Source organism: Daucus carota, chromosome 5 (assembly GCF_001625215.2).
Source record: "Daucus carota subsp. sativus chromosome 5, DH1 v3.0, whole genome shotgun sequence".
NCBI classification, from domain to species: Eukaryota; Viridiplantae; Streptophyta; class Magnoliopsida; order Apiales; family Apiaceae; genus Daucus; species Daucus carota.
Window position 1 is genome coordinate 5,640,949 of NC_030385.2, and position 144,179 is coordinate 5,785,127.

Below are 144,179 nucleotides of genomic sequence, written 5' to 3' on the forward strand. Positions count from 1 at the left end.
CTACTCCTACTTTGTTTTCTTTCAACGACACCCAAGATGGGAGAATTAATTTTTGTCCATTATTTTCAAGTCAAATTATAATATTTTTACATATTCAATTCCAAGATTTTAATAAATTGATAATATTTTATCGATCACGCCCGAGTTCGAGGTGGAGATATGACGGTAATGTAGTAATTTTTTAAAATAATATTCTCCGAATTGAGAAAATATACTATTCTAAGAAGATTATCACATAAAAAAAATTTAGGGGTGTACTGGATTGGGATTTAAAAGCATTTTTTTTATTTATGAAATCCGAGTATATTCGATTGGAATTGTTTGAAATCTATTAAAATCTTGAGATACTCAATTGGAATTTTAAGTTATGCTATAAAATCCGGTGGTATTCAATTAGGATTTTAAATATTGCTTTAAAATCCGATTGTATTTAATTGAGATTGTTTAAAATCCATTAAAATCTGATAGTATTCAATGCTAATGGACTTTGTCGGATTTCATAAAATGATGAATTTTGTAGCATTATTCAGTGTATTTTAAGTTTTTTGAAATACAATCAAAATCCATGAGATTTTGAATTATTGTGCTTAAATCCTATCAATTCTACGATATTTTTCAAAAATCCGCAAAAAATCAAATTACGTACAATCCATTAAAATTTATAAAACTAAAAACAATCCATTAAAATCTTAATCAAATACACTCAGTTAATATTCATATCAATTATTAAATAGGACGAGAGTTTTAGACAATATTAATATAAAAAAATCTTGTGAAATAAAACAAATTGTGATAATCAACAAACTAAATTCCGTCCGCACACGATTTCAATAGTGTGTGTACGTAACTCTCAATCTCATCCGAGGTCCTAAATAATCCACACAAATATTTGTACTTTCACATTGTTATATATTTTTAAATTTTCTCCCCTTGCAAGTTGTATATTGAAATTACGGATGAGAGCAATAGGCAACACAACAGTTCTCCATCTAAATCTTTAAACTAATAAATATTGTGCAGAGTATGGGTCTGCTTCGCTATCTTTTTCATATTCCAGCTCTACACTCTAGGCTGATAATAACAATAACAATCACATTATGCATGCTTCTTCCAAAAGTGATCTTGATTGCAATGTATTAGTTTGAAATTTTAAAATATTTTTTTTATTCATAAAATTTGAAGATATTTAATTGAGGTTGTTTAAAATTCATTTACATCTATTAGTATTTAATTGAGATTTTAAATTATGAATCACATTATGCCTGCTTCCTCCAAAAGTGATCTTGATTGCAATGTATTAGTTTGAAATTTTAAAATATTTTTCTTATTCATAAAATTTGAAGATATTTAATTGAGATTGTTTAAAATTCGTTTACATCTAGAGGTATTCAATTGAGATTTTAAATTCTGTTATAAAATTTGGTAGTATTCAATTAGCATTTTAAATTATACTTTAAATCCGATAGTATTCATTTGAGAGGGGTGTATTGGATTAGGATTTTAAAGCATTTTTTTGCATTCATGAAATCCGAGGGTATTCGATTGGGATTGTTTGAAATCTATTAAAATCTTGAGGTATTCAATTGGGATTTTAAATTATGCAACAAAATCCAGTGGTATTCAATTGAAATTTTAAATTATGCTTTAAAATCCGATGGTATTCAATTGGGATTGTTTGAAATCCATTAAAATCCGATGGTATTCAAATGTTGATGGATTTTTTTGCATTTCATAAAATGATAGATTTTGTGGCATTCTTCAGTGTATTTTAAGATTTTTGAAATCCCACCAAAATCAATGAGATTTTGAAGCATTGTGCTTAAATCCTATAAACTCTGCGACATTTTATCAAGAATCCGCACAAAATCAAAATCACACACAATTCATTAAAATCCATAGACTAAAAACAATCCATTAAAATCCTAATCGAATACACCCCGTGAGATTGTTTAAAATCCAATAAAATCTGATGGTATTCAAATGCTGATGGATTTTTTCGGATTTAATAAAATGATGGATTTTGTGGCATTTCTTAGTGTATTTTAAATTTTTTGAAATCCCATCAAAATCCATGACATTTTAAAACATTGTGTTTAAATCCCAAAGAATTCATATCAACTCTACGATATTTTATCAAAAATCCAAATAGAATAAAATCACATACAATCTATTAAAATCTATAAATAAAAAATAATAAAAAATAATTTATTAAAATCTCAATTCATAATTTTAATCGAAATCAGTCAAAGCATCCTGACTTGAACTAAACTGGCTCTCAGTTACACCGTAGCCCCTGGGTTCTTTGAGTAATCATAAATTTGGTGCAAGGAAAAGGAAACAATTTGCCTATTTCTCATAGTGTATTTATCTCATCTGTTTTGGGAAATTCAACTAAATCATAAAAAAAATAAAAGATAGGCCTAGGAACTACTATTTCGCATGCGGTTTTAATTCACTTTGGAAGTTCAAGTGAAAATTTATTGACATGCCAATATACGCGTGATTTCTTCTTATTTTATCAAACATTAACGTAATGTCAGAAAAGTAATTACAGTATATGGATGAAGTTCACAAGCTTTGCATATTCATATGTTCGTATAAATGTCTATTGTCTAACTTATACTAATGCATTCAAGTGTTTCTACCAGCAGAATGGATCAAGTCACGGATTTGCAGCAGTTCATAATTTTAAGTTACATGGTCCATCTTTTCGTTTGTAAAACCATAAACTTCAGTTTGTATGATAATTGTTCTGCCCAAATTTATTGGAGCGCATAATCAGATATTACCCCAATTGATGGGCTAGGAACATTATTCGAAAAAATTTCAAGTTGTTCAATTAGTTCTCGATTAATTTCCTGTTAGGTGTCATACCGATTCGATTAATCGTTATAAATTTTATTTAATGATGTCTTATATATAGTAAATTAAACTAATATATTAAATATTATAATATATATGATTTCACGCCAATTAATCTTGCCGATTATTCCCTGATTATTTGACTAATCCCTAATCAACACCTTCACTGATTAATCCCGATTCATGATTTTTTCGATCAGGGATAGATTGCGCGTTGAAACTCTTCTTTGTTGAGTAAACAAATTTTTTTAGCTGATAAGGAACTTGTTGGAATTATGGTGTTGGAAGTGTCTAAAAAGTTCCTAGGAAGATTATAATAGTTTATTGATGGAGTTCTATGAAATTAGCTGTGAAATGCATAGCTTCCATGAACAAGCAAGGACGTTCTTGATAGCATGAGAATCTGTTTAAGTTTGACCATGAGTTCACTTGAGTAGCTCCTATGATGGATAAAGAGACTGGTTTATAGAGTTTCACGTGATCATTTTGGAGGTCCACGACATCTTATATTTGTATAAGGAGGGTCTCAACATGTTTACATGGCGCCACTCAGATCTCCTGTGTTATTTTTCCTCAATTCCTAGCATTTTCTATCTATTTTCTCTCTATTTCTAGAATTTCGTTTATTGTGTCAGCTTTGAAAATCCGAAATCCCCTCCAGAAATCAAAAGGTCTAACTATTAACTATCGACCTTACTCCTTCGGTTAGATATTTATAAAGACTAAAACTGATGCTTTTTATTCCCCTCTGATCCTGTTGGTGTCAATTCTTCCAAGGTCTAATTTTCAATTTTTATCCTCATTATTTTGGTCAATTATGTTTACTAATTTTAGGATTTTGAAATCTTTTACGTTTGCTTTGTAATTTGATGCCGGAATTGTTTAAAATAATATTTTTTCAACAAACCCAAGAATATCTACTAACCCGATTGCTGAACTTGAGTATCTTCTTCATTTCCGTGTTTTAATTCATGATTTAGTGGTTTGATCAGTGCCAAAACATTTGATATACATATATAAGTACACACACATGGTGGAGAATTACAAGTCAAATGTCCAGAATACCACAACTTCTATATGTTTGTTTTCATTTATGGGGATTGCAGAAAATGCAAACAGACTTCTGTTTTTTCTTAATTGGTTTTTTCGTATTTCCACTTGTTTTATTTAATTTCAACCCCTTGACTTCCTCTACTTTATTTGTCATTAATGAAAGGTCTCTGAAAGATTGAGTGTGATTTGTATAAATTGAGCTCCTCTGGGAGCAAGGCATATAGTATAAAAACATCATTAATTACATCTATGATATTCTTGGCTTCAATTTATTAAACTCGACTTCTCGTGTTGCGAGTGCACGCTTCAAAAATGGAAAGATATGTTCTTAGAGCTTGCATTGAAAAATCTCATTCCTTTCTTTTTTATTATTGTAATCTAAAATGGTAATACATATATGATGAGATGCATATGCAGTTCAAAACTTGTACATGTTATCTCTAATTCAAATTGAAATTTACAACTATTTAGTAAATACATTTTTTTTAAAAAATAAGAGAAATGTTTTTGTTGCGGGTTTTCAATTTTAATTCCAGTTTGTTAAAAAACTGAGCCAAAACAATGCTCACTCTTAACTAAAACTACATGTCGACAATTCGTCAATCTCCCAACCTACTTTTCGACAGTTATACTACACTCTCCGTCATGTTTGTGTTTCGAGATTTGTTAATTGAGGTGCACATATTGGTGGCCGCACGGTATAATTTCAAATAAATATGATTACTACATTATTTTGCCTAAATTACAATATTTTAGAAAATGAGCACGCTTAAGGTATCACTGTTCGAGAATGAGTTAAGCAAAAAACAACAGATCTTCACGAGTAGCATCAAAAGAACGGCCAATGTAAAACAAATATTACATCAAGTAAAATAAAAATATAATAAATGGACGGAGATATCTCCTACAAAAGAAAACCTAACAATCTATATATATTCCTACTTTCGAGCTTTTATTTACGTAATAAATAATAACAAATATATAAGACTATTATAACTGCAACATCTTCTACCCTCTGGTGGTGGGATACTCGCAGTTGCCCATCTCTGTAAAAAACAAACATGAATTTGATAAATCTTTGAACAAATAAATAATAATAATAAATAACTAAAAATTTACAAAAATAAAAATTTACTAAAACAACAAATATTAATAAAAATTTGCAAAACTTGATTATACTTACTAGGAAGTTGAGTCACCACATAGGCAGCTCCACCAAAATCACACGTCCCGCTGGCACGTGACATCTTCTGGTAGTAACTGTTGAATGCGTACGAAGCATGGGCCTGGAGAGTATCCGGGTCAAAACAGGCTTCACCTGACTGGATCGGCCCACAATCAGCCCCACCTTGTCCACAGGCGTAATCGAGCCCAGTTTGTAATTTCTCCTGCCCAGCCTGCGCATTAGCTACACACCAAGTGTGTCCGTTTGGGCTTGGGCTCAAATCTCCCCCATCATTCACTGGAGGTGATGCTACAGGCACTTGGGCTTTGCTCCCATTTGCCGGATCCGACATGGTACTATTTAATGCATCGAGTGACAATGGAATGTCGTAAACTTTGTTTGTGTTGGGATAAAATAGCCCATAATTTCTCTCCGAAACGGGACCTGTTTTTTGATTTTCGTTAAATAGTGCGAATAAAAAGACGTTGAGTTTGTCGTTAGGCCTCAAGGGAGTGCCCCCGCCCGTGAGTACTCTGCGCACTAGATTCCCGTTATATGCGGCTGCGTTGTCGGCTCCCGCGCCGAATTCCTTATCACCGCCCGCAGAAGGCCATCCCGTCTCCGAAACAACGACTTTCACGTCAGTGAATTGTAAGGCATCGAGAGCGGCGTGAACAGCGTCGAGTTGAGCTTCGAAAAGGCTCTTGTAAACATTTCCGTTTCCAGAGTCTTTTACGCCTTGATTGGGACGGAGCAGAGCGTAATCCAGAGAGATCGTATCGGTGTTGGCTTCGTAAGCGAAAAACGGGTAGGAATTGACCATGAGATAGGAGCCGGTCTGTTGAAGAAAAGAGAGCATAGGCTTCATAACGGGCTCAATCAGGTCCGACTTAAATGATCCGGATGATGGCGGGTACGAAGACTGGAGAGCACAGAGCGCAACAGGGGAGGAGACCTTGATGTCCGAGGAGAAATTGAGTTTCTGAAGAGAATTATACATATTCTTCATGGCCGGCACGAGGTAAGGCGTGTTTTGAGGGTCGACAAAGACTTCGTTCCCCACCGCGATAGCTTCGATTTTTGTTTTCGGGTGGAAAGGGACTATGTTGGACTTGAGCCAGGCATCCGTGGATGATTCATCCTTCGCGGCGGCTGATAGGAGCTGATTAGGCATTGCCACGGTGACACCAATCCCCGACCCCGCCAGAGCCGAGAGGACAGAGGAATCCGCGTCAAAAATCTTGACGCGGGTGATGCCGTTGGATTTGAGAAGGTCTACCACTTTGGAAGGGTCGGGAAGATTATCCGCGACCCTTCCGTAGTTGACACCGATAGAGCCATAATCATCGAGTGAATACACGGATTGAAACAAGAAAAAACAGAGCAGAGAAACAAGTTTAAGCTTTGACATTGTGGTTTATGAGGAAGAAAATGTAGGAAGAGTGAGATGGGTTATGAAAAGATTAATGTGAGAGTAAAACAAGGAGAAAATGGAGACGTGAGAAGTGGAGGGAGTGGTGTAACTATAAGGTGGTGGTGGTTATGAATATATATACAAACCGGCTGTGGAGAGAGATTGATTTTGCGCAAGGCCGTGGACTCTTTCTTTTCTTTTCTTTTTTCTCTCTTTTTTTTTAATACTACTCCTCTCGTCTCATGCGATTCTTTACATCGTAGAATGTAATCAAGATACGCATTTTAACACTCTTGTCAAATATAGTTCTACAATTTAAATGTTTAGATATTTATTCAGAAAAAAAATTAAAAAATAAATTATGAAATTATAGTTAACGGAAGTATTAAAACACGTGTCGAGCCGTACATCCTCAGCGTGAAGAATCTGGTGTGACGGAAAGAATAATATTAATATACGATTTTGTCAGCATCGAAATACCTATAATTCAATATTATCAGCGTGTTTGGTTTAACTAACCTAATAAATGGAGTATATTAATCGGTTTGGTTATACAATGAAAAACTCTTTAAGTAAAAAAGGCGAGCAGTTAATGGAGGTAGAGTCGCCATAAGTCTTGAATGTAGTTGGAAGAAAAATATTAGACAAGAAATCATACAAAGATTAAGATTAGTCGTGGTCAGTAGCTAGAAATGTCCAGAAGAAGAAGAACATACTGTATTAATGAATGGGGTTGCTTAATGGCGTGTGAATGAAAGAAGATAGATGTTGGAAAAATTGTATCCTAAGTTTGGTGCAGAGTCTCAACTATACAAACCGGTTTGGCTATATGTGTTAGTGATGAAATTAATAGGCGGCGACAAGGGATCAAGTGTAGGTGGCCTAGAAAAGGAATCGATAATTAGGAGCAAGGACGACTTGTTCAGGTGATTTTACACTACTACGTACTAGAGCCATTCATCACAAAATTATTATCCTCTCCGTCTCATTTCATGTGAGTTTATTTGACTTTTATAGATATTATTGAAAAATTATAAAATAAAAATAATTTTTGTTAAAAAATGAGTAATATGGTGGAATCTATTGAAATTCAATAACAGATTTAAGATATTAGAGAAAATAGTAGGTGTAATAATGTTTATTTAATAAAAAATAAAATACAGTAGCGTATATAACAGTGAGAAATAGTGCTAAAAAATCGGAAGTATAATACTCCCTTCGTCCCACCAGATTCCTTACGTTACTTTTTGGCACGCATTTTAAGACTCCTATAAAGTATACTTACATTATATATTTATTTTTAAAAAAAATCCTGTAAAAAGGTTTGACATTTAAACTTTTATTCAAAAAAAGAAAAATTAAAAAAATATTATCGAACTATACTTTATAAAAACCTCAAAATGTGTGCGAACGCAAACATCCTGGTGGGACGGAGGGAGTAGTTATTTTTTTTTAGACGTCGGTTATATGAAATAGGACGGAAGAAGTATTCAACACTTGTGACCTGTGAGTTGTGATTACATGCATCTATTCCACCCTTGCAATCAAAACATGCATCTGCTGATCTGCACTGGTTGTAATATCCTATCCATAGGTTTTTCTTTCACCTTGCACTCTACACAATTACCTAATTAACCTAATCTAATTAGCCTCATAGCCTTTAATTACAGGCTTTTGCCGGCAAATGAACTCATTCCTGGTGACAATTAAGAATCATCATCTATCTGCATGTCATTATCGATCATAAAGTGATTAGCTAGCCACATATCTACTGCTGTTTTTATTAGGAGCAAGTTCCTCCCCACTTTTAACGGCATTATTTGTTTGTATCATCTGTATGGAGTATGTGTGTGCGTGTTAGATCGGGTGTGCTGTTTTGTCCCCTGCTCGTAACCAACTATGCTACATTCTCGACCAAACAAACTATTATACGTAATTTCACTCTTTAGACGCGCTTTGCTCTATTTACCAAATCAAAAATTACACATTTGTTATTACGCGTATGTTTATATGCACCAACTTAGTGTGTATTATCTTGTTTGATTGAGTTTAAAATTGTGATCTCATAGGATAAATTTGTAATTCAAAATGTGCATAATAATTCTGACTTATTAATATGTACAAAGTGGACTACACTTTGGCTTATGAGTTATAAAAATTGTAATAATAAAATAAAAATAATTTATAGTTTATGAATAATTTTTAATAAAAAATTTAGGTCAATGAGAAAAATACTTAAACCAACTTATGAATTTAAATTAATTATTTCTAAGTTTGAATCAAGTTCTGATGTATCACACGAACGAATATTTTTCAGAAACGACTAAAACCTAGTATGCTCGTACGAATCGTTTCCTGTAGTGCCCAACCTTGCTGTTTGCTTTCCCGGACTACCCAACATTTCCCAATCTACCCATTTTTTCACTCTCTACCTTATGCCCATCTCTCTCTCTCTCTCTCTCTCTCTCTCCTCTCTCTCTCTCTCCTCTCTCTCTCTCTCTCTCTCTCTCTCTCTCTCTCTCCTCTCCTCTCCAAAAAAAAAAAAAAAAAAAAAAAAAAAAAAAAAAAAAAAAAAAAAAAAAAAAAAATCTCTCTCTCTCTCTCTCTCTCTCTCTCTCTCTCTCTCAGCCTCTCTCTCTCGCTCTCCTCTCTCTCTCTCTCTCTCTCTCTCTCTCTCTCTCTCTCTCTCTCTCTCTCTCTCTCTCTCTCTCTCGCTCTCTCTCTCTCTCTCTCTCTCTCTCTCTCTCTCTCTCTCTCTCTCTCTCGCTCTCTCTCTCTCTCTCTCTCTCTCTCTCTCTCTCTCTCTCTCTCTCTCTCTCTCTCTCTCTCTCTCTCTCTCTCTATCCCTTCTTTTCTCTTTTTAACTAAATCAATTTATATTTACTCATTTTAACTTCAACCTTATATTTTTATTTGTAATTTAAATTTAAAGTTTATTAAAATAAAATAAAAATTATATTAAAATGAAAATTATTAAATAAATATATTGCATAATATAAAAAATTATACTAAATAAATGCATCACATAAACACTAAAACATAATATATTACATAGAAAATAAAATACATCACTTAAACATTAAAAAAAAATTCATTACATAGGAAATAAAATACACCCCGAAAAAAACATATATATAATTAGAATACATCAACTAATCACCATATCCCGGGCATCGTGAACTACGTCGTGTGTGCCCTTCTTGTCCGCATCGCCCACATACTATCGTTTTTCGAGAATTGTTGTCCATTTCTATACGAATACGTGAGCTTTGACCTTTCTGTCCTCGTTTATTTTTTTTCCTCTTTGTGGCTTCATCAGCAATCAGTACCCCGTACATCTCCCAATTGTTTGCTAGCGGAAATGTCCAATATGCTTGATTGGGGATCGGGTTAAATTCATACTTCCACATTTCAGAAAGAGTTAATAGATAATGATATGATTTAATGTAGTGCATCCAGTCTAGGTTGCAAGTCAAACAACCTGCCACAATATGTGAACATGGAAAATGATATCGGCTCCATTTTCCACAAGAGCAAAAACCTCTACATAGATCCACATTGTGTTTGTTGCCGCCTTTCCAAGAACCATTCTTGGTTCTGTATTGTGCAGTAATGATTTCGAAGACACCCCTTTGTTCATTGTATGGAATAACCCTATGTGCAGATGCTTTTTGCTCAACAGTTTCAAATAATTCCCTTGATTTTTGACAAAAAATTTGACCGTTTTGAAGGTCATCCAGAGTTTGAGTCCTTCTCTTAGCAATTAACTTCACAGATCGATAATATATGTACTCCACCATTGCTGTGACCGGTAGAAATCGAGCGGAATGTAAAAGTCCATTGAAACTTTCAATCATGTTTGTTGTTACTTGACCATAACGATAACCTCCATCATGAGACATTGTCCACATTTCTAGTGGAATCTTTCACAACTATCTTTCTGCATCAGGATTAAGCTCTCTGATTTGAGTCATGGCTATCTCAAATTTTCGTAACTGAGATGTGTTACCAGCCACCCAACACAACATCTTCAAATGTGAACCTGGAAAAGTAGTACTAAAATTGCTACGTACATGCAACAAACAAAATCGATGTATGCCCCATTCACCGGCAAAGCCATTTTCCACTCTTTTCATTGCTTCGATGATTCCAGGATGTCTATCAGAAATAATACAGACACCCTTTCTATTTTGACATACATATATTCGAAAATGATATAGAAACCAAGACCAATTGAAAGTTGATTCTTCATGAACTAAGCCATATGCAATAGGATACTATTGATTATTTGAATCAGATCCCATTGCAATTAGTAGCTTACCATTGTATTTCCCTTTTAAAAAGGTACCGTCAATGCTAATAACAGGCCGGGCATGTTGCCAACCGTCTATCATTGGCTTGAATGCCCACCAGACACGTTTACACACAGATGTGTTCAGCAGGTAGTTTAGTGATTACAAAGAGTCCAGATCGCCTTGATTTCATAACCCGAACTCTCCATGAACAATCTTCCACAACACATTTTGCCTGATATCGTGTTGTATCACTTTTTGTAACATGGTAATTTCTAGAATTTTTTATATGATTTGATTTTATAGCACTGATTGCAGTTTGTTTGTCTGCAAAATTTTGACCTTCAAATAAATCATTATTGAGTGGATTCATGTTTGAACAATTACCTGATGAGACATTAATTTCTTCGGTAGTAAACCAGGGAGCGGTTGGAATATGCTCTTGCTCATCATCTGAATCATCTTCTTCGTCATCTAAATCATCTTGCTCGCCACCTATATCATCTTGCTCGTCATTGTCTCTCTCATCGGCCACATCTCCATCTGTTTCTGACTCATGATGATAGTCTTGATCATCATCAGCAACACTTAGATCATATATTGCAGTTGATCTTGCGATTTCTTCGAGTAAGAAAGTATTCATGATAATAGAAATTTAAAAATCTAGATGATGAGTTTATGTGATTCTAAATTCCGGTGGATGTTATTTATAGAATTTTTTCATACAAGCATTAATAATTTGAAGGGACAACACATTGAAAAATTTTGAAGTGACAACACACTGAAAAGCTAATGATTTTTCTTTAAAAATAGTTGAAGTAGACTACTCACTGAAAAGCTGCTCACTCAAAAGTTGGATTTGACAATTCACTAAAAATTAATGTAATAGCAATAATTTAAAAATCTATAATTATAAATTCAAAAAGAAATTATTAATATTATTTTTATAATCATTAAACTAAAACTCTTTAAAAATAATGACATGCCCATAAGGAAATTTAAATTAATTAAGTGATTTTAAAATAAAAAATAAAAATCTGTAATAATAAACTTTAAATATAAGGTGGAAGTTAAAATAAGTAAATATAAATTGGTTTAGTTAAAAAGAGAAAAGAAGTGATAGAATAGGTGGAGAAAGAGAGAGAGAGAGAGAGAAAAGTAAGAAAGAGAATGGAATAAGTTGAGAGAGTGAGGTGAGAGAATGAAAAAGGTGGGTAGTATGGGAAGATGAACAAGAAGGTGGGTATATTGGGAAACTGAACTCTGAAGGTGGGTACTACGGGAATGGATTCATGCTCGTACCCCTGTTATTACCGTACTTTTCCAACCCCATGCCCATTCATAATACTGATTAAATATCTCTGATTATTACATTAATCATCTGATTAATCTCCGATCGTCCAGTTAATTCATAATTACTTTTTTTTCATGAGTTCACCGATTAAGTCTGATTCCTATGTTTGACAACACTCTTCATGATTTATACTTGAATTAATATTGAGGCTAAGATTGTTGGGCACTACAGCAGTTAATCCAACATTCATCATCTGCGTCCATAATGCCACCTGACTCACGCACTCTTCTCCCTTGTATAAGAGATTATTACATTTTATAATATCATACTAAAATCTACAACCCATCATTAGAGATAGGTGAATAAAAATAACAATATAATGATATATTTTTTCCTTATATATAGGAGCATTCACAGTCTTTCAAATTTTTTATTTTAAAAAAACTATAGTGAACAAATTTTTTTTGACGTGAATGGAAAATTACATTAAAATACTGAAATCCAGCCGAGACAAGACCTCGAACTGTTAACTACAACCTGATTGTGAAACAAAAAACGAGCTAAACAAATAGTCGTTTTGTTTTCAGATTGTTTTACACATAGAATATCCAAATTCTTTGATCTGGGAAGTCTTATAACGAAATCTCGAACAATACAATCAACATCAATCATAAAACTAGCAGCATCACAATTGACCTTCACATAAGTACCATATGTAGCCCAGTGTTCAGATCCATCAGTTATATCAACTGATATTATAGTAACAAATACTCCCAAAACAAGAACAAATTTTTGATGTGAAAAGTGAGCTTTTGTGATATTCACCACCGTCTTAGATTTGATGTGAAAGATCGTCCAAAATACCATACAAATCCTTCTCAGAAAAATTATTGAACCCCACAATAAACCACACGAAAACATCAAAATATAAAACATTGACATCCCAAAAAAATGGGCACGAAGAACAACCTTGATAATAAGCTACTGAACAAGAACCTATCCAAAAAGGATTGATCTCGGTTTTATTGGAAAACAAATAACTGATAAATAGAGGAGAAGATGGAGAGCGAAGAGGATTTGATGGATGAAGGGTATAAAGGTGAAGAATGGTGACGACTAGTTCTGGGAGTCAGACTCTCAAAACCCTAATTTTATCTTTTATTCAACTTTTTTATAGAGAACAATTTAATGGGACAAAACTAGTAAAAAGTCAATACTAACATGTGCGCAATATAGGTCATGCGTATAATTAAACTCGACATGAAACTTAGACCTCATTTGTAATCGGTTTAGAATAGTAATTTTATTTTTCAAAAATTAAAGTAACAATAAATTATTTTGTAAAAACATAGTCAATTTCATCACATCACAAAATTAACTTGTTATATTCATGGTTTCCCTGACAACAACTTTTTCAAAAAAAATTGGAATTCTATAATATTTCATAACACTATCTTCCTTTATATGATTAGGAGCTACGAAGGTATTGTTGAATAATTTCTCAACCTTTTCATCAATCCAGAATTTCTATAATGCACTTATGATCATGTCCCGGTCAAGTGAACATTTGGAAGCATGTAGAGAATTTTTATGATTAGTCCTTTACTTCTAATATTGTCACTACAAGTATGACCTCATTCCATTTTATGTATTAACTTTAGAGGGAAGAATTATGTATATCAAGGTAAAGGTAAAAGTGTGATGAACTGAAGTTCCAGACTTGGTTGGATTTGCGAGTAGAAGTGTTATGTAATCGACAGAAATATTTAAATGTGTATTTCGTATTAGACTTGTGTCCTGGACGTTTAGAGGAGTAATGTAAGACTTCTTATGTAAGGTGAAATATGCTTTTAAGTTATATTAAATTTGAGATTATGAAAATATATTTCGATGTGTTCAGTGGAATGACGTCCCTGACCGGGTTAGTGACTTACTGAGGTCATCCGGGCCAGAGCTGGAAAAAAAATAGTAATAACAATAATATTACATAAAGCGCCACAAAATATATATAAGGAAAAGAAATAAGCTCATAAATCTGAATTGAAAAAACTAGGGTTTTTGATAGAAGCATCAGGCGTGCAATGGCGGGGAGTGAGGAGGAGAGTAGAATAATTCGTGAAATGGAGTCACTGAATGAGTCGAAACGCAAGATTGACGATGAAATTAGGGTTCTACAAGCTCGCCTTCTCCAAATTCGTCAGAACAACCATTCCAGCAAAACCTACGGAAACAACTTACCTGCTCACCATATTTACCGATACAGTCGCCACCTCTTGCTTCCTTCCTTTGGCGTTGAAGGTTACTTATCATATCATATTTATGTCAATATAAATTATATATAAAGAGACTGATTATTTGAATTCATTTGTGTATTCAGGACAGGCAAATTTGTTGAATTCTTCTGTGTTGGTGGTTGGTGCTGGAGGTTTAGGCTCCCCTGCTCTTTTATATCTCGCTGCCTGCGGTCTTGGTATTTCTTTCAATTTTAATTTTTTTTTAAAAATTATTCACTGTTTCTTGATTATTATTGCTGCGGCCTGTATTTTATTTGATGATCATGCTCTTTTCGGTTACATTCATATCGCAGGTCGGTTAGGAATTGTGGACCATGACGTTGTAGAGCTTAACAATCTGCACCGGCAGGTATAGCTTCTTATGTCGGGGACTCCTTGTAAATTTTTTTTTTTAAATTTTTTTTCTGTGAATTGAGTAGTAGGCTGCTGCATTGTATGTTGTATTTATCTTCATCTGCTTCGTTTTGTTATTACTTGTTGTAGATTATTCATAGTGAAGCATATATTGGCAGACCAAAGGTGGAATCAGCAGCTGCTGCTTGCCGCTCGTAAGTCCCTATTGATTATTCTCCTACCTCAAAGTTATGCCACGCCTTTTATCTGCTTTTACTAGAATTTGGCTATATTATTTATAACTCAACCTTTTATTTTCTCCTTCACTCTGCAACTTAGGATCAACTCAACTACTCAGATTGTGGAGTATAAAGAAGCTCTGCGAGCTACAAATGCATTGGAAATAATGAGCAAGTATCCTTAGATGCTTGAGTGTCCGTGTTTCAATTATGGTTGTTATTTATTTGTTCTTGGTTTCGATGTCTGGAAATAGCATTTCCTTCACTTGCTTAGATATGATGTCATATTAGATGCTACAGACAACGCTCCAAGTCGTTACATGATCAGTGATTGCTGTGTTGTGTTGGGAAAAGTAGGTTCATGTGCTATATCTCATTTTATTTCAGTTACTTCTCTCTGACATAATGAAAATGTAACTGCAAACCATCATGTTAGTTTATGTGAATAATTGTGATGCTCTGGTGAAAGTATAATAATTGGTCTATGTCAAAGCCATCAGCAACTGTCATCAGCTTGCGAGCTAATGAAATAGCTCATTATTAACAGAATGTGGATCAATAAATTAAGAGAGAAGCAAAAACTTAATTTTCAGAAGATGGTATGCATTACAGTTTACACTATATTGTTGGATATGTTGTTACTTGTGTAAGAGTGTCAGACTGATTTTTCTTTTGACTTCCATTGGAAATTTCCCTTCTTATTGTGAACTCAAGTTTTATTTTCCCACCGTGCTCGTTTCTTTTAAGCCTTCTATGAAAATTTTCTAATATCGACCTGTTGTGCAGCCTCTTGTATCAGGTGCTGCAGTTGGACTGGAAGGGCAGGTAAGCTCATAGTCACACTCACACTCTCTTTTACTGGTATGTCTTGTACATGAATCTGATCCTTTGGGTTCTAGTTTGTAGTGTATTCAAACTTGTAACAGAACAACTCTAATTTGTTGGAACAGCTCACAGTGTACAATTACAACGGAGGTCCATGTTATCGATGCTTATTTCCAACACCGCCACCTACTACAGCATGTCAAAGATGCTCCGATAGCGGAGTTCTTGGTGTTGGTAAGCATAACATATTTTGTAGTCAGACTCATTGCATTCTATGAAATAATTACTGGAACCGGAAATACTTGAATCCCTCTATATTTAAGTTCTAGTATGTTCTTGCTGACTTCAAAATTTATGTTGTGTTACAGATATATAAACAATAGCATGATTGTCAAAATGCTATACCAAAGGAGCATGTAGTCATGTACTACCCATACTGATAACCATCTTGTTCGATAAAATTTAAGCCTTGAACAACCGTAGAATGGATTATGCTGATACTTGTCGAATAAAAAATGTATGCTAAAGCAATTAAACTCTGGCATTGCCCAGCTACTGTGGAACTCTCCATTACCTTCGGACTAGAAGCATTGGGGGGGGGGGACACGGGGATACAATAATTCGGCAAATCTAAAAATATGGGGATTCTGGTAAGGGGTGGATTCGGACAATATTTGAAATTAATCAAATACATATAATGCATATATTTTAAGAATAACATCTATATTAACTAAATGGTCAATTAAATAAGTTTATTATTTTCTGTAATTTATATAAGAGTTGACTTAATAACACAAATATTGTATAACAAGTTAGTTAAGTACTTGAGTAATCAAGTGATTACTTCGTTAACTAATCTCCAAGAATCCCCGCACACCCACGAACATGCGCGCTGTGTGGACCTAGGAATCATGTGCGTAGTGCGGACCCACGAACATGTGTGCCGTGTGGACCTAGGAATCATGTGCGTAGTGCGGACCCAGGAATCATGCGCAGTGCGGCGGGTGAGTGAAGTGAAGAATTCCTGCTTTCTAGCCTAGGATTGGCATTAGTTTAGACCACCGTTTAAAAAATCGTTATAATCATTAGTGGTATCAGTATTATACATACTAGCTTATAACTAATGGACAAAAGGGTTTTTGTAACAATTTTTCGTGTTTATATTTTAGTTACTATTTCCAATGTATTTCTGTTTTTATTCTTTTAATAATGTTTTAATTCTTTATATAATACCATTTATAAATATATTGCTATAATATTAATCACATTTTTGATTTATATGATGAAACTATTGTCAAATATTTTATATTAGTTCTAAATATTTTTTTTTTTGATTTTAATTGTTCCTTGATATAAAAACTATATAAAAGAATGATTTTGTTACAGTTTTTTGGGACTACAACATAACACAAGTACTACACCCAAACAATGTGATTCTGATAGAATTTAATTATAGATAGTAATTTATCATTCTTATACAGTTCAAATATAATCATAACTAGTGTATATTATCTGAAGGTCATGAGGCCCATAATACTGACTTATCTTTAATAATAGTATAAATAATAGGGGCCGTTTGGGTTAGCTTAAAAGAAGTGACTTCTTGCTTATAGTAAAGAAGTGGAGTAGAAGTGAGAAGTAAATAAGTTAATAAAGTGCTTGGAAAAGAAGCAGAAGTTGTGAGAGAGAAGCTAGCATTCTCGGCTTCTTAAAAGTGCTTCTACTTCTTTGCACAAACGGGTCAAGAGAAGCAGAAGCCAGAAGTAGCTTCTGCTTCTCTTGGCCAAACAGGCCCATAATGTTGTTGTTTTATTTAGGCCCCAGTAATGAAGGCCAGGTACTGATCAACTACTAAAATTTTAATGTTTCCATCTCCTGGTCTTTTAAAATTTGTTCTCTTATTTATATAATTTGAATTTATATATAATTTTGTTGTAGAGATTTTTGTACCAGAGTAGTATAAGTAGAGATATTTTGGCAGCCAATGAGCCAAATAGACCCCATAAAAATGTTTAACTCAGGCTGTTAAAATATGTGTTAGTTATAATCAAATAGGCCCGCTAAAACAGGCTTTAAAATAATAGAGACTGTAAACTGGCAGATATATCGACCAACCACCAGGAACTCTTAATGTTTTTAATGTAAATTGTAACAGTATAATATAGATAGATATAGTATAGATATCTGTAGAACTAGAAAGCTATAGATTAATTATTCCACTCATTTTTCTGTCCATCACAGCAAGCAATTTCTTGTGCTTTCAGTTAGGAATCTATTCTGAATTGCTAAACAATTACTATACATGCTTATACTATTCCTACTGTGCACCTATGTACTAATTCAGACCTTAAGTCTTAGTTTATTTTTTGAATCCTCCTTTCCTTTCTTGTATCTGAATTTACAGTTCCCGGGATAATTGGATGTCTCCAAGCTCTGGAGGCTGTGAAAATTTCAGCTAAAGTTGGGGACCCGCTGTCAGGAAGAATGCTTCTACTGGATGCAATGTCAGCTCGAATTCGTATTGTATGTTTCTGTCTTGTATAATCTTTCCGGATTAAACTTCTTGTCTATTTCTGTTTTGTATAGACAGTCTTGGCTGTTTTCACAACAATGACTGGTTTTCTGTTTAGGTCAAGATCAGAGGGAGGTCACCGCAATGTGAAGCTTGTGGTGACACTTCACCGTTAACCAGACAGCAATTTCAAAAATTTGACTATGAGAGTTTTACTCAATCTCCTCTGTCCACGGTATTGTTTATTTTCTTTTTATCTGTCGCTTTACCTTGCAATTTATTTGCTAAGCTCTAACTAATTGTTAGTGTATTAATGATTTGAGTTGAAAGTAAAATTCATTATTTTTGTCGTCCTGTTCACAATTTTAAAAATAGGATCTTAGTGTATAATGTGATAGAACGAAAAGATAAAAGGTAACAGTTCAATTGCGAAAGAATCACTATCCCAAGGGGTTTAGAACGGCGGAAAGGAGAATATATGACTGATAGCATCCCATAAACAAAGAGAGACTCGATCTAATAGTTAATAATCAAGCAATTACCTAATCAAAATAGCCTAAGGAACAAGGTCCACAAACAATTAAGGTTATTTTATTCCAACTAGTAACTATCAGGACAAGTCAGTGGGTATTAAAAGCGCTTATATGCGCACACATATTCAATTGCGCATCGCTTTTATGTGCCTAGAGTGCATACGCACAGTTCAAAAGCGCAAGATAAGCGCACTTCCGTAAAGAGGAGTCATTTCTAAAGGAAATGGGTCCCCAAAAACCCTACTGACCTTATAGCGACCGACACTGATAGATACAAATCGGAATGGGAGGCAAAGATTAAACTCATCTTAGATACAGACATATTTATCTTGTATATACTGATTTATTTTTTTGTACATACAACTATTGTATATACATATATGACTTGAGGATGCTGAACAAGACTCATATCTTGTATGTACTGATTTATTTATTTATACATAAGATTGTTGTATATACATATATGACTTGAGGATGATGGAAGAAGACTTTGTTGAGGATCTTAAATTATATCAGCGAAGATATTGATTTGTGAATATTAATGACGAAGAAGAAGAATGGACTAACTTTGCAATTTTGGTTACTTTGACCCTAAATTGTTCTACTTTGGATCTATATGATACTTAATTTGGTTGCTTTATCAATTAAATGTTTTCTTATGTATAGATTAACAATATTCTACGTTATATATTATTTATATATGTATATTTATTTGTCTGATTAAATGTCTTATCTATAAATTTACAATATTTTACATTACGTAATTTCTATATATGTATATTTCTTTGTCTTTGATGAATCCGTGCATTTCGCATTGCGTGTTGAGCTTATGCTTCAGGGGACTTAGCGCTTCTGTGCGCATATTGCGTTTAATAATACTGAGTACACCCCACTTACAAGTTATATATCAAGCAGTATGACAATGAATATAATTTATTTATTTTTGTTTTCACTTCTGTACTCGTCAGTAATGCATTCATTCCTCGTTAGCAATGCTCAAGGAATCATCTCTTGTAATCCTTGAGTGGCTAGCAATTAAGAAACTGTTGCAATTTAATGGTCAAAGTTGGAACGGGGTTTAAAGCCATGGCTTTAGTTCTATTTTTCCTGATCGGCGGCTATAGTTACATTTGAGTAATGGTGAAGTGTCTCTCCCTCAGAATCCCCTAGGAAGCACGGACACTGCTGGGAAGGAGCCGTACGAGCGTCTGGTGCGTCAGACTTGGTACCAACTGGGCTTATCACGTGTCTCGGTGTCTGACTCGCCATCGACCCGGGGTGACATGAGCACTTGGCCCACTTAAAATAGGCCCCATATAATCTGATTATACCCTAGTTGTAGAGCATTTCTCATATAGTAGATCCTCTCTTTTCCCATCAAGCCTTCTCATATACATACATACATATACATGTGTGTGTGTGTGTGTGTGTATGTGTAACATCAGATCTTCTTGTTCTTATATACATCTTGACATTCTTGAATGAAATTGTGATCTTGAATTTGTTTATCTGTCACCATGGAAGAACCTTTATTCTATTATGAATGTACTTTCTATTACTATATTTTTTACCAAGTCCCATATACAGGACTCTGATATTTGGTGAATCCCCATGTTCCCCTACCAGTGTGTCGTGCACCGTATCCACCATATGTGAGTCATTGCTTCCTGGTCAAAAACACTTGAAGAACCTACAACAATAAGGGCATTACAGACAAATCTACATATGCAACATTATATTCATGAATGCGTAACTTTTCTATGTCCAAATTTTCTTATAAATCTATCTTGAAGAAGTATTATTATATTTATTATCTTCCCTTGTTGCTTCTTCTCTTGGTGTTTTAATTGGAGGATACTTGACCGCTGGTTAAATAGTCGATTATAGGTACTGATACGCAAAAGAAACTGCAACCATCTTTTGGAAAATCAGTGTAAAATTTGGTTACCAAAATGTAACATATGCATCATCAAACTCTACAAGATGTCAACATTAAATTCTTTTTTAATCTTTCTGACATGCTTGCAGACTCCACTGAAGTTGAAGTTGCTTCCTGGTGATGCTAGAATAAGCAGCACGGAGTTTAATAAAAAAATTAAGGATGCAGAGCCATATGTATTGGTGGATGTGCGGCCATCTCACCACTATAAGATTGTTTCTCTTCCGAGATCATTAAACATTCCACTCTCATCACTAGAGGATAGATTGCCTGAGATATCTTCGGCTTTAAAGAAAGAGCAAGAGTGCCGAGGACTAGAATCTGGACGAGGAACTGCTCTATATGTGGTCTGTAGAAGAGGAAATGACTCCCAGAGAGCTGTAGAGTATCTCCACAAGATGGGCTTCAGTACAGCAAAGGATATTATTGGGGGTTTAGAGTCATGGACATTTGATATAGATCCTAATTTTCCTACTTACTAGTTAGGCGTCCCATGACTGTAAGAATATTATATTTCTTTCCCTCGTTTTCATATTGTTAACATTTGTGTTATTATTACTGCAGCTATTGATCTGTGTGTGGTGTCTGAACACGTCAAATCAGTTTGGGAAGTTTGGGCATCCAAGCAAAAACCCTTTTATATCAAAGATCATGAATTGTTGTACTTTATCCTTCTTTGATACTCCCAGTTTATCCGTCTTGTTTGACTTTTTATGGTCAAAGTGACCAAACTTTGACCGGTAATTAGTAATTATTCTCGCATCATCTTGAACATCGAAAAAACCAATAATATATGGTATCCCAATTTTTCTTTTTTGACAAAGATATATACTTTCAATTTTAGTTGATCTTAGTTGGATGATTTATGTATATGCGGAGTCTCTTTATTATTAGTGTGGTTGAATTGATCAAACATTCCTAGGAAAAAAGTTGGACAAGGTTTAGAAAACTATTCCCTCCGCCCCACCAATTATATACATTGGATATGGACACGGATATTAAGAAAAAGTGAAAAAAATAGTAAAGTAAGATGAAATGTGGTTAAAGTGGTGGGATCATTTGAGATAGTGGAGGAAAGTAGTGGATGTAATAATGTTTATATTATTATAAAATAAAGATAGTAGAATAAATTAGTTGGTATAATAGTATTTTATATTATTAAAACTTACTACTTTCGGAATGTATAGAAATGATGAGAAATCCAAAAAGAAAACTGTATAGAAATGAATAAGACTGTTATGACGAAAGGAAAAAAAATGAACAAGACAGAGGAAACAACATCTTTTATAATAAAATAAGAGAATGAATGAAATTTTCAAATAATTATTTGTAATATAAATTAAATTCCTTTCCATTCTCAAACACCAATTATTTGTAACCAATTATTTGTAATATAGTTTAAATTTCATTCCTTTCTCAAACACCAAACACGTTAATGCCGTTAGCCGTAAGTGTCAGGTAGAGCAGAACTCCTGAATAAAGATCGACAACTTGCTATAATTTAATACCCAGGGGAGACTACAAAGACAGAGTCGTATGATTGCACACCCTCTCTGGCTTATGAGGCATCTAAATTGAACAAGCAATTACAATGCTAACCCACTTAAATTGACAAGCCGCTCATGAGAGCAAGACATGGTCGATATTACATATTATCTTACATATCAACCAAGGAGAAAACCAGAAAAACAGATTCAGATATTACATGTATGTAGTTGGCAGCAGCCACAAAGCAATAATATTTTGCTTTATTTTATCTAGAGGATAGTTTCACCGAGAAACTCACTGAAACTCCCCATACGTGAAGTTTAAATGCATGAATACTACTTTAATGCCAAATTCTTAATTCTGCACAAGGCATTCTGGCTTCCCTGGCACAATTGCAAGGTTCACGGTTTTTTCATGAGATCGGCCCTCAACGTCTTGGTCCTCATCAGAGCTACGAGTGGTGACCAAACATTCATCAACAGCACAAGTGATTGCCTCAAAGATGATATCTTTCACTTCCTGGAATCTCTCTTCGGAGAGAGAGACCTCAGCAAGAAGCCTCCAAGCATTTTCCTCGGATGCCTCGTCATAGTCCTCTTTTCTTTTCAACACCATATGTCCACTAATTTCCCAAACTGCGGGATTCACTTGGGTGTCCAATAGTTCAGAACTCACTTCCCCAAGAGCTTGTTTCTCAGCATAACACTGTTTATTCATTGTCACAAGAAGTTCAAATGTCAGCAAAACTGGCCCCAACCAAACAATCACCGGAAATTCGTTATGAAATTAAAAGGAACAAAAAGAACATGGTTTAATATGAACACAGTCTTCTACCTGTGGTAGGAGAAAGATGCGCCTTCCAGAGTCAGAGATGAGGACATTGTAAGGTATGTTATTAATCTGAAGGCATATGCAAGCGTCTGCAACTGCTGCTGACAAATTCTCCAGACTTGAACCCTCAAACACAAGACCTCTGACAGGATAATTCAATAGCTGGGAGATTTCAATCCCACCACTTAGAGTTGTGATATTCTTAGTGCTCGTTTTCTCTATTGGGAAGGGGACAGCCAGGTAGTATGCCTGTTCGGAAAAAAAATCAAACTCTACAATTTAACATCAAAGTAGGAATAGACCTGTTAAGTAAATGATATTATAGTCAATTAATTTGTCATAGAAAGTATAAGAGTCGGACCTGGAAGTGAAGGTGATTAATGGTAGCAAATGCCCCCAGGCTATTGTATCCCAGACGGAAGTATGGACTCCCTGCTTCTGCTGCCATGTAAAGCGCCAGCAAGAGGCTTTCATGGTCAATCCTTTGTGGTAAGCACTCAAGAACACGAGGGATAAGAAGTACATGCCCGTATTCAATGGGACTGACCTGTTAATATAGAGTTAAGAACAAAGTTGAGTATACAAATTTCAATGAGATACACAATAACACAACTTATAGAGTTGAAGCAATAAAGAACGTACATTAATGGCAACAACACTAGGGGAGTTGGCAACATCAATCGGGGCATTTGGAAAGAACTGAATTTCACCATCCTCGCTTGCTTCAAACTGGAAGATGACCTCTTCCTGCCCAACTTTAGTAAAGTTGAATTTGGATCCATCAAAAGGCTGCAGCACCTTGTCGACTCTAAACTCAGTTGGCCTCTTTTTGAGGTGGCGGCCCTCGTTAAGCTGAGCAATGAATCCATGGTCTCCAGGGATCACCTATACCCAATAAAATAAAAACAAAATAAGTCAAATCCTTGGACGATGATAGCAGCTGCTCATTTTTCCAATGATAACTCCACCAAACAAGTGTGGTTACATGATAAAAAAGTGTATCTATTCTTATATGTTCAAGAATAAGAAGGTATGCATTCATTCATAAGAAAACATAGGTTAGTTAAAAAAAGAACCTTGGTTTGACAGGCAGTGACATCATAGCGGAAAAGGCCCTTCTGCATACGGTCCTCCCACTGAGGAAAAAAAGAAGAATAAATTAGTCTAATAACACAAGGTAACAAAGCTAAGATGGGCATATGTTGCAAGTCAAGTGAATTACCTCCCCAAGGAGGAGGGATTCGAGGAAAGCAACCGGAGGCTGCTGCGGCTGCTGCTTAATCTCCTCAGCAGCCAATTCCTTGGCAGTCTCCTTCTTAAAAGCATACAAAGGCAGCTTTGAGCCTAAATTAGAAAATTAAAAACCCAATTAGCAATACAAAAATTGGAAAGAATGATGAGGACAAAGAGATAAATGAGAAGAAAAAAATACCTGGAAGGCAACAGTTGTTGAGACAATTCCGGCCACAACCTCCGGTGGTTTGGCGGGAGGCTTCTTCCCCGTCTTCCTTTTGGTAATTAGAGACGACGGTGGGAACCCTCTTAATCCTCAACATCTTCTTCTTAAATTCTTCTTAATATTGTTTGACTTCGAAATATTTATATATGTATAATCTATCAAATACGAACCCAAAGGCAAATAGATCTAACCAAGGCAAGGAATACGTAGAGAAATTGGAAAGCTAAGAAAAAGAGGACAAGGGAGAGAGGGAACCACCGCCGGCGAGAAAGAGGAGGTCGGAGGGACTGCCGCCTTCAGAAGGCAAGGCACCACGACCACCGTGCGGCAAGGGGTTGGTTTCAGTAGTGGTTATGACAGAAATACCCTTGCTACGCACGGAATGGACATGGACTAGTCCCCGGGATATCCTGTGTTTAGCCGTGATGTCTACAACTTGTCGATCCTGGGCTCTTACCCTGTTTTGCTTCTATTTCGTCAAACACTTGGCGAGCGAGAGAGAGAGAGGGAGAGAGATTATGAATGAAGATTAATTATAAGATGAGAGAGCTGTGTGTTTTTTCTTTTTTGTGGTGGGAGAGGAATGGGGATATATAGAGAGGAGAGGAGAGGAGTGGAGCATGCCAATCCAGGCGTCACGGCTTGTGGTTGAGTTTAAGCGCTTATTGGTTGAGTGGCTGCTAGACTATGTACCTACGTGTCTGCGTACTTTTACTTGACCCAGGATCCCTATCCGTGGTCCAATTCCTTCCCCTCCTTTTATTCCACATATATAATCTTATTTTCACTTGATAGTGCTACCAAATATTCATTCTGACCAAAATAAGAGAATAAAGAATATACAAATAGTATGTTCCATTTGGCTAATTGCATATTCAATATTTTCTTTTCGCACCTATTTTTCCTTTTTCTAGCGAATTATTCCATGTACTTGGTCGTAATTGTCCACCCATTCTCGTTTATCAGAAACTAGTGAAAAAATGCGCTCCACGCGAGTGAGTAGAAAATAAACTGTAAAATTTTTTAAAAGATCTTTATGATCTATAATTGAATCTTTTTATTTTGTAATTATTGTGTTTTTTTTAAGATTTCTGTAATTAGTTAATATATAAATGGTAGTCGTTAGGATTTGATATGCAAAATAAATGTGGCTGTCGTTAAGAATTGCTGATATGCAAATACTGATATGCATACTATCAGGATTCGCCGTAAATATTAATATGCTATCAGGATTTGCTAATATCTTGATATTCCTGGGTCTAAATTCTGATATCCCTGTTACAATTTCGGTTTTGACAAATATTCTTTTAAATAAAATTTAAGTTAAAATATTTATTTCAATTAACGTAATATCTTAAGTTACGTTTAATTTTGGTATTATGTATGGAATATATCTTCTAAATATGGAATATCTTTCATAAAAATATACAAAATGAAAAACCTAGCAGCCTAAATCTCTCTCTTTTTCTCACAAAACATATAGTTGTTATTATTCTCAGGCGAACTTATGTCCTCGAATCGATGTTGCAAGAAACCCATCACAACATAATTGGGACAATATTTATTTCAAAAACAGTCAGGTTTTTTAAAAGGTATTGGCAACGCAGCTATTAAATATATTATTGCTTGATTTAAGAAAGCAACGTAAAGATGTGATTTCTTCTTTTCTAGTTATTTTTCTTTCTCTAATTGATATCTTGTTTTTGAACTTCGTGTTTTATTTCATTATTTGGCATTTCTTATTCTTGTTAATCATATATAACTGTCCATTATTGTGTATCTGCTCTATTATTTCCAACACAAGAAATATTTTGAAAACAATGGTGTTGGAACTATCTATGAAGCTCCTAGAAAGACTATAGAAGCTCATAGGTGGAGCTCTATAAGTTGGTTTAGACGTGTAAACTTTTGTGAAGAAGAAATGAGGTTCTTGATGGTCTAAGAACCTCTTTAGGTTCTACCATGCGGAGGTTACTTGAGTATCTCTCAGGAGGGGCAAAAGGACTTGTTTATAGAACTTCAAGGTTCACAACTTCTAATAAAAGATTAAAATTTAGGAAAAAACAACTCCGTGCAAAGCAAAGAATCTGCCGGCATAGTCTTATTGAAAGACTTGAACAACTTCCTAATTTTTAGGAACACGTTTTTGGAGGTATTTTGTCACCTATTTATCATTGATTTGAGAGGAATATATGATATACTTGAAGACTATAGGCCGGGTACATCAAGGATGTTGTGGTTCACAGTCTTAATTTCATGAGGTCTTTGAAAGCTCCCCAAACACTATAAAATTAATGTTTGGATGAGAGTTGACTACTGTAGACATATTATTTAAGGATACAAAATTATGAGAAAACATGACTTATAGGACAAGTCAGAGAGATTTGAAGGAATAGAACTACATTGAGTTGATCCCCTATATAAAGGGGTATGTAGACACTTTACGGGAGACAGATTCATTCTTGTGAGATCGAGAACATCATAAATTTGAGAGAACCACATCTCTAATCGATTTAGAGCAGCTATGCATAGAACTACATCGCTCTATCTACTTTCCGTAAACACATTCTTATCATTTATCAAACACACATTCATATCATTTATCAAACACAACCGTATTCTGCGTAACTGTAACCGTAAACTTTTTTTGGATGGTTCTTTTCTTCCTAGTTTTCCATATACTGAGTTGAGGATTTTGTAAATCCTTCTAATGAGCACTACTTATTATAATTATATCCAAACTTAAACCACTTGTTCACATAATATAATAAAATTCAAAATACATTAATAATTATTTGAAATTGGCTAAGTCAAAAATAAAAATATTATACCAAATAATATATACCAATTTTATAGATATTTTCAAAATACATATATTAAAAAATTATAATTAATTTAATAATATTGTATAACAAAATTATATAACAAACACACACATATAAAGAGATAATATTATACATATATTAATAAAAAATTATATTTTATATAAATTACTATTTCATTTTATTGGATATTGTGGAAATCATGTATGTTACTATAATAAAACATATACGAGGAAGACCGAAAGTTATTTCAGTTTTGTAAACAGAAAATATGTTTCTATAAAAATTGTCGCAAAAAATGTTTCACAAATTACAATACATTTCCACTCGTTAAACATACATGATTTTTAATAAAATAATTACCTTTATATGATAGATTTAGTGAAAGTTTTTTTTTTTTTTTGCCACAAGTGAAAGATTTTTTAATATTTAAATCAAAAAATTTAATAAGTCAGGAAAAGTTTAACTGAATTTGTTATATATAAGTTAGAACAAGAAGTAGGAAATTTAAAATGAGAAGAGGGCCACACAAGAAGTTGCCGTTGGTCTGAAGGGCACACTCATACTCACTACACTACTCCCCCTCTTCTGGGTTGTATTTCAAGGTGATATCTCTCTCTCTCTCTCTCTCCCCTATAAATATAAATATATATACACGCACACCTGTAATTTGGTATGCATAAACGTGTGTGCGATTAGTTTTTTTTTTTTTTTCAATTGAATCATTGATTCCAAATTTATTATCGCTACACAGACACAGTCCTCGTGTGTGTATATTAGTAAAGTTTTTATTTTTATGTTAAATCAGGAGTAATCTTGGGTTCGTAAACGTGTTATTTGAAATTAGGGTTTAATTTCTATGATTATAGGCTAATTGTTGGTTATGGAGCCTTTAATTATATTCTGCATATACTACTTGTATGCTTTGTGTATACGTCACACCTTTCTGTGGACAGATTTTCAACTTGTTGGATGTAAATATGTGAAATTAGGGCTTGGACTGAAAGTATGGTTGAGGAAGAGAAAGGTCAAATTAGGTCGGATAATGAGGGAACGAAAGATGTGTCTGTAACTCTAACTGAAACTGAGAACAATGCCGCTGGCAGTGTTGACAGAAACTCTGCAGGTTCATCTGGGGTATGTGTTCGAAAATACCTCAGGAGGAAGAGTCAGAGGATAAACAGCGGTAGCTGTTTAAAGGGGATTGTTTTACAGGATTCTAGGGTTTCCACAAATGTAAGCACCCACGACACTGATAAGGTTTGCGCCCTTTCTTCTTGATACTTTTGTTGCTATTAACCCTTGTGTTGTAAAATCTTCTCACAAGTGCATATATAAATCTGTCGTGGCCTTAATGTTGTCCACGAGACTTACAAGTTAAAAATATGAATTAGAAGTAGTGAAATTAGGTAAAGGGAGGTTGAGCTTGATATATAGGATTCATTGATTTTGTCTCTTTATTTTTTGGTCATTGACTCATTGTAAGCCGCTTTATTATTAATTGAAAAGTGTTTTAAAAGCATGTTCTGGTATTTCTTTTATGTAGATATGATACTCGTTTATTTTAACTGAATAGAGAATTACATTTTTTATGATTTATCTTTGACCGTTGGAGGTATGGGCCGAATGAATTGGTAGTACTTAGTAGATTTCATGATAATAAGAAGAGTGAGAAATTTACACACACATATGTACATATTGTCATATTCTAATATTTTTTTCTGCATTTGACTATATTGACTATATGAGGATGCATCATCTTGAGAGCTTCTAGAAATCATGAATTTTGAAAGCTACTACGGATTTCGTTTTGAGATGCTTTGTTACAATTTAAAATTTCTACATCTGCAGAACTTAAAAGAACCGCCGAATGTTTGTTTACCCGGTGCTTCCAGAGTTAGTCTTGTTAGGATGAATTCCCATGATTCTAGAAATCTCTCTATTGATTCCCCGGTGAAAGACTGTAGAAAGATTTTTCTGGAACAACTCTATCAGTCAATAAAGGAGACTGAAGGTGGTCTGCAGGACTGCATTCAAGATGCTCTTTTATTTCATTCAGCAGGTGATTTCACAAGTAAAAAAGAGGCAAGTGCTACACCAGACCTACATGTTCCTTCCCCTTCTCATATTATTTGTGCTGGAACAATTTTGTTGGGTGCTATGTAGTTAACTCGTATGAACAAGTAATCTGCAGGAATCTCATTTTGGTGAAGGAATGTGTGGAGCTCCTAATGCACCTAAAGATCATGTGGGAATCATATTGAGTGAATCAAGAAATAAGCCATCTCCCTCTACAAAGACTGAGTTCTGTAAACGTGCTCTTTTCAGTGTCTTGACGTCAGCCAAATTTGCAGAACTATGTGACCTGCTTCTCGGAAACTTTCAAGGACTGAAAGTGAGTAGTCTCTTTGATATTAATACAATACAGTCCAGGGTCAAAGAGGGAGCTTATGAAAGTTCACCCATGTCATTCCACCATGATATTCAACAGGTATCTTAGATATTCATCTATTAATTAGTTATACATTCCAGCTCATATAATGAGATTATTATGAATAAACAAGTACTTTTTTGGTATACTGCGCTAGAAGGGAGTGGGTGGTGGCACAGGTGGGGTGTGAGTTTTTTTTTTTTTTTGTGGGGGCGTGGGTGGGGGGTGTCAAGTCAGTTGAGTAGGTTGTAGAAAGCAGTCCAATTAGTGATTAAAAGGCTAGCATAAAGCATTCTATTTGTGATGTCTACTTATATTACATAGCTTGTTCTAGTGCATTTCTACATGGATGTTTTCATCCACTTAACTAGTGGTTAAGACTAAAGAGTGCGGAGTGTTGAACATTGAGGCAAAGTTTTAAGGGAGTTCAGCATTTGCATAATGTTGGTCTAGAAAATCAGATCTGTGAAGGCAGCATTGTATATTATACTTTTAGGTATTGATGTTAATTGGCAGTCCAGACTTTCTTTTTCTGTATATAGCTTATAAATACATTCATTGTGCTAAAAACTTATAGAGCGCCAGACGTTTTTGATCATAAATTATGGGTTTAGTAGTTTCAGCTTCTCGGTTATCAGACTCTCGGTTCCATTCGAGGTCATTTCCAAATCATATAATATTAATCGAGTTAGTTAATATTTTAATTTTGATATTACAAGATTTTGGACCATGGTTAAAAATTATGGCCATGCCAGGAAGAAATATTTACAGTTTTCTGTTAAAGTAAAATTACGATTCAACCCCTAGGGATTATGATAGTGTAATCCATACATCATTACAAGTTGGAAATCGTCATTATGTTTTTTAAACTTAATTATAATATTATAGTTCTTAGTTTCTTGGACTATAGCTATGGTTTTCGAAAGAGTTGTATAGTGTATACTGTACACACACACACACACACACACAATTGCATATCCCTGGCATCTAATTTTTGAAACATCACAAAAAGGATGAAGTCCTATATGGACATATCCATACATCACTACAATTTTGAATAGTTATTATGTGTTTTAATCTTAATTACTAATATTATAGTTCTTAGTTTCCTAGACTATAAATACGGTTTTCCAAAGAGCTGGATTCACACACATACACACACATTATTGCATATTCCTGGCATCAAATGTTGTAACATCACAAAAAGGATGAAGTCCTATTTGGACATATCACATATCTTAGCCCCTCACAAATCCAGTGCAGTGAGCCCAGATCTCATACTCGAATCTTATGTCCGAGTAGCATTGCAACCTGATACCCTGACTTTTGTCTCTCCTCTGCAAAATTATAATTTATTTTTTAGGTGTCTGATGCGCTACTTTCCTTATAGACCCCTGTTTTCTATCTACAGTTCGATGTTTATTAAATGATTGAAGAAACAAAACTGGATCTGAGGCTCTGAGCAGTCTTCCCATTAATATGGCATAAACAATTTAAGATATTACTTTTAAGCTTTACATATACCAGTATTATATGCTGGAAATTTATGGTTTTTCTTGAACATCATGAATGAATGTTACCATTTCAGGTGTGGTCAAAGCTTCAAAATATTGGCACTGATATGGCTGCTCTAGCTAAGAGCCTCTCAGAGAAGTCAAGTGCTTGTAGTGTGGAGGTATTTTGTTTTTTATTGGCACTATTATAAATTTATAATGTAGATTTCCTAGTTCTCTTTTCTTCTTCCAATCGAAATTTTGGGTTGCGATGGGGGTTGATGGCAGAAAGTACAATAGCAACTTTGTCATTCTCTCTATCCTAAGCTCTTCGTTCGTTCGAATTTCGTATGATTTATCACTGACTATTTACCTGTATTCTTCCAAAGACAAATTTTTCTTCGAGTTCTGTTTGCAAGAGATTAGGATGAATGAGAAAGATTAATAATTTTAAGCTAAAAACGAAAAGAGAGAACAAGGTAAGTTAGTTAAGGAGTCAAATGGTTTGGCGTAAATCTTCCTCATTAGTTCCTTTGTTTCACATTTGTACTGCTGTATTGATAGTTCTTAAACTGGTATGTGGGACCCCCTTGGCAAAATCATATGAATGATAACTAGAAAGCACTACCATGCATTTGGAACACGTACAGGTTTATGCAATTTCTTGCTTGAATGATGGTCAACTGTCAGCTAGCAATTATTTATGCAATCAAGAGATTGTAGTGAGATGAGAGTTTAGACATTGTACATTCAAAATAATCTATTTATTATTTGGTACAGAGGATATAGATAAAAGTTACATTGGTAGCCACCGGTAGGTATGTGCTAATCACTCATATTTTCCAGATAATAATGTTTTTAATAAAACGGCTTACCATAAATTATTGTTCTTGAACAGACGGGTGTGATAAGGAAGAAGATAAAATTTAAGACTTTCAATGTTTATTTAAAGTCGACTCAGATAAGTCTCAGCAATGTTGGGCAGGCTATCTTTATCCTTGATACTGAGCACAATGCTAGAATTGATAGATTTGAGGTGGATTAAAACCCTTGTCTGTCTAATGGTGGGCACAAGGTGCAGTGAGGCACACTAACCTTGCCTCACTTTGCCCTAGGCACATATAATTGGAAGAGATTTGTGCCTCTCCTGTTTACCCTTTTATGTGCACTACAGGCTAGGGCCGAGGTGTGCCTAGTTAAAGTGCAACACATTTTGACCTATTTACCTAGACAACCCGAGTCAATTGGTCAACTCATCTAGATGTTGTAATAGCTCACATGTTGCTTGCTGCTTTTATTCTTCTCCCTACCTTCTTTTGTACTTCTATTGTTCTTCATTCTAAACAGTAGTCACGATATAGTCTTTGTTTACTCTAAGTATACATGGTATAGTTTTATTTAGAACCTACTGATACCAGTAAATTGTGAATTGGACTAAAAATGTTACATACTCTACATTAGTATGAATGAGTTGAAAATAAAATGACTAATTTTTTAATTTCCTTTGTTGAGATTTTTCTAAATATATTTTTTTGCCTTTTCTATACAACCTACACTTTGCTTTGTTAAACATGATCTGGGCTCCAGGAGGTTCCTTTTTCTGGTGCTCCTTTAGCCTCAAATAAGGCTGGTCGTTGTGAACAGCTGAACTTCTAGATCTTATTATAAATGGTTTCTATTTGCTATTATCTTTCTCGGCGAACACTTCTGTCTGTGTTCATCATCATATGATGATGTGAACAGTGGACACATTTTTAAATGACAGAAATCGAAATTTTACTCCTATAAATGTCACTGTACTATTTTCTTTATCAAGATGTCACCCTAGGCCACTTGGATATATTTTTTAATATTTAAAACAACGCAGTATGAAAATCTACATATAGTTAGTCGATACCAATATTTATTTCTCTTATTGTTTTAACTACTAGAGTTGTTATATTGGTTCAGTGAAATAATATGTTACATCTCGTATTTGGCAACAGGGTTTTATGCTAGAATCTAGTGGACATGCCAAAGTTGAGCAAACAGAAGGCTCTTGTCAGCTCAGAGCTTCAACTTGCAGGCAGTGTAAAGAGCAAGCAGAGGGTGAAAATTGTCTGGTCTGTGATTACTGTGAGGATAGTTACCATATTTTGTGCATTAAACCTGCTGTAGAGGAGATTCCTCTGAAGAGTTGGTACTGTACCAGCTGTAGGGCAAAAGGTATTGGTTCTCCCCATGAAAATTGTTTACTGTGTGAGAGTATAAATGCAGCCAGACCTTTACGTACTGAAGTCGATGTGGAAGAAGTAGAGCTCGAGAAAATCTCAAATGGTTCAGTGGAAGATCTGATAGAAAATGGAGCAGAAATTCTTCCAAACTGCAAAATCTGTGGTAACAATCTAGAGAATGAAAATTATAGAGTATGTGGTCATTCTTTCTGTATCAACAAGTATTACCATGAGAGGTGCCTTACAGTTAAACAGCATAACTCATTTGGTTCTTGCTGGTATTGCCCTTCTTGTTTGTGCCAAAATTGCCTAAGTGATCGAGATGATGACAAGATCATAATATGTGACGGCTGTGATGAAGCCTTTCACATATATTGCATGCAACCACCTTATCATACGATCCCCAGTGGAAAATGGTTTTGCACACAATGTGATGATGGACTCCAGCGCTTGCAGAAGGTGAAAAGGGCATGCTTGAAATCAGAATATAAATCGAGTCAGATATCTGCCAGTAGGCAAGGAGTATAGGAGAATATTTGACGTGGATGAAGATGTCAGATAAATCTGGTGGTGTTGGCATGCTACTGAATGCAAAATAGCTCGGAATTGTGAACAAAATATGGATATCTAGAAATACAAGTATTGAATTGATAATAGAATGGGTGGGGGGGAGGATCTGGCCTTCATTATTTTTTGAATGCAGAAGTATAATTCACGATCTATGAGTAACATCTAGTTCGGAAGAGGTGTCTTCATATCAAATGCCTTTTGTGGACCGAGAATAGGCTGTATACATGGCTGTGACAGAGAATAGGATGTATGCCTAGCTGAGTTTTGGACTTTGTATCAGTGAATTCACACTGATCTATGAAATGTGAATGATGTCAAGTCTGCTAGGGATTTGTAATATGTAGATGCTTTTGTTTAAAATCATCTCGAGTCTAATTTAGCTGTTGTAAACTTTGTACATTGATTTTTGAAATGCAACATTTGAAGGGAACAATGTTGTATTTGTATTTAAACAATCGAAATCTTGCTCAGCATATTATCCGTATTGGCTGCTAATCTTCTACTGAGGGCTTGATCACAACCATTAAAGTTTAAATTTTCTGTCCAGTTGGCAAAAGAGTCTAGAAGGATAAGCTACTTGTACTGAGCTTAGTAAAGTTAATATATTCTTCATCTTCGTTTTCCATGGCAAACAGTCTTTTTAAACGATTCATTTAGGCCAAACGACACCAATAATAATAACAATGTGAACCTTAAATTTGACTGCATTAAGCCTTAATCATGTAAGAATGATACTCCATTTCTTCTGATTGTATAGAGTTTGGCATTTCTTCTGATTCTATAGCATTTCTAAGTGCCTATGCTGTAACAAGCCGAGGGTCGGACCTGTTTGCATATAAGGTCGAGGGTCCGAATCTAAGCCAAGAACCACCTGGGCACTTCGCCCAATGTGAGTCGGATCACCTAGCCATGCTTCATAACAAAAATGAGCACCATATAAATACATACCACTCACTAAAGACTTGTATGAATAGAGGAAGGTTTTTCCTCTTTTCTTAGAGAGCTCGAATAGAACAAGTATTCAGATGTAAATTTCCATTGCCTCTCCAAATCTAAATTAAAAAGGACTATGAAGTTTAAATACAAATATCACAGGGCTCCAGAAAAATTCCCCTTTATGGAGCAGTGACATTGTTTTGACTCTTCTATCCCTATTGAGCTTGAAGAAATCGATCACTGGGATTGTGAATTAAATGGAGTGAGAACACTACTGTTATGGTGTGTGTCCAGTTTATACAGAAAGACAACAAAGGTATAAAACATTTACCAGGTTGTGATTGCTACTTGCTTAATGCTGTTTGCAATACTAACATATTTCTAGTTTAAACTAGTGATCCTTTTTTCTTTTGCAAGGGAGAAGTGTCAGGCCTAACTCATTTATAAGCTTTTTGGCTCATACTCCATAGCATATATGCTAACATGTCAACTTATTCATCCGAATAGAGTGACATGTGACCCAAATCCACATCCTATAATAAAATAGCATCATCCCTTCAGCAGGTCATTCTACAGTTTATATTGCAACACACTTGGTTTTTAGTGTGTCAAACTCCAACCGAGCAAAGAGAATATGTACACACACCGACACCCCAGATTGCAGCCAATATGTGTCTAAATGTTTTCTATTTTGTCCGAAAATGTCTGAGTATAATGCATCAACGTTTCAAAACATTTTTAAAAATCTATGTATATTTTAAGACTCTGTTCTCCAAGACATGATTAGAAGAACATCAGCCTCCACAGGCAATAGTAAAAGCTCCTACATCATGTTAACTTTCAGGTGCAACACCAAATTTTTTAGAGGGTTTTTTCATGAAAGAACCAACGCACTAATGGGAGGTGTTTTTATCCTCGCCTTCCGGTGAAATCAACTTATCTGGACGGACATCACATTTGCTCAGCACCAGTTCTGGCTTAATTTTTTGTTTCTTTCCTGCTAATATTTCAGTTGTCTTCATATCATTAGAGTTTCCCTTTATCTTCTCTTGCTTTGGCCTGTCCATGTTCGGACCATGTACAACCGTAGTTTTTGCAGTTCCATCTACTGCGGTTGCAACAGAAACTACCTTGTCTACTGAAGTTGAAGTTGCGCGTGAATCAGAAACCAACTTCCCTTGCGCATACTTCACAACAGAATTAGTTTCACTTCGACGAGTCTCATCTGTCTTCGAACTCAACTTCCTTCTCATTTTCTCTTGATTCTGAAAAATTGAAGAGGGGGTAATGTTGACAAATAAATAAGTATCATTTTTAACTTCTAATATAGTAGATACCATTGTATATTTACATGTAAGGGAAATACAAACAAATAAATGACATCCACATCTCCGAATTTTTTCTTCTTAGTATAATAACGATTCGCAGCTAATAATTAGCTAGGTCCATATGCAACATTTAGGCTAGCGCCATATACCTATAGTCTGTAACAAAAAATGAAGAGAAGTCCAGATAATATGTTCAGGAAAAATTCATTTTCCGAAGACAAACTCCTGGAAGATATTTTTACAGAATACAAATTTCAGGGGAAAATAAATTCCACAGAATGATTTTCGGAAAGATATATTCCGTCATTTGACTATCATGAACAAATGTGTAAAATGATGAAAAAATGTTCAATTTGGAAAATGTTTTCCTCTTTTAAACAGGGTAAGTGCTCCTCACGATTAACATCATCTTGCAATGATGAATAAAAGTCTAGTTCGAAGAATATGATGCATGACCAAGTGCAATTAGTGTTTGTTTTACATTAGTGCACAGGAGGTAGACTAGTGAGTAGTGACGTTGGAGGGTGCAGTGGTTAGCGGGGACAATGATTTCCCATACTAGGACTACGTTTTAACTTTAAAAAAAGAAAACAAGGACACATTTAGCTGTTTTTTCAACATATAGCAGGAACCTTACTATTTGGCCATATGGCCATTCAGGAATTCTTCCTACATCATGAACCAAGTTGACAACTAGGAATGACTACCAAATAACATGTATATATATATATATATATATATATATATATATATATATTGATAGGTTCTTCATAATCAATGCTGTTCAGCTTCTTCCACTGCTACCCTCGCTAATTGAGGCAAGTAACACTAAAAATTAACAAACCACCTGTAGTCATGTGGTCACTAATTCAAGGAACTCATCTTATGCTAGGCACTCCTAGTACTTTCAGTTTAGAAACACTGACATTTGTTCTATGCTCTTATTCATCTCGTGTCAAGAAGCAGTCTGAGCACTGATTTGTATACAGCTTGTCTTACAATTTAGGGTCCTTGCCCAGTAGTTTCTTAACTGCGATTGCTCTATCTTATTACATATGTAAATGATTATCCTCGTGTGACTTGACCTGAATTCAATAATATATAAGTTGTCATCTATTTTCAGATTGATAATGCTTTACCATATTTTTTATCCCTTCTTTCAAACTCTGTGAGTAACCATAGACCTACAAATATACACAGAGAGGGGACTATACCTTGTGCCCAGCATTCATCGCTTTCTTTCTATCTTTGGCCCTACTTATAGCACGTTTAATCCCATGGCTGTCCATAAATCCTTTCGGCCATAGTTCTACAAGCTGAAAAAAACATAGGGATAAATTTAGTAAACTGCTAAAAAGTACAAAAAAATAAATGTCCATAGCCACAATTGCGTGCAGAGCTGAAAAGATTCTAACAAAATCCAGCTTCAAAGAAGAATTGACAATAAACATGAGTCATAAACAGACAGTGATACCAGATCATTTCATTAGAGCTCAAACCTAAAACAACTACATTTGCAAAAGGAAAATACAAGTACTTCTATCCTCCTATAGTGAAAGTACTTGAGATTCTCAGATGCATTTTGCAGAATCAGGAAGAATCGGGGCTAAACAGTAAACAAGAAGGGAATAACTCTACGTAGCTAAAAAGAAAGGGAATACCTCTCCATAAAGCTTGTGTGCATGTAGTCCTGTTTCTTCTTCCAACCCCTAGAACAAAATGATAAAGTACATATTAAATACAATGAAAGTAATGTGAATAAATTCATTACCTGTGAACAAAAAACACATATAGTACTTCAACGTAAAAATCGTAGAGTTCACAGATCTTGTCCTCTAGTGCATCATCCATGCTAAACTTTCTCTTAAGGACTTCTTTATCTGCAGTAACAATTTCTTGAAAGTCATCAGACGCTCCACCTGTTTGCTCGAGAGCCTGAATATAAGATGACATTTACACGAAATTATTTGAAAGATCAGTAACATCGATTTTTAATCTTTAGTACACAAAGAAATCAAACAAAGAAAATGGTAACAAGGTGGATCAAGGTAAGGGCTGATTGTAATCATACCTTGGATTTGATCAAAGGAACACGAACTTTAACCATCTCATGGATCTCTTCCTTTAGCTGCCGGAACCTAGAAGTTCTCTCCTGCTTTGCTGATAATCCCATTTCACTGAGGACTTTTAAGTTTCTCTGCAGCAATAAGATTTTGGCACAAGTCATTATTTCTGTTAGCTTAAAAGAGATGGTCAAATCTTTTACATTATCACTTAAATATCCACTGGTTAAAAATTTCCAGCAAGTGGAAGGAGATGGTCAGACACTTATTTTAATCACTTGAAATAGATTTTTTAAAAATCTGCACATATTATTAACTCTACCAGGTTTAACTGCAACCAAGTTATTTGTATTAATTATATTAGATGACATCTGAAAACTAGGGTTTATCTTCGCACCAGGTTCTGCGATCAATATTGGCTCACATACTGACTACTAGTTGCTATTGTAGATAGGATGTACTACTGTAGACATCATTCATCCTAAAACATTTAAAGGAGAAGGTTCATCAGATAACCATTTACAAATTAAGTTAAATGTTGTTGTTTGCATTCCGACTTGAATAAATCTTTGCGAACACTATCAGACTGATTTTAGGTTGAGTAATGTGGCTTTTTTCCCTGGTATACTTTTCGAAGTTAGCCTTAAAACTTTATTCAGGTGCAGAAGAGTGAAATCAAATGATAAAGTGAAGATGCTGGAGTTAGGCAGGAAAAAGGCTGCAATAGATGTAGAGCTTGTTTTAAGAGCTCTCAAAAATTGTCATTAGCTTAGTATGGGTTACAGTCATGGAACAAGGAATGCAGGATGGAGCCCCGTTCCGCAATCCGTTTCGTTCTTTCCCGATCCCAGAACAAATGCGCCTCAGTTCCCCGTGGATCGCGTTGCAGTTCGTCCATGGTGACGAACTGGCACAATTTATTAAATGAAGCGATTATGCTGTACGACTTTGATGCCGGAACATACTGACTGGAGGAGGAAGAAGAAGAGATGAAGAGGATGAACCGCTGTGTATATATGTCAATGTGTAATTCTGTATATATCTACTACATCTGTATATAACATATGGCTGCTGACAATATTAGGGTTGGTAAACTTTACAAAAATTTAGGCCTGCAGGCCCAAAACTTTATTTTCTGAAGTCCCGTACTGATGTATTTATATATGCCACCTAATGATTTAGAAACCCAAGCCCAATTTTAAACACACAAACCCAATTACGTGTATCATTATTCAACCTTATGAATGATGTATAATCAGTTAACTTGTATTAGAGCATCTCCAACCCGGCACCAAAACTCTCTAATGGTGTAACTTTTGGAGAAAATCAGCTGCAATGCAACTCTATAATGGTGTAAATATTAAACTAAATCAATAGTGTGACACCAAACTTGGTGTCAAATGTTCATTTTTTTGTAATTTTTACACCATAATAGAGTTTTTCAAAATTCCAACTACCCTTAAGTTTGTTAACAAGACACATATACTCCATCTATGTCTCATCATATCCTATTATATCTCAACAAATCAAGTATTTTTAAAGAGTTTGAAAATGTATCTTGTTAGAGACAATAAATTCTTTTTGGTGTAATATATAGTGCAAGTGGGTTGGAGTACATTTTGTGAATGGTGTAATTTTTGCACCAAAATAGTGTTAAAGTTACACCGAAATGGTGTAAAGGGTTAGAGATGGTCTTAGCACTAAACTTACAATTATATCAAGTAATAAATATTTATGTTATTACTTAAATTTGTTTTCTTTAATTTCAAAATATATAATAACATAATAAAAAAAGAACATCATACCCATGCATCCCATCGTACCCACGCGTCCCATCATTACCTGATACACTTAAAGTTATGTTAAGCGTATCCATTTCGCACCCGCACCCTGCTTCTAATCGACCCCCGTCCTATGTAACACTCTGATTAATTAGACCTCACAATCAAGTCAAACTTATGTGCAATGAACTGCTGCAAATTCTCATGCTGCTTATTTTGTGGAACTTTGCAAATTGCAAGGCCCAAAAAAATCAGCAGAAAATCGAGCCAATGTTTTTGCTAAGAAAATTTAGCCTCTATTATGACTATAGCTAAATCACATGCCATTATTATGTTTAAAAAACCAATTCAACCCATGTTTGTAATCTCTATTACCTGGACTCTTCGATTTTGGCCTTATACCCATGTCAGCTGGACATAACATGAGTTGGTTCTTTCAAATTAAAACCGGACACTTCATCTTGTAACAACCAAAGTTCAGAATATATAAAAGGCCTTCAACAACTTGTTCGTAAAGAGAAAGGTCCATATATAACTTTTTCTATGTTATCCTTTGACTTTATGGCACAGATGTGACACATATAAGAGTTTAATTGGTAGCAAACATACTTTTTAAGATGTAAAATGGATCAAGAACATATAATTTTTCCCTTATGTTAAGCTTATATGCCGAGTCCCCGAACCTGTGTCCAATTTCAGAACTCACATCCAAGAATTTAATTTTCAAAAAACTAAGGATCCGACACTTGGATCCGCACCCGTGTCACACAGCCGTACTCAAGTCCAGGTAACTTGTTACAACAGAGCAAAATAGTAGATCCAAAGGCATAGTACATGCTGTAATTCTTCTAAACAGTTGCAAAATATTACCTTCAGAGTCCTGAGTTGTATCAGGTGGCCAACTATGCTCATTAAACGGTTAAGCAAATCCTTCGATAATTTCCCTTGCGTTGTATGCTGCAATTATCCAAGTAGAAGAATTTCAATACTTTAAGACAATAATAAAGAACTTTGTGACATCTGGATAATAAAGCCAATGAAATAATAGGAGGTGGCTGAGAAAAAGGATAACAAAAAACTGTGCAGACACACAGTTCAAATCAGCATCAACCATCAGCTAAAAATAATAATTCTCATGTTAGCTAGCCTCAGTACCGCTAGTCTAGCAATTTTAGCAAGTTTAGGCTTTATTTCGGCTGGCATCCTTCTTTTGCTAGTCTGCGCCAAATTATCAGCATCAGAAGCCTCTGTACTAGGGGGTCGTGCTGTTGCCACATGTATAAGAAAAACAAGAATTATCAGCTCTCAACATTATCATCCTTGAAAATTGTTAGTTACTAGCTGGGGAGGCACATACATTCAGCAACCAATTTCTCCAACTCCCTAATGGCTTTTTCAAGCATTACAGCCTTCGATTTGCCACTAGAAACCTCCTTCCTCTGAATGTGTGGCACCTTCTGCAAGTTTATTTAGGAATTTATATGTTATAAAAAGCAGTGAGGTATGTAGATGTGTTCTATAAGAAGTGCTGAAAATAAACGATTCTTTAGAGAACAGGCAGCTTAAGGGCTGTTTCATAACATTCCTCATTTCCAATCAGGACAGAATAGGAAAGAAAAAGTAAAGGTAGTGAAGCAGCGTTTGATTAATAATGGCATGTCATAAGTGCCACATTGCAAAGAACTATATTTAAATTATTTCTAATTATGCTGATTTACCAAATGGCTCCTAAATTCCATTCAAAGTAGTCATGTAGTTACAGAAGTTTTCGAGTCCTTGCAATACCCAATGTTATTAAAAGCAATATGCTCACTTAAGCGCAAAGGCCTCCTGGAGCATAAGTGCAGCGCACTGTAAAGTCCGTGCATTTATGGAAGACAAACATATATATATATATATATATATATATATATATATATATATATATATATATATATATATATATATATATATATATATATATATATATATAGGCTCATGATCAAATAGAAACCATCCTTAAAATAAAAACTAGAAACCAGTTTCCCTACCACTATTTATAACTACGGGTATCACGAATTTATACTGCACTAATCACTGTTTTTATACAGTATGTAAACAGCGGTTTTTATTATCAAAATTGAGAAAATCTACTTATCTAAACTATTGATAATCGATTATAGATGATCAATTTCATCCGTAGGAAGGTTCTTGACGGTAGGAAGCCGCAAGAGAAGTTGTATGATGATGGTAAGTAGTTGTTAGTTTTGTAAGTTATGATGGAAAATGTATGTAACTATTGGTGATGATAGACAATGGTGGAAAGTCATGGAAACGTCTGGTAATGGTGGTAAGAGGTCCATTATTACGATTTGGGTGAAGATGATGGTAATATACGTTGCATATATGTGTATATATATATTTATATCCGCGAGATATGTTATATATAAATTAGTGATATGTTATGTACAAATTAGTGATTTCTGTAGTTAACAATAGTGATAAAAATCTGTCCAGAAACTGGTTTTTAGTTTTTAGGCTAATTTGGTTTCTAATGGAGTAGGACTCTATATATATATATGTATGTATTATATACATGATATGTAATGTAGAATATTATAAATTTATAGATAAGACAGTTATAAGCCAAACTAAGTTGTCATAAATGACAAAGTAACCAAATTCATTATCACGTAAAGTAACAAAGATATGAAAAGTTAATCCACAATTCTTCTTCTTCATCATCAAAATTCACAAAATCATCCTCTTCATTATTATGATTCTGATCCTCAAAATGTATCACAAATCAGCATACTTAGGCTTTAGCAGTTAGCAATCAGTATGCTATAGTAAATAACTAAATATTATAAGTCAACGATATCACAATAGTCAGTTAATATGTATTACTATTACCTACAAGTATATGCAAAATCAGTTCAGTATTACAAGTCTAAACAATGTACGTATTACAATAAATCAGTTTAGTATAGGAAAATTCAGTATACAAGCAATTTAAAATCATACTAATATAAACAGAGAAAGATAATAGACATTGTATTTATAAATCAGTATATAAACAAATAAGTATATAACTATGCGTGTGTGTGTGTGTGTGTTTTATAAGTATGTGTGTGTGTGTATGAGAATCAGTATATAAGATAAGAAAGAAAGAATAAAAGGCCCATTCTTTGAAAACAAGCTGATGAAAATGTGCTTCTTCTGCACTAAAATTCTCAACGCACAGAAGAGAGCACTTCAGTGTAGTTGAATCACCCAGATGCGCGCTTTTAATAACACTGGCAACACCTCAAGTCAGATACCAAAAGAAAGGGAGGGGTTGAGAAAAACCAGTAAGACAATCACCATTTACGAATAATAAGATGCTTATAATTACAACCATGCCGAGGTAATACAAATAACCACCCAGTCCAGTGGTAATTTCAAATCACAAAGAGAAGTCTGATAAGGGATGCATTAAGCCAGGATGAGCAATTATCGAGACAAAAAATCTCAAACCAAATGGAGATTTATGATCAATATACAATCTAATTACGTCAATTTAGCGTATATTGATTTAAAACTAGATCAAGGTAGAACAAAAATCAATCCCGACCAACAATTTTAATATATGCAATGCATAAATTACAAAAAAGGAAATCCCTCGAGAGTTTCTAGAACAAGAGAGGATGATCGGACTTTGCTGTGAACTTAAAAATTCTATAGCAAGTCAAGGCAATTAAGACCTTTTACAAGTAAAGACAATATACTTATGAGACACCCTCGGAGTAGAAGAAATACAAAATCAAAATATAGGACTAAATATGAAGCAGTCCTATTGTTACTTCTTTACATGTCTACCTCTATGAGATCTAAATATAGTTATTCTGCCAGCCAAATAAAAAATTTATGTTTTCTGATGTTATATTATGTCAAGATATTGACTATATCTATATAAAAATGATATTTCAGCGCATCAGTATCATTTGCTGTGGTCTTTTGGGTACTGCACCCTATTTGAGGCCACAATGTCATAAGAGAAAATATTTGAATTTACAGTATTATACATATGAAATCTGGATAGGTGTTCCTGAAGCCTCGGTCAAAATGAGAAGGTAAATATTTTCTGGCTCTAGGCACCTGCCTTCTGACAATTATGAGAGTCTGGCTGTGTGTACTTGTTCAAGGTTTCAAATTCATCAGGCAGGTCTAGGCAGCTGAGGCACCTTCTAGTGCTTACTTGGATAACTACCCAGAAAGATAAATTGGGTCACTAATTGGATACATTTTCATATAGTCATTTATATATATACTTGCAACAATAAATTTTTATTTAGCAACTTTAGTATAACTTATTTATTAGTTAATATAGAGTACTTTTTAATTTATTGTTATCTTATATACTGTTCCTTGAGATATAAATAAATTGATATATTTTAATATCTTCGGACAACATCATGTCTAGGCAGGACATAGACAAATTGAGTTAACAGTGCACCTTCTAGCAATTAACCCAAGAATTAATCAAACTAATAAGTGTTTCCTATAACACTAAGATTACAGTATCACATTTCAAAACCCATCAAGACTTGGTTTTAGATATCAAATTTTCATGCTTATTTATAAAATACATATGATATCAGATAATGATATGGAAAAAAAGCACCACAGACTGATCTTCAAAACAATTGCAATGAGAACTTTTAAACAGGGCGACAGATTTTTTCTAGAATTACTCACCGTAGCTTGCATGGGGTTCCTACCCTCAGAAAAGATGCTATCAGAATGTTCCCGGATCCTATTCTTCTCCCCCTGTTGAGCTGATTGCCCCACATCTTCACCACTGCTCAATGATCTTCCATATTGGGGTTTACCTTGCGAAGAGATATTTCCAATCAACATCTGGTTTGACATATCAAAAAGTCCATCTTTCGATTTGCCACCATGGTTCTTTGCTGGGAGGACTCCGGCCTTCGCTTTGCCACCCTTCTCACCTACAGCCTCACCGTTTGTAACTCTCAATGGAGACTGCAGTGAAGAGCCTTTTACAATTGCAGATTTCTTTTTAACATTGATTCCAGCAGAACCTGACTGATTCTGAACCATCATCTCTTCATTGTTTACTGTTGGGAGAGCGACAACAAGAGTTGGATATGTAGAGTTTTTCTCAGTTAAAGGCAGAGACGTTCCAGCAGCTTTCTTTCCTGCCATATGTTTATTTAAAGTGTTTCCTTCATCACTCCCACCAAGACCTTTTGCCATATCTTTCCGTTTCCGTTTCTTTTGTTGTTCATGTGGTGATGTGATAGGCTCATTCCTAATGGAAAAAAATCCGAATTAGGAGAAAAAAAATTAAAGATTTGTAACCCAGAGTCAGCCAACAATATAAGCCCATATGATCTCAACTACATCATTAAATATAATTACATAATGCTTTGAAAACTTAAAGTTTCAATACACGTTTCTACACGGAATATATAGATAAATATGTTTACATAAATGTCCTACACAATAAAAATACACAATCATGATTACAAAAAAAAAAAAAAACAAGAAGAAGCATACACAAAAATACAACACGTCACCCATTAGAAGCAAAAACAATTGTTATATAACTTCTACCAAAATACCCCAAGTTAGGTCAAAAGTTGAAAAAGTACAAGATACTAGCCTTTAACCTGTGAGAAGCACGGGCAGTATATAGTTCGTAATTTATTATTCAAATTTAGAGGGAGAGTACCAAACCAAAAAATATAACTACAAATTTGGACGACAAATTATACCCATGTTGACTTATTATAGTATAGTATAGACTATAGATACACAGAGAAAGATCAAATAGTAGTAACAGCAGTACATTCCTAACAGAACACACATATATAGTATGAGCATATCTAAACTAGTCAGAATTTACTGCTACTAGTCTAAAGCTAATTTGACTTGAACACTAAATTAATTTTTGTAGGGTTTGCATATATGGTATCAGCATAAATGGTTCTGCATTGTTTTTACATTGCAAGTTGTCGGCTAATAAGTTTGCTAAAGCATCACAATATCTCAAGTTACCAGTATCTGATACACTGAATTCCTAAATTTGACACTAGGACAAGGCTGCAAGTGCAGCACACTCTATCCAAGTCATGCAACATAAGCTGTTCAAGAATGTAATATTATAAATTTATAATACACAGTAGTTCTTATGTTCATAATAAGCAGCTTGTAAATATGCACAACTCAGTATAGTTGATGCAAGTCAACAATACTAAGTTCATGAATAATTGCTCCAAATATATATATATATATATATATATATATATATATATATATAAGAGCAGATCACCTAGCTCAAAAATATAATTTAGTTAGGAAAAAAAAGGCAGTTCAAAGGAATTTCCACTTTGTTAGCAAATTACTATTATTTTTTATATGTTTCTGCACGCAGAAGGGAGATCATGAAAAGAAGCTCTAAAGTACCAAACAGCATATAGTTTGGGGAAGACATCTACTTAATCAACTATTACTAGCTTAATGCTTTACTAAATCTTGTGAAAAATGGAATGAAACCAGGGCTAGTATTTTAGGGCCCGGTCTTGTTCAAGTGAGAACACAGTCACACACATATCCAGCGCAAACCTTGTTGGTCATGTTTTTATATTATGACCATATGAAGATAAATCAAAACAGTAAAGGAATAACGCCAAAAAAAGTTATAAATGAATGGAATCAGAGAATCTGAGACACTAACATGCGCTCCAATTTCCCGCGGTTAACAAAGAAACCATCATGCTTTATTTCTGAGTTATCGACCTGGAAATACTCATCCTGCATCATTAGAAGGGAGAAACTTTAATTAGAACTATATGCATCACATAATCAATAATACTGCCATTCTGAATTGTGCAAGCTGTTTTTTAAGTTTACAAAGAAAAAAAAAAGGACAAACATATATATCAAACAATAACAAATAGCGCGGTAGGGTAAGAAGTAAAGTCGGCTGAAGTTGATCCTGATTCTCTTCTCTACAATAGCTGATGCCACATGATTCCTAGTAGAGGAAAGTATGCATAAAAGAGCGTGATACTAACCAATTCAGCATCATCTATAAAAGAATCTTCAGTGTCGTATTCATCATCATCAGGAACATCATTTAAATCCTCCTCATCGCTACTATTCTTTCCCTGGAAAGTTTATGGAACAGCATTTAAGGGCATAGAATGATAAATAAAGCATTGATCACACATTGCGGCGGCCAAAAACAGCATGTTAGGTAACAAAGATATAATAAAACACATGATATACCATGTATAACCGCTCAATCTTTTCAATTACAGCACTAAACCGACTCGCAGGGGGTGCATCACTCGCATCATCTTCAGCAGTCTTTCCCTGCGAAACCTAATCGAAGAAAGAATTAGGCTGTCAGTTCCGTTGCCATAATTCAGAAGAGACACCAACACTCATTAAGCCCGAAATTCGCAGCACAAGTCGAAACAAGACATTAAAGGTAGTTTTAGTCGTATAAGAGAGCAATAAAAGAAGACATAATCGGAAAAACAAGTGTGAGAAATGAAATGAAAAAGACGAGAGTGATTAACCGGATCAACGCGAGGGTTGAGAACGGGAGGTTTGGGAACAGGAGGCTGCTCTTTGGGCTTGGCAGCGGCAGAAACAGAAGCAGAAGCTCGATTGGCGTCCTTGACGAGCTTCTTCCATGAGACAATTGTGGTTTCGCCGGGCCTCAACTCAACTTGAAATCTCTGCCGCCCGCCGTCGTTCAAAACCCTCGTTCCTCCGCCACCGCCTTCGGCCATGACTTGTGAATTCCCGAGATTATTGTTGTTCTATAATTCTATCGCTGCGCGGGGTTGTCAAAATGTGTGTGTTTCTCTGTGTGTCTGTCTAATTCTTCCTGCTCTTGTTATTTGGTTTTTAACCATACGAGTATAGCACTAGTAAATCCAAATTAATAAGACTCGGGTACAATGTGTGCAGACTGCAGAGGCCCGTAGGAATTGGGTTAATAATCAAAGTGAGTCATCTAAGTAGATTCAATATATCAAATTAGTCACTGGATTCAAAATTTTATTAAATTGGTCACTTAAGTCAGTTACATGTATCTTTAAATATGAGTTCAAGGAGTAAAATTATTATTTACATAGATTTACACATTATTCTTGAGTGTTACTACAACTTAATACAAGGTTATGATTTTTAGTATTTATGATAATATATTTAGATTTTATCAAATTTATTTGTTATTTATTTTTTATTATATAGTTAATTCCTTTGTTTTAATTAAAAATAAGTAAAGGCCGTTGCGGCAACGTTAAAAAAGTGATTTTTGGCTTAAGTAAAGAAATGGATTAGAAGTGAGAAATAAATATGTTAAGAAAGTGTTTGGAAAAAAAGTAGAAGCTCTGAGGGAGAAGTTAACATTCGCAACTTCCTGAAAGTGCTCCTATTTATTTACACAAACGGGTTAAGAAAAGTAAAAGCCTGAAGCAACTTCTACTCCTTAGAAACAAACAGCCCCATAAACTCTTATTGTTATATTTAAATTTATCAATTTATCATTATTTATTTTAATTTACATCTCATTACTTGTCCAAATATTTTTCCTGCACTACGTCGGTGGTTTTCATCGAAACAGTCTTAATATTCTTTCAAAATGAGGGCATGATGCATACACTTTACCTTCCTAGATCATGTTCCAATTTGGAATCATAAACGGGTTATACTGCATAATTTTGTTTTGATTTGATTTACGTGTCTCAAATAATAGATTTTAACAAGTATAAGTTGGCCGGAATCTGGGGAGAAGCCGTGACCTGCCCTAATTTCTAAACATTTATATTATTCCTTTTTTACACCTAACAACTTTGATCTCGTATTTGTAATTAACATATTTGTAACTAATATTTTTAAAAACTCGAATAAAATTATTTATTTCATATATTTATTTAAAAATAAATATAAAAATATTATTTATTTATTCACGTATGATCAAAGTATATAAATTATGTCCACTCAATGATGTATAAATATTATATATAAATTATGGACAGTATATAATTATGGACCTTATATACAATAGTCACTCAAATAGTTCAATTCTTAAATTTACAAAATGCAACACACATCATTTTTTTTGCCAAATAAATATGAGAGATTTCATTAATCTGAATAAAACCATGTTGGGACAACCCCCAACTGGCGATACCCAGGTGGAAAAACAAAATAATTTCTTTCCTGACTGTTTAACAAATAGAATTTTAAAAATTCTTGAAACTAAGAATGAAACCAAAGACATCTAAATCAATCCAAATCGCATCGATATCCCTTAAAACAGTAGTATCACAATTGACCTTGACACATAACAATAATTGATAACCTGATGTTCAAAAATCCCAATTGTATAAACCGGGGTTGGAGAAACATCACCCCAGCTATCTACTTGCCGGATACCAGCTATGGACATGCTGCAAATGGAGTACTCCAAAAAATGAACAATATTCTGTTGTGAAAGGTAAGCTCGATCTTGTAATAATCACCACCGCTCCATCCTTGATACGGACTTTCCAGATCTCCCAAGACACCAATTAAATCACTCTCAAAGGACCAAAGTAACAAAACGAAACACATCAGAACATACTAAAACATGCGACACACTCCAAAAGGAGAAACACAAACCACTCCAAAAGGAGAGACATAAAAACACCCGAAAGCTGAATGCAAGATTCTCACCCAAAGGTGAAGATTATTGAAAGAAAAAGGAAAAAGAAAACAATGGGTAAGAGAAAATAGATCTCCTAATATGATTATGATTATTTAGATGAGCATAGGGGAAGGAGAGAGGGGGTCGACTCTCATTGAAACCCTAATAAACACACTTCATTTTAAATATGCTAAATACGATAATTTTTTTATACATGCAAGAAAATATTTGATCCAAGACCCATATCGGTTCGGTCATTTCGTCGACGGCCAATATAGATATCAATAATATAATGAATATTGTTAGATTCTAAAATTTGAACATAAATGTAAATATTTAAGATTATCTAATTTTAAATATCTATCTAAAAAATATATAATCCGATATTTTATATTTCAAACTAGATATAAGTATATCTGTTTAGTATGATAAAATAATTATCATAGAATCTGTAATTGTTTTCGGAGAGATTTTTAGGTCATCATGATTATCATGGTACCTCAGTGTTCTAAAAATCCCCGATTTAACCGATTAATCCCCTGCAAGGTCGGCCACCGATTCTGAAAGGCGCATGTTTAGTCTATTTGTAATTAAGAGGTATCAACTCAACTCTGATAAGAAAGCAAATAAATAGCAAGTACTATTAATCGGAATCCGTACGAAGAACGTCAAATGATTTATTGAAGATTTTATGTCAGAAGAATTTCAGGATGTTGCTGCAAACCACTGGAAGAAGTTCATTAATATGTTCAAACCTCAGTGTACAAATAATCTTTTGTAGCACGTCCGGAAGATCAGAAGGTATAAAGTTTAAATAATTTATTTATTCAGAAGATTCCTTAATTATGTCTACAAATGAAGAAGAACTCATAAGACGAAGAATCGACGAACAAGCCACATCTTAATTGTTTAATTGACAAGAAATATTTGATTCAGCTAGTTACAAATGAACTAGACAGTGCATTTGTGTATCAGCTTATCAGATTAAATATTCTATGTCAAAAGAAGGTGGCCGTTCAACCAAGTCGAAGATCGGAATTGTTTAAAGAAGACTGAAGACTCTACTGCAGAAGAAAAGGGATAAATGATTATCTAATTAATTATTTCACTTCTATAAATAATTATATTGGGTGTGTAATTTATTTATTAAATTAATTCTATCTCGAATTAATTTAATTTATGAATTTATGCATCTAATATAATTAAGTGAATATTAATTGGTTAATTAATTATAGGGAAATTAGATTGTCTTGTTGAATTAACAAGGTAAGACAATCCAAAGGATTGTCTTGTTGAATTAACAAGGGATTGTCTTACCGTGCTTATTTCCTCTTCCATCACACGGGAAGACAATCCAAGGGATTGTCTTACCGTTTCTTCAAATTGTCTTGCCATGAATTCCTTGCAAGACAATCTTCTAGATTGTCTTGCCGAATGACTTAGCAAGACAATCGCCGAGTTCCAAGATTGTCTTACCGCACTTTTAATTGTCTTGCCCATGGATTTGATTGTCTTAATAGTTGTAGACAATCTCTAAGATTGTCTTACAAGGCTTAAATCAGCAAGACAATTAGCCAAATTGTCTTAGCAAGCTTAGGATTGTTTTTGCCACCGTTGTCTTGCTAGTTCATGGGATTTGCCTATAAATATGGTCTTCCCCCCTTCATTTGTTCTTGTTCAAAATATTGTAAAGCTTTCAAGTTGTGCTAAACTTGCTATTCGTTAAATCCACAATTTACAGTGATTTGATCATTCGGTTGTTTTAAACTGTTAAGTTAGAATACTTCCTGTCGAATTTATTCTACGAACTAGTGGAATTTAAAACTGAACCATATTAATTATATAACGACTTACACATTGTTATATTAATTAATTAAAATATGATTAACAAGTTAAACTCCAATCAGATTATTCCGCCGTGATTTTTAGTGACGATTGTATTCAACCCCACCTCCTTTCTACAATCGTTTCAGGACCTAACATATTCGATTTTTAAAATCCGATTATTCCTTATATATATATTTCTTAATCGAAGTATATATGATAAATTATTAAAATTAAAATACTATATTACTTTAAATATGAATAATTATAGAGTTTATGAATATAGTAAATATATTAGTTACTTAATAGCTAATATAATAACAACTAAATATTAAATAATATTTTAATATTAAAATAAATCTGATTTTCACTCCGATTAATCCCCGATTTCTGATTAATCCCTGAATCGGTAGCTCAAACGATTAGGTCCGATTCCCGATTTCAATAAAAATGTGGTACCTAGATGAAAAAGTGATAAGAATGATTAGCATTTAATTATTAAAATAAATTTAAATAACCGAGATTATAATAGACACACACACACACACACACACACACATAAGAGAATATGGAACCTTAGATAAATCTCAGCCTTCTTCTATGAGATAGCACCAATATTATACTCCCTCCGCCCCAATTCTTTTGGCTGAGTTACCATTTTAAGTTGTCCCAAAAAAAGTTCTAAGTTTCTATTTTTATGTAATTAGTTCCCATATATACCCCCTTACTATGCATGTATAAGCGTGTACAACAGTGCACACATCTCCTTTTTTAATGATGGCTTGTTCTCATTTTGTCTCGTGAACATAACAACACTTATTAAGGTGCACGTCTCAATGTTAACTTCAAATATTTAGCCGCACATCGATCAAATTTTTTTCATTTTCCCTCTCAACACTGGACAATGCATATTTATTTGCAAAATGAGTACATTATAATTTTCATGATTGATATTTTTTTTAAAAATATTTCTAATGCTAGCATTTTTAATTTTATTATTTTTTAATTTCTAAGATAAAAAATGTTTAAAATTATATTTCATATCAGTTTAGAATAAAATTAAAGCTTACTATAAACATGACTTTAATGAATATATTGTCACCAAAATTAATTGTAAGAATAATTTAACAATAAAATATAAAATAGTATCTCTAATATAAAAATTTATAAAGTCAAGTATACGTTTCAAATAATATTACTTATAAAATTTTATTAAAACTAAAACTTAATATAAATATCATGACTTTAATGATTGTAGTATCACCTAATTTAGTTATAAAAATAATTTAACAATCAAATGTAAAATACATAAATTATATAAAGTGAAAATTATTTGCTTTAAAATAAAACTGCTTATAAAATTATAAAAAAACTTAGACTTACTATAAAAATTAAAACTCGTTACACATATGATTTCAATAATTATAGTCTCACCTAAATTAATTTTACAAATAATTTAAGAATCACATATGAAATAATATTTTTATATATTATTTTATATTGTCTTTCATTTACAAACTGAAAATAATTTTTCGCTTAAAAAATTAAAACTGAAATATTGATTAACATAAGAATATAATGTCCCTCAAATTATTTTTTCTTGTTTACAATCCCACCAAAACTCCTTCCAACATGAATTATTTTCACTTCCAAAATTTTAGCTTAAAATTTTGAACTTCCTCCAAAAACTCCCTCCATGATCTCCTCATTTGCCTATAAGAACATGACCGGCTTAATAGATTTTTCATTCAAAATTTACAACACCACACAAGATTTTACTTTCAAGTTTACATATGGAAGAAAATACAACATCAAATGAAGATGGAGCAGCTACATATAAACATATGAGTGCAGATCAAAAGAGAATTGTTTTTGAGTTTCTCCTGCAAAATTCTAGGAATATGGAAGTGAAAAAGGGTTTCAAAAAAATTGCAGCCAACAAATTCTCAATTTCAGCTCGCACCATTAAAAGAATATGGTTACTTGGTAAGCAAAACATTGCTAATGGTATTGATTTTAGAGGTAAGTCATTTGGTCATGCAGGAAGAAAGAGGGTAGAAATTGATGTCAACATGGTGAAAGAAGTACCTTTCAACAGAAGAACAAATATCCGGTCACTAGCATGTGCCATTCATTTATCAAAGTCTACTCTTCATCGACGCATCCGAGAGTGACATCTTCGCCCACATACAAATCCAATAAAGCCATATTTGACGGAGGAGAACAAGAGAGCACGTCTAATGTTTTGTTTATCTATGATCACTCATGATATGAATTTAAACATTTCTTTATTTTCAAGCATGTTAAATTATATTCACATAGATGAATAATGGTTTAGCATGACAAAAAAACCAAAGATACTATATTCTTCCCGGCGAGAACCCACCCTTACGTACATGTAAAAGTTTTAATTTTATTAATAAAATCATGTTTTATGTGTGGTTGCACGTCCTAGATTTGACACTTTGAGGAACACCATGTTTGAGGGAAAATTTGGTATATTTCCCTTCATTACAAAAGAACCTGCCAAGAGAAAAAGCAAGAATAGGCCTGCTGGTACTTTAGAAACTAAACCAATAAACCCAATAACCCAGGATGTGACAAGGAAAATGATGATAGATAAAGTGCTTCCAGCAATTGAATCAATGTGGCCAGGAGGACATTCAGGTGGTATAATCTTTGTCCAGCAAGATAATGCAAAACCCCACATTAGTGTAGATGATCCTGAATTTGTGGAAGATGTTAAAAGGAATGGTTTTGATATACGATTGTGCTTTCAACCTCCTAATAGCCCAGACCTAAATGTGCTAGACTTGGGATTTTTTAGAGCAATACAAACTTTACAACATGAATAGACACCCAAAAGTATAGATGAACTTGTTGCGGCAGTTGAAAAATCTTTTGTGGAGCTCCATCATGATAAGCTCAATAAGATTTTTTTGACGTTGCAACTAAACATGATCGAGATAATGAAGAAGGTAGGAGGTAACAACTATAAACAGCCTCACTTTGATGACAATCAGTGCGCTAATGGAAGCATTCCCCTCCAATTATCTTGTGACGAGGAGCTTATCAACTCTGTTCATAATCACTTATCTCATTCTAGTTAGCTGCAGTGTTATTTTCCAACTATCTGTATTACTCCTATGTTTGTTAAATTATGCACGAGTCTTTTGTTTGTTTTATGAATTTCAACGCATTTTTATATAAGTGTTTCTTGAATTGGGAATTCTTTTTTGAAATTTTTGTGTTTACAGATTGAACTTACTTTAAAGAAAATTTTATTAGATAATTTAATTTTATTAGCTAATTTCATTATATTATTAATAGTGTAATTTAAAAAAATACAGTACAAATTTATGAGAGTGCAAGTTTAGTTATGTAATCGATTTTATTATCTGATTTAATTTAATGATTCAAGTTTAAACATGTAATTATTTTTCTAGAAAATAAACTAATGACCTCAATATTATTTTTCAAGTTTTATATTAGTGTGATATATATATATATTCTTATTAGTGTGATTTAAAAGAAAATTAAATTTATGATAGTGCAAGTTTAAGTGAGTATGTGATTAATTTTATTAGCTAATTTAATTTAATGATTCAAGTTTAAATATGTCATTAATTTTTAGGAGAATAAACTAATGACCTTCATGTGTTAATTTTCAAGTTTTACCTTAGTTTAATTATATTCTCTATAGTGTGATTTAAAAAAAACAAATTTATGATAGTGCAAGTTTAATTATGTGATTGATTTTATTAGCTAATTTAATTTAATGATTCAAGTTTAAACATGTCATTATTTTTCTAGAAAATAAACTAATGGCTAATTTTATTAGCTAGTCCAATTTAATTTTAGGTTTAATAACCTTTTAGCCCTCGAAGTATGGGTGGAAGTTCCGATGCGGCCTCGAAATTTAAAAAACGTACCTTTCGACCATCAAAGTATCCTTGTCGTACCTTTTAGCCCTTTTTAAAAATACCGTTATAAATCGGGGGATAAACTTGACGATTCATATTTAGGGTAAAGTTTGGGCGTACCTTTTAACCCTTATTAAAGTATACATCTCGTTTCTTTTAACCCCTAAAGAATACATTAAAACACATTAGATGTTCCTTTTAACCCTCACGCGTGAAATGTCAACTTTGTCCAACCCCGTTATATACCGGTATATGCCATAAAGGCTAAAAGGTACGACAAGGATACTTTGATGGTCGAAAGATACGTTTTTAAACTTCGAGGCCGCATCAGAACTTTCACCCAAACTTCAAGGGCTAAAAGGTCATTAAGCCTTAATTTTATTAAGCATTTACTATGCTATACAATGTAAAATATAACAAAAAAAATTAACAAAAAATTAGTGCATAAGTGGACATAAAACTTAAAAACATACACTTCCTGAAATATATCCGTGAAACATTGCAAAAATATTTGATTACATCAAATATAAATCATTAACATTAGTTAATATCTCCATCTTCCCCTGCATGCAGTATAATCATCTAGCCCATCTCTTAATAACAACCTAAAAAAATTAAAAGGATATGTTAGAATTTCTGACATAATTATTTAAAAAATAAAAATAAATAAAAAACTTACAGTTACAACATGAGATAAAAATACTCAACATTTTCATGATGCATTGCTGCTTTTCAATAGACATATTTTCATGCGGCTCTGGTTCATTGATATCAACAACTCTGGGTATTTGAGGGGGCTCATTAAGATCAAAAAATATTTTAGGTACATGAGGTGGCTCATTAAAATCAAAACATATTTTCTTCTCCTGTTTCATTTGCATGTTGTATATTCAAAGAGAAAATAGAGGAAGAAAGAAGAGCTAATGGCTAAAGAGTGTTAACGTTGGTTTATATAGCCTATATGTAAACAACCACCTGCCTGCATTTAGTGTATCTTGCTTTGTTTAAGAGTCAAATGAAAGTTCCTACGTTCTTTTGAAAAAATGAAAGTCCACAAACACTTTTACTGTAAACATTGAAAAGCTGTTAAAAAAGAGGATATGCATTGACTAGGAAAGATAAACACTCCAATATAAAATGCAGGGCAATTTCGTCTATTTATATAAAAGATGCACTATTATTAATATCTGTGCAAAAATCAAATCAGCCAAAAGAATTGGCACGGAGGGAGTATTATTTTGTGCAACATTTAAACTTTTTAAAATTATAGAATTTTCAGTTTATTACACTTTGTTATCTTTACTTTTCTTCAATCGTTTACTATCAGACTCGATATGTCTCTACAATAAAAATCAAACCCCATTCCTAACAATTAAAATTTACACGATTATCACTTTAGAGGAAACAAAAGATAATCAGCGATCTGGCCAAAAACTAGGGTTTTCTCTCTGCCTCCCTGTTTTGAGAGTCGACTCCCGTATATAGGGTTCTAGCCACCACTTCTCCATCTTCTAAATCTTCATCCCTTCATCGATTAAGCCATTTTCGCTCTCCCATCCTCTATTCTGTATTTCAGTTTTTCAATAAACCAAGATCCGTGAGATCTTATTGAGTACCTTGTTATCAAGGCCGTGCCCATATTTTGGGATGTTAGTATGTCATATTTTGTGTTTTGTGTGTGTTTTTGTATCATTGTCGGAGGATTCTCTAAAAAGGATTCATACGATATTGTGGGCGATCTGTAAGACTCGCATCGATTCTGGGATGACGGTGGATATCGCAAAAGCTCACCTTTCACAACAAAAATTTGTTCATATTTTGGGAGTCTTTGTTGCTCCGATATCTGTCAATATAACTGATAGTTTTGAACGTTGGGCTACAGATGATGCTTATGTGAAGGTCAATTGTGATGCCACCAGTTTCATAAGTGATGTAGGTTGGATTGCTCGATATGTCATTGTATTACTTTTTAGATTAAAGAATTTAAATATTCTATGTGTTAAGCGATCTGAAAACAAAACGGCTATTTGTTTAGCTCGTTCTTTGTTTCACAATCAGATTGTAGTTGACAGTTGGGGGGTTTGTCCCGACTAGGTTCCGATGAGTGATTCTTGTTAATAAAATCATTTGTTTGTCAAAAAAAAATGCAGAAATTTATAGATTGAAGTGGATTTTCCAAATGGCCCGTTAAAGATAAAGCCAATTCAGCAACTCAGGTAACACAACAAAAACATATGCATATGTGTGTGCGCGCGCACGCATGTATGTATGTATTAAATTTTACATGGAGATGACCTCTGACTAGGGGAGAATGGGTGTCAGATCGGTGCGGTTTTATAATAAAACCAAAACCGAAACTGCGTACCGTCGGTTTTTAAAATTGAAAACCGAAATCGTCGGTTCGGTTTCGGTTGTTCATTCTTGGTTCGGTTTCAAAACCGCCTACACAAAAATAAATATTGAATATTTTTTTCATTCAAAATACTTGAAATTTATATTATAATATTATCCAACAAAAATAAAAAAACAATTTTTTATTATACAATAATAAAATGTAATATACATTGCATGTATGCAACTCAACAAGTTTGCAAGTATACCTTCTGTAATATTACAATTCCTAGAGCATAGAGCACATGCACAAAGAAACTTGCTCTCAAAAATACATTTTACTGCTCTTTTATCACAAACAATTCCCTAGCAAACTATCTAAGTTTGCATATTAATATAAAAATTAAGGTAAAACATGAGACTACTTCATTGGACACCTAAAAATAAAACAGCAAGAATTTTAAAGTCGATGTGACCCTAAATATCAGAGCACCGGTACTGATCGCTAGACCGAGCCCAATTTAGAGTTTTCCTCTGCTAGGCTCAATATACTAAGAAAGATGAATAATTCGTAATCTTATATATATATATATATATATATATATATATATGTGTGTGTGTGTGTGTGTGTGTTAGTTTTAAGATTTTATATAAATTATAAATAATATATATGATAATTTATTAGATATCGGATCGGTTAGGTGTTTTTCGGATCGGTTCCTATCTAAAACCGAAACTGATCAGTTTTCAACTTTTCGGATCCGGTTTCGGTTTGGTTTCATATGATGTGGTTTTTGTCGGTTTCGGATTTATACGGTTTTTTGCTCACTCCTACCTCTGACTACTGAGATAAAAATAAAAGGAATTGCTAACAACCCCCATCTTTAATATGTTAAAATACTACATACGAGATTTTATTAGTTCAAGAGAAATAGGGTCTTTCAATTGAAGGTAGAGAAAGACCCAAAAAAAGGTTAAGAGGATTGAAAATGGTCCCGTTTAACGGTCATCTCAGGGAAAGAGATAGTGTGTATGTAAGAATAATTTTTTTTTAATATCATATATATGTGCGTGCGCGTGCTTGTGTTAATTAAATAGAAACAATATATATAATAAAAGTTATAAACTAATCTGCATCCTAAATTCAAAACTATTATCTTTTAATTATCTTTTAAAAAATATAAAAGGACAAAGATTGTTTGTCGCTAATATTATTCTTTTTTCTCTCACTTTTATGTTATTTGTTCTCTCTACCGTGCTTCTTTCCCATCGATTATTGTATCCCTACCTCTCTCTTATTTTCTTTCTCAATGAGTATCAACCATCATTATCAATCGAATCTTTTCTCTCGTATAACAATTATCTCTATTTCAAAAAATGATTCACTCTCTTCAACAATTAAAAAGAACGATGTTGTTCAATTACAAAAATTCCGTTAATTTGGCATGAATTATTGATATTATTGTGCTAATTAGCTTTTCAATACGATTTCAACAAATTTAATCAATATTTGTTATGAAAATAATTCCAATATAACTAGCTAAAAAAGTATAAGAAAGAAGGAGAAGAAAGACTTGTATTATCATTTTGTTGTGTGTCTCAAATTTACACAAATGGCTCTATATATAAGCCTATAAATTAAGTTACAACTTACAAGGATAGTGAAAAGCCAAAAGTTTGGCTATTAATAAAGGAATACAAAAGGTGGGAAAACACAAGAGTCATCCACACTATACATAACAATATTAATGTTAATCAAGGCACATTCTATTTTCATTTATTACTTTATAATCTATTTTTGTACATGACCTTTTTAGACTTGTGGATGTGTTTTTTTTTTTAGTTTACGACATGTGTGTAATATAATTTATGTGATTTGTGGTGATATATTTTATATTAATCAAAAGTACTCGAAAAAAGGTGTAAAACATAATGTAACTCGGAATATAATTGTGATACTCAACCAAGTAAAAGAACATTGTTAGGAATCAATAGTTTTTTATGATAACATAACACATTGTAACTTGTTTTAATTAGAGTCTTTATCAAATTATCAGTTGTAAATGTTATTTGTATTATCTTGAGATGCATCAACTGATGGATAAAATAGGATGGCTAATTGTAAATATCCAATGCCATGTAAATTTTATCTAAGTGAAGGATGATCACGGATGGATTAGCAACATTTCGACTAATGAAGTCTGCACAACTTTCAATGGATGAATCACAAGAATTCTCAACGGCTGAATCTTGTACAGAACTCAACGGATGAGCCACATTTCAAAGAATGAACTAGCAGTCGTTGAAAGTGACTAAAGCTTAAATCTGACAGATCACATGGGTTGATTACACTAATTCGGACATGGTAGCCTATTTGGGACAATAAAGAAGAAACAGAAACACATCTGTTTTATGCAATGCAACTTGGATTATTTGAAGAACATCAGTCAAAGATGAAGACAATTCAGAAGACATGCATAAGACAAATGTGGTGCAGCAAAGTCTAGTTTAGAGTGCAGTTTTTCTATTCTAGTTAACTTTGTGAACTTGGGATGTATAACCAGGTTAGTAGCAACATTAGAACTGTTCGAAACATTAGCAGATCTAGAGTGTTTACTTGAGAGTTCTAATGTTGAAAATCAGCAGTTGTGAGTTTGTAAAATCCACATATTCTTCTTAATATATTTTCACGGGTGGATCAAACAATCCACCCGTATTTTTAAATACTTGATGTTCTTTACTTACTGCAATTTATTAGTGTTTATGTTCTTAAATCTTTAAAGTTTTTAAAAGATTGTATTCAACCCCCTTTCCTACAATCTTTCTTACAGTTCTGTGTAAAATAACAATTGGTATTAGAGCGAGGTTCCCAACATATAGGGAAAAAGATCAACACAGCTAAAGAAAGATGGGAAAGATTAAGGATGCTGGAGTGAATTTCATTGGAAAGTGAAAATGTATCTGCACTTGCTGTCAATTGATGAAAGATATGCTAACTGCATAGAGAAAGGACCTCATGCTTCCATGAAGGTCTATACTGGTACTGGAGCTGATGGTGAGGATATTGTAGGCAAGATGATTCCCAAGCCTATTCATAAATATTCTCCTGAAGACACCGAGGAAGTGCACAAGGATAAAAAGACCATGAACATTCTTTTTAATGGTTTAGATCAAGATATGTTTGACAGTGTGATAAGCTGCTCAACTTTCAAAGAAGTGTGGGACGCCATCAGAACTATTTGTGAAGGAAATGAGCAAGTAAGAGGGAACAATATACGGTTGCTGATTCAACAATATGAGTCATTTCATTTCAAAGCTGGAGAGAGTTTAAGTGATACATTTAACAGATTTTAAAAACTGTTAAATGGCTTGAAACTCAATGGCAGAGTCTATCAAGTTAAGGACTCAAATTTGAAATTCTTAAGGGCTCTTCCTAAAGAATGGAAGCCTATGACAGTCTCCCTGGGAAATAATCAAGAATTTAAGGATTACACTCTTGAGAGACTGTATGGCCAGGAACTTTGAAGATAAATGTGCACGGAATTCCTTCTCTTGTTCGTTCATAAATAAGGAATACTTCTGGCATAGGTGTAGTGTTCCACAACTCCAATGACATGCTGAGACACGTTATGGTAGGCACTATTCCTTTTCTGTCAAGGTTAGGCAATCAACTATGGGCGATTTATTCTCCATTGCGAAGGGCCAAGATCAAGGGGTATTCTTCTGTTATCATGGAAACAGATAATTTGGAAGCATTTCGCACTATTAGAGACTTTCATACGGACGCACCAGTCGGGGGTTATGATCTTGTGTTTCAGATTGATATCTTACTGAAAGATAGAAGCTAGACGTGTGTGATAGCATAAGTTTTTTCAGCCAAAAATCATGTGGCTAGATTTGTGGCAAGGCTTGGGAAGGATGTCTCAGACAGACTCTAGCCTCTAAACATGATGATTGGTCCCATTGAGGAACTACTCGACCGGGATATAGGCCTTGGGGTGGACCACCCAGATTTCATAGATGTTGTTCTTCTTGATGAGGCGCAAGATCCGGTGAAATTTGATGTTGCTTTCGGCCTTGCTGATCAAGTTCATGGTTTGGGGTTAGGTCAGGTCGCAGCTCAAGAAAACATGGCAAATGCATCAGGCAACATGCATAATGGAACCATGGAGAATCAGGTGGCGGGCAATGGCGTTCCAAAGTAGGATCCATAGTTTCAGGTGGGCAATGACATGGAGGCAGTAGGAGCTCAAGAAGAAACTCACCAGGCTGGTATGGTGGGCAATTGTGTTCTCTTTGTTGGGAGACCCATTGATCGAATATATAGATTAGTTCTTTTATTTCTTATCACTGGCTTAGGACATAGCTTGTTTGTAGTTATATGTTTCGGCCAATGCTTAATAAGATTTAGGTCTTGGTTGTTCAGTATGATGTTTAGGTTTTTGCTTTGTTCAGCAATATGTACTACTTTGGTCACCATCTTCTAGTTGGAGGGTGGTGTTATGAAATAAATGTCTGCTTATAAAAAAAATCTATAAATTAGTTATGCATATCACATCAAACAAAAAACTTATTAAATAAATGCAAGTCGATAATTGTAAAATCCCGTAATTATTAGGATAATATAAATTGGTTAGTAATAAAAAAGGATTAAAATTGGATTACGATTAGGATTTAAAATTGAATTAGGATCATGGGCCCAAAATATGGTTGAGACTTGTATTCGAATAACTAGTAGCTCTGAAATTAGGGTTAGACTCTTTATATATTAATCGGTTCCCTCATCATTTTATAATCTTGTGCGAGCCGCCCAACTTTTTCTTCGTTTTTTATTACGAAAATTTCGTAGGGTTTTATTTACACAAATCAGCCGTCTTTGTAAAATTTGTTATAAATTCAATTGTTATCTAATTTCGATGATTCTTGATGTTTCGAAAAAGATCTTTCAATTGTCTACAACTTTCGTTCACAATGTTTTTCCGGATTATGCTTCGAACTATTCTCAAATTTACAAAACTAATCGAGATCCTGTTTTTGTCACTTTGAATCTGAGTGAGCAGATGTTTTATTCAACCAAAGATTCGTTACCAGTCCGTTTTTGATGAGCCACACCTTTTCGGAAAAGGTCTTTTCGTCCTCTACGGCTTTTTTGTTTTGAGTTTTCCCATAAAAGGTTGTTTAATGGGTCAAAACAGTTGATTATCGGGCTAGGTAGATTGGATTCGTGGAGGATTTTGGAGTCTAAAATGAGATAATTTTGGTTGCTTGCTAAGGAATGATTATATGATTTAGAATGATGTTAATTATTGGTTTTCAGTGTTGAGGTAAGTTTCTGATTGATTTTTCTAGTGTTTTTAAAATGATGATGTGTTATATGCTTATATTTGATTATATTTTGAATTGATTTGCGTTCTAGTATATGTGCAGTGTAGACGATGATTTCAGAACTCTTATTTATGCCATGGTTTGCGGAAATAAGAATAAGGATAAAGACCGAGTCACCGTATTGTAGTGATAGTTTTCAGAAAATTAAGGACCGTTATCACCAGATTGTAGTGATCGTGGTATAAATTATGAGTTCTAACTCATTGCTGTCTATGTGATTGTCGTATCGAATATATGAAAGTGTTTTGAAAGTATTTATTTCGCATATTGTTATCGTATAGAAAAACAAGTATGTTTTATTATATGTGTATACATGTTACTTGACCCGACTAGTTGGATTGATTAATTGCTTGCCGGGCTGTATAGCTTATTACTTACAAATTTCAGGTTTAATTTAAGAGAGAGTTGATGTGCAGTTCGATGATGTTAAATTTGGAGAATTTTGACACGTGAATTCTAGATGATTAGCTGTGTTTTTGTAATAGTTATTTTTTCAACGGGATTTTAAATTAATAAATTGTGTTGTATAATAGTTTTGAATTTAGTATTAATATTTCGAAAAGTCGGGATGTTATGATAATTCTAAACAAATACGCCTCATCTTATTTATCGTATGGGTTTTTTACAAATAAAAATAAGTACTCCCTCTGTCCCATTATAACTGATGTTTGACTTTTTAACACGCATATTGAGATGTAAAAAAATAATATCTATACTTAATAAAAAAATTCAATTCTTATATCAAATAAAAGTTTAGATTCTAAACTTTTATTTGATATAAATTTTATAAAAAATAATTATGTTTAGATGTGATTTTTTTAACATTTTAAAATACGTGTAAAAAAATCAAAGTTAAAATGAGACGGAGGGAGTATGTTTTTTCTATAAATGAAGATAAGTAGTAGTAATATGTTTAGGAATGAGATCGCCGAGTTAGAGCCGAATTCCGGGTTGCACATAAAAAGACGAACACAAATAATGATTGCAATACATGTGTGTATATATAATATTTACTATTCCCTGTATCCAAGAAGTCAGCAGGATATACATACATAAATACATATACACACAGCGGTAACCCTAACTACCGACTAACAGATTTCTCTTCCAATCTGTTGATGCCTGCTGCTCGACGACTTTTAGTTACGGCGTCGTTTAATTCACACCTGGTAATTGAATCTCTGGTCTCTTTTCGCTCTGTTAATCCACTGAATTACAGCTATCATTGCAATACTAACGATCAATTATTGTTGTTGTGTGTGTATTAGATTATTGACTTGCAAATTTTGATTTTTAAGTTATATTTGGGGTTGACAATGTGCATTTTGTACGTTTTTAGGGCTAGTCGTTCACTAAGTTTGAGTTTTTTGTATGAATTTGTGTACAAGTAGTGTTTAATTGGTAATTGGAGTTTTGATAAATCTGTTTTGTTTACTTGAATTTGAGGTGTTCTATGCACCGTATGTTGGTAACTTGTAGGTTTAGGATTTCGGGATGTAAATTGTGCACAGAATGCACGATTTAATTGATTTTGTTTGGAGATACAGGCTTGTCAATTGTGATGCTTTGAGGATTTTGGTAGCACGATAAAGGGTTGACATGGCTAGCGAGATGGTTATGGGTGAGGAAAATGTTAGTGTTTCAGGAGAGGGAGGTTTAGTTGCGGATCGTGAATGTGGTGTTGAGAATTTATCAGTTTCAATGCAGTCATGTGAACCCTTTTGTACAGCTCAAGTTGACTCCTTGGAGAGTTTCGTGGGTGCTTCTGATACAGTAGGGGCTAATGCTATTTCCGGTGCCCTTGATAATATTAGTATAGCAGAGTCCTCAAGAGAAAAGCAGGAGGAGAAAGATACTGTTGGTAGTCAGGATTTTGCTTCTGAGAGTACAGTTCATGATGCTATTTGTTCGTCACTTCGTGCAAGAAATAGCACTATTAATGGGCCACTGTTGAAAACTGATACTGCAAGGCCTTTGAGAAAGTGCAAGATGATATCTAATAAAAAAGTTTTTCCGGGTATTGAGATATTAGAGCTTGCAAGGAGGAGGAGGAGTTGTTTCTCCAATAGACCTCGTGTATCTGATTGGGGATCACTAGAAACTATTGGACACGTTTTTAATGTGTTTGAAGATGCTAATTTGGATCAAATTGAGCAGAAAGAATCAAGAAAATGTAGTGGTAGTAAGGGAGAGACTAAACGAAAGAATAATCGGAGACGCACAAATTCTCTCGGGACTAAAAAAGAAATTCCTGCTTCAACTGGTGGCATCCGTTTGACAGTCACATTTGGCGATATCATTCCCGGTGTTGTTGATGATCATAAAAGTTCTTCTGGTATGCAGATTATATCTCCTAAATATAATAAAGATTTTGAGAAGAAGTTTGAGGAAGGGACTTCTGGTACCCTTGATGGTCATGGCGGAATTGGTGCCCAGACACAGGTTGGTCTATCGGAAGAAGCAGTAGGAAGCAGGTGCTTAGATCCTGGGACTTCACCTGATTCAGAAGTTATAAACCTAATTGCGGAGAGCCAAACTGATGAAAAAGTTGCCGAGGACGATATCTTAAACAAGAGATCTTGTGTTAGTGGAGAGATCTCAAGTTTAAGTCTACCCAAAACATTTAGTAGGAAAGGAAAGAAGAAAAATGAGCCCTCCCAGGATGATAAGGGAAGTGTTAATGATGAACCTTCGAGTCCGGAAATTATAGACGATACTGGAGTAGCTGACCAACATAGGCACATGGAGAGGACAGATAACGGTTTCTCGACCAAAGATTCTGTGTCAATTACAACCGGTAATATAACTTCTAAAACTTCTAGTGCCGGTGTATGCTTTACGGATACCCCCTTGCAACCATATGGAGTGTCCTCCTCTGGAGTCCTGCCAAAAACATTTGAAGTTGAAAATTGTTTGGGAGGAGGCTTATGTTCTCCAGCAGGGTTTCAACTTGAGACACTGGAGAAGTGTAATTCATTTACTGAACCAAGGGATCATGAAAATAGCGAAAACTCAAGATCTCCCGGGAGCAGGTTGGAATTCTCTGAAGCAAAGTCTCTAATAGGAAATTCCTATGTCCAGAAGGGAGACCAGTTTAACCTCAAAGCCAGGGAAACATCTGATCCTGTTCAGGCTGTACATATGATCGACAATTATTCAAAAACAGGTACTTATAAAGTTATAGCTATGTCAATCAGATACTTTACTTCTTCAGTCTGTCTCCTTGTAAATTAAGCACAATTCTGTTAGCTTGTCACAATTCCTTCAATTTGGTGAAACCGAAAGTGTTTATAGACGATGTTACTAAAATGTGACGTAAATGTCTAAAGGGGTTCAAGTTCAAAATAGATTAATATTGACATGTCGTGTAACTTAATTTTTTTTGCAGATAAGTGTTTTTCTCAGACAGCATTGAAATACTTATGAGATCATAACCAACTTTTTTGAATGTTATTCTAAGAAAAGTGTATGTTGTAGGAAGTCACACATTTACTTATCACGGAGAACTCAAAACTGGATGCAGCATAACTCCAGATACAACTAGCTTAAAAATGAATGGGGTAGGAGATGAACAATCACCACCACGGAATGCTTGGGTGAGTTGTGACAATTGCTATAAATGGAGGCGTATTCCAGCTCTGCTTGCAGATTCCATTGAAGACACAAAAAGTAGTTGGTATGGCATCATGCATATATCTCTTAGATGCAAAAAAACTATATATATAAAAAAGACGTGTTATATAAATATGTCATTGAAGAAGAATTGGTGTATGTATCATGATTTGATAAATAGATTATCAGTTGAGAGATGAGAAGATATACTGGACCGAGCTACCTGTCATGTCTGTGTCTTGTTAGTCAGATGTTTGAGGGGTATCAATATTATTTATTCTTTGCATATAAGATATAAGTTAAGCTATGGAAGCGCTCGTAGTTTTCTCTTAAAATTGCCATGAATTATTTCTGAATTCTAATTACATTTAATTATGTGCTTTTCATGTTCCATTCTGTGGCTCGGGAGATTAACATCGGCTTCTGCTTACATAAGTGTACTCCTACACAAAGTTACTAGTTTATAGAAATCTAGCTAATTCCTTTTGTAAGGTTCAACTTTCAGCATCCTCTTCATCTCTTCTTTCATCTCTGTTAATTTCCAGTTAGGATTTCTTCTAATCCTATCACCATATAGCTCTGTAAGGTAGCTCACTATCACAAGCTTATTGGAAAAGTGATAGATGCACTTGTGATCATCAAGGAGGGTTTTTATCTTCCATCCATCAAACTCTTAACAAATGACAACCACATCCTAAAAGGACATCCATCAGCACACACCACATGTATCCTCTGTGCATGATCCTACTTGTTTTGTTCCTTTTCTAGTCTCTCATTTTCCCTCCTAACCTCATTTTTCTTTTTTCTTATATCAGCAAATTCCTCATCACCCAAACTATCAACATAATCATCTTCTTCTGTGTCTTCTCCACTGTCTTCTTTAATGTCGTCTCCATTTGCATGCCAACTCTCATCATCACTGTTATCATCTTTTCCTATAGAACAACTTTTCTTTTCCTTTGTCACATTTCTTCCTAGGGGTCAATTTTTTGCTTCTCTTTTTATTCCCCTTCCCAAATCCTACTGCATTGCCCTCACCCATTTGTGCATTCTCTTCACCCATTTGTTCTGCAATATCCCCACCCACTTGTTCTGCATTATCATCCCCACCCTCCTCATTGGAACTCCAAACATATCACCCCCGTCAACTAACACAGGTTCAACATACTCAGCTTCTTTAGGTGGATCAGCCTTGCTCCATGAATGAAACACATGGAGCTTGCAAACTCCTATCGTCTCAGCACTTCTAACTAACTCAATCACATCACTATCATGCACCAAGAATTTAAACCCTTGATCCGGAGTAACCCCATCAACTGGAGAATACATTCTATCTTCGTCACTAACAACATCACTCACCATTTCCCTAATTTCTCCAACACTCAGCTTTTGCACTTCAGTTTTTTTAAACACCTTCGACTTTGGACCACTATACTCATACTTCAAGCAAGTCATGAAAGCACCCCCATAATATACAACTAATGATTATGTGGATGGCCTGACAGAGAAAATTAGGGTTTACAATTATGATCACAAAAACAACAAAAAAAATTAAACATTTACAAACACTATCAATTAGGGTTTTAAAGAATTACAAAACAATCACACATTACAAATGTAAGGGTTTATATATCACATATGAAGCACTGATATTAGAGTAACTTGTTTTTCTTTGGGTTTAATCTCTCCACTTTACTGGGTTTGATTTATTAACGGGTCGGGTACAAGCGGGTTGGACATTTAACATAATTCCGTCAAAGTCAAACATCATTTAAGGATCGTGATAATTTTCTATTTTACAGTGTTATGATTGGTAACGTTTTTTGGAAATATTTTGAGTCTGAAAACTTTTTTGGGACGGCGATTTAACTGAAAATTGTAGTATATTACAGTGATGATTTGGCTTGTCAACCCGATATAAATCTATGTGGATTACAGGCTAAAAATTGTCCAAGGCCTTTTAGATTGCAGAGACTGAACTCTTTTATTTTTTCTATTTTTGGATAGTTGTCAAGTATAGAAAGAGTGGGAAGAAATAATCAAACTCCAGATCTCTTCTAGCACTAGAAGTACCTTTTCCACCACTTGGGATTTCCTTAATCCTCAGTTACTTTTTGACTGTTAAAAAAAAATGTTAAAAGGGAGTAGTTTTTCATGTAACATGGCGTGTATTTTTGTTATGGATAGGGACATTTATATTTCATCATATTAAAACAAAAATCTTGGTGTTGCTTGATTGCTTGGAACTTTGATGGTCATTATAAAGATAGGTTCACATATTAGCTTCTTGTACTTTAGTCTTTAGCTTGAACCTTAACTATGCATATGTTATATAAAATAGGACCTGTAAGGACAACGTGGATGAAGAATTTTCTGATTGCTCAATTCCCCAAGAGAAATCAAATGCAGAAATCAATGCAGAGTTGGACTTATCCGATGCATCTTGTGAAGATGAGGCTGGTGCTTCCCTCCATAAGCCCAGTGGACCGGAGAAAAAGAAATTAACAGGTAGCTTTGTGTTTTAGCTATATATCTTTCAAGCAGTAACCGAGTTTTGTCTTAGGATGATACTTGGAAAATATTCTTTCTTAATTATAAGAACATTTCAATATTCTGCAGCTTCTAAACAGTCGACTTGGAAGCTTATCAGATTGAACCATTTCCTGCATCGTGCCCGTAGAACACAAACAATAGATGAGGTAGATAGTTTTCTTTATTCTAGTATTCATGAAGTTTTATCTTGTACACACACATTACATATATTGTTAATTTATATTGAAACTAAATTTCACAAGAACAACTCAAGTATGATAGCACTATTACGGGGTTTTGAATGTGTTATAAGATGTGTGGTGAATTGTGTCTAGAAGCCAAAGGTATGTTGAGTTGCTACTATGTTCATAGTCAACATAGTTGTGAGGTAGATGCCATTAAGAAATAAAGAATCCTGTTTTTGGCAGTAAACTCTTATATAGTGAAGAAAAGTACTCAGTATTAAAATATACTAACCTTTCTGACATTGAAACCCTACCTTTTTCACATATTTACTAATTTAGAGAAAAAACACAGTATATACCAATTTAGACATTACAAGCAGTACAAGCAGTATATGCAAGATCTCTTTTGGAAATTGGAAATACCCATAGTCCTTCAAAATACCACTTAATGCAAATAGTATAATTTTGTTTAATCTCTAATACACGATAAGGAGTACCTTTGAAGGGAAGTTGCAATATCCTTCCATTACTCAATTGATATACAGAGACTATTTCTATTTAAAGGTTATTTGGAAAATTTCTAAATGTCATAACTGAAATAATGTACAATAGTAGGTAGTTATTTCCACATATGAGAGCCAAACACACATCTCTTTCATGAAATAACTAAAAACAGGGTCCGCCTGTTCTCTCACTTCAGAGATGACCACAGACTGCAGCACTGAAAAGTATATATGGTCTCATTATAACCCTAAACTATCTATAATATGTGATTGCTATGTTGCTCCTTTTAATATATGATCATCATAAGCAAACAGAAAAATAGTGAGTATTGTTTTTTTTATGGCATGTTACATGTGAATAAAGTGTATAATATGGTTGTATGACTTAGTCATTTGAATTATTAATTTATTTTCAAGAAAATACATTACGGAGAGTCTTGCAGTGGTATCTAACAAAATGAAATTATGACACAATGGAGTATGTGTTTATGTAGTAAAAATTGAGTATATCAGTATATGAATCAACATGTTTTTAAATTTGATAGATACTATAAATCAGGGATTATAAGAATTCTGTTTTATTCTTTAATTTAATTACTTGGATTTAATTTTAGTCAATAATTTCTCACTTGTCTAGGATACTTTTGTTTCAGATAATGGTTTGTCACTGCAAAGCACCTGTAGGAGGTCGAATGGGCTGTGGAAATGGATGCCTGAATCGGATGCTTAACATTGAATGTGTAAAAGGAACGTGTCCATGTGGTGAACTTTGTTCAAACAACCAAGTAATAATGCTATTGCTCATCTTTAATATCCTTGGACACAAAACTGTGGTCTAACTGTTGCTGCAATTTACAGTTCCAGAAAAGGAAGTATGCAAAACTGAAGTGCTTTCGAAGTGGAAAGAAGGGCTACGGGCTTCAGTTATTAGAAGACATTCATGAGGGGCAGTTTCTTATTGAATATGTTGGAGAGGTATTTCACTTAGTTAGGTATTAAAGTTTGAATTTTTACATTTAAATTTATTAAGTATAAAGGATGATTTCTTCCTTTTTAAAGCTTGATAAATCAGATCTTTGTTGTTAGAAGATAGATTATATTAGAATGATGGTCTATATATATCATTCTCTTAAAGATGAAAATGGTTTAGTAGATTATGCAGTCATTTTTGTGTTTGCTAAAATGTTGAAGTTTGCATTAAATAACTTTCCTTTCCACTCATCCTACCGCGCAAAGATTCACAATTGTTTAATCCTCATTTTAGTAATGGTCTAACTGTGATTTTTTTTTTTCTCAATTTTTACTGGTTGTCAAATGGTTCTGTATCAAACGTGGGTGTACAGGTGCTTGATATGCATGCTTATGAGGATCGGCAAAAGGAGTATGCTTTGGATGGGCATAAGCATTTTTACTTCATGACATTGAATGGCAGTGAGGTTTGGCAATTGGACATTTTCTTGTCGCTACTTAAAAATACTTGAAATTATTACCTACTTTACCGATACAAGTAGTAACTTTTGTCGGGTGATGTGATAGTCACCGATACAAGTAGTAAATTTTGTTAGGTGATGTGATACTTTTTTTTTTTTTTGTCTTTTTGTCACAGATGTGATGGTATGTTAATGTAATTGAATATCAGTTGTTTTTATAGAATAATTGTGGTTAGTGAAAATTATCGTGGTATGAATTTTGACATCACACAGGGTCAGGTAGTAAAAGTATCTCCCAATTGTTGGTCATGATTTAGCACACATTGGCATGTGTGTTGTGTTGAGAGCTATTATGTTTTTTCCCTTATAGCAGACTTAACTCATATCTCGTTTTCAAATTACAAGCATTAGTAAGAATGGCTGTGTTCGCAGGTAATAGATGCATGCGCCAAAGGGAATTTGGGTCGTTTTATTAACCATAGCTGTGAACCAAATTGCCGTACAGAGAAGGTGAGTACACTTATTTGAGCATGAATTTTTGTATCTGATTAAATACTTTTTGTAACACAAGAGAAACAAATTCTGGAGTAAGATTGTTGCTGGTCTTGAGAAGATGGGATCTCACTTAAGCCAACATGGGATTTCAGATGGTTTGGCCGTGGCCTTAGTAGATTGGTTGATTGCATTATATGTAGTTCAGTATATAATGAAGATAGTTTTGAGAACATAATGCTTGTAGTTGTAGATGATTGACACTAACACTAGTTGTTTCTCTATGTTTGTTTGAATAATATTGAAGAATAAATTTTCTGTTGTATTTGCTGGTACAGTGGATGGTGAATGGGGAAGTTTGTGTTGGACTCTTTGCACTGAAAGATATTAAAAAGGTATGCTTCCTCGTTCCAACTTTCCACCCATTAGCTATGGATCGAACTCACCGGCAAGCAATTAACTACTAAATAGGAAAAAACAAACAAGATGAACGCAAGTTTTCATTATCACTACTGAATAATTAGAACTGAAAAATAGAACAAGCACTCTGCATTCTTTGAGATGTGGCATCTCCCACATATGACTACCCAATACAAATTATAGATAGATTTATTCTTTCCCCTCTCCCAATATTTGGTCGCTACTCCCCTACTTGTCAGATGACCATTCTGCCCTCCAAATTATCTTATGTTGGTTTGTTAAATACTTAAATTATAGCCTTTACTCTTGGGCTTGAGTTTGCCTCTTTGACCATCTGTGGACCTCCTTGCATATGTGAAAATTGCTCCATACTCATTTTGTTAATGCTTCCCTCTTATATCTTATCTTTCTGTCTAATTTGTTCACAGCTATCCATCTCATCATGGCTTTACTCCATTCTGTCTAAACAAAAGAGTGGATCGCATTAAAGTGCATCATTGTTCTTTGATCCTAATTATGATCTGAGTTTTTACACATGATATATATCTGTATATTATCTGAATTATATGTTATATTTGTTATCTGTAATTAATAAACGTATTTTATCAAAAAATATCTTACTATCCAATAAAAACTCTTAATTGAATTAATTGTATGTGTAACTGCACCTACATTATAAAAATATTATTTTGCTACCTTAAGCTGACAAATCTCTTTTGTCAAAAAGCATTTAAAACCTTAAATCTATTCATGCAAGGTTATTTAGAGTCGGTAATCATTATATAATTGTAACATTATGAAAGACTATAGATTATACTCATGTATATGGGAAAAGATTATGATATTACTTCTAGTGGACTAAATTCTTAACCAAAAACTTGTTTGGTTATATAAATTTTACAATGAATATTAACAAGGGAAGTGCTACACTGGGATGTATGACATCTACTCGAAAACCTATTAAAGATTTATGTCGTTACTATTTCAGTAGCAAGAGGAATTGGTTATTGGACAGATCAATATTTCACCTTCTATATATTAATATATGTTCATTGTAATTATCTAGTTTTGAGTTTATATATTCTTGCGAGAATGTAGTTATTCTTCTTGATTAACATAAATTCACATTGTGAATAACCCGTTGCTGTGCGAAGACCATGGCAGGTTCTTTATCATTATGGCCTCTTGACAATTAGCTATCCACGTGTCATGCGGTGCTATAATCTCTATGCATGAATGTAAAAATCATGTTTTTTGCCTATCGTAGAATATGTGACTTGTGAAATACTAAATTTTTTATTGCAACTTTCCTTGGCCATTAATATTTTTTTTACCCCTGCATTGGCCTGAGGTGACGTCTTGAAGGCGTGCTCTCCTCTTCAGATGTTTCTTAGATGAGTTCAGTTAGCATCAGAAATCTTGCCCGCAACTGCAATTTTGTTTTACTCATAATTTGGCTTTCCTAGATGAAGTTTTCTTGGGCTTTTAATGTAGGAATGTAATGTTCCACCCTGTAGTAGATCTTTCTCTAATGTAATGCTGATGGTGTTGTGTTCTAGATATCGAATTGTACATAATTTGAACATTTTTTTATCATTTGAATTTCCTTTTCAAGGATTTAGGAAAAAAAGAAACAAAAATCAGGTATGAACCTATTCGTGGATGTCATTGTTTCAGGGTGAAGAGGTGACATTTGATTATAATTACGTACGGGTTTTTGGAGCTGCTGCCAAAAAATGTGTGTGTGGTTCATCTCTGTGTCGGGGCTATATAGGTGGTGATCCTTCAAGTGGTGAGATTATTGTCCAAGATGATTCAGATGAAGAAAATCTGGAATCAGTTATTGTCTGTGAAGATAGTGATGATTATTTGGACGCTACGGTTTCTGCAAGCAGTTTTGTTGAAGTTACAGATACACGTATTGCTGAGAAAGATGTACTTGGCAACAATGCAAGGGCTATTGAGCATTCGGAGGGTACAGAAAAGATGCATGCTTCGTATAGTTTATCAAAGCAAAGGAAAGAAACCAATGTTGACAACAGTGCTGCTGGATGTATGGTGATGTCCTCTAGCATTGAAGAATCTACACAAGAAACTTCTTCTGGTGACACGGATCTTAAAAGTGTTGCAGAAATGGATGGCATGATAAGATTACCGGCATCCGTGCAAGCTATGGATACTTTCATGCAACTGGCTGATAGAAAAAAAAAGATCTTAGCTGTAGCTCCACCAGAGCCCTGTCTAGCTGAAGAAGAATCAAGCAAATCTTTAAGCACCACACAGAGCTTTGAGTTATCAACAACAAAATTGAGCAGATCGTCAGTTGATAAATCTAGTAGTCGGAGGAAGCTAAAGGATGATCTCAGGGAAGACAGGAGTGTAATTACAGCTTCACATCCCAATGCAAAAACTTCTCACACAACATCTTCTCTTAAAAAAGTAAAACCTCGAAAGAGTGACTTGCTTTCAAAAAATTCTGCAGAGAGGGGAAATAAATTACATCCGTTACCTTACAGATCAAGAAAGACTGTAGACAGTTCCTCAAGCGATCCATTTGAAGCAGGTGTGCATTTTGTTCTCTCCTACCGTGCAAGTACAGTAAGTATATGGTGCAATCATCGTATTTAATACATATCTTTATTTGTAAATACAGTTCAGGTGAAGCTTAATGAGCTGTTAGATTCTGAAGGGGGAATAAGCAAAAGGAAAGTAAGTATATCTTCCATTTGTATCTTCTAATATTGTATCTTCTCAGAATGGATTATGTGCATGTACTTTGTACTGGTTCTTCCTTTAGTTGGATGTTCTATCTCTTTAAAACAAATATTGTTCAAATTTTGATGCTTAATTTTATGGTGGGAATTGTTATTTTCAGAAAAGGGCAAATTAATTCTAACGTCCCTGAACTATTGGTGCTTTTTTTTTTCTAGGTCCCTGACGTATAAATAAAAATAGATAAGTAATTAAAATTTTGAATTTTTCCTATCAAAATCCTTCTGTTAATAAACGTCCGTTACGTTTTGCTGATGTGGCAAGTTTAAAAAAAATCAAAAATACGTTTATACCCTGTAAGCAGCCATCATGGACGACACTTGTACCAAATCTCCGCACTCTCCTCCAATTTCCCAACTCCACTCCCATTTCTAGCCTTATTTCATACTCTTCTCACGGCCCGCTGGTAAACTCACCGGAAAGTTACCTGAAAACGAGTTGTGATGAAGAAAGGGTTGAGAACATGAACAGCCCGCCGGTGAATGAGGGAACGACGCGAGATTGTCGGTTGAGAAGGAGAAAAATGGGCTATGGTTGGGGTGGGGATTAGGATCCGAATTAGGGTTAGGGTTAAAATTGGGGCAAGTCAATTTAGAAGGAGAGAGAGAGATGAGCTTGTGATGAGTCAGCTATTGCTGTTTTAATTTTAATTTTTTGGGTTTGCCACGTAAGCGTTGACTAACAGATGTTTGTTGACTTTTAACGGTAGGATCCGAATCAGAAAAGTTTGAAAGTTTAAGGATTGTATTATCATAAAAAATAGGTTAGGGATCTAGATAATAAACAGCCTATAGTTCAGGGACGTTAGAATTAATTATCCCTTCAGAAAACATAAATATTGTTGCTTATAGTGCTGTCATCTTATCACCCCTCCTTATGTCATGCCTCCATATATTATCAATTAATATCTTCTTTTTTAGTTTTTTTGGGCATGTTTTTGTTCCTTGGATCTCACACAAAACTTTCTATAAATTTATGTTGAGCTGTTTAGTACCTTGTGACTAATTGATGCCTTTGTAATAGGATGCATCAAGGGGGTACCTGAAGCTTCTTTTCTTAACTGCTGCTTCTGGAGGTAGTGGCAATGGAGAAGCAATCCAAAGGTACCCAGTGATTTGCTCATTTTTATCATCTCTTCTCTGAACAATAATATCTGTAGTTGCTAATCTCATGTGTGCTGCAGCAACCGAGATCTGTCTATGATTCTTGATGCACTGTTGAAAACAAAGTCTCGAACTGTTTTGGCTGATGTAATCAACAAAAATGGTTTGTTCCATAGCTTATTCAGAACACGTTACTTTCATATTCTTTTGTGATCTGTGAATGTGTAGTATCTCCAGGGTTTGACCTGCTTCAATCTTCAGGTTTGCAGATGTTGCACAACATAATGAAGCGGTGCAGAAAAGAGTTTCATAAGATCCCAATTCTCAGAAAGCTTCTTAAGGTGCATGTCATAGGAAATGTGTATCATGTAACTTTAATTTTTTTAAAACAAATAAATGAATCATTTTGTCTTTGAAGATTGAATAATGATGTCACTGATAGTCCTTAGCTGAATTGTGTTTTTGGTTCCGGCGGTAACTGTGTTAAATTAGTGGTGCAAGCATTAGTTGTATGGCTTGTTAACTTCCATTCTTCCAGTCAACAATCATTTTATTTAACAAATTTTGGGCAGCTGATTTGCACTTATTATGGGGACTATGATAGTATATCTAAGTTCCTAAATTGCTCCTAATTTTTTGTTAGTATGTTTTATTCTACAGTCCTGCATTTGTGGCAATGGATATCATAAAAACTAATTGATTACCACTCTTACACAACAGAGTGAACAAACAAATGCCAAAATGCGATTAACATTACTCCCTGTACAACTCTAAATTGAAATGTAATTTACAAACTCCCCAAACTTCAAGAAGTGTGACTAACCTTTCTAATAGTATTTTCTCCAAATGCCTAACCCTTTTCCCCTAATCTGTTAATATCCTTTCTCCAACCTTCCACACTCATTGCACTTAGTAAATAACCCATTAACACTCCTCTTTTTAATTATTCCCTGCAGTCTCCCTTTGCCGAGCCTTCTAGAGAATGTTACAGACCTGAGTTTTTACTAAATTCTTAGCAGAATTATTATCTTATCAATATAAGAACCTAATTTGGGGCTGTAGGTTATGTCATAGTTAAGTAAGCGGTCGATCTAAAACCTTAAGGTGTCAGAGTCTTCAACACTCCCCCTAATCGTACGATTGAACAAACAGAATCCAGACAGAAACATATAATTGATTTAAACAGATGGGGGCAGGAGGACTCAAACGTACCCCTCCCTAAACTGAGCTCTGATACCATGTTAAGTAACCCGTCCATCTAAAACCTTAAGGTGTCAGAGGAATGCCCCTACGGGATTTTATACTCTTCAACACTAGTTACTGTGTTGGTCAGATTATCATGGGTTGAGTTTTCAGTTAGTGTTGCAGTGTTACAAGTATATGTAGCTGGAATTGGGTGGATGTTAGAAGGGCTTTAGCTGCTTATATAGTAAATGTTCATTGTTATTGGATGTAGTAGGTGATTCATATCAATCTAACCGAGACAGATCCCACCAGTTTTGAGTCGTATAGAATTGCTGAGGGTTCAGATGGGGCCAATTTGGAAAGACCTGTTTTCAGATTAACTTACTGTAATTTTATACTTATTTGGTTAATATTTGACTAATATTTTGTTACCATGAATTTGTGGAAAGAAGTGTCGGGGTCTAATGAGTGTATGACAGGCTACCCAATTTTTTTGATGCAGGTCCTGCAGTACCTGGCTCTGAGGGAGATACTTACCCCAGAACATATCACTAGTGGTCCACATTGTGCTGGGGTGGAGAGGTCAGAATATATTAGTAATTTTTGTTTCTATGGACATCTTTACATAGTTCCTTCAGTTTATTCTGAAAATAATTTGCTTTGGAAATTGTTAGCTTCACCTATTATATGAATACAAAGACACATGCACTTCATGTTTGCCTCAAATAAGTTTTTAAATTAGACATGGATAACATGGAAGGAGGGAGTTGACTCCAGCTTGTGCACAAAATTGAATCCTCTGTGTATACATCTGTTGGCTAATAAAACGACAACTGAGTTTCACTGAAGTTGACTTGTTGCTCTAGTAGGTCTTATATAAACAATTGGCATGCATATATATATGGATTTTCTTTAAACGATTAACTCATATATATAAAATATATGTAATATGGATGTATATAAATGTATAACATGATCTACTTACTGAGTGCCTTCTTTAATTTTTGGAATCAAGGACTATGTAAACTTCGTAGTCTTAATAAAATCAACTACTTTCTGTTTATCATGACGTTGTGCTCCAGATTCAAGGTTTTGGGCACTTGTTCACTGCCCATCTTTCCCTCCTAGCAGAATCTAGCTCCTAACTTCTTAATTGTTAAATTCGTCTTCTGCTCGTCTTCTAAGATGTATAAGTTGTGAGTAAAGATTAGTTGTCTTCTTCTTACTTCCTTGTTTGTGGTCTGTATCATTCATGAATATGTACCACTTGTTTGGACTAATTTGCAAGAAGTGTATCAGGTGTTTCTCCGTTTTCTCTGCTATAAGTGAAACTGATATAAATATAATTGGTTTTGCTGCAATGTCTAAAAACACAAGTGATATAAGTCATAATATTGGTTACCTACCAGAAAACATACTGTTTGTGTGTACAATGTTGAGAAGCTGGTTTTCTTATATTTGAACCCAATTGAGAACACTTCAACTCTTCTAGAAGTTCTTGACTTAGTTGGACTGAGCTTGGACAAACAGCTTTTAAGAAATGCAGTGTAAATGAGAAAGTGAGATAAATCGAGTGTCTAATTGTCAACCAATTCAAGGGCTGGGCTCAAACGAGAACTAGTTCTCTGGGGACCTAGTATGTTCTATAAACATCTTCTCACTAATTTTTCTTGAAATGTTTAAAATATTTTCATATGTGTGTTTCTAAATACATGAAACATGTGTTTATGACTAAAGTGACGATCTTTACTGGACAAGTACAGACCTAGCATGTTCTGTACATAGAATATATATATGTACATACATACATATCTATGTGTGTGTGTGTTTCTGCTCCATAAACCTTTTGTCACCAATTTGTTTTTCTATATGCATATATTTTTTTTTTGTTATAATTGTGTTTTTATCTACAAACAACATCCATTTTATATAAAATATAATATAATTCTTATAAAACAAAGAGTATTCTCTGGAGTTCTCTGATCAAGGAGTTAACCTTAGGACCCGACCCGTTAAATCATCATGAAAACAAGAAATTATTGCTAAACTCCACAATTAGGTTATACTTTAGTACCATTTGTTAATGTAATGTCTTACTTCTGGTTTGTATAGTAATCTTTCTTATACTTTGTGTTTTGGTATTTCCTATCATCTTGTCTTTCCCCTAATGCTTTTTACACAACTTCTAAAATATATCTGAAATGAAATATATCTTAATGCAGTTTTAGGGAGTCAATATTGTCATTGACGGAGCATGATGACAAACAGGTAATATTTACCTTCTCGAATTTAAATGTATATAGCTATGTAGCAAAAAAAAAAATTGTCTATAGGCCATTTTTTTTCCTCTTTCACGATGTGTTTCTCTTCTGTTGTTTGTTAGAAAGTTTAATGTGGGTTTATATTTTCATCCCTTTTTGCTCCCAATTTTCTTATAAATACTGATCAGCTTCGGACCCACTCTACTTAGTTTAATTAATTTGAATTCTTTGCACTATTAAATGTACAATTTCTGTGTTTTGTAAAGAAGCAATCGTTCTTGATACTAGAAATTGCTGCTGAAAATAAAAGTTGCTTAGGAATATTGTGCTTTAGGTCAACTCCTAGTCTCCCACTAAAATTAAGTAAAATTCTTTTTCGGCTTTGTTTTATACCCTCTGTGAGATTTACAACCTCCATAGAGCATGAGTCTACTGGAAGTTCGAAAGCCACGAAAGAAGTTACTGTGTACAAACTAAATATAATTGCAAGAATGGTCAGATAAACCAATTGAGGACTCTGATCTGTAGATGTAATCACCATAGGCGAGGAAGGTGATGTTTACATTGAACTGAGTGAAAGCAGATGGGGTAGATTGGACTTTACAGTTTCTGTTGTTTAAGCTCTATAAGAATGTACTTATATAGTCTACTCGGTAAAATTCAAGGTGACTACATTTTGAATATGACATGTCCTGATTCTTTATTGTGGCGTTAATTTGTCTGGCTGATCCTACTCGAAGGCCCTCCGACTAGAATGAAAATATTAATATCATGTTTATGAACTGTTTTCTCATAGAGTTCACATTGAAATACTGAATATTCACATGCCATAAGACTGAAATTTATCTTAAATTCTGGAAAGTACACAAACCTTATTTTGTGATCAACATTTGTCCCCTTGGTTGCCTGCTTTTGTTGCATGACTTGGGATTTAAATAGGATATTGCTGAATCATTAGTTGGTTTAGTCTGGTGTAAATCTAATTATTTTCTTTTTCTTATAAAGTTATTTTCTTTAGAAACTGTAAAGAAGATCATTTGTGATAAATTTGAATATATTGGTCCTTGTTTTGTCTTTCTTGCACAACAGGTCCATCAAATTACACGCAATTTTCGAGATAGGTGGATCCCGCGTCCAATTAGGAAGAACAGTTACATGGACAGAGACAGTGGTAAGCTGGATTTTAATAGGGTGGCCTCAAACTCCAGCAGGTTATCACCACTACAAAGTCAGTCATCTGATTCAGGCGCAAGACATCCTGAATCAGTAGAATGCATCAAGCAACCAAGAAGCTCAAATATTAATCGTGAAAATACAGACGGCTGCTCTGCTTTATGTAGTAGTGAATTTGTTGCTGATGGAGCAAGAGTCCAAAAACGTAGAAGTCGATGGAATGAGGCAGAAGACTCAAACCGTGGTAAATATGCTCCCCTGCATAAAGAACCAAGGATTCATTCTGAATCTGTACAAGTTTCACATATTAGCCTGCTTTATGGGAATAGTGGAGTGCCATCTGACCAGGCTGCTATTATAAATGAGGAAAAGCATAACAATCTATATGTAAATCGTTCCCCCAATAGGATGACTATTAAATATCTAGATAACAACGAGCAAAGCATTGATGAGGATGTACCTCCTGGTTTTTCTCCTCCTCATAAAGCTTCTTTTGTGCCATCTAGTGCTTCTTCAACTGCCTCAACTTTTTGCCAAGAGAAGTGCTTGTTCCCAGAGTACCCTTTTGAAGTGACGGTGGGCCATCCACAGGAGAGATTTGTTTCAAGGTCCCCTGTTTCATTTGGGATTCCAATGCATGCGGTGGAGCATTTTGGTAGACAAGGTGAAATAGCTGAGAATTGGTTTGTAGCAGCTGGGATTCCTTTCCACCCTTATCCACCACTACCTCCGTATCCCCGTGATAGGCGAGGCCCTGCACCTGCTTTAAGTTCTATGATATTGAACTCTGTTCCAGTAATTGGGGAGGGTTTTCAAAATAATGCCACTTATCAATCGGATCAGATTACTTTCAGCACATCTGCTTCTTGCATGCCGGATTTGGAACTTTCAGCTCCCGTGAAGCAGCACCATTTTCAAGGAACAGGGGGTGCCTCTAATAGGTTGGAAAGGAGATACTTCAGGCAGCAAAAGTGGATCAATACAAAATCAAGGCCTCCCTGGGTCCGGGGTGAAGCTGGTAGGGGAAACTTTGGGAACATTTAAAGATATGGATTCAGTTTTGTAGGCATATGAACCGGAGCAAACGTTCTGAAAAGTCCATCTATCCCAAATCAGATACATATGGGAGTAGGGCGTTGTGGGAATATATTTTAGCAACATCTGCAGCACCAAAATTTGCCTTTAACTATTAAACTCTAGATACATCCTCTCCATTTTCTGTTTGTACTTCCTATTCTTTATTTATTACTCAAACTGGAATCTACGGTACAATGCGGTACTGCCTTGAGTCCCAGCATTCTATAGGTTGGGAAAGCAATTATTCTGATTATGTTGTGTCATGGGCTGGACTTTCATACATGATACCTCAAAGAGGTAAGCAATATGTTGTTTTTTTTAAAAAAATTTATTTAATAAATTTGTCAATCTTTCATCATTCGTCATACTGTCTGTCTTATTTTCTTAGATTAGTTTTGAACAGAAGTTAATCTTCTCATAAATGCGCGCGCCCACCCATGCACCCACCCACACACGTAATGTGCACACAAACACAAGTAATATGTGCACGCACATACATATTTTTCAACAAAGTTCATGCTGGGGATATTATGTCAAAGGTAATCTTTACAGTGACGCAGCTCTGGGGTATCAAATATTCTTAACTCTTAAATGACTGATGAGATCGATTCATGGGTTAGTGGACATTGCAAGGATTCTGAATATCAGATGATAATTTGTGCCTATTTTTAAGGACGGGCATTTTTTTTTTTTTTTTGCCATTGCAGCTCTCCTTGTCAATACCAGAATGTGAAAATTGGACCTTTGGAGAAAGTTGATATTGAGATTTAGGGGTTTTTTCATTTATAAATATTTCAGATATGTAACAATCCAAATAGTTTGTTAGTGCTGGGGTTTGGTGTATGAAATATCTGATAGTTGTGTGGTTTTAAGTCTTTTTTCCCTCCGTAAATTAATGGTTGTAATATATGTTTTCTTTATAATGGCACTAGTCATAATTATGACATTCTGGTGTTGCTGAGAAAGGAAAACAGGATTGACATTTTGACAAGTGTTTCTGAATTCAAACTAATAAGAGTTGTGCAGTGCTACACCATTATGAGGTTTCATTCCAGTCGGATCCATTTCCATCGCAACATCATTTTTCTAACCAACATCTTCAATACTTTATGTAAGTCGCTCTATACTCGTATCCGTTTTTGATTTTCTGTATTTGTTATATATTGGTAGATTGTTGACGTTTAACTTCACAATTTGGTTTCTTATCGGCAACATTGAAACATGATATCAAATCGGCTTCCAGCTATCTGTCTATACTTGTAAAAGTGCATTCCGAGACTAAATTCTCTGCCTGCAATGGTTGATTTTATGTTTATGTCATTTCAAAAGTGTTGAGTTGATCTTCTCTTCTGTAATGTTTTATAACAGAAGGTAGATGGCTCGTAGAGTTTTTTGAGTTTTCTGTTCTTGGGTGATAATATTGTTAAAATTAGGAAATGGTCTTTTTTTGTTTTCATTAGAAGTTAGTATTTAAAAGTTAAGATCGGCAATGTAAAATTAATATATTAACTGAATGGCTAGGCATGTTAATCCTGATGAACTTTTTTTACCCGGACTTGGTTTAAATTTCCTGACCTTAGCTTTGCTGATTTATTGGAATCTTTGTGCCAGTGACTTGAAAGTATTGATTAATTAGAAGCTGAAGCATTCTACATCTTATTTATGGACATTGTTGCCGTGTTGCTCCAACTCAGAATGTCTTAATGTATACATTTTGGATCTGCTCGACATATGTTTATTTGTCGCATATAGGTTAAGGGGATGATGTGTCGTTAATTTATTGCAGATATCGAGCATAATACTTGTATTAAGTACCGAGCTACTGTATATTAGAGTTTGTAGAAGTAGCCTGATTCTGAGTAGTTGACAAATATATTTTGCTTTTCTTCTGGGAGTGCAGGATAATAGTCCAAAAAGGTAGGAGTGCCTAACGATCTGAACTTGAAACTTAAATATATTTAGCTGTGCAGAATGGACCGTGAATGTTTCTGGGAATATATGTGCATATATTGTGAAGGCGTACATGCTTCAAGCGTCTTTAGTTTTAGCTATTGATTATAAAAAAATTAGCTTTGCCTCTACTATCGTCTTCAAAGCACTTGGCTCGTCTTTAATCATGTAGAAGGTTGGTTAGGAGTACAATAGAGAGAGAAAGTGAGTCTTGTATTATTTTATATAAAATATAATTTGAGAGTGATAGACTCTTTGAATAGAGAGAAGAAACTCTTAGGATTTTGAAAAGTTTTTGAAAATTTCTTGGAACTTCAATTTTATTAACGCTCTCTATGTTTTTTGACATAAAAAGTTTATAAATTTGTTATATATGCTCTTACAGTTAGTTATCTTAAGTTGAAACTTCAGTAAAAGTGGGGCCAAGGCTTGTCTGAGCAATTCGTTGAAAGGACAGAAAGAAAAAAACAGATAATAAGAATAACTGAATAAGCTATATGAGACCGAGGAAAGGCCGTTTGTCAGTCTCATAAAGGCCATTTCTTTCATCTTTATATTGACAAAGATGTATATATTCCCGGTAATTTAAAATGGATGTATTGTTGATTATTTGGATGTACCCTTTTTCCAGGCAATTTTGTATTGTTTGATCATTTGTTGGAGATCGACTAGCAAGTGATGTTGACACAAATTTTAAATGGGAAAAATATCAGATTGGTGACTCGTTTCATTAAAATATATCAAGTCGTTACCACTTTCCAGTTTGACTCAAATTAGTCACCAATCTAGCTCTTTTGTTCTGCCCGTTAAAGTCAAACAAGCGGAACGGTCGTTTTTAACGTTAAACGTGAAAGAGATGTTAACTCAGAAGAAGACGTTTTCCAGGTGGGTAGAGCACGGTTGATGGCTGTAAATCGAAGGATTTCACGGGGAGACCTGACGAAGGGAAGGGGTTTCGGTGAGGAGGGCTCAGAACAGGGGTATTGAGGGACTATTGGTTGTTGCTAAGCGGCAAGTTTACAGGGCAGAGGTTGTGCGTGGTTGTTCATATAGGTGTATATATATACGCGTTTGTGTGTGATTCAAACACGGCTGGGGAAGTTTGGACGGTGGTGGGAGGAAAACAGAGTACATGTGTGTGTCGTTGATTTGGTGGCTTCAACTGTTATTGGGGTTGAAGGTGTTACTAAGTCTGGGTTGTGTCTCATCATCCACATCAGCAAGCAGTGCAGGTCATTCTTTCATCGTTAAATTTTTTAAAAAACTTTAACGGGCTGAACAAAACAGCGAGTTTGGTGACTAATTTGAGTCAATCTAGAAAGTAGTGACTTACTTGATATATTTCAATGGAACGAGACACCAATTTGATATTTCAATGGAACGGATATAAAAGCATTGATTTCAATTGCAGACCACAGTTTATGTCAACAACATGCAGGCATGTTGGTCTATTAGTACAAGGAAGAAGATATAATATTTGGTAGAAGCTTATAATTTTATTCATTCCACTGCTCAGCTCCTCCAAATCAAAGTAACTTAAGGTCTCTAATGTTGGACAACAACTTTACTTGCCATGGAGGCAGGAACTAGGTCTTTGTCGACATCTGACAACCAAGGGGGAAATTTGAGATCTCCTGATTTTGGCCCTAAGATTCTTGTCAACCCTGGACTAACTAAACTCATGTGCAAAATAACTAAATCTCTTGACATTTGACGATGTCACGTAAATAGCTAGAGAACCATAGCAGAGAATATGACCGAGATTTTGTGTTTGGGTAAATTGTTTAGGATTTTTTATATGTTGCTGATGATCTTTCTACTCAATTGTAGACGTCAAATGACCAACCATGAAGTCGTAAAACCATTGGCGTACTTATTCAGCCTGCCGAAAATAAGCGGTTGAAAATAAGCCGTAACAATAATAGTGATCTTCAATCTGTTATTTTGGAAGTTCATAAGAAGTTTACAAAAAATGACGATTTATATTATATTAGTCTTTAATTCATTTGTTGCTGGCTTTTATGGGATGGACAATACTTAGGAAAACAACAATCCCTACAACCAATTTAATTAAAAATACAGTAATCTAGTAAAAGAAGCCAATAAATTGAAAAATGCTTCCCAGACAAAAAACCTTATCTCAAAAACCAGAGGATAATAAATTATGTGGCTCTGTTACCTTACTCTTTGTTTCAAACAGAATATATGAAAAGAAGCCAAGTTTGAGAGGTGCAAATAAGCATCAGCCATGGCAGCAACTTCCTTCAACATGGCTTCAACCATATTCTCCACGCTAGGACGGACACCTGTGAAACAAAGATTCAGAAACAGAATTGTTTCGTCGGTGTCAGGCCAACAAGAAGCTCAAGTAGAGGAAGAAAAAGTGGTGAAGCCAATGACGAAACCGAGACCTGTTGAACCTCAAATCAATGTGGAGAGCAAGAACATGGGGAGGGAGTATGGAGGGCAGTGGCTCAGTAGTGTCACTCGCCACGTCCGGATTTATGCAGCATACATTGATCCGGAAACATGGGCATTTGATCAAACTCAAATGGATAAACTCACCTTGCTGCTAGATCCAACTGATGAGTTTGTGTGGACAGAAGACACTACTTACAAGGTTTACTCCAAGTTTCAAGAGCTTGTTGATCACTATGAGGTAATGTATCGTTTCCTATTTATCTTTATATACTCTAATTCTTCCAGCTTATCATAGTTACAACAATTCCTTCATAGCCTTGAAGAATCCACACAAAATCAAAATCACGTACAATCCATTAGAATTCATAGATTAAAAACAATTCATTAAAATCCCAATCGAATATACCCAGTCCTTCCCCTCCCCGTGCAGCAAAAATCGTACACACGTGCAATATATTTAAGATAAGGTTCTTACAATATCCAAATTATAGTTATTTTTCTCTCAATGGAGTGATTTCAGTTGAAAAACAACAAGGGCATTGAGAAACAGAGCGGAATAATGAAATCTGTAATTCTCCTGGAATACACAAATTTACACTTGTGTAACATGGCAATAAATCAAGAAACTGAGAAGCAAACTGCAAAAGAAATAAGCGTAATTAGATCCCTGTCAAGCCCCATATTTTCTTTATGGCAGTACAGAAACTAACAATTGGTATGTGGAATCAGGGAGCGGATTTGACAGAATACACACTTCGTCTGATCGGCTCCGATGTAGAGCACTACATACGAAAGCTGCTTTACGATGGTGAAATACAATACAATATGAATGCCAGGGTTCTCAACTTCAGCATGGGCAAACCTCGAGTCGGGTTTAACTACAAGGGTGATGAGCCTGTTTAAGATGTAAATTATTGCATCATCTCACTTAATACTTAACTCTGTATATACAAACCTTGTAAAAGCAAGAGAAGTCAACTTTTTTACTGAGTGTTGGCCGCAAATGTCATTACTATTTAATAAGAAAAGGTCTCTGTTGTCATTTTCTGAAAAAATGACTCTTATCACCTCAAAACCCAACTTCGTGTTGTGTTAACAAAACACGCAACTTCAAATCATGTTTTCAGCTGAAAACACAATTTCAAGTTCTATTTTCCTTATAAAAATCAAAAAACAACTTCAACTCGTGTCTTGAATTGACAATTGGTGTTATTTCTCTAGAAAATGACATTGTGCCACATTTAACTTAAAATAGTGAATTTTTGGAACGTTTCCCCCCTTTACAGCATGCTGTTTTACGCTTACGCTTCAATGTTATACAGAGATTTCTAATCTCTATCAAATAAAAACTTCTTCCCAAGTACACATTGTCCTTGAAAAACCAGAGGGGTCATTCCAGTGCCCTTATTTCTCCTCGAAGATTTCTTAACTGTCTAATGTTAAATTTTCAAGTCAGTAATTAATATGCAGTTCGTGTAGACAGATCTTTAAGAGACAACAAAGCCATGTCTAATCACAGCCCATTCAAGTATGATTAGTTTAGTTGGTGTTAGTTAATATTGGTGGAATTATTGATATAACTTGGCGCCAAAAATTGATTTGTGATGAAAAATAAAGCTGTTTTTGTTATTGATCTACATTAACTAAATTGTTTTAGATTTAACTAACTTTTTTAGCTATAACTACAATACACCTTACTAACTTTTTAAGTTCTATCAATTTTACTTTTTCTTAACTTTTGTAACAATTTGACAAACCGTCAACACTCTTTATTTTGTACTATACAAAATAAAAATCGTTCACTGTATTTAAATAATTTCAATTGAGTGTGAGAATTTTATCACCTCCATTCTTTGAGCCACTTTGTTCAAACTTAAAATTGAGACTTAAATTTGTTTTTAACTTTAAAGTGAAAAATGTTTATTTGTGTGATAAGTGAGAAATGGGCTTAAAGTTAAGAATAAACCTGAAGTTAATTTGAGTTAATTAAGTGATTTAACTTTTTTTATAAAATTAACTTCAACTCATAAATTACTCATAAATTGTTTTCTATTTTTATTATATTTTCAATAACTCATAAATCTTAAAAAGTCAAAATTATCCCGACATTTAAAGCTCCTCTTAAGTCATAAGCGAGCGCCTTCTCTCCTAATAGCAGTCCGGATTTGTTCTTTTTTTCAGCTTCCCGCACTCCGAGATCAAGAGGTATAACCGTGTCCAGTTTGATTAGAATTATTCCTTCTGTTTTTTAATATTTGACGCTTTGACTTTGAGCACATAATTTAAAGTGTTTTAGCCGAGTAGTTAAAAATATTATATTTCAATTTTTTTTTCTGAATACACATCTCTGTGCTTTGATGCGGGACTGAGGTGTTAAATGTATTTGATGCGGGACTTATTTATTACTATTGTTGTTATTATGATTTTATTATTATTAATTTGTGCTCCGTGGGCAATTAAGCTGAAAACTTTTAACGTAAAATGTGATAATTGTTTGACCTCTTTTGGGTGTTTCTTGATTTTACATTTTGCATGCTATTTGTAGTTTCCTATATTTAAAATCTATTAAATACATATATTTAACAAAAATATATAAAACCAAACAAATTTATTAAATGTTCAAAATCTATTTTAACGGAAAAAACACATATTATCCTTACATATTTCTATATTCAAAATAAAATAAACATTAAAATATATTTTATAAAATTCTTAAAATCCTTTGCAGTCATTTATAATATTTATTTATTATTTTATAAAATATGTTTTAATATTTATTTTATTTTTCGTTAAAACAGATTTTTTTTCCGTTAAACCTGTTTTTAATTAAACCTCATGCATATTTTTCCCAAATTACCCCTCCCTTCCGTTAACGGTGGATTGGATGGAAAGTGTTAAGAGGGTGCAAAGCGTTACAGTGCAACCTGCAAAATTTTAAACAATGAGAACAAATCGCAAAACGCCCCAAAATTACAGGTGCAAAATATGATTTACTCCAACAAAAACACCAATATAGCTTAAAGAAACGATCTTATATTATCTAGCGAACGATACAACTGCATAGTTAGGCACTTGCACTCTCATCAACTTGACCTGTCTCCTGTCACATGTGCCAACACTTTGAACAAAAAACATACGAGAAAAAACAACTAGAATCCCACAAAAGAGAAAAAGCACTTAAAGTGATCTCTGTAGGTACATGAACACGTCTTGCCACTGTGCCATTTCATAAGTAGAAGTCGCAGATTGCGGCTGAGGCGGCTGGCGGGGGGCACTTAGCATAAAATCGGCAGGGGCAGGCATGTAATTATGTGGATACTCCAGGGTAGTGCTCTCCAGCTTTGGTTGGCTTTCTACTTCACGCAACTCGGTTGACACCACTTGTTCCGAGCAACTTGAATCGGTGTGAAGCTTCGGCACGGAATCCGATGTGTCGAGATAAGCCATATCGTTGGCAGCTGCTCTGTTGGCATTGTGCTTTTCTAAACTGCCTTTCTTGTTGTAGATTCGGCAGAGAACCCAGTCATCCAACTGCAGACGGAAAAACGTAAAAAGTTGAGAATGCTAACTTTTCTAATAAAATTTTTATTTTTTTCGAAACACTTTACTAACTTATTACCCTCATTTTTATTTCGCTTAAACGCCCCAAAATCACCATTACCTTTGAGCCACGTTGATTTTTGTTCTTAGCCGATCGATCGACCTGAGCTAGCCTGTACTCATGCATGATCCAATTAGTTTTCTGACCTCTGGGCGGTTTTCCGGCATAAAACACAAGCGCCTTCTTAATTCCAACCGTCTTCGGACTTCCGATAGCCTTGTCTGCCCCCGTAGCCTTCCAGTAGCCTGACCCCGCAGCCCGGTTGGGTCTCGAACCGTTGGGGTATTTCCGCTCTCGCGGTGAGAAGAAATACCATTCCTTATCTCCATACAAAGCCAAACCTACACAAACATCGACCACAATCATCAATTAATTCAGTCAATCCCAAATCCAACCACTGTTTCTTACCAGGCAGATCCCAGGGATCGTGCTTGTAGAGATCGAGCTCTTTAATAATCGGAACATCAATTTGCTGGGAAGCACATTTCCTGCATAAGTAGTGCATCACAAGCTCATCATCAGTAGGATGGAATCTGAAACCAGGCGGCAGTTGTAAATCCACTGCCCCCGCCATTCTTATGTATTTCTTTGAGTGGGTCTCAAACTTAAGTCGATCAACAAGGGGTGGAATATATAGGAGGAAGATGCGGGACACGTGGCCAGTTGACAGAAAAGGACACGTGTCGACATGATAAGCGAGGGGGCCCACATTCTCCTTTGGAGTGTGATTTTGTCACTGCTTACGTTTTTGGGTTTGGGTGTGATATGAATTTATTATTAATGGTTGTCAGGTTGACACGTCGATGGTCTACTTTCTTACGAGGACATGATGTTTAAATCTCGACTGCATTTTGAAGCCGCCTTCCCCTCATCTACCTCCTCCATTTCATTTCGATCTTCTTTATATTTCTTTCGGTTTTTCTAATATGTGCCTATAACTACATGCTAAGCCCCTATTTTCATGAAAATAATTTAATATGATCGGTGGAATTTGTGTGAATGCAAGAGGGTCATCAACATTTAATATCTATACCAATCAAAAGTTAGTATTCTGATGAGAGTCAGTGAATATTGTGTGCCCGCAGGTACATTATAGAAAATTGGTTTTTCTTTTACGAAATTTTTTTCTATTTAACAAATATATGTGTATTACAAGTAATTTTACAATGTTTCAAAATTTATAATTTAATCTTCAGGTATAATAGTGGTAATTTATAAATATTTTCGAAGATCACGTAAACATCAAATCTCATTCGGAAGTAAATAACAGTTCAATCTCCATCTAGATATTCTATATACGTAGAAAGATGGATGGGATTGTTGTGGGGGTGCAAGTGCAACTAGATCTGTCTCACTTCTCAAAGAGTAATGGTTAATTTAAAACCTTTTCTGTGTATTAATTAATCAACGCTGAGTTTCATCACTGAGAGAGGAAATTTAGAGTAAAATGAATACAGTCTTGAAAATAATTTGAAAATATAGGCATATCAGTAAAATTTATTTTAGACAAAATTATTATTTATATTTTTTAATTAATATACTTCCTCTGTCCCTTTCATTTCTTAACATTTTTTTTCATTGTTTGACACGCACTTAAATGTGCCTATAAAACATACTCCCTCTGTCCCATTTAATTGTATACGTTTCTTTTTAACTGTTCGACACGCATTTCAATGCTCTTATAAAATATAGTTCCATAACTTATTTTTCAGATTTTTTTTTCCTGAATAAAAATAGAAAATCCAAACTTTAATTCAGAAAAAAAAAATTTAAAAAATAAATTACACAACTATACTTTACAAGAGCATTAAAGTCCGTGCCGCGTCCCCGTCCCCCAATGTATACAATTCAGGGGGACGGAGGGAGTAGTTCTTAACTTTTTTTAAAATTTTCTTTTTCTGAATAAAAATTTAGACAATAAATTTTTATTCGGAATTTTTTTTTTTAGAAAAGTTATAAGACTATGTGGGTGTTTGGCAACAACTTAAAAGCCAGACTTCTGAATGTATAAGTTAGAAGCATTTATTCGTACCGTTTGTGTAATAAGTCAAGAAGTACTTACAAAGCTGAGAATCATAACTTTTGTTTCATGACTTCTACTTCTTTCCCAAATATTTTAATCACTTATAAGCTTTATCTTACTTCTAACTTGTAATTCACTTTTAAGCAAGAAATACTTATTTTGACCTCACCCAAACGGCTCTTATATTTTTTAGGCGCATTAAAGTGCGTGCCACGAACCCGTCCCCCAATGTTAAGAATTGAGAGGGCCGGAGGGAGTAATAATTATTACTTAAATTCTTGATTATAGGTCTAATGTTATTTTAATATAAATATAATTTTGTGTATATTATATGCGAAAATAGCGTGCGTATGTTAGGAGAATCTAACTAATGTACATGTATATTCTGATATTAAATATAATTATACTTTTTTTTTTGAAAGAAAGAAAACATTTCGTTAAATCAAAGCATCCGACAATAGTATCTCCAATACACACGATGGAGGAGACGAGAGATCAATGAAGCTCCTAGGCATACAAGGTAGTCTAGCTAGCTAAAGAGTGTGCTACCCTGTTAGCATGCTTCTTAATAAAACGAATTGAGACACTTGCTTTGTTACGCAGGAAGATTCATTTATGCATCAGGAGATCATCACAATGAAGCGGCAAGGAACAATGCAGTTGACAGAAACAGGAGCTTAGAAGTAGCTTCTTCTTGACCAATTTATGTAAAAAAAGTTAGAAGCACTTGTCAAAAGTTGAGAATACTAGTTTTTCTCTCGCCGCTTATATTCTTTTCCAAATAGTTTAATAACATATACGCATTAACTTGATTCTCACTTTTACTCTACTTCTTTAGTTTAAGCAATAATTCACTTCTTTTAAATTAATCCAAACGGCCCCGTAATCTGTGAAAAAATTTAGTGATTTATTTTTATTTTTAAAATTTGATTTTACAACTATGCACGGATGATCATTTTCAAAGATAATCTATATAATTTATTATCATATTAATAATTTTTATACCCCACAAATTGTAAACACCAAAAATTTTATCCAAACACACATATATAAAAATTACTTCTAATTTATAATTGTTTTCTCATCGATAAACAATAAAACACTTCTTTTCAAGTTATGCAATAATCTAAGAGCCTATTTGGCTTCGACGTCCTTGTTTCCAAAAACAATTCATATTTATGTGATAGTTTTGGTATTAAATATCTCGAAACGGTTTAATGTTTATAATTTGTTTATATTCATAAAAATATAATTTTAAATAATTTTTTGAAGAATACATAATTTATTTAAAAAAATCAAAATGGCTCGTAGTTCTATAATTTATATCACGGTCAAAAAACTGATAATTTTAACCGAAGGTAAGATCACTAGAAAAATCAAACCGACTTGTAGTTTTATAATTTATAACAAGGTCAAGAAGCTGACAATTTTAAGGGAAGGTAAGATCGTGATATCAGCGTCATCCAAATTTAAGTGGGCGTTTGGCAAACACTTATAAGTCCAGCTTATTGATTATATGTTATGAGCACTTATTTGTATCGTTTGTGTAATAAGTCAATAAACACTTATAAAAAGTTAGGAATGCTAACTTTTGTTTCAGGGCTTCTACTTATTTTCCAAACACTTTAATCACTTATAAGTCTTATCTTGCTTCTAACTTCTACTCCACTTATTTATTTTAAGTAAGAAGCACTTATTTTAAGCTCACCCAAACGGCCCCTAGTGTTCGGTTTTCCACAAAAATGAAATTGTTATTAACAAATTAAGGTTATTTAAAGGGATAAATGGCGAGTGATACAATATTTTAAAATAGTTATTTATTTAACTAATTTCATATTACAAATAATTAATATATTATATGAATATAATAATAATAATAATCTATATTTATATCTATATTTATCTATTTATCTATATAATCCTAATTCCTGTATACAAAGGATACGCAAAATTACAAGTTCTGCCTTTCCTTAAAAAAAATATATACACTGCCTGGGGACTTCAGGGTAGGGGTGAACATGGGTTGGGTTGGGTTGGGCGGGTAATAGGGAACATACGATCCAATTTATTTAGTTCGGTTTATTAAAATTCCAACCCATTAATCTGAAAATATATTTTCAACCCAACTCTATTATTCATATATTGAATTGGGTTGGGTTGGTTTTAAACCTTATCACGGTTCAGAATATTGATAACTTGATATAAATTTTGAAATTGAAATTTTTTTCTTGATAGGAGAACATGATCAGAAGAAGAAACAACTGAATAGAAACGATAAATGATCGAATATAAAGTTTTGAATGTAAATAAATTATAGAAAGAGTATTAGAAACGTTCAGAAGATTATTAAATGACTGCTATTTTAAAGATCACACTCTCATCGTATCACCGTTATGATTTAAGTAACAAAGTGATCAATGTATAAAAGGACAAGTCCTTAATTATTTTGAGTATGCAATTGTAGTAGCTTTTTACCTAACATAATATTGTATTTGAGTATTTTAAATTTAAACGAAACTGATATTTATAAAATATATATATTTATCAACGATAAAAATTTAAATATTAATATATAATAATTTTAATAATATAACGGGTTGGGTTGGGTTGGATAAGGGTTGAAATTTGTTAAAACTTGATCCAGCCCAACTTATTCGGGCTAAAAAAATGAACCCATTAATAATTCGGTTTCGGATGGTCCAGGTTGATCGGGTTAAAAAAGGGTGGGCTTGATTGGTTTTGCGGGTTATTTCAGGTTTTTTGTTCACCCCTGCTTCAGGGTAATTGCACAAGCAACCTGGAGCATCCATTAGAAAACGGGTCCTGACGATAGCATTCTACAGCGTCTTGGTGCATGATTTACAGGAAGATCCGAACTTTGGCGGGCGATCCATTCATTTTTTTTTTGGAATTTGTTTTTCAGTTGTGACACCCCATGATTTGAGCAGCCAGTTACAACGTCGATTTCAAAATTATGCAGACCTGTGATCCCACTTACTTCCGAGACCTCGCTAATTGACCATGGATAATGGTCAGATTTCATCTCCACTATTTACGTTTCATTGTGTGATAGCCGTTGTCGTCTCTTTTTGTTTTTTTTGAATGGGTTCTAACTGGTTTTTGTGACAAATTTGTCAATGGGTTTTTGACGAATTTGATGTTACTGCTTTCTTTGTTGTTTATTCGACGTTGTTCTGTTACTATCTTCTATTATAATGTTTATTCTTTTCCTTGGTTTCTTATTGTCTGTCTGTGCATAAGCATATATTAGTCATAAAGAGGATGAGCAATTGGGATGTACTTAAATAGTTTGATTCTTTATGAAAGATGTTACTGTTGAGATATGTTACATTTGCCATCTTATATGCGGTAATTTTCAATTCCTCTTGTCCCATTTTGCAGCATCAGAGGATTTGCCTAAGAGTGCTGAAATCATGGGGTTTCTATTCGGGTTTTGACTGTTGTTTACAGAAATCTAAGCAGTATGATGAAGCATCATGGTAATACACACCAGCCTATTACTGATATTTAAGAGAAACCACCAGTTAGAATTGATTAAACTAATCTTCTTTCAGGGACTCTTCCACCAACTGTCATATTGATCAAGTTTGTGATCTTTGCGATGAAACAGTAGGTTTTCTATTTCAGAAGATATTTACTAATACATCTTTTTAGTTTTCAGTAAATGATCCAATGGGACAATGTTTTTAAATTAACTGTTGTATTAGCCATAATGCAATTATGCAAAAGGTATGAGATTTTCTAATAATCAGGCCCTTCTCCTATTTCTTTTATTAACATAAACATATTAGAGTTGAGAATGAAGCATTAATTAGTTCTGCTACTTACACTTAGTGATTTATCAACAGATGCATTCTAAAGGGCTATTGCGTAGCAATTGGGGTCAGAAAATCTGTAATAAACAATTGTCAGATGGGACTCCGATGTGCTTCAGCTGTTTCAGATTCAAGGTTTGTGGTGGTGATTCCTTGCAACACCAGCAGAATACTTTAAATTAATAATTAGAGATATATTTATTTATAACATGTTTTAGATGCCATTGTGTTTGAATATCATTTTAAATTTGCTGAAGTTGGGTAAAGTCTCTTGCTTTCATAATACTGAAAGTAGTGTTTGAGAGTAAAAGCTATAACAAACTTACAGGACATCTCAGATTAATGAATCGGTTTGTAAGTAGATCAAGAAGATGGACACCAAGACATTCATTCCCCTATTACGCGAAGTCTATAAATTTTACCAAGGATTCAACATGAAGATCATTGAGGATATTCCCATCTTCTTAGTCGATTATTTCTCTCACCCAAACTAGAACCTGTGAGTTCTTCTTTGGTGTTTTGAAATTCTTTATGAAGGAGCCATTACAAGCAGTAATCCTACAAATGTTTCCACGAGCATTCCCGTTACAAACCAAGGTCAGTGATCAGTACTACTCCTTCTTTCTCGACCATAGTTCACTGCATGCTTTGTTCCTGTAGTGTATGCGATGTAGTGATTTTATTAAAAATATGACAATATTCTTCTGTCAAGTATAGTGTTTCGCGAGTATAATACCTTGATTAATGAGGAAACTATTCTTTTTTCTAGTCCCGTTTAGTCAGATATTAGTTTTCACCATATCGTGTCGGATTATTCGGTTCAGAATCAATAATATCTTATTAGTTTAATTTGTAAATGATTAATTAATTTAATTGTAGTTTGAATCATTTTATTTAACTTATTTCTCTGCATTATTTTATTTTAACCAAGTAAAATTTATGACTCAATTATTTTTCGTAGGTCACATAAATGCTTTTGAATATAATTTGGTTGACTTTTGATTAACAATATAGAATTACCCTAAATTCACCTTTATATCACAAGTCATAATATTTCAAATTCATATATCATCAAAATTACATCATTTAGATATTTTTTCTAACACCAAATTTGATGTCTTTGTCACTATTCTTATATTTATAATTTTAAAAAAAAATTAATATGACATAGTCCATTTTGAAAGTCCATCAATTCTGTAAAGCATAATGTAACGTAAATGTAATTACGATAACTCAACACAACAAAAGACAGGAAACAATACGTAAGTATAATACAGGAATCTACAGGTTGGAGATTCGATACGAACAGACAAAGACAATCAAGATATCTGAGATGAGCATCAGGCCACTGGAAGAAGTTCATTTTAAATGTTCAAGCCTCAGTAAAGAATAAAGCACAATCAGTTTCTGCTATCAAGATTGCCTGAAGATCAAGTATCAAATACCAGAAGATTCCAGTATATTTAATTTGATTATTTATAATCAAATTTATCGAAGCAACATCTAACCCGGAATGACTGATCAAGTATATTATTAAGCAAAGGATTCAAGGAATCATTTCAGTTCGAGTCGTTCGTGAACCAGACCAGTGCACAGGACGTCAGGACGTAAGAAATTATTCAGTGGATTCGATCAACGAATTAATTGATCAAGTCAATTAAAAGGTTCAGGAAAAGTCATCAAGGGATTTAATTGATATACATACATATATATATATATATATATATATATATATACATATATTATTAATTGTAAATTACTTGAATACAAATAAATTCAAGTAATTAATTAAACACAATTAATCATATATATATGTATATATGAGGCGCAAGTATAACTTATGAAGATTTCTCTAAGTTACTACCCAGTGAAGTCGGTCAGTTAGCTAATGCTTTATTAAGCAGACCACAGGGGAATCTCCCTAGTGATACAGAGGTACCAGGTAAGAGGGACTCTAAAGAGCAAGTCCAATCCATTACGCTGAGATCTGGAAAAACTACAACAGGGCCAACCTCAACATTAGTACAAGATCAGGATGACGAACCGCAAGAAATTCCAGCAGAACTTCCTTCGAATACAATTGGCATAAAACCTAATGTTGAAATGGATAGGGCTATCCCTGCAGCTGCTCCGGTGTCAAAGCCATTATATCCACCACCTCCGTTTCCTAGGAGGTTGAAAAAACAGCAGCTGGATAAGCAATTTGGTAAATTCCTTGAAGTTTTCAAAAAGCTTCACATCAACATTCCGTTTGCAGAAGCACTCGAGCAAATGCCTAGCTATGCCAAGTTCATGAAGGGTATTCTTTCAAAAAAGCTAAAGCTCGAGGAGTTAGAGACAGTAGCTTTAACGGAGGAATGTAGTGCTGTGCTTCAACATAAATTACCACCTAAGCTGAAAGACCCGGGAAGCTTTACTATCCCTTGCACTATTGGGAAGTTCTCTTTTGATAAGTGTCTGTGCGACTTGGGAGCTAGCATCAATCTGATGCCTCTATCTATCTTCACACAACTTGGCCTGTCAGAGCTCAAGCCGACAAACATGTCTTTACAGCTGGCTGATCGTTCGATCACATATCCGAGGGGTATAATGGAAGATGTGCTGGTCAAGGTTGATAAATTAATATTTCCAGCCGACTTCGTGATTCTTGATTTTGAAGAAGACAAAAGAATTCCTATCATCTTGGGTAGACCCTTTTTAGCCACCGGGCAAACTTTGATCGATGTCCAAAAAGGGGAACTTACAATGAGAATACAAGATCAGACGGTCACGTTCAACGTATTCAATGCAATGAAATTACCAACTGATGAGGAATCTTGTTTCAGTATGGATGTACTTGATACTACGGCAGAAGCTAATAGCCAGCGGGTTTTACAGAATGATGTATTGGAAGCAATCCTTACCAATGATGAGGAATTGGACAGTGAAGAAGAATTGGAAGAACTCCATCATCTTAACTCATCACCTTGGCGAAGGAATTTTGAACCACCTGTCGAATCTCTTGGCTTGGAGGAACAAAAGGAAGATCATAAACCACTACAACCATCAGTGATCGAAGCACCTAAACTTGAACTTAAACCGCTACCGGATCACTTGAGGTATGCTTTTCTTGGTGAAGGTTCTACTCTTCCTGTTATTATTGCAGCTAACTTGTCAGGTGAGGAAGAGGAAAAACTTTTGAGGGTGCTAAGGGAATTCAAAACATCAATTGGTTGGACTATAGCTGATATCAAGGGAATCAGTCCATCCTTTTGTCAACACAAAATTCTCATTGAAGAAGGAAGCAAACCTTCAGTGGAACAACAGAGAAGGTTAAATCCTATCATGAAGGAGGTTGTAAAGAAAGAGATTCTTAAATGGCTCGATGCAGGTATCATATATCCAATTTCAGATAGCTCATGGGTGAGTCCAGTACAATGTGTGCCTAAGAAAGGAGGCATGACAGTAGTAGCCAACGAAAAAGGGGAACTCATCGCAACTAGAACTGTCACTGGTTGGAGGATTTGCATGGACTACAGAAAGCTGAATAAAGCTACAAGGAAGGATCACTTCCCTCTGCCTTTTATTGATCAGATGCTTGACAGGTTAGCTGGTCATGAATTCTATTGCCTGTTGGATGGGTATTCTGGCTATAATCAGATTGCTATTTCTCCGGAGGATCAAGAAAAGACAACCTTTACATGCCCTTATGGTACATTTGCATTCCGAAGAGTACCTTTTGGCTTATGCGGTGCACCAGCCACTTTTCAAAGGTGCATGATGGCAATATTCTCAGAGATGATCGGCATCAATGTGGAGGTATTCATGGACGATTTTTCTGTATTTGGAACATCTTATGACGAATGCCTCACGAATCTGAGAATGGTTCTTAAGCGCTCTGTGGAAACTAATCTGATTCTCAATTGGGAAAAATGCCATTTCATGGTGCAAGAAGGAATCATATTGGGACATAAAGTATCTGCCAAGGGACTGGAAGTTGATAAAGCGAAGGTGGAAACAATTAAAAATCTTCCTCCACCACTCTCGGTTAAGGGCATCCGAAGCTTCCTTGGTCATGCAGGTTTCTATCGGAGGTTCATCAAGGACTTCTCAAAAATTTCCAAACCTCTTTGCAATCTGTTAGAGAAAGACATTCCATTCAAATTTGATGAGGAGTGCTTGGAAGCATTTGAAATTTTGAAAAAGAAGTTGACATCAGCACCTATCATCACTGCACCTGATTGGAGTAAACCATTCGAATTGATGTGTGATGCCAGTGATTATGCTGTAGGAGCTGTACTGGGCCAGCGTACAAGTAATGTGTTTCATGTTATCTACTACGCCAGCAAAACTTTAAATGATGCACAGTTGAACTACACTACTACAGAAAAAGAACTTCTAGCTATTGTCTTTAGCTTTGAGAAGTTCAGGTCTTATCTTCTTGGAACAAAAGTAGTGGTATACACTGATCATGCAGCCATTCGGTATCTCATTTCAAAGAAGGATTCTAAACCAAGACTAATTCGTTGGGTTCTATTACTCCAAGAATTTGATGTGGAAATTAAAGATCGTAAAGGCACGGAAAATCAGGTAGCGGATCATTTATCCCGACTAGAAGATCATAGCAAACAAACTACCGACAGTATTCTAATTAATGAATTCTTCCCAGATGAACAGTTGTTTGGGGCTGAGACCGAAGAGCCATGGTTTGCTGACATTGTAAATTATCTGGTGAGTAAGGTCATTCCTCCAGAATTCTCTTATGCTCAACGCAAGAAATTCCTTCACGATGTGAAATGGTATATTTGGGATGAACCCTTTTTGTTTAAACAAGGAGTCGATCAAATTCTCAGACGGTGTATCCCTAATAATGAAGTTGAGGGAGTTTTGCGCGAGTGCCATTCCACTGGTTATGGAGGCCATTATAGCGGAGAGAAGACAGCAAAGAGGGTACTTCAAGCAGGTTTTTACTGGCCAACTCTGTTTAAAGATGCTCATCAGTTTGTGTTGGGTTGCGATCGATGTCAACGTACTGGTAATATTTCTAGGAGGAATGAAATGCCTCTTAAAATGCTTTTGGAAGTCGAAATATTTGATGTTTGGGGTATTGACTTTATGGGACCGTTCGTTTCGTCTTGCAACAACCAGTATATTCTATTAGCAGTTGATTACGTGTCTAAATGGGTGGAGGTGAAAGCCTTACCTACAAATGATGCTAAGGTGGTCTTGCAATTTCTACAAAAACAAATCTTTACCCGTTTCGGAGTCCCTAGAGTCATTATCAGTGATGAAGGCTCTCATTTCTGCAATCGGAAATTCACAACCTTGATGACGAGGTATAATATCAATCACCGGGTTGCTACTGCTTATCATCCTCAAACGAATGGTCAAGCTAAAGTGTCTAACAGAGAGATCAAACGCATATTAGAGAAGGTGGTTAACCCTTCTAGGAAAGACTGGTCCTTGCGATTAGACGAGGCTGCTTGGGCTTATCGAACAGCTTACAAAACACCATTGGGTACTTCTCCATTTCAGTTAGTGTTTGGGAAAGCTTGTCACTTACCAGTAGAATTGGAACATAAAGCTTATTGGGCACTAAAGAAGTTGAATTTCGACTTACAATTAGCTGGAGAGAAACGCATGATTCAACTCAATGAGTTGGAGGATTTCCGCCTCCGTGCTTATGAAAATAACAAACTCTACAAAGAGAAGGTGAAAAGATTGCATGATCAGCGGTTGATACAAAAATCTTTTGTGGTAGGACAATTGGTTCTATTGTATAACTCTCGGTTGAAGCTGTTTCCAGGGAAACTCAAGTCACGCTGGTCGGGACCGTTTACAGTCAAGACGGTATTCCCCCACGGTGCGGTAGAAATCTATGACAAATCACCGGATGAATCATTTAAGGTTAATGGTCAACGGTTGAAGCCTTACTTTGGCGGAAATGTGAATCGTGAGGTACAAACCACGATTTTTCAATCGGAATCGGATTAATTCTGGACTTCACGTCGAGCTAACGACGTTAAACAAGCGCTTCGTGGGAGGCAACCCGCGCATTGGAACCATGTTGTACCGTTGTAAACCTCAAAAACGCAAAAAACGAAAAAATTTGACCCTGGGTGGCAGACACTAGCGCGCCCGCGCTAGTGTCCAGCGCGCCCGCGCTACACTTAGCGCGGCCGCGCTACTGTCTGCCCAGGAATCGATTTTTTCACCAAAAATATTTTTTTTTCCGTTTTTAAAAGCCCACAATCCTAATTTTGCATGCCTAGCCCGAAATATATCCTCCATAACCCTAACTCAGCTCTCAAAATCCTATATAAACACAAAATCCATCTCCAATTCCTATTCTAATTCTATAAACCCTACTTATATATATACACCTCCATACACACAACCACCATCAAATCTCTCAAACCCACTACACACAACTCTCTTGCAACTTTTGATCTCTATCAATGGCACCCAAAAGAGCCCGAAGATCACAAGGACCAAGCACCCAAGCCCCTACATCTAGCGATTCTTCCTCGATGGGTGAGGTTGAATTCACCTCCGATGGTGCACGAACCGAGTTTCAACGGCTTATGAATAAGTCGATAGTCAAGGAGAGGGGATTCTTACCCACAGCTGAAGATGGGGATCTCTTAAGCATGATTCAAGAAAGGGGATGGGAGTCTTTTTGCGTGGCTCCGGAGGCGGTTCCCTTGGCCATTATTCGCGAGTTCTATGCTAATGCCAAGGAGAATCGCGATGGTTTCACGGTGGTGCGAGGAACCCGTGTGGAGTATAGTGCGGAGGCGATCCGTAGAGTGATTGGGGGGCGTGCCAAGCGCCGTAATGAAGAATATTGGGTTGTAGAGAGGATTGGGCGTGCCAAACGCCGGTTTGACGAGGATCCGGTTGATCTTGAGCGGTTGGTGTATGATATGTGTGTGCCGGATACGAGTTGGAAGATGACGGCACCTCCTTTGCCGGCACATGTTTCTTTTCCGGCAGCCGCTTTGAACCGGTATGCGAAGGCGTGGAACGCCTTCATCTGTGCTAACATCATGCCATCTTCACATGGGCATGAGGTGACGGTGGATAGAGCTATTCTGCTCTTTGGGATTGTCTCGGACAAGTATATTGATCTGGGACACGTGATTCATCAGGGAATTCTTAGGTTCTTACAGGGAGGAACCACTGGTGCCATTCCGTACGGCACAATTGTTACGAAGCTCTGTCGATCAAGCGGTGTTCGTTGGCCAGCCAACGAGCAATTACAGTTGCCAGCAGCACCTATTGATCATTCGGCGATCAGCCGGATGACGGAGTGGGAAGGAGCCGTTCCTCACCCTCGAGGACTCGGTTACATATATTGTGGCGCCCTCCAAACCCGGGTCAGAAGTTTGGGGTCCACACCATAACATAAACCTGTAATTACTATAATATAAACAGTGACCCTTAATTGTCCATGGATCGTAACAGGTTAAAGTATAAAACAAGCCACAGCATAACTTTAATTATTACAAACCCAATCCCAAAATATAAACTTAAATCTTACAAGCTTACACATCATTTGTCTCTCGTTATTCAAACTAGTACATATATATAAAAAGCCAGGTGCCGCTGATAGCTTTCTTCATCTCCTAGCCTGGAATCCTGGCCTTACCACTAGCCTGAGGGTCATCGTTACCAACTTTCTCTGCTTTCACTGGAAAGAACATAAAATACCGCAAGAGTGAGCTAACCAGCTCAGCAAGTATAACAATATCAATTTACAATATTAATCATAAGCTGAAGGAAACCAGTGTCTCAAGGAATCAATCTCAATACCAAGATTTGTTTTTAGAACATTGATTAGAATTGGATATTAAATTTATTTTTAAAAATCAAAGGTTAGGCTGCTGATCAGTCAGACACTAACCCCGAGCAGGTCCCACCATGCTCGTTTACTGGATCCAAGGCACACATTGGCCTAAAGTGACCACTCATCTGGTCTGACCATTCATTTGGTCCAAGTTTAGAAAACTATCCAATTCTATCACAATCAAGATGATCAACAATATTATTCAATAACATAGAAACATCAACATCATAAATAAAGTTTGAAGTAGAAGCAGACTACTATTCAAAGTGTCTCAGATGGATCTCAAAGGAGGAATGAGAAATAGCTTCATGGTTTAGACAAGAATTAAACATTGTCTCATAAGATAGCAAAGCATATCAAAGTGTAGCGTTTATATGAAGAAGGGTTCTAGGTTCACAAAAAGAATCCAAGTATAAATGAATGCTGTTAAGATCAAGAAACTGGAGTTTATGGAAAGAATCAATCAACTGTAAAGTATATGTCATAACAGATGTTATTTGGGGTTGATCAACTGGTTACGGTCTGGAAGAAGAGTGATTGATAACTGGTTGAGGTATCGAGGGTATATCTTTGAAATGAAATTAGGTTCTTATGGTAATCATTTAGAATTTTTTTTAAAGATAGAAGGTTTACAATTGAAATAAGTTTCGTAGCAGGTATCAAAGAATCGGTCAAAGGTTCAAGAATCAATAAGGTAAGTAGTCCATAATATAGTTCAAGAAATCTGGTTGAAGGTTCAAGAATCAATAGGATAAATAATCCATGCTATAACTCAATAGGTCACAGGACTTTATCAGAAAGTTCACTAATAACCACAACAGATACAAAATATAATTGAAGGAAAGTCTGAGGGAAACTTGCCTTATATAGCTGATCTCAAGTTTCAACTACGCTTGCTCGCTATACTACTCTATCACCACTTGCTTTCCCTTCCTACGTCTCGCTTCTTCTGCTAATCACAACAATTCTTTATCAATATATGATCTCATACTATTCTTATTATCACACCTTCGCAACGAGTTCCTAACTACCCTTCGTTTCACCCAAATCCGATTAACGGATCAAAAGATATATCAAAACAATTATATAATGTTCATGTAGACACGTAACACATCAATCAGATATGCCATAACACGTATCACATAAGATATTCGATGAAATTTATTTTTCAAAGAAGGTTTGAAGTCAAAAGGATTTTTCTGGCATTTGATATGAATTTTAGAACATTTTTCGGAATTAAAACGGGTCAAAGAATCATTTTATAAATAAATAATCAATTCTGGATACTCGAAATCAAGTCCGAAATCATTTGAAATCAATTAACGAGCTTCAAACATATTTTAGAATAATATTTCAAAACTCGAAACTATTTTTCGGAATTTTAAAATCATTTAAAATAATTAAATCTAATTAATAAATCAATTAAAATTAATTAATAATTAATTAAAACAATTAATCAATTAATATTTAAATTAATTGACTAATTATAATAGTTAATTACTAATTAAAATTAATTAATAAATTAAATCAGAATTATTTTTGAATAAAGAAATAATTAAAAACTATTTTTGAAAATAATTAAATGATTTTCGAAATAAAATAATTTAAATAAAACTGTTTTTAAAAGTTCTTGAAACTTCAAGGTTTAAATTGTAAGTTTTGAAAGCTTGAGGGTCTGGACTGTAAGTTTTAGAACTACAGGGTTTAAATTGTTACAAACCAAACCACAGTACCAAACTCTCATCATCTTCAAAAGTTCAGGGGCTAAACTGTAAAAATTACAGCCGCCACCCCTGAACCGCCGTCGATCGCCGGAAAACCGGTTCCAGGCTTCCGTTGGTGCTCAGAAAGTGCAGATCAGCTCTCCAAGCCACCAGGAATCTATTTATCCAATCGATTCGATCAACAACGCAGTGGTTTGGCCGGAAATTGGCGAAGAAACTCGCCGTCGCCGGCGAGTCTTCTTTACTCCGATTCCGGCCATTCTTGAACCTCACCCTACTTTTGATACCACCATTCGACTCCTCTAAACCTTCCCAATCCATTCCACACTTCAATTTACACATATAACTCCAGAATAACAAAACCCCAAATTCAATTGAAAACATTCAAACGAGCTATGAACCCTAGTTCTTCAAATTCGAAAATCAAACCCAATTTTAAAGGTGTTATGAACCTCCAAATCACACATATGATATACCAAAATGATCAGGAGAACATTATCTACAACATACAATCATCAAAACACATAAACAACTTCAAAATCAAAAAGTCCTAATTTAATCTTAATGACTTCGAATTAAAAACCTTAAATCCCTCCTCACCTGTAAATCTCCTGATGTTTTTGATGCTAGAATCAGATTCTACTCCTCAAAACCTTCGATTTGGATACTTGAACGCTGAAATCTGAGTCCGATAACGCTTCCAAATCTTCGTTTGAATCTCAAGAACACGAAGAACACTCTCTCACTAAACCCGTGTTTTACTGAGATTATGATTTCCCCGATGAATTAAAGTGCGGTTAAGGCTATTTATAGCTATGAAAAATTAATACCCCTTTGGATCATATATGACACGGAAATACAATGTTTAATAGCTTTATGTTAATAACACAGGTCCAATCGGTACCGGTTTTCGAGATAACTATCAAAACGAGGCTTTTTAATCAGTCATTAGTATGCGGGTCCCATTGTAATTATTACAAGATAAGGATGAATATAAAATATCTAGTTTCACGTTTATCGATACAAACAGATAATTATCGAATACCGAAAAACTCCGCCGGACCGGCTCCGGAACAAACCGTACTCCGGATCGAAAAAGTCAAAACATGAAAAGTGTCCGGAATATTCAAATTAAGCTAAAGGTGAATTTTGTTGAAATTTTCGGGAAGTAAAATCTCGGTACCGTTACAGGTTGACGGTTTTCGAAAAATTAAAATAATTAATAATTAAATATAATATACGTAATTAAATCCATAAATCAAATATAAAATCATACGACAACACATAAATCGATATGAAAATATCTAAATAAACTATATTTCGTACTGAACATATAAAAATTGATATTCCTCAAATTTAATCAAAAATGCATAACTAAATTAATAGAACAGGAACCAATTAATTCACAGAAATTCACATAAAATTTATATAATACTCATTAATCATCCAAATAATTACACGGATAATCTCAGATGTTACATCCTCCCCCCTTAAAAGGATTCTGTCCTCAGAATCGCTTAGGTAAACAAATGAGGGTACTTTTCAAGCATATCACTTTCTAATTCCCAGGTTGACTCTTCAACCTTTGGGTTTCTCCACAATACTCTTACTAACTTAACTACCTTGTTTCTTAACACCTTCTCTTTTCTATCTAAAATTTCCACTGGCCTTTCTACATACGATAAATCTGCCTCGAGTTCTACCGGCTCATACTCTATCACATGTTTCGAATCTGGATTATACTTCTTAAGCATCGATACATGAAAGACGTTATGAATGTGCTCCATTTGCGGGGGTAACGCCAATTCGTATGCTACTTTGCCTACACGCCTCAAGATTTCAAATGGCCCCACGTATCGGGGACTTAGCTTGCCTTTCTTTCCGAATCTGGACAGTCCTTTCCATGGTGACACCTTCAGTAACACTGCTTCTCCGTCTTCAAATTCTACGTTCTTCCGGAATTGATCTGCATAATTTCGTTGACGACTCTGTGCTGCAATTAGTCGTTTCTGAATAATTTCAAAGACTTCCTTTGTTTGTTGTACTAATTCCGGTCCAAGTATCTTGCGTTCTCCGACTTCATCCCAATATACTGGCGATCGACATTTGCGTCCGTAAAGAGCTTCATAAGGAGGCATCCCAATACTTGCGTGATAACTATTATTATATGCAAACTCCACTAAAGGTAGATGTTCGTCCCAACTGCCTTTGAAATCGATTGTGCAAACACGTAACATGTCCTCGATCGTCTGAATAGTTCTCTCACTTTGGCCGTCTGTTTGTGGATGATATGCCGTACTCATATTCAATTTGGTGCCCAAGCATTCTTGAAAACTTTTCCAAAATCTTGAATTAAATCGTGGATCTCTATCTGATACAATGGATACGGGGACTCCATGACGAACTACAATCTCTTTCAAGTACATATGAACTAATTTATCCAAAGAGAATCTCTCATTGATCGGAAGAAAATGAGCTGACTTGGTTAATCTGTCCACTATCACCCAAATGGCATCATGGTTTGCTTTGGTCCTTGGTAATCCTACGATAAAATCCATAGCAATATGTTCCCACTTCCATTCTGGAATCTCTAAAGGTTGCAATAATCCACTTGGTCTTTGGTGTTCTGCTTTCACTCTTCGACACGTATAGCATTTACTCACCCATTCTGCAATCTCTCTTTTCATGTCTGGCCACCAATAGTTCTCCTTTAAATCTCTATACATCTTAGTGCTGCCTGGATGTATTGAATATTTGGAATTGTGTGCTTCCTGCAGTATGTCATTCTTTAACTCTGTCACCGGTGGAATCCATATCCTGGAAGAAAACCTAAGAATACCTTGATCATCTTTCTGTGTACATAACTCCTCCCCTACTAACTTGTTTACATCCTGATCCATTACCTCTTCCTGGCACTTCTTAATCTTTTCTAATAGCTCTGGTTGGAAGGTCATGGTATACATCGCTATCTCTGATGGTTCATGAATTCTTACCTCAATTTCCAACTTTTGAAACTCTTTATATAATTCCTCTGGCACAGTCAATACGTTTAACCTCTACTTTCTACTTAAAGCATCTGCTACAACATTGGCTTTTCCTGGATGATACTTAATCGTACAATCATAATCCTTAATCAACTCTAGCCATCTCCTTTGTCTCATGTTAAGCTCTTTCTGGGTAAAGAGGTACTTCAAACTTTTATGATCTGTATAAATCTCACATTTTTCTCCGTACAGATAGTGTCTCCATATTTTCAATGCAAATACAATAGCTGCTAACTCCAAATCATGAGTAGGGTATTTCTGTTCATGAGGTTTCAGTTGTCTAGACGCATACGCAATAACTTTATCATGTTGCATCAATACACATCCTAATCCTTTATAAGAGGCATCACTATAAATCACAAAATTTCCTTGATCATCTGGAAGGGACAATACTGGTGCTGACACTAATCTCTTCTTCAACTCCTGAAAACTTTCCTCACACTTCTCATTCCATATGAACTTTTCATTCTTTCTAGTTAACTTAGTCAGTGGGGTTGCAATTCTTGAGAAATCCTGTACAAACCTTCTATAGTAACCTGCTAATCCCAAGAAACTCCTGATCTCTGTGGGGGTCTTTGGTCTTTCCCAATTCATTATAGCTTCAATCTTTGCTGGATCTACCTTGATTCCTTCCCGACTCACTATGTGTCCTAGAAATTGAACTTCTTGTAGCCAAAATTCACATTTAGAAAACTTTGCATATAACTTCTCCTTTCTTAGTATCTCTAAGGCTGTTCTTGAATGTTCTGCATGTTCCTCAGCTGTCTTAGAATATATCAGAATATCATCTATAAAAACAATCACAAACTTGTCCAAATACTTCTTAAAGACTCTATTCATTAAATCCATAAAAGCTGCTGGTGCATTCGTTAATCCAAAAGCCATCACTAAAAATTCATAATGACCGTACCTTGTTCTAAAAGCTGTCTTAGGTATATCCTCAGATTTGATTTTGAGCTGATGGTATCCTGACCTAAGGTCAATCTTAGAAAAATATTCTGCTCCTTTCAACTGGTCAAACAAGTCGTCAATACGGGGTAAAGGATATCTATTCTTGATAGTAAGCTTATTAAGCTCTCTGTAATCTATGCATAACCTCATACTTCCATCTTTCTTCTTTACAAACAACACTGGTGCTCCCCATGGGGATACACTCGGTCTGATCACTCCTTTTTCCAATAACTCCTGTAATTGTTTTGCCAATTCTTTCATCTCTACGGGTGCCATCCTATACGGGGCTTTGGATATCGGCTCCGTTCCAGGTGCTAAGTCAATTGCAAATTCTATCTCTCTATCTGGAGGAAGTCCTGGTAACTCATCCGGAAACACGTCTGGAAATTCATTCACTACAGGAATATTTTCAAGTTTTACTGGTTCCTGACTTTTATCAATTACATAAGCAATATAGGCTTCGCATCCTTGTCGTAACATCCTCTTTGCTTGGATCATGGTTAAAAGCTTCTTTACTTGCTTTTGTCCTCTAAACGTTATTACCTCGTCGTCTGGTGTCATTAGTATTACTTTCTTATTTTTACAATCTATCTGCGCACTATGTTTAGACAACCAATCCATCCCTAAGATTACATCAAATTCCCCCAACTTGAAAGGTATCAAGTCGGCACAAAACTTATTTCCTAAAATCTCAATTTCACAATCAGGGCAAACTCGATTAACGGAGATACGATCCTGATTAGCTAGTTCTACGTTCATAACCTCATTCAACAATTCAACCGGACAATTCAACTTATCAACAAAAGCTTGAGAAATAAATGATCTAGTGGCTCCTGAATCAATTAACACCTTGGCATTTAAAGAGTTTACGTTAAGCGTACCTGCCATGACATCGGCATCCTGAATAGCATCCTTCACTGACATATCAAAGACTCTCGCCCTAGGAGGCTCATTCACTTCTGGAACAGTTCCCATGATTCTAAGTGCATTACTAACTAGAGCTGATGTTTTGCAGTCTCTAGCCATATGTCCCTGCTTTCCGCATTTGAAACATGCATATCCTATAGCTGGAGCTTTACTTGTTGAGCTCTTATTCGCCTGATCTCTTATTGCTGATTGGTTCTGGCATTCCCTAGAATAATGTCCTTTCTGGTTGCACTTAAAGCACACTATGTTCGGCTTGTTACACACTCCTCCATGTCTCTTGCCACATATCTGGCATTCTGGTATAGAAGACCTCTGCTGATTAGCCTGATTTCCCATAATGAAACGACCACCTTGTCCACTACTGCCTATATTCTATTTCTTAAAATTAGAACTCCTTCCTGCTTGAAATTTCCCTTTCTTCTGGAACCTCCCCTGATGGGATGGCCCCTCTCTATTATCTGGCTTCCTCTTCTTATCCTCTTTAGACTTCTGAAACAACTCATTTTCAGCCTCCGCAATCATTGCCTTTTCAACCACTGCCCCATAAGTCTCCAATTGCAAAATAGCTAACTTGCTCCTAATCCAAGGTTTCAGACCTTGCTGGAACCTCTTCGCTTTCTGCCTATCGGTCTCTACATAGGTTGGCACAAACCTAGCCAATTCCGCAAACTTATTCTCATATTCAACCACAGACATATTTCCTTGTTTCAGCTCTAAAAAGTTCAACTCCATTTGATCTTGAAGAAACCTAGGAAAATACTTTTCTAAAAACAGTTCCTTAAACCTCTCCCAAGTAATCTCAACTGTACCTTCCATATTCTTCACAGATTCCCACCAATACGTTGCTTCATTCTTTAAGTAATGACTGGCAAACTTTGTTTTCTGGTCCTCACTTGCTGGAACTAATTCAAAACACTTTTCCATTTCTTTTAACCATGTTTGGGCTGCAACAGGATCTGCTGAGCCCTTAAATTCTGGAGGATTAACTGCCTGAAAAGTTTTAAAAGTTACCCTAGGATTCTCTTGATGTTGCTGTTGTCGGGTAAGATGAGCAGTTTGTTGTGCCAAAATTTGAATTAGTTGAGCCACAGCAGGATCTACTGGGCCTATGTTGACATTCAGATTATCATTGTTATCATTGATGCTGTTGGTGCCTTCAGGATCACTGTTGGCACGAGTATGTCTTGTTGGAGGCATTCTGTAAAGAAGAAACAATTCACTTAGTCGTTTCAAATCAAATTTTCTTTTTTATAAAAGGTTTTTAAGAAAACAGAGTTATACATTTTTTTTGAAAACATTTTTGAAATTGTTTAACTAAATAAATTGCATGCTTCTTTACAGAATGTAAAACAATAAAAGAAAGGGTGCAGTATTATCACAAGAGTTTATGATCGGTACTGAAAGTAAAGTAAAGTAAAGTAAAACAAGTGCGATAAAGTAAAGGACAAGACTGTAAAGTAAAAGATGCTGATATATATAAGTCAGTACTGGAGATACAAGCGTCAAGCGCTTCGTCAAAAGTAAAGTACAACAACAGCAACAGCAAGGCTATCATCTAGTCAGCTCGGCTAGTCTATATATACATGTCAAAATCTGCTGACAACCACAACAACATACATATCATCTAGTCAGCTCCGCTAGTCTATATACATGACAAAATCTGCTGACCTGATACATACTACTCACTACACGCTGCATCATACACACTACTCACTATGATACTGATCATCTCCAACATCTGATATACTCCAGACCTATGGAAAGTCTGGTCCTCCAATAACCTCTAGCTGCTCCAAGACCCAACGAGCCCAATCTATAATATCCCTAGGGGTACCAAGTGGTGCGGTGATCCCATATAATCTCTCTACTGCCTCTGTCCTGAAAGCACGTATCTCCTCTCTCATTTGTCTCTCTCTCCTGTTAGGATCTAAATTCTGCATTGCCTGTGTCAACTCTCCAATCTGGCCCAACAACTCCTCTCTCTCCATCAAGAGTGCCTGATAGTAGTGATAGGGTACCGAAAGAGGGGAACACGGATAAGAGGGTCCGACACCTGAAAATCCAGAAGACTCATGCTCTGGTGGAGGTCCACGGATAGGAGGTCGTATAAGGGGAGCAGGTGGGGACATCACAGGAGCGGGCGGGGGTATAGCCCTAAGTGGTATAGGTGCAATAGGGGTCTGTCCACTACGAGGGTATCCAGGTAGACGTGAAGGTCCAGCTACAGGCGGGGTGTAAGTGCCCTGGGTGGAGATATAGGTACAACTCCAGGACGAGGTGGAAGTCCTTCAACCGTCGACTCTGAATGCTCAGAATGAACCGGGGTACTGGGACCTGACATGCCTGATAGTCTGAGAATCAACAGAACAAACACGCATAAGAATCTGTATCCACTACCAGAATCAACCCTACATCTATTACGAATTCCTCAACCTCTCAACGTTCTATCTACCTATCACTCATTTCTAGTCCTAATCTTCTACCCAACCTAACAATCTAGGCTTGTTTCATTGACTTAAAACCTGTCGCTCTGATACCAACCTGTGGCGCCCTCCAAACCCGGGTCAGAAGTTTGGGGTCCACACCATAACATAAACCTGTAATTACTATAATATAAACAGTGACCCTTAATTGTCCATGGATCGTAACAGGTTAAAGTATAAAACAAGCCACAGCATAACTTTAATTATTACAAACCCAATCCCAAAATATAAACTTAAATCTTACAAGCTTACACATCATTTGTCTCTCGTTATTCAAACTAGTACATATATATAAAAAGCCAGGTGCCGCTGATAGCTTTCTTCATCTCCTAGCCTGGAATCCTGGCCTTACCACTAGCCTGAGGGTCATCGTTACCAACTTTCTCTGCTTTCACTGGAAAGAACATAAAATACCGCAAGAGTGAGCTAACCAGCTCAGCAAGTATAACAATATCAATTTACAATATTAATCATAAGCTGAAGGAAACCAGTGTCTCAAGGAATCAATCTCAATACCAAGATTTGTTTTTAGAACATTGATTAGAATTGGATATTAAATTTATTTTTAAAAATCAAAGGTTAGGCTGCTGATCAGTCAGACACTAACCCCGAGCAGGTCCCACCATGCTCGTTTACTGGATCCAAGGCACACATTGGCCTAAAGTGACCACTCATCTGGTCTGACCATTCATTTGGTCCAAGTTTAGAAAACTATCCAATTCTATCACAATCAAGATGATCAACAATATTATTCAATAACATAGAAACATCAACATCATAAATAAAGTTTGAAGTAGAAGCAGACTACTATTCAAAGTGTCTCAGATGGATCTCAAAGGAGGAATGAGAAATAGCTTCATGGTTTAGACAAGAATTAAACATTGTCTCATAAGATAGCAAAGCATATCAAAGTGTAGCGTTTATATGAAGAAGGGTTCTAGGTTCACAAAAAGAATCCAAGTATAAATGAATGCTGTTAAGATCAAGAAACTGGAGTTTATGGAAAGAATCAATCAACTGTAAAGTATATGTCATAACAGATGTTATTTGGGGTTGATCAACTGGTTACGGTCTGGAAGAAGAGTGATTGATAACTGGTTGAGGTATCGAGGGTATATCTTTGAAATGAAATTAGGTTCTTATGGTAATCATTTAGAATTTTTTTTAAGGATAGAAGGTTTACAATTGAAATAAGTTTCGTAGCAGGTATCAAAGAATCGGTCAAAGGTTCAAGAATCAATAAGGTAAGTAGTCCATAATATAGTTCAAGAAATCTGGTTGAAGGTTCAAGAATCAATAGGATAAATAATCCATGCTATAACTCAATAGGTCACAGGACTTTATCAGAAAGTTCACTAATAACCACAACAGATACAAAATATAATTGAAGGAAAGTCTGAGGGAAACTTGCCTTATATAGCTGATCTCAAGTTTCAACTACGCTTGCTCGCTATACTACTCTATCACCACTTGCTTTCCCTTCCTACGTCTCGTTTCTTCTGCTAATCACAACAATTCTTTATCAATATATGATCTCATACTATTCTTATTATCACACCTTCGCAACGAGTTCCTAACTACCCTTCGTTTCACCCAAATCCGATTAACGGATCAAAAGATATATCAAAACAATTATATAATGTTCATGTAGACACGTAACACATCAATCAGATATGCCATAACACGTATCACATAAGATATTCGATGAAATTTATTTTTCAAAGAAGGTTTGAAGTCAAAAGGATTTTTCTGGCATTTGATATGAATTTTAGAACATTTTTCGGAATTAAAACGGGTCAAAGAATCATTTTATAAATAAATAATCAATTCTGGATACTCGAAATCAAGTCCGAAATCATTTGAAATCAATTAACGAGCTTCAAACATATTTTAGAATAATATTTCAAAGCTCGAAACTATTTTTCGGAATTTTAAAATCATTTAAAATAATTAAATCTAATTAATAAATCAATTAAAATTAATTAATAATTAATTAAAACAATTAATCAATTAATATTTAAATTAATTGACTAATTATAATAGTTAATTACTAATTAAAATTAATTAATAAATTAAATCAGAATTATTTTTGAATAAAGAAACAATTAAAAACTATTTTTGAAAATAATTAAATGATTTTCGAAATAAAATAATTTAAATAAAACTGTTTTTAAAAGTTCTTGAAACTTCAAGGTTTAAATTGTAAGTTTTGAAAGCTTGAGGGTCTGGACTGTAAGTTTTAGAACTACAGGGTTTAAATTGTTACAAACCAAACCACAGTACCAAACTCTCATCATCTTCAAAAGTTCAGGGGCTAAACTGTAAAAATTACAGCCGCCGCCCCTGAACCGCCGTCGATCGCCGGAAAACCGGTTCCAGGCTTCCGTTGGTGCTCAGAAAGTGCAGATCAGCTCTCCAAGCCACCAGGAATCTATTTATCCAATCGATTCGATCAACAACGCAGTGGTTTGGCCGGAAATTGGCGAAGAAACTCGCCGTCGCCGGCGAGTCTTCTTTACTCCGATTCCGGCCATTCCTGAACCTCACCCTACTTTTGATACCACCATTCGACTCCTCTAAACCTTCCCAATCCATTCCACACTTCAATTTACACATATAACTCCAGAATAACAAAACCCCAAATTCAATTGAAAACATTCAAACGAGCTATGAACCCTAGTTCTTCAAATTCGAAAATCAAACCCAATTTTTAAAGGTGTTATGAACCTCCAAATCACACATATGATATACCAAAATGATCAGGAGAACATTATCTACAACATACAATCATCAAAACACATAAACAACTTCAAAATCAAAAAGTCCTAATTTAATCTTAATGACTTCGAATTAAAAACCTTAAATCCCTCCTCACCTGTAAATCTCCTGATGTTTTTGATGCTAGAATCAGATTCTACTCCTCAAAACCTTCGATTTGGATACTTGAACGCTGAAATATGAGTCCGATAACGCTTCCAAATCTTCGTTTGAATCTCAAGAACACGAAGAACACTCTCTCACTAAACCCGTGTTTTACTGAGATTATGATTTCCCCGATGAATTAAAGTGCGGTTAAGGCTATTTATAGCTATGAAAAATTAATACCCCTTTGGATCATATATGACACGGGAATACAATGTTTAATAGCTTTATGTTAATAACACATGTCCAATCGGTACCGGTTTTCGAGATAACTATCAAAACGAGGCTTTTTAATCAGATAAGGTCCCATTGAAATTATTACAAGATAAGGATGAATATAAAATATCTAGTTTCACGTTTATCGATACAAACAGATAATTATCGAATACCGAAAAACTCCGCCGGACCGGCTCCGGAACAAACCGTACTCCGGATCGAAAAAGTCAAAACATGAAAAGTGTCCGGAATATTCAAATTAAGCTAAAGGTGAATTTTGTTGAAATTTTCGGGAAGTAAAATCTCGGTACCGTTACAGGTTGACGGTTTTCGAAAAATTAAAATAATTAATAATTAAATATAATATACGTAATTAAATCCATAAATCAAATATAAAATCATACGACAACACATAAATCGATATGAAAATATCTAAATAAACTATATTTCGTACTGAACATATAAAAATTGATATTCCTCAAATTTAATCAAAAATGCATAACTAAATTAATAGAACAGGAACCAATTAATTCACAGAAATTCACATAAAATTTATATAATACTCATTAATCATCCAAATAATTACACGGATAATCTCAGATGTTACATATATGATGAGATGCCAGGGGGACGTCCAGGGTTCATTAGGAGGGAGCGTACTAGAGCTTCTGGAGCTGGTACTTCTCAGACGGAGAGGAGCTCCGAACCGATGGGAGATGTTCATTATCGCCGGCTAGCGAGACGGAAGGACACTATGCATGACATCCACCAGAGGTTTGCATTTGAATTGACACAAGCTCTTGGTAATGCTTTCCAGGCACAGGGGGTCACAGTTCAGTGGCCAGTATTCGGAGCAGGGATGCAGTATCCTCCACCTGATTCACCTCCAGCAGAGGAGGGGGAGGACTCGGACTCCGAGTAGGTATGTGGGTGCTCTAGCCTTTTTACCGCTTTCAATGGGGACATTGAAAATTTTAAGTTTGGGGTGGTAATCTAAGGAAGAGCATAGTATTGTAATTATGTTTATTATTGCATGTGTTAGTTAGTTCATGTAGTTCACGTTTATTTTATTTTGCTTTGATTATTTCTCACGTTTTTTTTATTTTTTCATGTTTAGAGCTAATTGTCATAGTTAGTATCACGAGCAATTGCATGAATTATGAAGTATAAGCCAAGTTAATTGCCTATGATGAGTTATGTGCGTAGTTCTTGATTAGTAGTTTCAATTGCAATGCTAGGTTAGTACTTGGAAATTGCTTGTGTTGGAAATTGTAATTCACATATGTTCTTGAGATAGGATTTAGACGAAATTCCTTGAATTCTAGGATTGAATTGAGCACCCTTCAGCTTAGGTCTGTAAATCTTAAGTTTGGGGGAACTGAGGAGTAGATATACCTTTCTAGAAAAAAAAAGAAAAAAGAAAAAAAAAAGAGTAGTAAATAAATTCACTAAAAAAATAAGTGGTAGAATTAACTAGGTTGAGCTCATTAGTACTCGAGTAACTAAGTCTGAGGGGACTTTGTGCCTAACAACCTAAAGCCCTTCGTGGTTTGGGATTGTTGACCCAACGCTCGCTACATGGGTACTAGTGCATAAATCTTTAGGGATCTCAACCATTGCACGGTTAAATAAACCACTAGAATAAAGTGAATAATTGGTGTGTGAAGTCTTGTGGTGTTCGTAACGCATTTACACTGCGAAGCGCTCTGACCTTAGACCGACCAATGAATCACCAATAATAAAAAGAAAAAAAAATATAGTGAATAAAATAGAAGGGTGTGGACATTCTTTGGGACCTTGGCTTTTAGTTGGACTTGAGTGACGGGGTGTTAGTTCTAAACTTTTACGATTCTTGATTGGGATTCTGTGGGAGTAGTAGTTTTTGTCTTGTCTCAATAAAAGAGCATGCTTGCACACACTGGCACCCCACACTTGTAAATAGAAGAGTAATTGACTTAGTAGCGAGAGAAGTGAAATTCGAGAACATTAGCACAATCTGAGGTATTATAATTGGCAAGGCAATTACTTCATAGTTCACTCATTCATCACGCAGTTGCATTCATGCATGGCATTGTATTATTGTATAGTGTCGTTGACGCTTGAGGACAAGCATCAGTTTAAGTTTGGGGGTGTGATAAGTGGTATTTATACACACTTATAGGCCTTCATTTCCACTTAAATTGGTTGGTTGTACTTAAGTGTTTAGTGTCTTTTGATGTGTTTTTAGTGTTTTTCTGTGCAGGTCACGAGTTGAGGTGATGAAGTGATTTTCTCTCATTTTAGGTTGTTTTTGGTGCATTAATTGCAAGAATAGAGAATTGTGGATTCATCACGACTTGGGATTTTGTGGGTACATCTTCTACAAACCCTCACGAGAACACACTCGTCCACTAGAGCTGTCTAGGGGTTTAAAGGGCTTGTTGCATGTGCTAAATGCAACCGTGATCACCTACGGAAGTGGTACTAGAGCGAGGAAGGGCATGCACGCGAGAACGAGCTAAAAAACGAAGAAACGGGCTGCCAGTGGCAGACAGTAGCGCGCCCGCGCTAGATCTTAGCGCGCCCGCGCTAGCTACTGTCCCACTAGCGCGCCTGCGCTAGTTTAGCGCGGCTGCGCCCAACAGAGTTGTTCCGGGCCGATTTTTGGAGCTTTTCTGATGGATTTTAGCAGCGGTCAAGGCCCGGTTGACTTGGTCAATGTATCTAATTTCTCATGTGTAAAAACCCTTGCCTCACTTGTATCGGAGAATATCGGAATATAGTTTTATCAGTTTTTCTCTTGTAATAAAACACATTAGTGAATTGTATTGGATCGTTCTTCGCGAGGAAGTGACAGTTTCGAGCGAGATCGTGAACATCAATTCTGTAACGTTGTGTTCTTATTTATTAATTCAAGCAATTGTCTTATGTTTAATTCTCGTCTTTTATTTATCATGTTTTCATTAGAACCCATGATGTCGATTAGTTCGATTAAGAACTAACCGCCTTCATGGGATTCTAATGGACTTATCGATGTAGTCTAGTAAAGAATATTAATTGCTTGATTTTGTGACATACGTTGATTTATTTGCATGCGCCGTGCTTATTCTTCTTAGGAGCGTAGCTAACTTCTAAGTTGTTTGTTAATTCTTTCTGAAGCGAGAGTGGATGATTGAATTTAGAACTATGCCATGTAAACATAGGATTATGTGAATGAAGCATAATTTGTGGTAGACTTGAACTATTTTTATCACCCTGTGTAATCATGATAGATGACCTGTTATTAAACCTCTCTGCTTACACTACCGCTATAGAGATATAGGGTCTGAGCTTTGTTGGTGTCCATGAGATCTCTGTCTTAATTGTGGATTTTGATTGGTATGATATGTGTGCAACGAGAGTTGGCATGTATTACTTTCGTGTTGTCTGATTAGGATCAACAGTCGCATGTTAATCAGTAATTTCAATTCTAGATGAATTCGATAATGAAGTTAGAATCCCATGTGTTTTCCTATTCTGATTTTGATTAGTAAATTTAGTTATTAGTATAAAAGAACACATCCTTGTTAATTGTCTTAGCAGTGAAAATTACTCATACATTGTTGCATAGGTGCGTATTCTTAATTCACCAGTCTCTGTGGGAACGAACAAATATATTACTTGTGATCACGTGCGCTTGCGTGTAGATTTTTGCGAACACGTGCCACAAAAGATTATTTGTGCACTGAGGCTTGAACATATTAATGAACTTCTTTCAGTGGTGTGCAGCAGCATCCTAGAATTCTTCTGACATATAATTCTAATAGATTATTTGACGTTTTTCGTACGGATTCCGGTAACTTGCTATTTACTGAGCTTTCTTATATGAGTTGAATTGTACCTCTTTAAATACAAATAAACTGAACATATGTCTTTCTGTGTTATAAATCTGTTTATATAAAAACTATACTTAAATGTATTGTATCTCTTTGGTAGATAAAAAGAAATGACAAGCAAATTGATTGTATTAGAACTGGCCAAAATAGAAAGGCTCAGTGGCACCAACTTGATATGTGGAGTCGAAATATTCGATATGGATTAATCCATGATAACATGCATGAAATTTTTAAATTTTATATCTATCATTAAATATGATACTCCCCCCGTGTCAGTTTATAGGTACTTTTTGAAAAAAACACGTATATTAACAAAATAGTTAGTTAGATATAATTTTATCTCATGTATCATTAATTAGTACACTGATAAGGGAGAATAGAGTTGAATTTCAAAAAAATCACAATAAATATATAAATTTAGTGCATTCAGAAATTAGAATAATGTTGAGTTTCAAAAAATTCATAATTAATATAGAGATAAAGTTGTATTGAAAGGGGAGAGGGACAAGTATTTTGAGACAAATTTTTTTTTCTAAAACGGACCTATAAATCGAGACGAAGGAAGTAATCTTTTTCTTTAGCATCCACTGTACCTAGCGTGCTTCGATTGTTTAGCCAAGATGAGCAGAAATTTTGGGTCCGTCCACAGTTTTGGTAAGAATATATACTCAGACAATATAGACATGTAACGGTAAGAAGTATACGTCAAGCATTAAATTGGTCGATGTTTAGCTGCCATTTTTAGCATGTTTTCAACTAGATTTAGGGCTCCTAGTAGGGGCTCTCGTTTTGCTATATATATCTACTTTATGTCGTATTCATTGGTTTGGACGTATCGAATCATCTTAGTTTTGCACTGATGTTCATTGGTCGCTATCCGGTACCGGAGATCAAATCTAGAGTACTAAAATATTCATTGTAAAATACGCGGGTAACTTTCAGTTGCCTGATAGTGGGCAAAAATAATTGTTGTCGTAAACTATTCAATAATATTGAGAAAATCAGTCGAATCTACTGTGACCCAACGCAAATTTCAGAAACTTTTAGAATGCTAAAATTTTATAATGCTAAATAACTGTTAGTTACGTTGAATTGCTAGTGCATTGGACATTTTACATGATTATGAAATCGCAATGATAGAAAGAGCAGTACAGATTGTACAACACCTTTTTCTTTTTTGGACGACGGATACAAATTGTACAACACCTAGCTACTAAGGTAGGTGACTTCGTTTGGACAAGCACATGAAAAGAGGAAGATGCATAGAGCAAACCCAAAGTACAGTAGTGGGTCAAGCCGCCAGAGCACTATCTGTGGTTATCATCATCGGTCACTCATGTTTAACAAACCAACCATAAATGGCACAACAAATGTACCACAAGCCGAGTATAAAAAAATCTATCACCATGAATGACACTTAAATCAAACCAAACCCTAGATGATATACCGATACAAAATCTCAAATCAAGCATTTTAGCACTCAAACCGTGAAGAATCACACACAAACATACACTTTAATTAAAAACACAGAATTAAACCGAAATAGTGTACAATCATCTTTCCGATTTCTCAAAGGTAATTTATCAAACACTCAGTTTGCGAAATTGATAACATATACATATACATGCAAACAATTAGAAAATCAGACAATTAGACATTAAGAACCCTAATTAGTTTTCTGAGACATACCTGAAAACTCTAATTGTTGATTTGACCAAAAAAAAACATGGCGAGTGTTCTGGCGAGTGTTGTAGAGGATTTATGTTAAAATCTTCTGATATTAATTTATGTTAAAATCTTCTGATATTATATAAAAGTCATATTAAATTTTATAATATATGATTGGGCCTGAGCATAGTGTGAAACAGGAAAATATTCGATAAGATTTTTTTGAGTTTTTTCGTATGCGCTGATTAGTAATTAATAATTTTATTGACTAATATGTATTATTATGAAGAGAGTTTTAATATAAACTAAAAGTTTGGGATAAAATATGAAGTATGCTTTTGGTGTGGTAATAGATTAAATTTAAAAGGCTGCACTATTTTATTTTTAAATAATAATAACAGTTATAATTATAATAATGAGGAGAAGGTGGATAAATAGTTTTAAAATTTTGAGTTTCAAAAAATTCATAATTAATATTGAGATAAAGTTGTATTGAAAGGAGAGAGGGACAAGTATTTTGAGACAAATTTTTTTTCTAAAACGGACCTATAAATCGAGACGAAGGAAGTAATCTTTTTCTTTAGCATCCACTGTACCTAGCGTGCTTCGATTGTTTAGCCAAGATGAGCAGAAATTTTGGGTCCGTCCACAGTTTTGGTAAGAATATATACTCAGACAATATAGACATGTAACGGTAAGAAGTATACGTCAAGCATTAAATTGGTCGATGTTTAGCTGCCATTTTTAGCATGTTTTCAACTAGATTTAGGGCTCCTAGTAGGGGCTCTCGTTTTGCTATATATATCTACTTTATGTCGTATTCATTGGGTTTGGACGTATCGAATCATCTTAGTTTTGCACTGATGTTCATTGGTCGCTATCCGGTACCGGAGATCAAATCTAGAGTACTAAAATATTCATTGTAAAATACGCGGGTAACTTTCAGTTGCCTGATAGTGGGCAAAAATAATTGTTGTCGTAAACTATTCAATAATATTGAGAAAATCAGTCGAATCTACTGTGACCCAACGCAAATTTCAGAAACTTTTAGAATGCTAAAATTTTATAATGCTAAATAACTGTTAGTTACGTTGAATTGCTAGTGCATTGGACATTTTTACATGATTATGAAATCGTAATGATAGAAAGAGCAGTACAGATTGTACAACACCTTTTTCTTTTTTGGACGACGGATACAAATTGTACAACACCTACCTACTAAGGTAGGTGACTTCGTTTGGACAAGCACATGAAAAGAGGAAGATGCATAGAGCAAACCCAAAGTACAGTAGTGGGTCAAGCCGCCAGAGCACTATCTGTGGTTATCATCATCGGTCACTCATGTTTAACAAACCAACCATAAATGGCACAACAAATGTACCACAAGCCGAGTATAAAAAAATCTATCACCATGAATCAAACTTAAATCAAACCAAACCCTAGATGATATACCGATACAAAATCTCAAATCAAGCATTTTAGCACTCAAACCGTGAAGAATCACACACAAACATACACTTTAATTAAAAACATAGAATTAAACCGAAATAGTGTACAATCATCTTTCCGATTTCTCAAAGGTAATTTATCAAACACTCAGTTTGCGAAATTGATAACATATACATATACATGCAAACAATTAGACAATCAGACAATTAGACATTAAGAACCCTAATTAGTTTTCTGAGACATACCTGAAAACTCTAATTGTTGATTTGACCAAAAAAGAACATGGCGAGTGTTCTGGCGAGCGTTGTAGAGGATTTATGTTAAAATCTTCTGATATTAATTTATGTTAAAATCTTCTGATATTATATAAAAGTCATATTAAATTTTATAATATATCATTGGGCCTGAGCATAGTGTGAAACAGGAAAATATTCGATAAGATTTTTTTGAGTTTTTTCGTATGCGCTGATTAGTAATTAATAATTTTATTGACTAATATGTATTATTATGAAGAGAGTTTTAATATAAACTAAAAGTTTGGGATAAAATATGAAGTATGCTTTTGGTGTGGTAATAGATTAAATTTAAAAGGCTGTACTATTTTATTTTTAAATAATAATAATAGTTATAATTATAATAATGAGGAGAAGGTGGATAAATAGTTTTAAAATTTATTGCAAGAAAAAGGATAATACTAACCGATCGAGAACAAGTAAAACCCGTTATTGTCTTGCCATAGTTCCAATCACACCTGATGGTGACTAAACAAAGTGTGTGATGAATGCATTTACGTGTGGATATTGTATCACTTGCCAGTTGCCTACATTGCGAAGGTTTCACCATTTCCAAGAGACGATCCTTCCGTAATTTGCTATACGAAGCAGAGATCACATGTCTAAGACATACAACATTTTTCTTGTAGTTTGGAAAATAATTGGTGTGTACTCATTTATAGAATTGTATCCACGGGATAACAACCAAGGACACGCATAAACTTCGTAAACTCCTGCAAGCATATGCACATATTTATTTAGACAAGTCATGGTCCTTCCATCACAAATGAGCATGCATTCTATAGAAGATACAAGATAGATAGTGGAAAATTATAAATTACAAAAAAAAAACCGTGCAGAGATACCATGAAAGATCTGTCATGAAATGGAAAGAATTACCAAGAATTTTGCAAACTAGAACGACATAATATAAATAATCAACAAGAGGCCCCGACATATAGGACATATCTCCGTAGTGAAGAAAGATATACAAGTAGGCCTTTTTTAGTCATATGATAATGCAGGACCTTATCCAAAACTAATGGCACTGCTGATTTCTGAAGTTCAATGGAAATGGCATCCTTAGTGCAATATCACCTCCAGTCTAATAGAGTTTTACTAGTAATCGGTTGTTTCACTTAATGTGCACGGTGTCATTAATGCCTAGATTACCCATACATGATACAATATACATTATCCTATGTTATAAGATTATGATTAATTTATTTGACATGCCAGAAATTCTGAAGTGGTGTTCTCCCATGCAACAGGAAACAGAACAATATTTTCCTTAACATGCAAAATATTGTCAAAAATGACATTCTTTTTTGTAATATGAATTAATAAAAAAGAAATCTATACTACAACATGTTGATGACTAGAAACTTCTAACAACAGCTAATACTTCTGCAATCAGGAAACTATAAATGGACAGTAAATTATTAAATCATGCTATGAATAAGGACAGACCTGCAGATGTCCCAAAGCATATTGCGCACGAGGCACCGCCATAGAAGCTTCAAGTCTCAGGGCAGTGTTGATTTTGACTAGAACATGTGGTCCTTTCTCAATACAATTGATGTAGCTTGGATCTAAGGAGAGAAGATTCATCCTCATTTTCACTTTCCAGTGAAAGTAGTGTTCTTTGACCAGCATTGGAATCTTGACTCCATCTCTTCTTCCCATTGTAGAATGTCTTTAGGATCTTTGAACTTCTTGTATGTATAGAAGACCAGCTCTTATACCACTTGTTATTCAGACAATGAAAACAATAAGTTAGATTGTAGAAGGGGGTTGAATACAATCTACAAAAATTTCAACTAATTTTTACTTAACAGATTATATTCAAGCTACAAGAGGAAACTAAAACTAAAACAGAAATTTAAAGAACAAGGATCTTAAAAATTTCAGGTGGATTGTTTGATCCACCTGAGAGATTTTTATATTAAGAACCTTCTAAGTAAAAATACTTGGCTGCTTACAGAAGAATGAAGAGCAGAAGCTTACAATTTCTTGCTCACTATCTCTACTGGTTTGCTCTTCAGTTGTCAGTGTTTGGATACTTTGAATTGTAAATTACAAAGTGAATATATACTACTACAAACAAAACTAGTCTGTAAAAGTATTTTCCTACTCAGTTTCGAGCTATTACAAATATAGAATTTCTTGGACTTGATACAACATTTGGGAGCTTGAAATTCTTGTTGCTTTGCCAGAAATGGCAGGCTTCGAGGTCCTAAATATTTGACTAAACTGCTTTTGGTTTAGCTTCGGAAACTGGTGCAGCATCTGTCACATCAACCCATGTGCTTCTTGTCCTTTACTTGACTTGTAACTGTCAATTGCTAACTATCAATTGCTAAGATTACCGATTGATAATATCTTTGAACTAGCGATTGATAGGCTTCTTGAATTAGCGATTGATAGCCTTCTTGAATTAGCAATTGATAGCCTTCCTTGATTACCAATTGAGGTGTTGATGTAGCGATTGATAAACTCACTAATTAGCCATTGATACTTCATGACTAGCGATCGATCTTCACTTTACTTGGATAGATTACATGATTTCAAATATTTACAATTATGTTAACCTATCTATACATCCATTTATAGATCAACTGCTAATCTAAAAGTATACATTATTATCATATCGATCGCTAAGATGCTCCAGCTTTGTTACAGTACCACATCATCGATTGATGGGTGAATCTGATCGATTGCTACTGCCTTAGCATGCTAGCAATTGATCAGCTACATTCAGTTTTATTCAAAGTAAGAATAAAACACTTTGTAACATCAAGCATCACATATTCCTAACAAACTATTTGAACTTGAAAGACAATGAAAAACAAGACAAATACAAGCTAGGTAAGACATTCTATTAGCTTGCAAAGACAAAACAATGAAGGGTAGGACAACTACAAAGCTTGCAAAGACAAAACTAAGAAGGGTAAGACAAAAATAGACAAGGTAGGACAATGTGACCACTTGTCTTGCAAGGCATTCGGTAGGACAAAGCATCCATTTGTCTTGGAAGCCATTCGGTAGGACAAAGGTGATGATTGTCTTGGAAGCTTCACAATCCACTCGGTGGGACAATGTAAGTCATTATCTTGGCAGCCCCTTGATGCATTCGGCTGGACAATGTAAGCCATTGTCTTAGCTGTTGTCTTGGCAGCCACTTCTCACACGACAGCACAAACACTAGCTTTGTCTTGCAGTGTCCTTGTGTGAGTCAAAACAACTCGGTAGGACAAACTTCTTGTTTGTCTTGCCGAGCAGTTTAAGTGGTTATAAGACTTTTATAATAAATATTAAAATAGAAAGTTATTCACTTAATTAAACAAATTGCATAGATTCCTAGATTAAATTGATTCGAGACTGAATTAATTCAATAAACAAATTACACAATTAATATAATTAGGAGGAGTGAAATAATAATCTATGAAATACTTAATCAACTTTCCTTTTGTAGAGAAGCCTTTTTCCTTCCTTAAACTTTTTATATATTCGTCTTGAATTGTCGATCAATTGAAACACCACCTTTGTTTGACGTTGAATGTTTAATCTGAGTAGATAACACACAAATGTACTGTTTGGTTCATCTGTATCTAGCTGAATCAAATATTCTTCGTCAATGAAATAATTGAGTTGTGGCTTGTTCGTCGAGTCTTCGTCTTGTAAGTTCTTCTTCATAAAATGGAATCTTCTGAATAAATAAAATATAAAACTTTATATCTTATGAACTCCTAGACGTGCCACAAAAGATTATTTGTGCACTGTGGCTTGAACATATTAATGAACTTCTTTCAGTGGTGTGTAGCAGCATCCTAGAATTCTTCTGACATATAATTCTAATAAATTATTTGACGTTTTTCGTACGGATTCCGGTAACTTGCTATTTACTAAGCTTTCTTATATGAGTTGAATTGTACCTTTTTAAATACAAATAAACTAAACATATGTCTTTCTGTGTTATAATCTGTTTATATAAAAACTATGCTTAAATGTATTGTATCTCTTTGGTAGATAAAAAGAAATGACAAGCAAATTGATTGTATTAGAACTGGCCAAAATAGAAAGGCTCAGTGGCACCAACTTGATATGTGGAGTCGAAAAATTCGATATGGATTAATCCATGATAACATGCATGAAATTTTTAAATTTTATATCTATCATTAAATATGATAGTCCCTCCGTGTCAGTTTATAGGTACTTTTTGAAAAAAACACGTATATTAACAAAATAGTTAGTTAGATATAATTTTATCTCATGTATCATTAATTAGTACATCGATAAGGGAGAATAGAGTTAAATTTCAAAAAAATCACAATAAATATATAAATTTAGTGCATTCAGAAATTTGAATAATGTTGAGTTTCAAAAAATTCATAATTAATATAGAGATAAAGTTGTATTGAAAGGAGAGAGGGACAAGTATTTTGAGACAATTTTTTTTTTCTAAAACGGACCTATAAATCGAGACGAAGGAAGTAATCTTTTTCTTTAGCATCCACTGTACCTAGCGTGCTTCGATTGTTTAGCCAAGATGAGCAGAAATTTTGGGTCCGTCCACAGTTTTGGTAAGAATATATACTCAGACAATATAGACATGTAAGGGTAAGAAGTATACGTCAAGCATTAAATTGGTCGATGTTTAGCTGCCATTTTTAGCATGTTTTCAACTAGATTTAGGGCTCCTAGTAGGGGCTCTCGTTTTGCTATATATATCTACTTTATGTCGAATTCATTGGGTTTGGACGTATCGAATCATCTTAGTTTTGCACTGATGTTCATTGGTCGCTATCCGGTACCGGAGATCAAATCTAGAGTACTAAAATATTCATTGTAAAATACGCGGGTAACTTTCAGTTGCCTGATAGTGGGCAATATAATTGTTGTCGTAAACTATTCAATAATATTAAGAAAATCAGTCGAATCTACTGTGACCCAACTCAAATTTCAGAAACTTTTAGAATGCTAAAATTTTAGAATGCTAAATAACTGTTAGTTACGTTGAATTGCTAGTGCATTGGACATTTTTACATGATTATGAATTCGCAATGATAGAAAGAGCAGTACAGATTGTACAACACCTTTTTCTTTTTTGGACGACGGATACAAATTGTACAACACCTAGCTACTAAGGTAGGTGACTTCGTTTGGACAAGCACATGAAAAGAGGAAGATGCATAGAGCAAACCCAAAGTACACTGGTGGGTCAAGCCGCCAGAGCACTATCTGTGGTTATCATCATCGGTCACTCATGTTTAACAAACCAATCATAAATGGCACAACAAATGTACCACAAGCCGAGTATAAAAAAATCTGTCACTATGAATCAAACTTAAATCAAACGAAACCCTAGATGATATACCAATACAAATCTCAAATCAAGCATTTTAGCACTCAAACAGTGAAGAATCACACACAAACATACACTTTAATTAAAAACACAGAATTAGACCGAAATAGTGTACAATCATCTTTCCGATTTCTCAAAGGTAATTTATCAAACACTCAGTTTGCGAAATTGATAACATATACATATACATGCAAACAATTAGACAATCAGACAATTAGACATTAAGAACCCTAATTAGTTTTCTGAGACATACCTGAAAACCCTAATTGTTGATTTGACAAAAAAAAATATGGCGAGTGTTCTGGCAACTGTTGTAGAGGATTTTTGTTAAAATCTTCTAATATTAATTTGTGTTAAAATCTACTGATATTATATAAAAATCATATTAAATTTTATAATATATGATTAGGCCTGGGCGTGTGAAACAGGAAAATTTTCGATAAGATTTTTTTGAGTTTTTTCGTATGCGCTGATTAGTAATTAATAATTTTATTGACTAATATGTATTATTATGAAGAGAGTTTTAATATAAACTAAAAGTTTGGGATAAAATATAAAGTATGCTTTTGGTGTGGTAATAGATTAAATTTAAAAGGCTGTACTACATTATCTTTAAATAATAATAATAATTATAATAATAATAATAATAAGGAGAAGGTGGATAAATAGTTTTAAAATTTATTGCAAGAAAAAGGATAATACTAACCGACCGAGAACAAGTAAAACCCGTTATTGTCTTGCCATAGTTCCAATCACACCTGATGGTGACTAAACATAGTGTGTGATGAATGCATGTACGTGTGGATATTGTATCACTTGCCAGTTGCCACTTTGCCATTGTGAACTTGTGTGCAGGGGAGAATTTTAGGTTAATTTTTTAATATATTAGAGATAACTTTAGCTTTAATAAAAGAAACGAAATTATGCATACTATATAATTAAAATTTTAAATTGTTATAAATATATATAATTTATTTTAAATTGTATATTGAGACTTATAATTTAGTATAATAATCTGCTAAATTCAGTCGGATCAATTTGTAAAAAAAGAATTTGAAAACTGAACATGTAATTTTGAATTAAGGGAGCATATGTTGTTGATTTTACATCCCGGATTAATTATAACAAAACAGACGAGTATCTGTTCAGACTTTGAGAGTTTTGATTAATTGTCACTGAAAGGCATATGTTCAGCTTATTTGTATTTAAAGAGGTACAACTCAACTCAGATAAGAAAGCTCAGTAAATAGCGAATCATCGGAATCCGTACGAAGAACGACAAATGATTTATGAGAATTATATGTGAGATAAATTCCAGGATGCTGCTGCACACCATTGAAAGAAGTTCATTAATATGTTCAAGCCTCAGTGCACAAATAATCTTTTGTGGCACGTCCAGGAGTTCAGAAGATATAAAGTTTCTATACTTTATTTTATCAGAAGATTCCATTTAATGAAGAAGTACTTACAAGACGAAGACTCGACGAACAAACCAAATTTTTAATGTTTATTTTGACGAAGAATTTTTGATTTAACTAGATACAGATGAACCAAACAGTACATCTGTGTATCAGTTATTCAAATTAAATATTTGAAATCAAGCAGAAGTGGTAGTTCGTTCGTTCGACAGATCCAGAAGAAGTTATTAAAGTTTTATGAAGACAGGAAGCATTTCTACTGAGGATTGGGTGATTAAATATTTAATAGGCTATTATTTCACTTCTCAAATAATTATATTAATTATGTAATTTATTTATTAAATTAATTCACTCTCGAATTAATTTAATTTATAAATTTATATGATTAACTTAATTAAGTGGATAATTTTCTATTTTATATATTCTACAAAATAACTTTTTTAATCACCTAAATCAACTCAGCAAGACAATCTAAGATTGTCTTGCCGAGTGGAAACTCCAACTGCCAAGGCATTGTTTGTCCTACCGAATTCAAAAGAAGACAAACAAGACAATCTGCATTGTCTTACCAAAGGGAACAAACGGCATCTGCATGACAATCAAAGATTGTCTTGCCGTATGTATCAAGCCTCCTGCAAGACAACTCTAGTTTGTCTTACCGAAGTTTAGTGGTTGATTGCAAGACAATTTAAATTGTCTGGCCGAAGGTTGCATCCTGCCAAGACAATTTAATTGTCCTGCCGATGGAATGAATTGTCTTGCCCCTTCACAGAATTGTCTTGCCCCTCTTTAATTGTCTTTCTGCCATGCTTTTGGCTTGCTAGGCAATTGTAATTGTCTTCCCTTGCTTATGGATTGTCTTGCCCATGCTAGATTGTCTTTTCTACTTGTATTTGTCTTGTCTTTCCTTTGTCTTACAAGTACAAAGCTTTGCCTATATATATGGCTTAGTTTCTTCATTTGAAAGTGTTCATCACTTTGTAATTCAAAGCATTTGTAAAGCTTTCAAGTTGTTTGTAACTTGCTTGATCGTTATATCCACAGTTTTCTGTGCTTTGATAACCCGGTTGTTTTAATCACTAAACCTAGAATATACCCTGTCGAATTTATTCTACGAACTTTAGTGGACATTAAAACTGAACCATATTAATTGTATAACGACTTCAAACATTGTTATATTAATTAATTATAATCTGATTAACAAGTTATATATTCCAATCAGATTCACTTCCACGATAATTTGGTATCGATTGTATTCAACCCCCCTTCTACAATCGTATCTGGACCTAACAGTCACATAACAATGCGGGTAAAACGTAAACACTATCATGATGTATGTATTTAGTGCGTGTTATTTAGGATTAGAGAATTGATTGAGATACAAACAGATCAAACAACGCTAAGATCCGTACATAACAGATCTTAAGCATGTACCCACCTACTGAAAGTTTGCACCACAGGGACCATGCTATGAATTTATTGAGATACAAACAGATCAAACAACGCTAAGATCCGTACATAACACAATAACGAATTGTTGCCATAATTTTAAGACAATCAATTATCATATCTGGACCTAACAATTGGCATCAGAGCGGTTAATACGAATACACCGTATTAGATCCTATACACACTCTGTAACGTTTCAAATATTTTTTATTCGAATTAATTTTATTCCAAAAATTAATTCTGATTTAAAATATTTTTCTTTCAGTAATCCAAATCTCATCCAAAAACTATTCACTTTAAATCCTTAAAAATGAGTACACAAAAGATTAGTAGCATTAAAATCACACCGTTCATCAAAGAACACTTTGGCCTATGAAAGAGGCACATGTTACTATTCCTCCGCACTGCGAACAGAAAATATATCGGGATATTAAACAAGGGTGTTTCTACTCTGATGAAGCTTATAATAGCACACGAAGAGGATGGTGTGTTAATGCCTCATAAAACTGTTCTGAAGGAACTTTCTGAGTACACAGATGAAGAGAGTGAACAGATGAACCTAGATGATACTCTCCAACTGATCTTAGTTGAATCCCTAGATCCTGTCATGTAAAATGCTGTTGTTAATTGTACGAATGCGAAGCAAATCTGGGATACGCTAGAGATCATCAATGAAGGCTCAGAAGAAGTAAGAGAGAACAAGAAAGAGATACTGATGGCTCAGTATAAACAGTTTGGTTCCAATCCCGGAGAATGGATTTCAGATGTATTCATCAGACTTAATAATCTGATTAACAACTTAAATCTGAATGGGAAATACTACGACAATAAAGAAGTCAACATGAAGTTTCTCTTAACCCTTCCTGAACATCTGGAACACAGAATCACTACAATCAGGGAAAGCGGAGATCTGAATGAGATATCTCTGGAAAGACTCTACAGAGTGCTGAAAACTTATGAACTGGAACAGGTTCAGACAAAGCAGAGATATGGATGGGGTAAAACACAGAACCACTCAAGAGCTCTAGTTGTTGAATCACCTACACCGGAAGAAAAGAAGGATGTTGTTGTTCCTTCTAAAACCACTCAGGATTTTGCTGTACCTGAGATGGGTCAAACTGTTTCTTCCAGTGGTGATGATGAGTTCTATACAATGGAAGAGCTAGAACTGTTAGAAGATCAATCTCTATCACTGTTTGCCAAGAAGTTTGGAAACATGAGATTCCGGAAGAACCCTTCCTACAAATACAAACCTACTGCTAGTAAGTTTCAGAAGGGAGGTTATTCATCTTCTACAAGCAAAAGAGGATACAAGACTGGGATGGTGGATCGAAGCAAGTTTAAATGTTTCAACTATGGTGAACCGGGACACTTTGCAACTGAGTGCAAGCAGCCCAAGGTTCAAGGAAAGAGAAAGGATTCGTACGATGAGCTGAAACAGAAGTATGATGCCTTAGTGAGAAAGCATCAGGGTACTTCTGGAGGTCAAAGCTTCAAAAGCAAATCTTATCTGGCAGAAGGGAATGTTGTTTTCATGGCTAATACTGGATCATCTTCATCTCCTCCTGCTGGAAGCTTTCAGGTAGATCCTACATGCCCTAAACTGTTTATGCAATTAGGACTTGAAAGAGATGATGCTTTTAAAAAGTTGAAAGCTGCCAATCTTAAAATTGATACGTTAGTCTTAGATATTCATGCTTATAAGATGAGTGAGATGAACGTATTAAAACCTAAAATTGAACAACTGACTATGGATTTAGGATTACAAGTTGCTAAAGTCAGAGTTCTAGAAAAAGGTGAGATTGCTTTAAGACTTCAGCTAGATGAAGAAAAAGTGAAATGTAAAGCCTTTAAGGATGCTTCGACTATAGTCAAAGAGCTTAATGATAAACAAGAGATCAAGAGAACTGTTGGAATAGGCTTTGACTATAACAAGTCTGTAGGTAAGGCTAGTAACATTACTCCCTTTAAAAAGAGTGCTGAGGAGAGAGGAATTCCTTTTGTTTTGAAAGATTCCTCTCACCCTTTGTTTAAATCATCAGTAGCTGAACCTCTTTTAGAAACTCCTGTCGTCATTAAATATGAACTCAAACAGGAAGACCTTAAAATGAAAGAGAGTGATGAGAAGAGAGATGAGATTCTGACAAACCTTAAACCAATCAAAGTGAAAGGCAATGTTAGGTTGCCTAAAGCTGGTTTAGGTGTCAACTCAGAAAGAACTAAGTTCAACAAGCCTAATAACTTTGTGAATAGTAAGAACAGAGACAATAGATGTCATTCTACTGAGAACTTTAAAACTGTTAATAATGTTAGAGTGTTGATGTTCCTATTATTGTGACTGATATTCCTGTTGTTCCTGTATTTGATGCATGCCATAAATTTTATGGTGTTGACAATTGTATGATTTGTGCTTTCAATACTATATCTGCTTATTTTAAGAATTTGCATGCTAAAAATGAAAACACGTCACCAAGACAACACACAAACAAAAAGTATGCTAGGGCAAAGACTGCTAGTCCTCCTCGTGTTAGGAAGGAGACTTATGTTCCAAAGCCTAAAACTAAGGTTTATAAGGCTGTTGTTAAGGAAGTAAGTTCAGTCAAGTCTGAACCAAGTATCAGTCCAAGAGGCTCTGTTGTTACACCTGATAGAAATCAGTTCTTTAAGTTTGCTGGACCCAATCAAGTGTGGGTCCCAAAGAATGTTTAATCAAGTTGTCTTTTGCAGGGTGCCAGTGGAGTTGTTCGAGTTGTTTGGGTGCTTGACAGTGGAGCGTCAAGGCACATGACTGGCAACAGATCCCTGCTGACAGAAGTTAGAGAAGCAACTGGACCTACAGTTACTTTTGCTGATAATAGCAAGGGTCGTACTGTTGGATATGGCAAGTACAAAGTTGGAAGGATCATCATAGAAGAAATTGAACTAGTTGAAGGACTACAACATAATCTCCTTAGTGTCAGCCAGTTTTGTGACAAGGGTTATTATGTTCACTTTGAAAAGGAAATATGTATAATCAAACATACCAAGGATAAACGTCCTTCACTATGTGGCATCAGGAAAGGCAACATATTCGTAGCTGATTTATCTACTGGACCAGGAAATGAATATCACTGTTTCTTAAGATAGTCAGTTATGGCATAAGAAACTCTCACACCTCAACTTCAAAACTATAAACTCTCAGGTCAAGAAAGATCTGGTGAGAGGTTTGCCTCTTCTGAAATTTACATCTGATGATCTCTGTGAAGCTTGTCAGAAAGGAAAAGCGAAGAGTGCATCTCACAAAAGCAAGACCATCAATAGTATCACTGAACCATTGCACCTGTTGCACATGGATTTATTTGGCCCAGTGAATATTACATCAATTGATGGAGGAAGATATGCTTTGGTCATTGTGGATGACTTCTCAAAGTTTACTTGGGTTTACTTCCTAGCTTCCAAGGATGAAACTCCCTTGACAGTAATTGATCATATCAAGCAAGTTGAATTGGAAAAGGGTGTTCCTGTAAAAGCAATAAGGTCAGATAATGGAACTGTGTTCAAGAATAAAACTTTAATCAACTTTTACTCTGACAAGGGAATCAACAGACAGTACTCAGCACCAAGGACTCCACAACAGAACGGATTCATCGAAAGAAAGAATCGTACACTGATTGAAGCTGCTAGAACAATGATTGCTGAAGCAAAGCTTCCTCTGTACTTCTGGGCTGAAGCTGTGAGCACTGCCTGTTACACCCAGAATAGAACCTTGATCAATAAGGATCACATGAAACTCCCTTTCAACTATATAACAACAAGAAACCATATGTCAAACATCTTCATGTCTTTGGAGCTAAATGCTTTGTTCTTAAAGATGGTGAAGAGAATTTAAGTAAGTTTGAGCCAAAGGCATATGAAGCAATCTTTGTTGGTTATACCAAAATTGCTTATAGAGTTTTTGTGATTGACACTCTGTCAGTAAAGGTTAGTGTCAATGTTACATTTGATGACACTAAACTTCCAAGTCTACAATCTGCTGATCCATCTGAGTCTCTGAAGTTTGACAACTATCCAGATTCTGATTCAGATGATGATATGCCACCTGAGGTTGCAACAGGAGATGACAACAATGATGGTGATGATCCAGGCAATGGTGGAGGAAATGGTGGAAACACTGGAGATTCCACTAATGCTAGTGGTGGATCATCAAGTCAACCTGGCAATAACTCAAGGGGAGCTGGTGGATCAAGTAGTCACACATTTCAGCTTAATGAAAATACTGCTGAATCATCAAGGACACATCTTCCAAGGGAAAGGATTTGGAGCAGAGATCATCCCTTTGATTTAATTATTGGTGATCCTGATGCTGGTGTCAAGACTAGAAATGCTACGACAAATGAATGCCTATTCTCAGGGTTTCTATCTCAACTAGAACCAAAGAAAATAGAAGAAGCACTTGCTGATCCTGATTGGGTTCTTGCCATGCAAGAAGAACTCAATCAATTTCAGAGATAAGAAGTCTGGGCCCTGGTTCCAAGGCCAAAAGGAAAATCTACCATTGGAGCTAGATGGGTCTTCCGTAACAAGTTAGATGGTGATGGCATTGTTGTGAGAAACAAAGTCAGACTGGTTGCAAAAGGTTATTCACAAGAAGAAGGAATTGATTACGATGAAACCTATGCTCCAGTTGCTCGTCTTGAAGCCATCAGAATATTTCTTGCATTTGCTGCACACTCCAACTTCAAGGTTTATCAAATGGATGCGAAAAGTGCATTTCTAAATGGAAAGCTGGAAGAAGAAGTATACCTGGAACAGCCCCTGGCTTTGAAAATCCAGAGTTTGCTGATATTGTATATTTCCTATTCAAAGCTGTCTATGGACTCAAGCAGTCACCAAGGACATGGTATGACACTCTCTCTGAGTTTTTAATTGAAAACAATTTTACTAGAGGTGTCATAGACAAAACTCTCTTTTACAAATTGCATGATAAGGATATGATATTTGTACAAATATATGTTGATGATATTATATTTGGTTCTACTAACGATAACTTGTGCAAGAGATTTGCTAAGTTGATGCAGAGTAACTATGAGATGAGTATGATGGGTGAGCTGTCCTACTTCCTTGGTCTTCAAGTAAGCCAAAAGGAAGATGGAATATTCATTTGCCAATACAAGTATGTTAGAGATCCTCTTCGAAAGTACAATCTAGAAGACTCTTCACCGGCAAAGACACCCATGGCCACTGCCACAAAGCTTGACCAGGATGAATCTGGTAAGAAAGTTGATATCACAAGCTATCGAGGTATGACTGGCTCTTTACTTTATCTTACTTCAAGTAGACCAGATATCATGTTTGCAACATGTTTGTGTGCTAGGCTCCAAGCTGATCCTAAGGAATCACATCTTATAGCCGTCAAAAGAATCTTTAGATATCTTAAGGGTACACCTGGATTAGGCATTTGGTATCCTAAGAATACTGGTTTTGACTTAACCGGCTATACAGATTCTGATTATGCAGGATGCAGGATTGATAGGAAGAGTACGTCTGGAAGCTGTCAATTTCTAGGACGTCGGTTGGTTTCCTGGTATAGCAAGAAGCAGCACTCCGTGTCTACTTCTACTGCTGAAGCTGAGTATATAGCTGCTGGTATTTGCTGTGCTCAGATCTTGTGGATCAAGAATCAACTGAATGATTATGGTGTTGTAGTAAACAAAATTCCCATATTTTGTGATAATACAAGTGCTATAGCCATTTCCAACAATCCGGTTCAACATTCAAGAATCAAGCACATTGATATCAGGTATCATTATATTCGAGAACATGTCATGAATGGTACAGTGGTGTTACATTTTGTACCCACGACTGAGCAAATTGCTGACATCTTCACTAAACCACTGGTTGAATCCACTTTCTCTAAGCTGGTTTGTGAGTTAGGGTTGTTAAATATGACATAGTTCTCTTGTATATATTTTTCATATGCATTATATGTTTTTATATATTTTTTGTGAATTTTCTGTGTAATTATATCTATATTATTAGATTTCATATGATATTCTGTATATTATCTGATAATATTCTGAGTAGTTATGCATGCTTGTATATTAATCTGTAATTTTCTAAGTGCTCATATACTCCCCTGTAATATTCTCTAGGCATTTAGATAATTATTTGTTTTTATTTTGTATTTTTCAAAATTAATTAAGCATAAATATTTGAGTTTAAGTTAATTCATTCTATTGAATTAAAGTTAAATTTCATGAATATTTATATTTAATTAAGTATTGGAATTTACAAAATATTTGTGTAATATATATAGTATTGTTTTTATTATAGACTTTTGATTTTAATTGCAAAATGTTTTATCTTTAAAATTAATCAAAATTCATATGTATATTATCGATTTTCAGTTTTTATTACTTTTATCCTCGGTAAGACAATTAATTTTATCTTGTAGCCGTGTTGGTCTTGTGCTCGGTAAGACAATCTTATTGTCTTACGTGCGAGGGCGTCCGGTTGACTCGGTAGGACAATCTATTTTGTCTTGCCCGAGTCAATCTTTAAGACAATTGATATTGTCTTTTTGCTGGTGGCTCATCTCAGTCTCGGCAAGACAATTTAAAATTGTCTTACCGAGACATTGAGATGACTGTAAGACAAACCCCGTTTGTCTTGCTTACTTAATCACACACACTCCTTCAAGACAATTTCTATTGTCTTGCCCAGTTCTTCATCTTCTATACACACGATATACACGCACGAACTGATCTGGTTTTCAAGTTTTGCCAAAAACTTGCAGGTTTTCTGTCGATTTCAGGCTCTAAAGCTTGCTGGCTACTTCGTTTTCGCCTATTACAAGTCGAAGCTCTGCCATTTTTTTTCAAGAACTCGGACTCATTTCGTTTAATCCTCTCGGTTAATCGACCTTTACTCTGAGATTTTGCTGTGATTTGCTGGATTTAATCGACCCTGTGCTTGATTGTTTAAGGCCGATTTAATCAAACTGAAATTAGGGTTCTTGGCCTGATTTGGGATTAGTTGGAGTTAAGGCTGTGTTTGGCTTGGTGTTATCTGAAATTGGGATTTTTAGACTTAAGAAATTGTTTGGTGGATATCTATTGGAGTTTAAATTGTCTTAGTGCCATTTTAAATTAATTAACTTTTAATTCAATATTATTCAAATAATTCGAATTATTAATTAATTAATGAAGTGTTAATTAATTATTAGTTGAAATTTGCGAGAAACTTGAGAATTAATATTTCATTTGAAAAATTCTCGCTTAATTCAATTTTTAATTATTAAAAATGGCCGGAGAATTTGTGATCGCTGAGACCAACTACTGTGCAAGCCTGAACCCTGATGACTGCTCTGATAGATTCAAGACTTGGGTCAGATTTCTTTCGAGACAATGTCTAGCCAGTACTGCACTGACAGCAGATATTCCAATCCAAGTGCAACCACTGTTCGACTACTATTCCAATGCTGTCAACTCTACGACACTGGAAAACTACAAGCTGATAGGGGATCTACCTAACGGAAAGAGGATTGTCATCACTGTTGATGATGTGAACAGAATCCTGGGATTTCCAAGAAAAATTTTTGAGCAAGACCCTACAGATGATGAAATCAGACAATTCTTTCTGGATATTAACTATCAAGCTCAGATCTTTCTCCCTAAGATGTCAAAGGGAAATCTGAAGGCTGAATGGGATGTTTTCTTCGACACCCTGGCGAAGGTGTTTGCTCCCACTAATTGAAAGAATTTTGGAAATATATCTTCAATGCTGCAAATCTTTGGATCCAGCATAGCTTATAATAGACGGATCAACTTTGGGAAGATTTTGCTAAGGGAGATCATAAGGAAAATGGGGTCTGTTACACAACGATCAATTCATCAGAATGAAAAAGTTGAATGCTTCTATCCAAGGTTTCTGATGTTATTTCTGAATGATAAGATGAATGAAGCTGATAGGAACATGTACATCGATTCTCCTGTTGTTCCTATTCAGAGGACTTGTGCTAAGATCCAGACCAGGCTGGTAAACAAAAAAAAGCATGACAATGTGCCACTGGTAGTGACTCCTTTCATGTTAGAGCAATTTAGTGCTCCATTTCAGCCTGTTCAAGTTCCTGAACCTCTACAACAGCAACAATATCAACCTCAACAACAACAACCGGCTCAACCAGACATCCAAGAACAACAACAACAACAATCACCTCCACAGAACCTCCAACCACTTCAACTTCTTCAAGACTACCAATCCTCCATCCAATCCTCACATTACTCTCCCTACAACCCTCCTTACAACTCACCATATCAATCACCTCACCAATCATCATACAACTCTCCTCACCAATCTCAAAACCAATCCCCTCCACATTACAACTTCTTTCTAGATCAACAAGCATCCATCTTTCCCTCTCAGTCTGAACCAACACCTTCACCTACACATACACATAACATTCCCAAACCACAATCTACCTCTCAGCCCCTGCCTACTGATTCTGCTATCAATCCAGAACTACAGGACTTCAGGACTGACTTACAGGTAGCTCAGGTACTTTCTAATCTCACTGATACTTTTAATATTGATATTGCAGATTTTGATTGTGATATTGGATTTGATTTCCAGACTCCCAGCAATGAACCTGAAAACACCCAGGTTCATAACCAAGCTGACGTTTCCATTTCAACAACTGATTCTTCATCAAACAACACTACTTCAACACCAGTTGTTAGAAAGGTAGCCCGGAAACGGAGTGGGTGTACAATTCTGAAAGAACCCGCAGCTCTGTCTCACAAGAAGCAAAGGGTGGCAGAACCAAAGACAACTGCAGCTGCATCCATTTTCTCGCAAAAGGATTTGGACACTGAAATGGTAAATATACAGTCTCTAGATTCATTCTCTCCACAGAATGCGTTTATTGAAATTGGCCGTCTGACCGCGGTATCCTGTAAAGAGTCAAGCACACAACTAGCACTCATGCTAGTAAACACTGAACCTTTGTCTTTTGATCTTCACTTAGAGAGAGCACAGAATTTCAAAACATGTCATATGAAACATTTTCTGATCACTCTTTCTTTTTGGATCAGGATCTACTTGGCAACCTGCAAGTACATCAGCCTTCATAGGCATCAGAAGGACAATTTGTTCCTTCACATCCTTCCATTCCATCTCAGGGAACTATGGTTGTCTATACAGGTTCTGGTGACGGTGTGAAAAATACGAGTGAAATCAGGCAAACACCGAGCGAAACACATGCACGAGAGGATAGTGACAAATCTTTGAGTGTTCGTGAGGTGAGTGCACACACCAACACAGATCTGATACAGGAACAAATGGCTGCTCTAAAAGATGAAATTGAAAGGTTGAATGCTGAGAATGCTAGATTCAGAAGTGGATAGCTGGTGACTCTACAGGAGAAAGTTGCTGATCCTTCCTTTACTTCTCTGAAAAAGGAATTGGACGATCATGTCAAGGGTATTCACTCTAGGATGGACAAGTTTGACAAGAACCAGGAGCTCTGTATGACAAAGCTTGACAACTTGGAGCAAACACTGGCTCAAGTTGTTCAACACTTGAAAATTAATCAGTCTACATCTCAGTCTACTCCAGAGGATCCCTCAACTAAGGGGGAGAAGGATAAGGAAGATGAGGAAGACAAAGATGATCACAGCAATGCTGATGCTGCTGATAGGAGTAATAAGGATGGTGATGCTGATAGGAGTGATAAGGGTGGAGATGGAGCAAGTGGAAAAGATTCTTCAGCAGCTGACAGAAGTTATGACAAGTCTAAAGACAAAATACCTGAATCTGAGAACATCTTCACTAATCAGGATTATGACAACATTCCTGAAGATGTTAATGATGATGATGCATTTGATGCTTCTTATTTTGAAGCTGAGGAAGAAGGTCGTTTCGAGGAAAGCTTTCTCTTCAATGAAGATCAGTCTGTGGACCCTGAGCACTTGGAAAGGGTCAGAATGTTTAAAGCTCAACATGAAACTAGCAAAGCAAGGCTTCAGGAATTACAGAAACTGGTAGATGAGAAGAGGACAACTGATGAGTTGGTCAAGCTGGAGAAATAAAAGTTATGGGATGCTAAGTGCAAGGAGAAGAGAGAAGATATCTCCAGAAAAGTTGGTGAAAGCTGGGATATTTTTAGGCAGATCTTCTCTGGACCTCAAAGTGAACCTTTCAATGATGGTAAGTTCAATTCTTTCATCTATGACCTGAGAGAGGCTAACCCTAATGAGGATATGTTTATGCGTGCTCTTGCTCTCGAGTTAGAATATATAACTATTGGTGTCAAGAATCTTCTCAATGAATGGGAGATCATTATTTCTACTCAGAGAAACGGAACATTCAGAGTTTCAATTGGTCTATTCAAGTTTCTATCTCTAACTGAAATCTGGGTGATTCGTAACAAGATCAGACGCAGCTCAAATCTGAATGAACTCCTTCGTGACAGACTTATGGATAGTGCTATTCATAACAGCCCACAAGTTGTCAGAAATCCTTACTGTGTTAAGTTCATTCATGAGAGCAAGTTTGGAACCTTCTACCTGGACTACAAACATCTTCTTAAGTATGATGTTAATCAGATGGTTCTTGTTTCAACTATTCTACGTACCAAGAGCTTCGCTACGAAAGCCAAAGCTGATGCTGATACTGAGATTGTGAACTACTGCACTCGAAGGAACATTCAACAATACTTCAGAAAGATGAAGTATATCAACCAATCTCAGCCAGCAGATTTCATCGAAGACCCTGTGGACATAGAAGTTCAATATCATCTTTCGTTGGCTCGTGAAAGAAAGAAGCGTGGAGAATCCACTGCAGCTGAAGAGCCTACTCAGAATGAGCCTTCTACTCCAATCATTCACTGTTCAGATACTGAAGAAGGAGAAGTCACTCGTTCTGAGTGAATAGATTGATTAGGATATTTGTTAGATATGTTCAAGGAATATCCTTTTGTAATCTATTAATGATCATGGTTTAATGTTTAATGCAAAACCATAAACTTTTGCTATTTACATTCCAATGTTTAAATCTTTGTCTTATCTGTTAGTTGAGTTATCCTTTAGGAATTTGCATGTTATGTTAACAAACAAATAGGGGGAGATTGAAAGGCATATGTTCAGCCTATTTGTATTTAAAGAGGTACAAGTCAACTCAGATAAGAAAGCTCAGTAAATAGCAAGTCATCGGAATCCGTACGAAGAATGTCAAATGATTTATGGGAATTATATGTCAGATAAATTCCATGATGCTGCTGCACACCACTGAAAGAAGTTCATTAATATGTTCAAGCCTCAGTGCACAAATAATCTTTTGTGGCACGTCCAGGAGTTCAGAAGATATAAAGTTTCTATACTTTATTTTATCAGAAGATTCTATTTAATGAAAAAGTACTTACAAGACGAAGACTCGACGAACAAACCAAATTCTTAATGTTTATTTTGACGAAGAATATTTGATTTAACTAGATACAGATGAACCAGACAATACATCTGTGTATCAGTTATTCAAATTAAATATTTGAAATCAAGCAGAAGTGGTAGTTCGTTCGTTCGACAGATCAAGAAGAAGTTATTAAAGTTTTATGAAGACAGGAAGCAGTTCTACTGAGGATTGGGTGATTAAATATTTAATAGGCTATTATTTCACTTCTCAAATAATTATATTAATTATGTAATTTATTTATTAAATTAATTCACTCTCGAATTAATTTAATTTATAAATTTATATGATTAACTTAATTAAGTGGATAATTTTCTATTTTATATATTCTACAAAATAACTTTTTTAATCACCTAAATCAACTCAGCAAGACAATCTAAGATTGTCTTGCCGAGTGGAAACTCCAACTGCCAAGGCATTGTTTGTCCTACCGAATTCAAAAGAAGACAAGCAAGACAATCTGCATTGTCTTACCAAAGGGAACAAACGGCATCTGCAAGACAATCAAAGATTGTCTTGCCGTATGTATCAAGCCTCCTGCAAGACATCTCTAGTTTGTCTTACCGAAGTTAGTGGTTGATTGCAAGAGAATTTAAATTGTCTGGCCGAAGGTTGCATCCTGCCAAGACAATTTAATTGTCCTGCCGATGGAATGAATTGTCTTGCCCCTTCACAGAATTGTCTTGCCCCTCTTTAATTGTCTTTCGGCTATGCTTTTGGCTTGCTAGGCAATTGTAATTGTCTTCCCTTGCTTATGGATTGTCTTGCCCATGCTAGATTGTCTTTTCTACTTGTATTTGTCTTGTCTTTCCTTTGTCTTACAAGTACAAAGCTTTGCCTATATATATGGCTTAGTTTCTTCATTTGAAAGTGTTCATCACTTTGTAATTCAAAGCATTTGTAAAGCTTTCAAGTTGTTTGTAACTTGCTTGATCGTTATATCCACAGTTTTCTGTGCTTTGATAACCCGGTTGTTTTAATCACTAAACCTAGAATATACCCTGTCGAATTTATTCTACGAACTTTAGTGGACATTAAAACTGAACCATAGTAATTGTATAACGACTTCAAACATTGTTATATTAATTAATTATAATCTGATTAACAAGTTATATATTCCAATCAGATTCACTTCTGCGATAATTTGGTATCGATTGTATTCAACCCCCCCTTCTACAAGCGTATCTGGACCTAACAGTCACATAACAATGCGGGTAAAACGTAAACACTATCATGATGTATGTATTTAGTGCGTGTTATTTAGGAT

At 35.0% G+C, this 144,179-nt stretch overlaps 8 protein-coding genes and 1 long non-coding RNA gene across 14 annotated transcripts; 5 read left to right on the plus strand and 4 right to left on the minus strand.

Annotated features, from left to right (window-relative positions):
• Positions 1 to 4,710: 4,710 nt before the first annotated feature.
• LOC108220964 (glucan endo-1,3-beta-glucosidase 12) lies at positions 4,711 to 6,610 on the minus strand. Its single transcript, XM_017394867.2, has 2 exons — positions 5,099 to 6,610; positions 4,711 to 4,961 (listed from the first exon to the last, which is right to left on the minus strand). The coding sequence occupies exons 1-2, from the start codon at positions 6,489 to 6,491 to the stop codon at positions 4,924 to 4,926; spliced, it is 1,431 nt and encodes a 476-aa protein (XP_017250356.1). The 5' UTR covers positions 6,492 to 6,610; the 3' UTR covers positions 4,711 to 4,923.
• A 7,474-nt stretch (positions 6,611 to 14,084) lies between these two features.
• LOC108219844 (adenylyltransferase and sulfurtransferase MOCS3) lies at positions 14,085 to 21,424 on the plus strand. The gene is made up of 11 exons (XM_017393390.2): positions 14,085 to 14,378; positions 14,458 to 14,550; positions 14,668 to 14,723; positions 14,858 to 14,922; positions 15,047 to 15,121; positions 15,221 to 15,299; positions 15,733 to 15,771; positions 15,897 to 16,005; positions 18,176 to 18,294; positions 18,402 to 18,518; positions 20,845 to 21,424. Exons 1-11 carry the CDS (start codon positions 14,162 to 14,164, stop codon positions 21,235 to 21,237), a joined length of 1,362 nt encoding a protein of 453 aa, XP_017248879.1. The 5' UTR covers positions 14,085 to 14,161; the 3' UTR covers positions 21,238 to 21,424.
• Positions 21,425 to 22,341: 917 nt separating this feature from the next.
• Positions 22,342 to 25,276, minus strand: LOC108223630 (GDP-L-galactose phosphorylase 1). The gene is made up of 7 exons (XM_017397973.2): positions 24,507 to 25,276; positions 24,297 to 24,418; positions 24,151 to 24,210; positions 23,717 to 23,959; positions 23,436 to 23,621; positions 23,078 to 23,323; positions 22,342 to 22,948 (listed from the first exon to the last, which is right to left on the minus strand). Exons 1-7 carry the CDS (start codon positions 24,628 to 24,630, stop codon positions 22,598 to 22,600), a joined length of 1,332 nt encoding a protein of 443 aa, XP_017253462.1. The 5' UTR covers positions 24,631 to 25,276; the 3' UTR covers positions 22,342 to 22,597.
• Positions 25,277 to 27,858: 2,582 nt separating this feature from the next.
• Positions 27,859 to 34,547, plus strand: LOC108220277 (PHD finger protein EHD3). Of its 2 annotated transcripts, XM_017394006.2 has the most exons (6): positions 27,859 to 27,960; positions 28,348 to 28,615; positions 29,207 to 29,440; positions 29,550 to 29,846; positions 31,375 to 31,461; positions 33,265 to 34,547. In XM_017394006.2, exons 2-6 carry the CDS (start codon positions 28,364 to 28,366, stop codon positions 34,018 to 34,020), a joined length of 1,626 nt encoding a protein of 541 aa, XP_017249495.1. In that variant the 5' UTR covers positions 27,859 to 27,960; positions 28,348 to 28,363; the 3' UTR covers positions 34,021 to 34,547. The 2 variants fall into 2 exon arrangements, with proteins under 2 accessions (XP_017249495.1, XP_063949283.1); XM_064093213.1 differs by lacking the exon at positions 27,859 to 27,960 and having other exon boundaries at positions 28,223 to 28,615.
• A 1,123-nt stretch (positions 34,548 to 35,670) lies between these two features.
• On the minus strand, positions 35,671 to 48,081 carry LOC108224043 (ubinuclein-1). 2 transcript variants are annotated; one of them, XM_017398584.2, is made up of 13 exons: positions 47,742 to 48,081; positions 47,446 to 47,532; positions 47,232 to 47,324; positions 46,892 to 46,968; positions 44,887 to 45,463; positions 41,528 to 41,627; positions 41,326 to 41,435; positions 41,041 to 41,127; positions 38,398 to 38,523; positions 38,124 to 38,261; positions 37,988 to 38,035; positions 37,541 to 37,642; positions 35,671 to 36,263 (listed from the first exon to the last, which is right to left on the minus strand). In XM_017398584.2, the coding sequence occupies exons 1-13, from the start codon at positions 47,955 to 47,957 to the stop codon at positions 35,892 to 35,894; spliced, it is 2,133 nt and encodes a 710-aa protein (XP_017254073.1). In that variant the 5' UTR covers positions 47,958 to 48,081; the 3' UTR covers positions 35,671 to 35,891. The 2 variants fall into 2 exon arrangements, with proteins under 2 accessions (XP_017254073.1, XP_017254072.1); XM_017398583.2 differs by having other exon boundaries at positions 47,446 to 47,541.
• Positions 48,082 to 64,239: 16,158 nt separating this feature from the next.
• LOC108222772 (histone-lysine N-methyltransferase ASHH2) lies at positions 64,240 to 82,429 on the plus strand. 2 transcript variants are annotated; one of them, XM_017396673.2, is made up of 18 exons: positions 64,240 to 64,493; positions 64,872 to 66,490; positions 66,802 to 67,000; positions 69,278 to 69,444; positions 69,556 to 69,635; positions 70,810 to 70,941; positions 71,015 to 71,131; positions 71,500 to 71,592; positions 72,019 to 72,096; positions 72,417 to 72,473; positions 74,176 to 75,061; positions 75,152 to 75,207; positions 76,294 to 76,373; positions 76,454 to 76,536; positions 76,635 to 76,714; positions 78,061 to 78,140; positions 79,781 to 79,826; positions 80,909 to 82,429. In XM_017396673.2, the coding sequence occupies exons 2-18, from the start codon at positions 64,924 to 64,926 to the stop codon at positions 82,034 to 82,036; spliced, it is 4,929 nt and encodes a 1,642-aa protein (XP_017252162.1). In that variant the 5' UTR covers positions 64,240 to 64,493; positions 64,872 to 64,923; the 3' UTR covers positions 82,037 to 82,429. The 2 variants fall into 2 exon arrangements, with proteins under 2 accessions (XP_017252162.1, XP_017252163.1); XM_017396674.2 differs by having other exon boundaries at positions 64,356 to 64,493; positions 64,804 to 66,490.
• Positions 82,430 to 86,161: 3,732 nt separating this feature from the next.
• LOC108220918 (NAD(P)H-quinone oxidoreductase subunit M, chloroplastic) lies at positions 86,162 to 87,430 on the plus strand. The gene is made up of 2 exons (XM_017394812.2): positions 86,162 to 86,678; positions 87,170 to 87,430. Exons 1-2 carry the CDS (start codon positions 86,268 to 86,270, stop codon positions 87,341 to 87,343), a joined length of 585 nt encoding a protein of 194 aa, XP_017250301.1. The 5' UTR covers positions 86,162 to 86,267; the 3' UTR covers positions 87,344 to 87,430.
• Positions 87,431 to 89,453: 2,023 nt separating this feature from the next.
• Positions 89,454 to 90,654, minus strand: LOC108220322 (NAC domain-containing protein 2). Its single transcript, XM_017394063.2, has 3 exons — positions 90,450 to 90,654; positions 90,102 to 90,382; positions 89,454 to 89,971 (listed from the first exon to the last, which is right to left on the minus strand). The coding sequence occupies exons 1-3, from the start codon at positions 90,613 to 90,615 to the stop codon at positions 89,618 to 89,620; spliced, it is 801 nt and encodes a 266-aa protein (XP_017249552.1). The 5' UTR covers positions 90,616 to 90,654; the 3' UTR covers positions 89,454 to 89,617.
• Positions 90,655 to 95,075: 4,421 nt separating this feature from the next.
• LOC135152963 (uncharacterized) lies at positions 95,076 to 96,507 on the plus strand. 3 transcript variants are annotated; one of them, XR_010292334.1, is made up of 3 exons: positions 95,076 to 95,095; positions 95,467 to 95,564; positions 95,740 to 96,507. It is a non-coding gene; the product is annotated as an uncharacterized LOC135152963 (long non-coding RNA). The 3 variants fall into 3 exon arrangements; XR_010292335.1 differs by having other exon boundaries at positions 95,747 to 96,507; XR_010292333.1 differs by having other exon boundaries at positions 95,934 to 96,507.
• The last annotated feature ends 47,672 nt before the right edge of the window (positions 96,508 to 144,179 follow it).

What these genes read in the sequence shown, in the direction of transcription:
- LOC108222772 (XM_017396673.2), top strand. Translation starts at nt 64,924, where the DNA reads ATGGCTAGCGAGATGGTTATGGGTGAGGAAAATGTTAGTGTTTCAGGA. An exon ending in TGACATTGAATGGCAGTGAG is followed by an intron (nt 71,593 to 72,018) that starts GTTTGGCAATTG and finishes CTGTGTTCGCAG; the next exon opens with GTAATAGATGCATGCGCCAA. An exon ending in CATTGTGCTGGGGTGGAGAG is followed by an intron (nt 78,141 to 79,780) that starts GTCAGAATATAT and finishes ATCTTAATGCAG; the next exon opens with TTTTAGGGAGTCAATATTGT.
- LOC108220322 (XM_017394063.2), bottom strand. Translation starts at nt 90,615, where the DNA reads ATGGCGGGGGCAGTGGATTTACAACTGCCGCCTGGTTTCAGATTCCAT. An exon ending in CGATCCCTGGGATCTGCCTG is followed by an intron (nt 90,383 to 90,449) that starts GTAAGAAACAGT and finishes ATGTTTGTGTAG; the next exon opens with GTTTGGCTTTGTATGGAGAT. An exon ending in AAAATCAACGTGGCTCAAAG is followed by an intron (nt 89,972 to 90,101) that starts GTAATGGTGATT and finishes TTCCGTCTGCAG; the next exon opens with TTGGATGACTGGGTTCTCTG.
- LOC108220918 (XM_017394812.2), top strand. Translation starts at nt 86,268, where the DNA reads ATGGCAGCAACTTCCTTCAACATGGCTTCAACCATATTCTCCACGCTA. An exon ending in AGCTTGTTGATCACTATGAG is followed by an intron (nt 86,679 to 87,169) that starts GTAATGTATCGT and finishes ATGTGGAATCAG; the next exon opens with GGAGCGGATTTGACAGAATA.
- LOC108219844 (XM_017393390.2), top strand. Translation starts at nt 14,162, where the DNA reads ATGGCGGGGAGTGAGGAGGAGAGTAGAATAATTCGTGAAATGGAGTCA. An exon ending in TCCTTCCTTTGGCGTTGAAG is followed by an intron (nt 14,379 to 14,457) that starts GTTACTTATCAT and finishes TTGTGTATTCAG; the next exon opens with GACAGGCAAATTTGTTGAAT. An exon ending in GCAGCTGCTGCTTGCCGCTC is followed by an intron (nt 14,923 to 15,046) that starts GTAAGTCCCTAT and finishes TCTGCAACTTAG; the next exon opens with GATCAACTCAACTACTCAGA.
- LOC108224043 (XM_017398583.2), bottom strand. Translation starts at nt 47,957, where the DNA reads ATGGCCGAAGGCGGTGGCGGAGGAACGAGGGTTTTGAACGACGGCGGG. An exon ending in TCTACGATTTTTACGTTGAA is followed by an intron (nt 38,036 to 38,123) that starts GTACTATATGTG and finishes ATTTTGTTCTAG; the next exon opens with GGGTTGGAAGAAGAAACAGG. An exon ending in CACACAAGCTTTATGGAGAG is followed by an intron (nt 37,643 to 37,987) that starts GTATTCCCTTTC and finishes TGTTTTTTTCAG; the next exon opens with CTTGTAGAACTATGGCCGAA.
- LOC108220277 (XM_017394006.2), top strand. Translation starts at nt 28,364, where the DNA reads ATGGTTGAGGAAGAGAAAGGTCAAATTAGGTCGGATAATGAGGGAACG. An exon ending in ATTTCACAAGTAAAAAAGAG is followed by an intron (nt 29,441 to 29,549) that starts GCAAGTGCTACA and finishes AGTAATCTGCAG; the next exon opens with GAATCTCATTTTGGTGAAGG. An exon ending in TCCACCATGATATTCAACAG is followed by an intron (nt 29,847 to 31,374) that starts GTATCTTAGATA and finishes TTACCATTTCAG; the next exon opens with GTGTGGTCAAAGCTTCAAAA.
- LOC108223630 (XM_017397973.2), bottom strand. Translation starts at nt 24,630, where the DNA reads ATGTTGAGGATTAAGAGGGTTCCCACCGTCGTCTCTAATTACCAAAAG. An exon ending in CAACAACTGTTGCCTTCCAG is followed by an intron (nt 24,419 to 24,506) that starts GTATTTTTTTCT and finishes TTTCTAATTTAG; the next exon opens with GCTCAAAGCTGCCTTTGTAT. An exon ending in GCATCTTTCTCCTACCACAG is followed by an intron (nt 22,949 to 23,077) that starts GTAGAAGACTGT and finishes ATGAATAAACAG; the next exon opens with TGTTATGCTGAGAAACAAGC.
- LOC108220964 (XM_017394867.2), bottom strand. Translation starts at nt 6,491, where the DNA reads ATGTCAAAGCTTAAACTTGTTTCTCTGCTCTGTTTTTTCTTGTTTCAA. An exon ending in TGTGGTGACTCAACTTCCTA is followed by an intron (nt 4,962 to 5,098) that starts GTAAGTATAATC and finishes TGTTTTTTACAG; the next exon opens with AGATGGGCAACTGCGAGTAT.